General features: G+C 45.4%; 12 protein-coding genes and 3 non-coding genes across 20 annotated transcripts; 11 read left to right on the top strand and 4 right to left on the bottom strand.

The window, feature by feature from the left end:
• Window positions 1-7,511: 7,511 nt before the first annotated feature.
• On the top strand, window positions 7,512-18,611 carry LOC101066670 (G-protein coupled receptor 22-like). Its single transcript, XM_029827224.1, has 2 exons — window positions 7,512-7,846; window positions 15,068-18,611. Exon 2 carries the CDS (start codon window positions 15,178-15,180, stop codon window positions 16,858-16,860), a length of 1,683 nt encoding a protein of 560 aa, XP_029683084.1. The 5' UTR covers window positions 7,512-7,846; window positions 15,068-15,177; the 3' UTR covers window positions 16,861-18,611.
• Window positions 18,612-21,207: 2,596 nt separating this feature from the next.
• Window positions 21,208-21,280, top strand: trnaf-gaa (transfer RNA phenylalanine (anticodon GAA)). The gene has a single exon. It is a non-coding gene; the product is annotated as a tRNA-Phe (tRNA).
• A 2,564-nt stretch (window positions 21,281-23,844) lies between these two features.
• Window positions 23,845-26,558, bottom strand: LOC115246989 (uncharacterized). Its single transcript, XM_029827226.1, has 2 exons — window positions 26,509-26,558; window positions 23,845-24,788 (listed from the first exon to the last, which is right to left on the bottom strand). The coding sequence occupies exons 1-2, from the start codon at window positions 26,527-26,529 to the stop codon at window positions 24,066-24,068; spliced, it is 744 nt and encodes a 247-aa protein (XP_029683086.1). The 5' UTR covers window positions 26,530-26,558; the 3' UTR covers window positions 23,845-24,065.
• trnaf-gaa (transfer RNA phenylalanine (anticodon GAA)) lies at window positions 26,092-26,164 on the bottom strand. Its single transcript has one exon. It is a non-coding gene; the product is annotated as a tRNA-Phe (tRNA).
• Window positions 26,559-27,140: 582 nt separating the features above from the next.
• On the top strand, window positions 27,141-27,213 carry trnaf-gaa (transfer RNA phenylalanine (anticodon GAA)). Its single transcript has one exon. It is a non-coding gene; the product is annotated as a tRNA-Phe (tRNA).
• Window positions 27,214-42,522: 15,309 nt separating this feature from the next.
• LOC101080152 (inositol hexakisphosphate kinase 2) lies at window positions 42,523-46,843 on the top strand. The gene is made up of 5 exons (XM_003973168.3): window positions 42,523-43,153; window positions 44,303-44,531; window positions 44,623-44,780; window positions 44,886-45,061; window positions 45,146-46,843. The coding sequence occupies exons 1-5, from the start codon at window positions 42,940-42,942 to the stop codon at window positions 45,746-45,748; spliced, it is 1,380 nt and encodes a 459-aa protein (XP_003973217.1). The 5' UTR covers window positions 42,523-42,939; the 3' UTR covers window positions 45,749-46,843.
• Window positions 46,844-52,597: 5,754 nt separating this feature from the next.
• sec61a1a (SEC61 translocon subunit alpha 1a) lies at window positions 52,598-56,867 on the top strand. Its single transcript, XM_003973169.3, has 12 exons — window positions 52,598-52,784; window positions 53,429-53,496; window positions 53,597-53,662; window positions 54,181-54,259; window positions 54,333-54,464; window positions 54,538-54,647; window positions 54,726-54,879; window positions 54,965-55,125; window positions 55,206-55,403; window positions 55,512-55,703; window positions 55,791-55,867; window positions 55,952-56,867. The coding sequence occupies exons 1-12, from the start codon at window positions 52,778-52,780 to the stop codon at window positions 56,136-56,138; spliced, it is 1,431 nt and encodes a 476-aa protein (XP_003973218.1). The 5' UTR covers window positions 52,598-52,777; the 3' UTR covers window positions 56,139-56,867.
• Window positions 56,868-57,213: 346 nt separating this feature from the next.
• chchd4b (coiled-coil-helix-coiled-coil-helix domain containing 4b) lies at window positions 57,214-59,020 on the top strand. Its single transcript, XM_003973194.3, has 3 exons — window positions 57,214-57,431; window positions 57,837-57,935; window positions 58,014-59,020. Exons 1-3 carry the CDS (start codon window positions 57,410-57,412, stop codon window positions 58,310-58,312), a joined length of 420 nt encoding a protein of 139 aa, XP_003973243.1. The 5' UTR covers window positions 57,214-57,409; the 3' UTR covers window positions 58,313-59,020.
• Window positions 59,021-59,286: 266 nt separating this feature from the next.
• uroc1 (urocanate hydratase 1) lies at window positions 59,287-63,809 on the top strand. The gene is made up of 19 exons (XM_003973170.3): window positions 59,287-59,555; window positions 59,968-60,098; window positions 60,217-60,310; window positions 60,384-60,443; window positions 60,522-60,650; window positions 60,724-60,785; window positions 60,857-60,923; window positions 61,233-61,376; window positions 61,475-61,563; window positions 61,674-61,736; window positions 61,965-62,144; window positions 62,221-62,318; window positions 62,398-62,470; window positions 62,573-62,762; window positions 62,882-62,980; window positions 63,051-63,150; window positions 63,233-63,314; window positions 63,395-63,494; window positions 63,569-63,809. The coding sequence occupies exons 1-19, from the start codon at window positions 59,430-59,432 to the stop codon at window positions 63,707-63,709; spliced, it is 2,028 nt and encodes a 675-aa protein (XP_003973219.2). The 5' UTR covers window positions 59,287-59,429; the 3' UTR covers window positions 63,710-63,809.
• Window positions 63,810-63,964: 155 nt separating this feature from the next.
• On the top strand, window positions 63,965-67,767 carry LOC101067125 (MAP kinase-activated protein kinase 2-like). The gene is made up of 10 exons (XM_003973195.3): window positions 63,965-64,867; window positions 65,241-65,380; window positions 65,875-65,939; window positions 66,027-66,106; window positions 66,204-66,330; window positions 66,510-66,585; window positions 66,677-66,801; window positions 67,063-67,148; window positions 67,232-67,312; window positions 67,411-67,767. Exons 1-10 carry the CDS (start codon window positions 64,643-64,645, stop codon window positions 67,618-67,620), a joined length of 1,215 nt encoding a protein of 404 aa, XP_003973244.1. The 5' UTR covers window positions 63,965-64,642; the 3' UTR covers window positions 67,621-67,767.
• A 1,870-nt stretch (window positions 67,768-69,637) lies between these two features.
• Window positions 69,638-78,782, top strand: pfkfb4b (6-phosphofructo-2-kinase/fructose-2,6-biphosphatase 4b). Of its 4 annotated transcripts, XM_003973171.3 has the most exons (14): window positions 73,384-73,602; window positions 74,386-74,502; window positions 74,586-74,682; window positions 74,817-74,883; window positions 74,958-75,032; window positions 75,105-75,161; window positions 75,316-75,437; window positions 75,517-75,724; window positions 75,802-75,948; window positions 76,036-76,140; window positions 76,700-76,829; window positions 76,912-76,974; window positions 77,052-77,116; window positions 77,923-78,782. In XM_003973171.3, the coding sequence occupies exons 1-14, from the start codon at window positions 73,404-73,406 to the stop codon at window positions 77,980-77,982; spliced, it is 1,512 nt and encodes a 503-aa protein (XP_003973220.2). In that variant the 5' UTR covers window positions 73,384-73,403; the 3' UTR covers window positions 77,983-78,782. The 4 variants fall into 4 exon arrangements, with proteins under 4 accessions (XP_029681984.1, XP_029681985.1, XP_029681983.1 ...); XM_029826124.1 differs by lacking the exons at window positions 73,384-73,602; window positions 77,923-78,782 and adding an exon at window positions 69,638-69,779 and having other exon boundaries at window positions 77,052-77,773; XM_029826125.1 differs by lacking the exons at window positions 73,384-73,602; window positions 77,923-78,782 and adding an exon at window positions 69,722-69,758 and having other exon boundaries at window positions 77,052-77,773.
• Window positions 78,783-78,846: 64 nt separating this feature from the next.
• On the bottom strand, window positions 78,847-80,940 carry arpc4 (actin related protein 2/3 complex, subunit 4). Its single transcript, XM_011613772.2, has 6 exons — window positions 80,806-80,940; window positions 80,111-80,229; window positions 79,909-80,020; window positions 79,735-79,830; window positions 79,428-79,598; window positions 78,847-79,350 (listed from the first exon to the last, which is right to left on the bottom strand). The coding sequence occupies exons 1-6, from the start codon at window positions 80,806-80,808 to the stop codon at window positions 79,345-79,347; spliced, it is 507 nt and encodes a 168-aa protein (XP_011612074.1). The 5' UTR covers window positions 80,809-80,940; the 3' UTR covers window positions 78,847-79,344.
• A 357-nt stretch (window positions 80,941-81,297) lies between these two features.
• Window positions 81,298-86,925, bottom strand: LOC101061812 (ras-related protein rab7). 2 transcript variants are annotated; one of them, XM_011613773.2, is made up of 6 exons: window positions 86,769-86,925; window positions 83,973-84,036; window positions 83,239-83,365; window positions 82,901-83,119; window positions 82,694-82,822; window positions 81,298-82,580 (listed from the first exon to the last, which is right to left on the bottom strand). In XM_011613773.2, exons 2-6 carry the CDS (start codon window positions 84,023-84,025, stop codon window positions 82,485-82,487), a joined length of 624 nt encoding a protein of 207 aa, XP_011612075.1. In that variant the 5' UTR covers window positions 84,026-84,036; window positions 86,769-86,925; the 3' UTR covers window positions 81,298-82,484. The 2 variants fall into 2 exon arrangements, with proteins under 2 accessions (XP_011612075.1, XP_003973221.1); XM_003973172.3 differs by having other exon boundaries at window positions 86,569-86,918.
• A 1,801-nt stretch (window positions 86,926-88,726) lies between these two features.
• LOC101067576 (fibroleukin) lies at window positions 88,727-91,513 on the top strand. The gene is made up of 6 exons (XM_011613799.2): window positions 88,727-89,245; window positions 89,754-89,949; window positions 90,257-90,334; window positions 90,410-90,522; window positions 90,645-90,907; window positions 91,003-91,513. The coding sequence occupies exons 1-6, from the start codon at window positions 88,967-88,969 to the stop codon at window positions 91,343-91,345; spliced, it is 1,272 nt and encodes a 423-aa protein (XP_011612101.2). The 5' UTR covers window positions 88,727-88,966; the 3' UTR covers window positions 91,346-91,513.
• Window positions 91,514-100,905: 9,392 nt separating this feature from the next.
• Window positions 100,906-106,871, top strand: gata2b (GATA binding protein 2b). 2 transcript variants are annotated; one of them, XM_011613774.2, is made up of 7 exons: window positions 100,906-101,321; window positions 101,498-101,865; window positions 102,225-102,812; window positions 102,899-102,946; window positions 104,007-104,152; window positions 105,685-105,810; window positions 105,925-106,871. In XM_011613774.2, exons 2-7 carry the CDS (start codon window positions 101,640-101,642, stop codon window positions 106,207-106,209), a joined length of 1,419 nt encoding a protein of 472 aa, XP_011612076.1. In that variant the 5' UTR covers window positions 100,906-101,321; window positions 101,498-101,639; the 3' UTR covers window positions 106,210-106,871. The 2 variants fall into 2 exon arrangements, with proteins under 2 accessions (XP_011612076.1, XP_003973222.1); XM_003973173.3 differs by lacking the exon at window positions 102,899-102,946 and having other exon boundaries at window positions 100,910-101,321.
• The last annotated feature ends 1,055 nt before the right edge of the window (window positions 106,872-107,926 follow it).

The raw sequence follows: 107,926 nt of genomic DNA, 5'->3' as shown, positions 1-107,926 counted from the left end.
GTCACAACTTTCTGGCTGATCCTGAACTTATTATCCTTTTATACAGCTTTTCAAAGTTACAGAACTTTGGAACTATGTTCTATCTGTTCTCTCCTCTACCTGTCCTCCCCCCTCTCCCCTCTCCTCTCCTCTCCCTGCCTCTCCTCCCCCCTCTCCCCTCTCCTCTCCTCTCCCTGTCTCTCCTCTCCTCTCCTCTCCTCTCCTCTCCTCTCCTCTCCTCTCCTCTCCTCTCCTCTCCTCTCCTCTCCTACCTATTCTATCCTCTACCTGTCCTCCTTCTCCTCTCCTCTCTCTCTACCCAGCCGGCCATTAGCAGGAGGGTCCCCCTACATGAGCCTGGTCCTGCTCAAGGTTTCTTCCTGTTCAAGGGGAGTTTTTCCTTGCCACTGTTGCTTGTTTGGGGTCAGGCCCTGGGATTCTGGAAAGCACCTAGAAAAAATTCTGATTGTAACAGACGCTATATAAAGATTGATTGATTGATTGATTGATTGATTGATTGATTGATTGATTGATTGATTGATTGATTGATTGATTGATTGATTGACGGGCGTCAAGTGGACGTGTCATGTCTGAATGAGTTTGGACCCACAGCCTCCGCACCTGTACAGTACAGCCAAACCGGGTTCAGATATCAAAGCCCAAAAGGGCAACACCAACACGGATCCTCAACAGCTTTTAGAACACTGCAGCTTCTTCCTGTGCATGCTTACATCATAGCGGGGCAGACAATGCATTTTACCTGCAATGTGAGGACATTTTGAGTGGGCCTCATGAAAATTAAGTTTTATGATTTGGGTCAGGGAATACATCGTGTCTTCAGAAAGATAGAATTACAGGCATCTCTGTGTGTGTATGTGTGTGTGAGAGAGAGAGAGACGAGCAGGGGGAGCACTGCATCCTCAGCTAAACTGGCGTCTGTGGGATTTAAGGTTGCTAAGGTTGTCACCATACCAGCCTCCTTAAGCCTGGCTACGGAGTGGAATTCCATCGACTTGACACGCTGCTGAATTTGAACTCAAGCATGTCCTGGTCTCCCTGTGTCTGATCTTATTAATGTGAGAGAAACAGCAGCTATTTGTGTTTCAGTTTTGTTACAAAACTGAGCCACTTAAATTAAGCACAGAGAGGATTAAATAGGCTCTCTTCTTATTTTTTCCTTTTTTTAGCTGTGACCCTTCAAGGGTATTTGACAGCCGCACGATTCTTCCGCTGCTGGTACTGTGGTAGCTCCCTCTATCTGCGTGAGCCGGAACTGCTCCACTCTGTCACTTGCTTTTGCACTCACACACTCAGGAGTTGTTCACTTTCACTCCTCCATGACCTTGAAGTGCTGAAGCCTCGGGGTCTTACGTCGGCAGCGAGCGTGACTGCTCGAGCTGTGCCAAGCGAGAGGAGCTGGCCAAAGTCTGTTTTCCCCCCCATCTCTCCTCGCACTCTTGCTCTTTTCCATCTTTTTTCTCTTTTTTTTTTACCACCACCCACTTCCATCCACGAGCACAAAGGCTGTTGCTATAGCAATGAAACATGCAAGAAATGTGCTTGATCTCGCTTTTACCCTCTCAGTCATATTAACACATGATCTGCATCATTTCCATCTTTTTTATACTACTCGCGCACAGATCATCAGTGATGAAACACACAGGAACCATCTGTGTGTGTGTGTGTGTGAGAGAGAGAGAGAGAGAGAGAGAGAAAGAGGGGGAGAGAGAGAGGGAGAGAGAGAGAATGAGGGGAGAAAATGTTGCACTGTAGGATTACTGAAAAGCTCGAGAGTGCTGCTCGCTGCAGAACTGGCAGATCATTTTGACCCCATGTTTCCTCTGTTAGCTCCTGTGGTTGCTAGGTGAGGAGCAGGGGGGAGACCTGCCCTCAGAAGTTCCTCCCGAATTGCCCGTTTTCCCCCTCCGTGCTTACAGATGTGCGGGTTCAAATGTTAATTCACTCATATTGATTGATCCAGGCATTTGGGCTGACCTCTCTGGGGTCCCGGCTGCGCACAGATTGACTAAAAAAGACTTCATTTTGCACGAAATGACTCACCGCTCGTCCTTCTTCTGCTCCTGCCGATGACTTGGTTTAATTTTTCCTCCAGCAAACCAGTGGCTCATTAGCATTTTCTCTTCATTATGGCGGTGATGAGTGCGGGACACCTGAGTGTCACAATGCCTCAGCATTATTAAAAAGGCCTCGCGGGATATCCAGAGTGCACAGGCCCGAATTAGCATATGTCATTTCTCATCTCTGCCTGCTGTCATTCAGCACCACATACTCTCATCCAATTTATCTTTCAACTACTGAAGGATTGAGGAGTTCTTTCTTTTTTTTAGTTAGTTTCTCGGTGTTTGTGTCAGCGTCTCTGCAAAACCTGCTCCTCCCTCCTGGGACTGTAGAAACATGCGTGATCTATAATTTTGCATCTGAGCAGCAGTGAGGAGCAGAAAGTGGCAGAGCGGACAGACAGACAGACAGAAACACAATCTCTCCATATTTCTCTCCAACACACACGATCGTCCCTAATCACACAAATCAGCCCACAAACCTTCAATAACTGCATCTGGGATTTTTTTCCCCCCTTTGTTTGTTTTTTTAAAAAGCATCTCACTGGGTGCTGATTCCTAATTCTTTGTTTACGTGTTCAGTTTTGTGGATGATGGGCCTCCTGCTATTCCCTGAAGTGCGCTTCTGTGAGCCTCCTGGGCTTTTCCACAGCGTTGTCACTCTGCTGGGAATCATCTCGAAGAGTTAGAATTGTGAGATGGATGCAGCTAATTAACAGAAAGTAATCCCGTGATTTAATCTGCTGCCAGGCTTCCCTGCCAGAGCTCCATACAGCTGATTATTTATCATTTACACATTCGGGCTACCGCTAAAGCTAAGACTTAAAGAAAGGGGGCCCAATGGGATATTCATGTCATCCTAAACAGCGGCGCCCTCTCAGGCAGGGGTCACTGCACAGTCTATCGACCTCTGACCCCACCAAACCTCTGCCACAATTCCATGACGTTCTCCTCAGACCTAACCTCTGGAGTCGAGTTCCTCCTAGTGTTGCTGTCCGTCCAATAAAATATAGAACCTTCTTTTATTTGGCAATTGAATGTCCCGTCGGAATGAAACGGAGCAGTTCGGAATGCCGCTGCTGCCTGTCTGGAATCAGCTCCAACCGCACAACTGCTGATGAAAAGTCTTCATTAGCCATGGAGGAATTTAAGGTTAAAGTCAGGAGCCAACCACAGGAAGCAGAGACTTCAGAGGAGTCAGGGAGGTCTTTCTGTTTAGATAAAGCAGCTCGTAATAATCATATCGGTTTGATTAAACTCAAATCGGTAGATAGGGTGGCAGTGACAGTAATCTGTAAGGATAACTACTGTATGTTTAATCACATGTAGTTCACTGCTGCCCCACTCATAAACTGTGAATGTCTGTAGGCTGAAGCTAATGTTCATCAGATTTGCAGTTTACTCTAACAGTAATGTAGTTCGGTCACACAACTCTGGATTTAACCTTCACTCCCTGATAATGGGGATAACAGGGAATGAATAGCTGCCCCCCCCCCCCCCCCCCCATGGGTATAGAGAAACACAGGAAGATGCTGGGGAGGTGGTTGCATCCGGCTCCCAATGACAGCACAGAGCAGCCAAAGGCAGAGCAGTTTACATCAAGCTCAGACCCAACATGAAGCAGGATATATATTTGTACTACCCCCCCCCCCCCCCCTTCCCGGTCGAGAGCCAGTTCAGAAAGGTGGACTCTCGTTATCGTCCAGATTCCTTTAATCATTGCAGTGATTCTGGTGCTTCCACTCTTTGCTCCCTAACTGACCTCTTTTAACCGCGGCCTTCCTCAAGTAACTGCCTATCGACTCATTCAATTAGTTTCAAGTATGGCTGCCTTTGATTAAATATTGCCCAGAACAGCTGAGAATGAGAGGAGGCAACTCATGCGAGGAAATTGGAAGTATTGATAGACGGAGACTCTTGAGGGCCCGTCTGTATGGATGACTGGATCCCGTCTGTACAGATGGATCAGCAGGGGTTATTGGGTCCTGGCTCCGTCTTTTCTGATCAGCCTATTTTCTCTGCTGGGCTTCGCTCGGAGGCAAACGGGTCTGCAGGAAGCTGCTGTCGGAAAAAAAGAAAAGAGGAGCGGTTTGTTGGGGGTTAATGCCCTGGTGGGTTATTTATGTCCACAGACCACCACATCTGTCCAGGGAGGATGGACAGGAAGGGGACCGAGGTGACAGACTGCCCATGCGGACGGGGGAACAGGTGGGGCCAAGTCGGCTGCTGCCCAGCGAGAGCTGACCGAGCAGGCAGCGGCTCGGGGAAGGGAGTGGGAACGCGGGAGGTTAAAGTGACGAGTCAGTGAACGTCTCATCTTCCATCCATCACACAGTCCCTCTGTGGCCGAATCAAAGCAGGGCTGCGTTAAGTGAATCTGACTGTGCAGGTGAAGCCATGCACACGCTCGCGCTCACCCGTGCGTGGAAGATTAAAACATCCTCTCCTAGAAGGAAACGCCGCTGTTGATTATAAAAATCCACGTGTGCCACTCAATTGCACATTTTGGCATTTGTATGAAAATAGATTTGCCTTTATTGGCCTCACTGTTAGAGAGCCAAAGCATTTTCTAAACCCAGTCGGGACCAGCTGGACCACAATGCTTTTGTAGCAGTGCTGCTGTAGCTCCGATAAAACTCATTTCACAGCCCATTAAACTTATCTGAATCGCAGCAGCCTGTAGACTCACAGTGGGACAACAACAACAGAACGGTAGTTCCTACAAAACAGATGAGAATAAGGGTGGAGGTCAGACAGGAGGGGTGAGTGTGTGGGGTGGGGGGATGCATCACCTGCTGAGCTGGTACGGGGCTCCTTCCTGTCGCTTCATCTAATTGTTGTTCACCTGGGCAGGAGGAGCATCCCTGTCGGGTGATGAAACCACCAGCCCGATGGTTTTATGTGCGTCCTTTGATTGGACAGCTGTGCTGACCGCGTCCCCGTCTGATGGTACAAGCACATTTTTTTGCTGATGCATTTAGGGACAAGAAAAGAGAGTGGCGCGTCAGCAGGGTGCAATGATGTTCTCAGTCACGCTAGAAGGTTCCCGTCCTGTCCATATTGATGCAGGCGTTACAATGTTTTCCACCCTGTTTCCAGGTAACTGTGGATTTTGAAATACACCTGGCGATATACGTTTAGCTGTTGTTTGTACCTTTGTGCCTCACTGTTAACCATGGCAACAAGAATGTGTGTCCCAACCCACCATAAAAATGTCTAAAAAAGGTCAGAAACAACCAGTAATTGAAGGAGTTGGTTCCAAATCCTAAAGTCTGCCCCCACAGAGGTACCATGGAGGCCTGGAGCGCCACGTGAGCCATTTGGCGCTGCGTTCCTTCACTTTGTGTGTTTTCTGGGTCAACTGATTCAGATTCAGGGTTTCTGGCGTCAGCTGATTGATGCCAAAGCTCCAGACAGATCTAGACAGAAAATCCAATCTGACTATGAAATTATGATGTCAGTATCAAATTCCTTCTTTAAATAAATGTGCGCTGCAGCTGACTGCAGATTAACAGCGCTGGGGGTGCTGGGACCAGCAGATAATGGGAGTGTGCCATTGATGGATTTGGTGAACCGTTGGTGGGTGTGGGAGCCTTGACCTTGACATGTGTTGGGGGGTTATTGATGTTCCGGCGGTGGTCGGATGAGACTCCTCACCGCCGCCACTCTTGTCGGACAGGAAGGAGGCGTGGCCTCCTGCTTTTGTATCTCTCCTTACTTCTGAGGCATCAAAAAAAAGAAAACTGTCTTTATGCGGAGCTGAAGAGCATCCTGGGACATATAAAAAATCAGTTAAATAGATGAGAGCATGCGGATGTGCACGTGTGGGAGAAAGGCTGCTCCACTGATGAAAATTGGGGTTTTTTTTAGGATGAATTATAGTTCCGTGTATGGATCCTTCTGATGGTGTGCGTAGGCCGCCGTGTGAACGTGTTCTCTATGTTCTGTTAGTGCATCTTCCTGAGCTTCTCTGCAGCAACATGCATGTTCTGGAGGCGTTTTTTTGCATCTCTTTTCCTTGGCAGAGTGACATGAGCATATGGCACGAGGGTGTACGGCAGATGCTCCGAATCACTGGCGAGCTCTGCGCTGGTGTGTGACTGTTTTTCGGACGGGTAGCGAGGGCACGCTGTTTGGTGTCTGTGAAAATGAAGGCGCGGTTGTGAGCTCACGAGGGCGGGGATGCTGCGCAAGACAACATCGTGGTTTTACCTCAGAGCGAAATGAGAAGATGAACACCATGGTTACCTGCCTGATCTTGGCTTCACATAAATCCAATAGTTAGTTGTTGTATTTAGAGGCTAATTTGTTTTTCTTAGCACATATAATGATGCTGACATTAGAGCATCTCAACAGTGAGGTCAACGCCCCGTGAGTGCTCCCTCTAGTGGCCGGCTTCTGCAAGAGAATAAGGCCACAACTCCACAACTCATCGTTTTAGACACGCTTAAGGAGAGAAACAAAAGTTTTTTGTACGTGCATTTATATATTTACCTTTTTCAAATGAATGACCATTTTATTAATGAAAACAAGTGGCAACCTGCTGTCATTTTCTTTTTTGTCAACAATTTTAACCTAATTTCTGGTGATTTCTACATACGCAAAACCATTCATTAGCTTTTTTCAGAATGGTCATTTGGGGCTAATTGGCCCCATTTCTCACCGAGGAATTATTACTGTTCGGTTTCACCTCTAATCTCACCCGATAACGTGTCGCCATGGTTCAAGTGTGTGACCAGAACCTTACAGCAGTATATTCTTATATGTTACCAGGCAGCCATGGTCACAATCTCAATCATCTGTGACCTTCATCCCTGTGAAGACAGCACATCCAGCATTTATGTTAAAGATGCAGTAAAACTGCAATGGTGGAGATTATCCCATGGAAAATGATGGCTTGATGCCTCGGGAATCCTCTGTTGGCTGCCTGCTGGGGCAGAGAGCCGGAGCCCAGGTCTGCTCTTGCTGTGTAACCTCCACAGCTCAGCAAACTATAAAGGCCTCTAAATGACTGCTCCAGCACACAGGAGGATGATAGGGCTGTTATCAAGGGGAGCACGAATCCAGTCATTTTCCTTTGAGGGGGATCAAGTTAGGGTATGTAACCTGTTTTGAGTGCAGAAGAGGTGGGGTAGAGCAAAGTAATTGGGAAATCTCGTTGAATTAAGCCCTCTACAGAGAAGCATTCACCCTTGAGGAATCTCAGGTCGTCCTTGTGCAGCTACTCATCATACGCGCGCGCGTGCACACACACACACACGCGCCGCTCCACCTCCCGGATCCCCGTCTCCTCCCCTTTCCAACTGAAAAAGCATCTCCATCTTCCCTCCCTTCCCTCTCAAACCACCGTATTGGTCGCTGGGATGGAGCGTCTGCGTGATTGGCGCAGAGTCGCGCGTTTGGCCGGTCCGTGTGTGGGATGCTGCACAAGTCCGCTGGGTAATAGTGGACAGGTGTAGGCGCGCCGTGTTCGTCGGAGTCCAACAAAGAACTGCAAAGAAAAAAAACAAACAAGCACAAAAAACCCCGCTAAAACAGTGTGAGAAAGCTGACCGGTCACCAACGCGCTCCGCAGCCACAGCCGGGAAAGAGTTCCCCACCTCATCAACCCCCCCACCCCCCGCCTCAATATTTATGACAAAAACGGAGTAAATTATTCCGGTCACGTTTGGAGCTGACAGGCGGCTGTCCTGGAGCGCGCTGGAGTGGATCGGGTGTCCAGCGGCGGCGACAGCGCAGCGCACCGACACCCGCAGTGGCTCGGATGGGGAATTCCCACACTGGAACTGGTAAGTTCTGCCGCACTTCTTCATTCCTTCACCTCGTGCTATTATTTTCCGTTTGCGCGCGTGTATGCGAGTCGGATTTGTAATTGTCTTCTGCGAAATGGAACACGGTGGGCTTTAGTGGTGGTGGTGGGGCGATCCGGACCTGTTTGGATGCTTGAGGCGACGGGAACGCACCATCACGCCTGAGGGACCTCGGACGAGCCGATGGAGTTTTTTTCCCCTCTCTTATATTCTGAAATATCTTGTTTTCGCACAAAGAGAAACAGTGAGACAGAAAAAACTCCCTCTTTAGCATTTCCCCCATTGTCTTTGAACGAGATGAGAAATGATGTCCTAAACGGGGCTGTTTGGTTCAGATGCTCTCTGTGTGGATCCATCCTGCAGGTTTCAGCATCTGTCACACTTGGTTGTGGCACGCTTGACATAAGGTTGGTTATTTTTATAAAGCTGGGCTCAAACTGCTGACTTCACAGCCCAACCAGGGAAAATCACTTTCACACCTACTATAACATGGTGGAGCCACGTTTACATTTAGAGGTTAAGAGATCTGAAGAGCTGGAATCAGCTTTCTCGACTTGAAGTGATGTTTGTTGAGGCTAGATGTTGAGAAATTTTCTTCCATCCTTATGTGTAAATTTGAAACAACAAAGTTATCAGAAAGCCACTTCTTGTGCTCTCCACAGCTGTTTGCTTCAGGAAAATCCAGATTATACACCTTTAGTTACAAGTGCGTTGGTGTTTTTGATGGTGGGTGGAACACATGTTGGGTTCACTCTACAAATCTGATAATGAATTTGACGATGTGAAGCTCAACAACAAATGTGGAGGTCAACGAGAAGCTAAAACCATGGGTGATGTTTGTGATATCACACGCCGCTACAGTGTTTGTAATATAAAGATAAGAGAAGCATTTGAAGAGGGAGCCAAAGCCCATGTTGTCTGGAATCAGTGCACACGTGCACCACATTTGCTCCCATGTGCATCTGAATCTGTGCCGTCAATCCCAGTTGTGTCCTCCACTGTCAGTCAATCCTTTGGCAACTGTCTGCATTTGCAAACAGGTTTGCTGTGTTTAGAGGGACGCTGTGACGCTGATGCTGGTGCTGATCTATCCCACCATGCGCGTCACTCTCCTGCTCCGTGCCGCAGTGTAGCTAATGGAAGCTCCAGCCGCCAGCGGCTTTGGGGCTTATGGGGCGAGATGATTGAGACGCGGTGTTTACCTCTCCGCGTAGTCTCCCCCAAACACATTAGATGAGAGCGGCGTAGGAGAAGCACTCAAGATTTACGTAAGAGCCGCTGTGCTATAAAAAGTTCACGCAGGGCTTCGTGCGGGGAATCTGTTTTCCAAATAAGCGGCAAGACCTTGAAAGCACCAAGGTGGTGGGGAAGGAGCTGGTGGCAAAGTGACTGATGGAGGTTGCTGGAACGCTGGTATGTTCGTTCATGGACAGACTGGATCCAGATGATTGAGGGGCTTAATAGGAATGATAGGAGGAAGAGGAGGAGGAGGTGAAGGGGGTTATCATCACAGTGAGGGAGCGGGACATAAAAAGAACACACACCAGTCAGCGTAGACTTTAAGGAATCTGTAGATTCGAAAAAGGAGATTCTGCTGGTCATTGTTTGAAAGTGTTCCTGAGGCGTCTGAAGTGTAAATAATGTTCAGGTTGAGTCTGTCATTATGGCGGGATAATAGGGATGCCTGCGGTGATGCTCTCGCCCCCCAGCCACCGGCACCCCTGTCTTCAGGAGAAGAATGGCATTAATTGTGCTCTAATTGTCTTCTGGAGGGAAGGAGCTCCATCATTGCAATCTGCTGCAGATACTTTGCCGTATTGCGCCGGCGCTCCAATCACTTGCACTTTCCTCCTCGCTCCCCCCACCCCCCACCCGCCGCCTTCGACCCTTTTTTCCACTTTGCTGACCTCTACATGAGCTCTACATCCCTGCAATCCTCCACGGATGCTGCTTCTATTTTACGTAGCCGGGGAATCTGAAACTACTTCATCTGTTGCTGAACACGTTTAGATTATCGGATATCTATTTGTTCCAAAGCTCCTGGAACAGAATGAGGACTCATGAGCATCCATTTTGACCATTTTAATCAGGGGAGGATGATCTGACTTGGAGTTGCTAACGACAGGAAAATGATAATGATTCTTTGTCACACGGCACAAAGGCCAGCCTGAAGGTTCCGTAGTCCTGTGTATCACCTTATGTAACTCATAGACAGACTTTTCTTATTATTATTCTTGATCTATTTGCTTTCTTATAGCAAGAGAAATCTACTGAAAAAGATGCTATTGTGCATTTATTTCTGAAGTCAGCAATTCTTAAAGTGACTCTCAGTTTCTTCAGCCGTATTTCTGGAACATTTCCCTGGAATTTTTTAAAAGGTGCTGAGCTGCCCCTCAAAATCTCCATATTGTGCACGAGGACTGCATGAATCATTCATATGCAGGAGCATCACACTCACTCACACCTACAGGCAATTATGAGCCTCCAGTCAAGGGAAGCTGAATTCCTCTGACCTCCGGGGGAATATTGTTGGAGAAAAATGACATGGACACAAATGAATGACATGAAAACTCTCCACCTAAAGTCCACATTTGGGATTAAAGCCTATAATGTTCCTGCATCAAACGCTCAACTAACATGGTGGCCTCAATCTAGTTTTCATCAGATTTTTAGGCAGCAGATGAACCAAATGCAAATGTAGGTTTTAATGCTCAAAGTATATTCATAGCGGCTGCTTAGCATAGCTTCCTGACCATGATTCCTCTGAAAATCTGCGTCAACATTGTAGCCGATCTTTCTTTCAGGCCTCGTCTTTACCTGCTGATGATTCATTAGTCACCTCATGCGCTGGATCAGCCTGATAATATGCGTATAATGATCATCTATGAATGTAGATTGCAGTGCGATTTGTTCTTTGATTACATCCAATCACAATCATTTAAAAAGGAACCCCTGGTTTGGTGGCGCTCCCGCACGTGCGCTGTCACTGCTGCTGTACAGCGAGGCGGGAAAATGTAGCATTCGTCATTAAAATCATCGATTACCCTGCTGACAAATAAAGCAACAAATGTCCTCGGCGAAGGTAATAAGGGGAGCGGACAAGCTGTGGTTCAGACACTTCATCCTCCCCACAGAGACAATACTAATCACAATCACATTAGGTCGACAGACTAATTGATGACAGAGAACTATGAACGCTGCTCTACATCTTTGCCTCCTTATCTTGTCATAATTATTGCTTATCACTGCTCTTCTGTTTGATGAACCACTGAAGCCTCCTCCAAAGCAGCCTCTGGCACCAATGAGCTCCCCTCCATCTGACAGATTTGCTTCACTTAATTTCACCATCTTTCACTCCTGATTTTGATTTGTTTTTGTTCTAAGGAACTGTGATTGCGTGGCTTGATTAGTGCTTATTGATGTGCTGCTCCTGCAACGGTGAAATTACTGGCTAAGGACGTGGAAGCTGGATATAGGGTCCTAAATTGCGGTGGAGCCAAATGAAATCCATCGAACGCAGTGTCAGGTGTTAATGGCGCTTCATGCATGGTGGATGGGAGCCGTTCGGAGGCTGAGATCCGCTCTGGGCGCAGAGCTGCCGATAAGAGGCTGCCGCAACTTACAATGAGCCTTCGATGGCGTTTTTATTGATGATCTAGCGCCGGCCAATCACAGTCCAGTCAGACAAATGGGCCAAAAATATGAGGTTTTACTCCATGCGCGCACGTCTGGTCTCTTTGTCAAAGCGTGCCTGCGCTTTGCTGATGGGGTGTGTGGGTGCAGATGCCACATGTTGCGGAACAGAAAGCGTGTGGTGGCTGTAAGATGGATGATGAAGGCGATGGAGGGAGGGGGGGGGCAGGCAGCACTGCTGGGACTGGTCTAAACAGAGATAGATAGAGCCAAGCAAAGAAACAAATGTCACCCCTCCAGCTAGCGCAAGACTCCGCTTCCATCTGCACCCCCACCCCCCACCCCCGTCACTCCCACCCCCGTCACTCCCTCACAGCATCTACCTCCTGTTACCCACAATCCCTTTGCCTGCAATTTGTCTCAGGCAGAGAGGGGATTCAGCAGTTTTTCGAGCACTCAAGATGTCTTTCACCTCAGTTGGCAGCGTCTCCTGTTGTATCTGCAGAGAGCGGACAGGCATGGGGGGGGGGGCGCATGGGCCGGTGGTGGGCGGCTGAGTGGGAGGAGAGCAGCATGTGATACGTTGCGGTCGACTGCTACTGTTCCTCAGCGAGCCTGGTAGGCTTCACATTAACCCATTTTTGGATGTTGCATCTTTCCTGGCTCATGAGCCGGGATCCAACGCTTCCAGAATTCTGATCCCACCTGTAAGCAGATGATATTGCGTAATCTTCTCTGCCGATCGTCACACATGACAGGATGTTGTCACGGGTTGTACTGCTGCCCAGCTTTCTGTTGGCGCTCCAGAATGAACCGAGCGGGCAAAGTAAGCCTCTGACCGACCGACCGACCGACTGACTGACTGCGCAAGGCTGCGGTTTGTGATCTGTTCTCGTCAATTAAAAACTCTCGATAAAGTCTTAAAAAACCAAAAAACTAAAACTCTGTAAGGCCCAGCCTCACCCTTGTCCTCATCCTCGTCCTCCTGTAAATGTCAGATTTGGCCCTTCAGAATCAAAGATCAAAGTATTTCTTTGTGCTTTCATGATTCTGCAGTGGCATTTTCAGGTACATCGAGGCGGATCGAGCAGATTATTGGATTTTTCATGTCACACACCAATTTTGTCCGTTTTTGTCATTAAGACTGACCTGAGCTGATCCAGGGAACCGGCTCATCCCCTGACACCTTCCACTGTCTGTTCTTTAATCTTATTATGTGTTAAAAACATAATCCTCATCACGAGTGATGCGATTTTTCTGCAAAGCCAAAGAAATGGGTGACCCTTCAATTTCATGTTGGACCAACAGGCTGCATCATTCTGTTTTTGATGCATGTCCAAGTCTGACTGTCTTTTGGCCATTTCCAGCCATGACGCTTGTCTTTCCCTTCTCTACTCTCTCAGGACTAGTTTTCAGATATTTCAGTCTCACACACACACACACACGCACGCACGCACGCACGCACGCATACACACACACACACACAAAACACTTGCTAAGTATGTCAGAATAGCAAAACATTAAGCTGCAGCTGCTGATTATTTTCTCTAAAATTAGCATATTGGCTGACAAGCTGCACAAAATAAGGCTTTTAAGTCTTTTTAACATTACAGCTCGTGTTAAAGAAACATTAAAGCCCCATATTTAAGGAAGTTTATCATTCATTTTTTCATCGCCCGTATGACATGTACAAATCATCTTTAAAAGCAAATGCACGTTTATCTAATCTTTCATCTCATATCTGTTCGCCAGTAAATATCCCAGCACTTATCAGGGTCGCTGCAGCACTTTGTAGTTTCTATCTTAGAACAGAGAAACTTCACATGTGATGGCTCCATCAGTGCACATCCATCAATACTGCTGCTGTTATTGATCACCTGTTCAGGAAAATAGTGCAAATAGTATCCTGAGGTTCAATTAACTGATCAAACGTGCAGAAAATCACAACTCTTTTGTGCATTAGTTTCTGTATAATTTCCTGGGTTTAACCGTGACATTAGATTAAAGATGCTGTTTGGTTAATGCAGTGTTGCAGCACATCGGCCCAATCTGTGATTGGATGGGCTAAAAGGGTTGTTCCTCTGTTAAATCTGACCAGTGCATCTATAGTCTCTCTTTTCTCTCTCTATTCTCTTTTTAATGAACATCAGACAAAATTTAAATTCCAGTAAATAGCCTAATAGTCCAAACTAAACTGTATGCTCCCACAAAAGAGGGTGAGTTTCGAAAGTGTGTTTCTGTGTTTCCTTCCCTCAGGCTTGATAAATTGGCAGATCGATGATGCTTTAAATCAGTGTTCCAGCAAGGCTACATACCCCATGGAACCCATTAGTGGATTAAGATAGACCGCTGTTCCAGGCTCAGACCTGTTCTGCCTGCAGGTCTTTTCCACATGAGGAATAGGAAGAAAATCTGTGAAATGAAACAAAGTGAAAAGGGCACACAGGAGGGTGAGAACAAACACGGATCGGCTGACAGCAAAGACTGAGGTTAACGGCGTCTTCGGGGACACAGCTGTGGCTCCTCATCCAGATGCTGCATCCCAGCCAGGGTTCGTATATTAACCCACACATTAAATATTCCAGGAGGACTTCCAGCCAGCCGGGGATAACTCGGTTAACATGCAAAGAGCTCTGCCTAATCCGGTGTACAGAAAAGGGAACACGTGTGCGCGATGTGTAGGGAACAGACGAGTGGTGGGGGGCTGCAGGGATGCGGGCGCAGCTCGTCTCTCCGTGACAGCATTGCCTTCCACTGTCTGCGGATCGCTGATCCATTCGTCTTCATTACGTCTCCCTGTGAGAACTATTAAGTGCCGCCGCTGTCAGTCGGGGATCCCCGCCACGTTGACATTCACCTCACAGCTCTTCCACCATCTCACTGATGTTCCTCTCAGAGGCAGAGGCCAACAGGTTTATCATGCCTTGTGGAGGAAAAGGACAGGGATTCAGGACGGGAGTTGTTTAAACTGGCAAGTGCTGGATTTGTTCCGGGACATAATGTGGCTGTCAGTCACGGGGGCGGGCAGGCATGATGTCAGGTTTTCTACATGTTTCCTCCCTGCAACATGATGATGCTGTGTAACTGCAAAAGCAACATCCACCCATGCATGAGTGGAGCATGCGTGCACGGTGTCAGCACAGCCAGAGAGACGTGTCTTTTGTGAAGGTGTGTGAATTACTTTACCTCCACCCCCCCCCCCCGACTCAAACAGACCTGCATAAACTGTCCACGTGTGGCCTGTTGTTGTCTAGCCGACCCACTGAGCTCAGTGACTCCGTGAACTATCAGCAGCTTTAACTGAAACCCACAATTCCAGTTGCCAAAGACACTCGACTGTGTCGACTAAACCTTCAGCTGTCACTTGTGAATTCTGACAGGACTGACTTGTACTTGTTATACAGCCTCATTTTGGGCTAAAACTTGATGTCTGTGTCCTTTCTCTGCCCGTCTTCTCCTCTGTGCTTGATTTAACTTGGTGCTGCAGTGTTTTCATCGCATAAGGCTGTTTCGAGCCAGTCGCAACACTTCTTTTCAGTTGTTTTGTACTTTTTTCTTTCATCGCAGATACAACCGGTATTCTGACCTTCGTTCACATCACTGAGGGGAAGGAAAGAAAGAGCATGATCCGGTGCGTCAGCCGGCGTTGCTATGTGTGAAGGAGTGCCGCGGCGTCAATGGAGACCAAAGCCTATCGTGACCTCCTGGAGACTAGTGACGGTGCAGGCCTGCTGGATGGGAGGGGTGAGGTCGGGGTGGAGGAGGGCTGGAGCTCTCCCTACCCGCTCGGCTTCCAGGTGTCTCTGACCACTGTGCTGATACTGGAGCTGGTGCTGGGCTTCAGCAGCAACCTGACTGTGCTCGTGCTGTACTGTGCCCAGTCCAACCTGGTGGATTCAGTCAGCAACTTGGTCACCGTCAACCTGCACGTGCTCGACATCCTGGTCTGCGTGCTCTGCCTGCCGCTGACTGTGGCCGTCATCTTGTTGCCGGCTAACGGGAGCGAAGTCAGCAGCCTGGCCACACTGTGCTGCTTTCACGAGGCCTGCGTCACCTTCACCAGCGTGGCCACAGCTGTCAATGTGCTGGTGATCAGCCTGGATCGATACGACATCTCGGTGCGTCCGGCCAGTCGCCTGCTCACCCCCAGGCGGGCGGCGTTGCTTCTGGCAGCGGTCTGGGCCGTGTCTTTGGCGGTCTTTTTCCTTCCCTTCCTTGAGGGTGATTTTTTCTCTTCAAGGGATGAGGACAGTGACAATGAGCTGCTGGAGGCCCAGAATAAAAACTTTGAGCTCACAACTCAATCAAACCCCATTTTTTCATCCTATACCCCGTCCTCTCCACCCACAGCCAGTCCTTCCAGCCCTTCGCACCACCTGACCCCTGTGTGGCAGAACAGGACACTGCTCTGCGTTGGAGGACAGGGGTATTACACAGGCCTGGCTATTTATTATCACCTGTTACTCCAAGTGCCCTGCTTCTTCATCGCCGTGGCGGTCATGTTGTTCACCTACTCTAGAATTCTGCAGGCCCTCAACATCCGTATCGGCTCTCACATGATGAGAAATACGCGCTCAAAGGACTCCACCTGCAGGATACGCTGCCGGAGGCAGAAGAAGAAGGATCTGAGCTTGCCCACAGAGATAGTGTCCTTCAACCAGAATAAGAACCTCAACCACCCTCCTCTCATTCCCTCCCCCACCCCTACTCCCACATCGCCTCCACCTCTCTCCTCCATGCCCCAGGCGATGTCCGACAGCGGAGCAACCGTTACCACCGTCAGCACCGCGGCCACCACGCCCATAGCCACCACACCAGCCACCCCAGCTTCTCCGACCCGGGCGTCCACTTCAGCCCCGACCCCCGCCATCTCCACGCTGCCCGCCTCCTCCATGGGCGTCCAGGCATCGGTGTCCGCCATCATCGCTCTGAGGCGGGCGGTACGCAGGCACAGGGATCGCCGGGAACGTCAGCGCCGTGTCCTGAAAATGTCACTGATCATTGTTTCTACGTTCCTGGGCTGCTGGGCCCCTCTGTCTGCCGTCAATGTTCTGATCCTGTGTCTGGGTCCCAGCGACGGCCTGGTGCGACTCCGCCTCTGCTTCTTGGTGATGGCTTATGGAACGACTATTTTCCACCCCCTGCTCTACGCTTTCACCAGGCAAAAGCTGCGGCGTGCCCTGAAGACACGTGTCAAAAAAAGGGTAGTGTCCCTTCTACAAGTGGACCCAGCTCCCAGCGGGGGGACGGTCATTCATAACTCCTGGGTGGAGGGCGGAGCCCAGAGGAAGACGCGCAAGCCACGGGTGGAGGCGAGTGATGGCACTGATCGATGCCTCACAGAAGTGGTGAGGGAATGAGGTGGACTTTTCCAAGTGTAATTGGATGTGTCTGAACATGGCTTTAATGAATCGCGCTAATTGGCCTGAGATGGGCGGAGCATGGCTGTGAGAGAGATGAAAACCAGTCCATTTACATGGGTCACAATAAATCACATGACCTCTGGTTCCACACAGGCGTGAGGACACGTGAGTCTTGAGCTCTAAATAAAGTCACATTCTCCGACACGACCTCATTAAGCCCAACTCCTGGTTGACAGGGTGAACTCTGCGTTTCCATGGTAACGTCGGCAAAGCATTATGAAAACACTATAGCCATAGATGCTAAAAATACTCCCATCCCATGTGTGAGGCAAAAATAAGGTTACAGTAAACATACACTGTATCATTACTCCTACAAGGACACATGCACAGATAACACACGCACACTCGCACTCATCAACAGACATACTCAATGCACAGTGATCTAAAGGTTTATACTTATCTGTGAAAGCACACCAATATCTACCTGCACAGATCTTCTCTGTGAGAAAAAATATTACTGGACGTTTGTATTTGGTTTAGTCCCTTTTTTCATGCCTTAAATGATTTTTATAATGTAATTGCACGGTGCTGTCCCGGTGTTTGTTTACAATACATCAGAATAACAGCACTGATACTAAGGGAAGCGCTACAGCAGGTGAAGTATTCAAATTCAAAGTTTACAGGTTCATGACCAGGAAACTGCAGCAATAATATTAACAGTAATGATGATGACAGTAATAATAGTAATGATACTAACATGGCATGAGGCATGAGGTTTTCTTTGTTTTGTTATTTTATTAAGAATGTGTGTGTGTATGTGTGTGTGTGTGTGTGTGTGTAAATTAATACAGGACACATTCATTATTTTGTGCAATAATTTACGTGCAAAGCAATGACCCCCCCCCCAATGGAGAAAGAGAGAAGCTAAAGGGGAATTAATATTCTCATTTAGAGCATTAAGTCACTGAATATAGTATACGAGTCAATAACTTTCAGAACCGTTAGGACGGGTTCAGGTTGGAGGTGGTATTTAAAAGGCTTCATGCTGTGAAAACAATTTGTTGGCACTGTAGATAAAATAGAATATTGAACCTTAGGAATCCCCAGTTCCAAATTTGGGCAATCGTTTGTGTTGGAATTGTGTCGCTGCTCCTGGACTGCACTTTGAATGGCCGAGGAAGCTGATGTACCTCTGTCCTGTCCCGTTACAGTATACCTGTCTCTCTCTCCTCAGGGCTTCATGACTCATTTCCAAATGTGCTGGACGTTAAACAAAAACAAAACAAAAAAATGTGAGTAAATGTGATATGGTGTCACCATAGCTACAGATTTACATCACCTTAGATAAATTACTCTTTATATTTTGTATGTTCGACTTTCGGAAAGCATCTTGGGCTTTCTCCACCATCTTTACAGCTTTTACACAATTTGTGAGCCAGACAGAAAACAACAATCCTTGTGTATTTGTGTACATTTTTCAGGGAAGTAACTCCTGTTTTTCTGTTTTGGGGGTTAAGTACATTAAAGGTTTTGTTTCTTTTTGTTTAAATCATCTGCCGGACAGAAAATCAGTCACTATGACTGATTTGAGAAGTTGTTGTAAAGAGAAGTAAGTGTATTTGTGTTAATACTTTATGTGTGTAAATTGTACTGTACATTTATGATCATGTGTATAGAGATATATAAGTATTGTATACAATTTATATGTGTTATTATATAGAACAGAAGAAATCTGTATTAAAAGGTGATAGAATCATTGGTCTATCTGACTGTCTGTACAGAAATGTTGCTTTTTGGACAGATTTCTGCACATTTGTCTTTTCAGGGCCTCTGTTGTGTAAATCTAAGCGTTGCTGTTGTTCCCCACCATTTTGATTAACAGCTGGCATCGCCTGTAATCAATAATTCAGCCGTTTCTACACTTTTACCCAGCGCCTTTGGATTGATCCTGTTGGAAGTGCAGCTTAAGAAATCCTTCCTCCCCTGGACCCGACTCTATAAATCTGTCTGTTTCCAGCCTTTTCGTCCAATTCCACATCTTTTTGCACTCCCAGTTTCTCTGATCCCTAAATTTAGAAACCTCGTCCCAGATTCTTGCAGAATTTGTGCTGACTGTAGTGAACGCTCACTGATTCTCACTTTGATGTGACAACTGTGTTAATCACCAGTTCTGTTTGAAGAGGCACTGTGGTCGTGCAAACAGCTCCGTCTCCTGATGTCCTCGCATCTGTTTTTGGACGGCGCGCGGGTGTGAGTGTTGGCATCCTCGCTGGGAACGGCATCCATCCCTGCTTCCCGCTCGATAGGCTCATCAGTCTCCTCCCATTTTCACAGCATCACTTCCTCCCTCGCCTCTGCTCTTGATTCTGTCAATCTGGCCCGCTCTCATCTCTTATCCGCACTGAGGCCCGCAAGAACAAAGCAGAGAAAAGCTGCAGTGGCTGTGAAGGATGGAAAGTCACCTTGGGGATGACAGGGGAACAAAAACGTGAGAGAGTGATGGGAGGAAAGACATGAGAGGTGAGGCAATGAGAAGTTTGGCAGGCAAAGCCAGATGGGACAGAGGATGGCAACGGGTCATCTTATGCTTAACAATGGGACAGCACTGTCTCTCTAAGCAACAGAAACACTGCAGTAAAGGTCACAATAGTTTTACTGTGGAGTTTGCCATGAGAAAAACCATTTAGTGGTTCAAAGCATCCAGTAACTTCTGATATGGGATTAATACTGTAACAGAGATGGCTTCTACTTATAGAAATGAAAATACGTAAGTAACTGTTGCTTGATATTCCACTGAAAATGACACACTTACAGAGCTTTAATTTAGTTTTGCTTTAATCTCATTCTAGTTGGGAAAAGACATTTGGTTTCAGCATTGTTCCGTATCAGGCATGTTAAAGGAGATAAACAACCTAAGATTTTGGGAATGCACCGTTGGGAAAAAAACTGTAGGTAAATGTAGCATAATTGTTTCTCAAGTGGGTGAAATGGCATAAATCAGTTGCAACAACAAAATGGCTAATTAGGACTAAATGGGGGGGAATAGTACCATTCGTGTGTATCACCGTCGAAGGCACCATTTTGCTTATAATGTCGCCATCTGGTGTTCAGGTATTAACTTAACAACTACTTTCCATTATACAAAAAAACGGGTGTTTGTTGTTGTTGTTGTTTTGCTTTTCTATTATCATTTATCATACTTCCACAGCTGTCTACTGTTTTCATTCTTATTATAGACCTGGTAAACTGAGCATGCACCGAAAAGGGCGCTACCTGGCGACCGCAACCCAGCCAGTCGCGTCGCCGATCCAGAAATTCGAAAGTCAATCATGTGCGCGATTCCATCTTTTAGCAGCGAATCGGAGATCTTTCAAAAAACCAATTAAACAGCGAAGTCAATCTTTCGACAGCAAAACAAACTGCGGCCTCATTCATTGCAATTCAGAACTAAGACAGAATAAATCAGCATTTTCAAATATTTATTATTTGAATAAGAGTAGTATATTATTAGGAAACATTGACTTCGCTGTTTAATTGGTTTTCGAAAGATCTCCGATTCGCTGCTAAAAGATGGAATCGCGCACATGATTGACTTTCGAATTTCTGAATCGGCGACGCGACTAGCGGGCTTATATGGATTTGCAGTAACCAAGTTCCGTAAATGCAATATATCCAAGTCATGTCAGGCATTTGTAACGCTAATGTAACTTGAACATCGGGAGTTTTGCAATCAGGTTTGTGCAGTTGCAGCCGTAGCTTTAGCTGGTTGTATTTTTTTCTGCCGATGAAATTGCTTGTTTTCTTTGGCAGTTGTACGCTGGAGTGCGTCGTTTCTGATTAGGGTATTAGGGTATTGGTGGTATTCTGATGACCACCTTAAGCAGTGCCTCCTCCACCTCCAGCCGTGCCTCCACCACCTCCAGCAGTGCCTCCTCTTCAGTCATCTACAGTTTTGCTTCAGCCCCAGCTTCCTTCTTCCATGTCCTCTTCACAACAGGATGTGAGTGATAAAAGAATAAATTCTCAGTCGATCTATAGATCACCTTCCACCTTCCCCAACTATTCTATCCTGCAAATCCATATAAGCCCGCCAGTCGCGTCGCCGATCCAGAAATTCGAAAGTCAATCATGTGCGCGATTCCATCTTTTAGCAGCGAATCGGAGATCTTTCGAAAAACCAATTAAACAGCGAAGTCAATCTTTCGACAGCTAAACAAACTGCGGTCTCATTCGTTGCAATTCAGAACTAAGACAGAATAAATCAGCATTTTCAAATATTTATTATTTGAATAAGAGTAGTATATTATTAGGAAACATCTACTACGTCTATTACGTAGTACGGTAGCCGAAATAGCTCAGTTGGGAGAGCGTTAGACTGAAGATCTAAAGGTCCCTGGTTCGATCCCGGGTTTCGGCATTTTGCCGAAAAAAAAAAAAGAATCATAGTCCGTCGTGCATTATTTTTATACTCCACTTTATTAGGTCTACCTGTTCAATTGTTAACACAAATCAGCCTAACTTTAAATAGAAGTTAAAAGCGAGCATCAGAAAGGGAAGAGAGGGCATTTAAGCGACTTGGAACGTGGTGGAGTATTTCAGAAACTCCTCATCTACTAGGACTTTCATATCACGCACATCTCCCGGGAATTCGTACGGTAGCCGAAAGGGCGGTGCTTGGCGACCGCAAATCCATATAAACCCGCCTGTCGCGTCGCCGATTCAGAAATTCGAAAGCCAATCATGTGCGCGATTCCATCTTTCAGCAGCGAATCGTCTGCGTGATTCAATCTTTCAACAGCCAATCGTCTGCGTGATTCAATCTTTCGACAGTGTTTCCCGGTTTAAATTAAACTGCGGTCTCAATCTTTGGAAAAGCCAATCGATCCGAGAGTTTATTTAGAATTTAAAAATCTGCCCGCTGTTTATTACGGACATCTCCGTGGATTTTGACAAGGTACGTGCGCAAATTGAGGTCTGTTATTCGTTACGGTTTTTTTTTTCATTTCACATAAAATATCACCGTAAATGCTCAATGCAATATGTCCAAGTCATGTCAGGCATTTGTAACGCTAATGTAACTTGATCATCGGGAGTTTTGCAATAAAGTTTGTGCAGTTGCTGCCGGAGCTTTAGCTGGTTGTATTTTTTTCTGCCGATGAAATTGCTTGTTTTCTTTGGCAGTTGTACGCTGGAGTGCGTCGTTTCTGATTACTTGTTATGTTATGGTCTCCACTACCTCCAGCAGTGCCTCCTCCACCTCCAGCCGTGCCTCCTCCACCTCCAGCCGTGCCTACTCTTCAGTCATCTACAGTTTTGCTTCAGCCCCAGCTTCCTTCTTCCATGTCCTCTTCACAACAGGATGTAAGTGATAAATAAATAAATTCTCAGTCGATCTATAGATCACCTTCCACCTTCCCCAACTATTCTATCCTGCCGGCTCCCCAGTGAATCCTGTCTGCTGTCTATTCCTGATAATAAAGCTGTGTTCCGTCGAACTCCGGTGTCGCATTTGGGTTCTCGTCGGGTCCCTGAAGTCTGTCTGTCTGTCTGCAAGAATTTAAGTAGTGACAAGGAAATTGTGATGCCAGAGAACCTAAATATCAGTTTTTATTTTCCAGGCTGTAGACAACCGCAACATTCCTGGAACGGACCGTGTAGATGAACTGGCTGAATACTTGGTGGAGCTACGAGAACAGACAGGATTGACCCTGAACAATCAACAAGTTAGCACCATTCTGGGTTTGCGGCAGAGTCTTGACAAATTTGACAAAGACAGGATTGTGTATGCTGCAAGACATCAGGACCGGTTGCTAACTGGGCACTTCAGGTCTCCTAAAAAGAAGGCTGTGTTCACTCCTGGGGTGGAAAGCACAAAACGGTGTGTTCTTGGCTCAAGTGGTTCACCAGCTCAGTGGCCAAACTGCTGTCGCCTGATAGAGACCATCTTCGCGAGGCTGTGCAACATTCATACGAGCCCCAAAAAAGAGGACAACACAGCGTATCTCGATGGTCTCTAATTTTACAGGATTACAAAAAGATCCGGAAGCTGGTTCTGTGCAATGGGACACTAATGCAGCAGACAACCCTTCAACGTGTTGTAGTGAACCAGACCACCCTCATGCAGTGGAATAACCAACGGCTGAAGGGTCAGGAGGCGTCTGTTCTTTTGCAAGGTGTGCAACGGCCAGTGGCAGCTGACCCACTGCCCTTTGCAAAAACAAAACCCATCTCTCTGCCACAGTACCAACAACAGCCCCCAGTTACCAGCTGCACACATACCATATGCCAGCAAATACAGCTGGACAGGCAAAACCTAGGTTACGGCAAATTGATCCTGCAGTTGCCTCCAGTGGACCATCAGCCACCCTCTTCAGTACAAAGGAAAAATATACTGTCCAAACACTGAGGCTCTCACCAAAGAACAGTGGCTGAAGCAGATGAGACAGTAATGCAGTATTGTTACTTTTAATATGCTTATCCCTGTGGCCTGTTCTGCCCTTTGAGTTCCACTGCAAGTTTTACATCTTATTTCATAGTTGTATCAAGGTTTCATTGGGGTTTGATTTGTTTCTTTGACAATTTCAGCTTTATAAATGCTTAAATGTGAATGTCATTTTGTTCACAATTGTACATACATATTGTCTTTGTTATAAATTAAAAGTTTTACAAACCATTGGGAGAGCGTTAGACTGAAGATCTAAAGGTCCCTGGTTCGATCCCGGGTTTCGGCATTTTCCTGCCGAAACTTTTTAAGTGATTGTAGAGGCATATCAAATAAATTATTACATTATTCGGTTTTAGAAGATTCTAATCAGAAATAGCTGAAGAGGGCTGTAGGGGAGCCTCACTAAAACGGCTGGAGTTGTGTCAGGCTCTCATTTTACAGATGATGCAATTCTTGAATTCAGCAAAAACAAAATACAAAAGGACTTGTACATCTCCCAGTTTAGTTGTAAATGCAAAAAAAAAAAAAGAATCATAGTCCGTCGTGCATTATTTTTTATTATAATACTCATTTCAAAGCAGTAGCATTGCAGCTGTAAAGCAAAATGTCAAAAGAAAAACTCCACTTTATTAGGTCTACCTGTTCAATTGTTAACACAAATCAGCCTAACTTTAAATAGAAGTTCAAAGCGAGCATCAGAAAGGGAAGAGAGGGCATTTAAGCGACTTTGAACGTGGTGGAGTATTTCAGAAGCTCCTCATCTACTGGGACTTTCACGCACATCTCCAACTGAAAGGATGGCTGATGGTCCACCGTATTCACCGTAACCTAGGTTTTGCCTGTCCAGCTGTATTTGCTGGCATATGGTAGGTGTGAAGCTGGGGGCTGGCGTTGGTACTGTGGCAGAGAGATGGGTTTTGTTTTTGCAAAAGGGCAGTGGGTCAGCTGGCCGTTGCACACCTTGCAAAAGAACAGACGCCTCCTGACCCTTCAACCGTTGGTTATACCACTGCATGAGGGTGGTCTGGTTCACTACAACACGTTGAAGGGTTGTCTGCTGCATTAGTGTCCCATTGCACAGAACCAGCTGCCGAGATACGCTGTGTTGTCCTCTTTCTTTGGGGCTCGTGTGAATGTTGCACAGCCTCACGAAGATGGTCTCAATCAGGCGACAGCAGTTTGGCCACTGAGCTGGTGAACCACTTGAGCCAAGAACACACCGTTTTGTACTTTCCACCCCAGGAGTGAACACAGCCTTCTTTTTAGGAGACCTGAAGTGCCCAGTTAGCCACCGGTCCTGATGTCTTGCAGCATACACAATCCTGTCTTTGTCAAATTTGTCAAGACTCTGCCGCAAACCCAGAATGGTGCTAACTTGTGGATTGTTCAGGGTCAATCCCGTCTGCTCTCGTAGCTCCACCAAGTATTCAGCCAGTTCATCTACACGGTCCGTTCCAGGAATGTTGCGGTTGTCTACAGCCTGGAAAATAAAAACTGATATTTAGGTTCTCTGGCATCACAATTTCCTTGTCACTACTTAAATTCTTGCAGACAGACAGACAGACTTCAGGGACCCGACGAGAACCCAAATGCGACACCGGAGTTCGACGGAACACAGCTTTATTATCAGGAATAGACAGCAGACAGGATTCACTGGGGAGCCGGCAGGATAGAATAGTTGGGGAAGGTGGAAGGTGATCTATAGATCGACTGAGAATTTATTTATTTATCACTTACATCCTGTTGTGAAGAGGACATGGAAGAAGGAAGCTGGGGCTGAAGCAAAACTGTAGATGACTGAAGAGGAGGCCCAGCTGGAGGTGGAGGAGGCACGGCTGGAGGTAGTGGAGACCATAACATAACAAGTAATCAGAAACGACGCACTCCAGCGTACAACTGCCAAAGAAAACAAGCAATTTCATCGGCAGAATAAAATACAACCAGCTAAAGCTACGGCAGCAACTGCACAAACTTTATTGCAAAACTCCCGATGTTCAAGTTACATTAGCGTTACAAATGCCTGACATGACTTGGACATATTGCATTAAGCATTTACGGTGATATTTTATGTGAAATGAAAAAAAAAAACCGTAACGAATTACAGACCTCAATTTGCGCACGTACCTTGTCAAAATCCACGGAGATGTTCGGAATAAACAGCGGGCAGATTTTTAAATTCTAAATAAACTCTCGGATCGATTGGCTTTTCCAAAGATTGAGACCGCAGTTTAATTTAAACCAAGAAACACTGTCGAAAGATTGAATCACGCAGACGATTGGCTGTTGAAAGATTGAATCACGCAGACGATTGGCTGTTGAAAGATTGAATCACGCAGACGATTGGCTGTTGAAAGATTGAATCACGCAGACGATTCGCTGCTGAAAGATGGAATCGCGCACATGATTGGCTTTCGAATTTCTGAATCGGCGACGCGACAGGCGGGTTTATATGGATTTGCGGTCGCCAAGCACCGCCCTTTCGGCTACCGTACGAATTCCCGGGAGATGTGCGTGATATGAAAGTCCTAGTAGATGAGGAGTTTCTGAAATACTCCACCACGTTCCAAGTCGCTTAAATGCCCTCTCTTCCCTTTCTGATGCTCGCTTTTAACTTCTATTTAAAGTTAGGCTGATTTGTGTTAACAATTGAACAGGTAGACCTAATAAAGTGGAGTTTTTCTTTTGACATTTTGCTTTACAGCTGCAATGCTACTGCTTTGAAATGAGTATTATAATAAAAAATAATGCACGACGGACTATGATTCTTTTTTTTTCCGGCAAAATGCCGAAACCCGGGATCGAACCAGGGACCTTTAGATCTTCAGTCTAACGCTCTCCCAACTGAGCTATTTCGGCTACCGTACTACGTAATAGACGTAGTAGATGTTTCCTAATAATATACTACTCTTATTCAATTAATAAATATTTGAAAATGCTGATGTATTCTGTCTTAGTTCTGAATTGCAACGAATGAGACCGCAGTTTGTTTAGCTGTCGAAAGATTGACTTCGCTGTTTAATTGGTTTTTCGAAAGATCTCCGATTCGCTGCTAAAAGATGGAATCGCGCACATGATTGACTTTCGAATTTCTGGATCGGCGACGCGACTGGCGGGCTTATATGGATTTGCAGGATAGAATAGTTGGGGAAGGTGGAAGGTGATCTATAGATCGACTGAGAATTTATTCTTTTATCACTCACATCCTGTTGTGAAGAGGACATGGAAGAAGGAAGCTGGGGCTGAAGCAAAACTGTAGATGACTGAAGAGGAGGCACTGCTGGAGGTGGTGGAGGCACGGCTGGAGGTGGAGGAGGCACTGCTTAAGGTGGTCATCAGAATACCACCAATACCCTAATACCCTAATCAGAAACGACGCACTCCAGCGTACAACTCCCAAAGAAAACAAGCAATTTCATCGGCAGAAAAAAATACAACCAGCTAAAGCTACGGCTGCAACTGCACAAACTTGATTGCAAAACTCCCGATGTTCAAGTTACATTAGCGTTACAAATGCCTGACATGACTTGGATATATTGCATTTACGGAACTTGGTTACCGCAAATCCATATAAGCCCGCTAGTCGCGTCGCCGATTCAGAAATTCGAAAGTCAATCATGTGCGCGATTCCATCTTTTAGCAGCGAATCGGAGATCTTTCGAAAACCAATTAACGAATCAACGAAAACCAATTAAACAGCGAAGTCAATCTTTGGACAGCAAAACAAATTGCGGTCTCATTCGTTGCAATTCAGAACTAAGACAAAATAAACCGGCATTTTCAAATATTTATTTGACTAATAGTAGTATATTATTAGAAATACCGTTCTACGGTAGCCGAAATAGCTCAGTTGGGAGAGCGTTAGACTGAAGATCTAAAGGTCCCTGGTTCGATCCCGGGTTTCGGCATTTTGCCAAAAAAAAAAGAATCATAGTCCGTCGTGCATTATTTTTATACTCAACTTTATTAGGTCTACCTGTTCAATTGTTAACACAAATCAGCCTAACTTTAAATAGAAGTTCAAAGTGAGCATCAGAAAGGGATGAGGGGGCATTTAAGCGACTTTGAACGTGGTGGAGTATTTCCTCCTCATCTACTGGGACTTTCACGCACAGCCATCTCTAGGGTTTACAGAGAACAATAAGAGGTAAAAGAGGAGTTTAGCACCTCATAAGGTGCAATAAACATGCCCAGTCAACGGTAAAGTTGTCTGGCATTGAACCATCAGGGGGCAGTATTGGCCAACAAATACTAGAAGCTGACAGAACGTAGCATAACAGTAAATAAGACTAACAGATAATGTAATGTAAATAAGATAATGTAAATAAGACTAATGTTCTTTTTAATGTTTACAACGAGTAGAACACACACACACACACGGCTCAAGGTTTCAATAACGTGACTGAGTAGGAAAGTGTCTTTACGTGTACGGATCATGAGATGTGGAAAAACCATGGAATAACATTCCAAGTTACTGAGAAGCATTCGGGATCTACATCATCTGCAAAATAAAACCAAATGGAACGACCAGTTAGTAGAAGTGGCCATCAAAGAAAAGGCCCTTTTGCCTGTCTTTATTGCTGCCCTCAGCCTATTATTGTTGTGCCTATGTGCTTTCAAACAAGACGCCACTCCTTAGTTTATTTATTCACACCTTTCCAAGGGAAAAATGAACTTGATGCACTCTGAAAGTGATGCATGGTTACCCAGCCTCTCAGTGAGTGTTTGAAGGAAGAGTGTGTATATTTGTATGTTGATTACATATATCTATATACCTCCCATAATGATTATCCATCACAAGCTTTGTAGAATGCAGTAAAACCAAAGATGCAAGCTAAGCCTGTTCAGGTTGAGACTACAGCAGATACCACAACCAACTGCACCTGCAGTTATGTCATTTGTTGGTGGCTGCTGTACATCAACCAGTAAGTAGTGGTTTGTTGATGTCAAAATTGATAATACTGAGAAGTTTATCTAAGATATAAGATCATTTACTACAACACTTAAGCGTGTTTATTATCAAAGTCGGATGGAATATGATATTGATGCTTCTGCTCTGTCAAATTCCATCAGTCAAACTGTACCATTAAACAAGAACCAGCCTTCAATCATAGGATTCCAGAACTGGGATGCCTTGAACAAATGTGGGCTTGACATTATTAAAGAGAACCGGATGCGCTTGATTATATAAATAAATATCAAGCCCACTCCTCAGCCCATTTCCTCCTTCTAGATCCTGTCCTTTTAGATGCTCTGAAGTGTTCCTCTCTAAAAGTCAGCTTCAAATCAGCAGCAAACCAACCTTCTGTTGCACCCCATAACAAATGGAAGTCAGAGAAATTGAGCAGCATAGCACAAAATGCACCATATGGAGGCTTTTAAATAAGCTTTCGTGTAAACTGCTGACTGCCTGACACATGCAGACAGGAGGCTTTCCTCATCAGGATGGCGTTGGGCCTCTCGGCTGGGTCAGGTGATCTTGCAGCCATTCAAAATCACCCTCATTAGCGAACGAAACCAGGGTATTACTGAACGGACCTCCTCCTCCTCCTCCTCCTCCTGCTGTAGGCAATAATGTGCAGCAAACTACCGTATGCACTTTATAAACCGGCACCTGTCATGTTGTAAAAGCCTCGGGGAGGACAAGAAATGTAGCTCATAAATACCATTAAACTACAGCTTGAAATGCAGTCAAGAACAATTGTTTGGAATTCTCAATGTGCTTAACCAACACGAGTGTCTGCATCTCTTGAAGACATTAGCCGCAGAAGCTCATACCCCACTGACAAATTAAAGCTTCTGTCTTAGTCTCCGAGGACGCAGGACTATAAAGCACAAACTGTACCCTTCCTAAGCTATAGAGGTAAAACGAGCATCCTCTAGAATGACGCATAGATGCCGCTTTGTTGCATACATTCTTGCGTATGTTAGTAACCAGTGTTGCATTTGGCAGCGCGGCAGCACAGAGGGAACCTTTGGAAGAATACTTCCATCAGGACGTGTCGGCTCATCTCTCTTTTTCTAGGTATTAATGGTCAGTAGGGAAACACGATCCGATGAGAGACATACCGCAGCGGTGCGGACGCTATACTGACAACCTACTGTAATAAGATAAGTGTTCCCATTGACCAGTGCCCTAGAGAGCCTTTATTTATAGCCACAGCTTAGGACGGAACCTTAAAAGTGTGTTAGACAGAGGATCTTATGTAATGGGGGTTACATGACTTGGGCCATTGGATCGATATGTACTCTGACAGATATATAGATGCTAAAAACAAAACAAGTTGGGAAAACATTTGAGAGGACATGCGTGGATATAACGCTTGATGATTCCTCTGATGAAAAATTAGCTACTCGGATCAAATCCTGGGTTTACGGTGACTCTTGGGGCGAAGACGCCGCTAAGCGTTGCCGACCAGGAGGTTTTTGCAAACACCCGGCTAGATGACCACATTTTCCAACCCCACCAAATTATTCTGGATCTGCAGGGTGTTTTTGTTGACCCGCGGGATCCGCCCTGCATGATCCACTGAGCAGGCTTTTTTGTTTTTTTGTCGGCGACGATTCAGTCTTCACCCACCTCGCCTGAAACCACTATCAGCGACCACAGCTACAGTTACTAATTAACTGCTCTAATTATCTTGGTAATTGTCCTCCCTTAAGGTTCATAGTCTGTTGCACATGTTGGAACATAGCAGAGGGCGATGACATCACGGCAGGTTCTTCTTTCTGTTTAGGGAACACGGTCTGGATGACAACTCATCTGCGTTTGTTAGGTCCACAAATAATTACTTAGAAAGAACATTAAGGACCCTCTTAGGTCAACTTTGTTGCAGCCAATAATCACTGATTTTCTTTTAAAAGTGACTGTTCCCTTCAGTCTGTGTGCAGATGTTTGGCTTCTCCATCATGCAGGCGGGTCATTTTCTCTGGACCTGATGTAAGCAGGGAGTCTCTGTGCCACGCGTGTCAACAGGATCACTCACCCCTGCTAATGTGCACATCAGCCCGTCACCGCGATGCCTGCAGAGGCTCGGGAGAGGCGCTCCTCAGCCCCGGGTCACCACAGGAGAAAAATGGCAACAGCAGCATTGCTGCTTCTGTACATTCTATTTGAATGTTGAGACTTGCGGGTGGGGGGGGGGGCTTTTGCGTATGGATGCTGTTGGAGCTGACGTAGAGTGATGACAGGATACAGTCGGTGACCTCTCAATTTTCACTGAGGGTACATATTATGTAAGGGAGACCTGAGGGAATTCCACGCTGGCCTCTTTGGGTTGCAGCCTGACGACAGACGGGGGGACGGTCTCTGGCTTCAGGGTGGACCGTATTAGAGGCCGCACAAATGAGCCAGTCCCTGTCAGACAGCATCCATAGACCCTCAGGCCCACATGGTCCCTAGTGCTGCACTTGCGAAAGATGCGTCTCTTTGAATGGATCGCTTTCAACCCCTGGCATGAAAAGCAACATGTGACTCAGTGACTAACGTGACTATGGAGGAGTTCTGTCTCCCGTCTGGCTATATTTAAGCTGCTCTCATTAGGTGCAAACTTGTCCTCCTCTCCTCTGGCACAGGCAGTAATTTGTGTCTCTCCTTACTAACCTTTTTTTAGCCTCATCTTTGAAGGTTACTTCCACGACAGGTCCTTCCACATTGGACGATGTAACAAGATATGTGGGCTGGCATCGTATTTTTTCCTATCTGATTTCCACAGATACCACGTGCGGAGGGAATTGCCCTAGTTCCCAGCACTTTTTTGAGCAAGCTGACTTTTTTTTTATAGCCCTAGTGTAACAAAGCCAAGTGGAATTTTAGAGAGAACATCTCTTTCCTTTTAATCTGCTTCGTTTCATATCTTATAATTGTTTCTGGCAATTTTCTTCCCCTCTGAGCCCAGCACCCTGTTCTTTTGTTAAAAGTTAGTGTCAAAACTGGGTTAGAAAGCATAATCCAGTATCTTTCGCAGCACTGCCTTGTGTCCGCTGTCACGGTGCGCTGAGCCAGTCTGTGTTCTCAGAGGAAAGACCCAACTGCCCTTTGCCGCCTGCCAGTCACACGGCTTTGCATCCAGCGCTCCCTCTCGTTCATCCCGTCGTTTCATTGTTCTTTCTGTCCTCCTTTTGTTCGGTCCCTTTCTTGATCTCTGGGATTCTGGGAGTTGTGACGGAGGGGCTTTGGGGGTCAGCCGTTATGCAACCTGGGGATTATTCCATGGGATGAATTTAGTCAGACAGGCTGAAACGTCTGGTGGCTCAAGATACAGAACATTCCAATAGGGACGGTTACAGAAGAGGACACGTTTATGGATAGTCAAAGGTCATGGGTCAATCTGAAGGCGAATGCAGACAACCTAAAGAAATAAGATGATGCCAAAGAGATATTAGAACATAAATGCATCAAAGAAAACACAAATTTAAGCCCTGATTTTGACACAGTTTCTCCCGGATTGGCTCTGCCCACCCCAACACTTCGGTTTGTTAGGTCTGATTTTAATTAACGAAGCCCCACAGACTGCAAATAAGGCACTTAGCTCTGATTCAAGGGGCTGGTGATTGTTACCGGGAAGCATCTCCCTCATGATTGTGAAACATTCTGGCTTTTTTGTGGATGCTGCACGGGATCTTTCACATATGGGTCCAAGTCGCTGCAGTAGGAAAAAAGGTGTCACCTTTTACAGATGGTTGTCGATGCGAGGGCGGTGATCTGTGCCTAGCGATGCGCGGAAGCATCTTAAATGCCTCGTCACCAATGTCACACCGTCCCAGCGCGCTGCAGCAAATACCCCCGGCCTGGCGCTTACCCACCAAATGACCTCACCCCATTATCGCCACGGGGCCGGGCCGCTGTGCGACCACAGTAGTCGCAGAGTGTTCTTCACATCTTTCACGTCACCTCCTCCGCTTTCACAGAAAAAGAAAGCAGCGGCGTGAGAGCGAGCGCAGGGGAGCATTCAGCACACGCGGGCGAGGATTAACACCGATCCACCATTTTTGAACGATTTTAATCATTTCCCCTCGTATTCCACCTCAAAATCAACCACGATATTGGTGCTGAGGGTCTCTGTCTACCTTCCTGCATTCAGGGCTGTCTAGTATTTTTCCACTTGATTATTATTTTTTTTTTTGGGTGGCAGGTCCCTCATCCAAGGAGCTCAGAATTTTCTGGTCTGCATCAGAAGGCATTAACCCTTCCTCTCCTCTCTTCTCCTTTCTTTGCATCCTCCGCTTCGCCATCCCTCCGAGCACTGCAGCACCGACCAGGCTTGGAAAATTCCACACTGCAGCAGCGAGAGAGGGGGAGAGGGAGAGAGGGAGAGAGGGAGAGGTGCAGGTGGGATGGAAGAGAGAAAGGATGAGAATGTTGAGAAAGTCATCAATGATTGTACTGAGGTCATCTGGCAGGAGGGAGTGGGAGGATTTGGTGTTTACATGCAAATGAAACACAATTTCCTCACTATAAAATCACGGGACTAAATTATAGCCCAGAAGACATATGTGTGCGATGAGAGGAAGCCGTATTTATCTGCCAGAGAGAGAAAGAGGAATGATAGTGTTTAGAATTTCCCCTCCGCAGAAACGTGCATCCATCATCACGTGTGAGGAGAAAAACGCACCGTAGTGCTCTAATCTGACCAGCAACTGGAGCTTCTATTCACGCCAGCATGCTCAGGTTTTTACAGACTGGGACACAAAACAGTGAGGAGAGGTTTTGGCCCAATTTTCTGCCTAAATTTTAATGTTCTTGAAGAAAAAAACCAAACATTTATTCTATAAAGCCCGTACACACCGACCAGGTGTGAATTGTGGTGATCTGTTTGTGAAGGTGAAACAGCAACGGGCTTTTTTTATAGCTGTGAATTGGGCCTGAATTAAGCAATCACATTCAGAATTCGAATTGTGATAATTAGCATCTGTTGAAGTAGATAATTAACCCACATATGACAAACTCTGTCTGACAATCAGGCATCATTCACACTCAGCTTGTAAAGCTGCTCCGTGGTGTCACTTTGATAATATGGAGCAGCACCAGAGGATGGTTGTGTTCCATTCTGGCTCGCTGGATGATTAAAGGCAGCAGCATTCTGGACTTTAGCCATTAAAACTGTGCCAGGGTACAGTGAATACTGTTGCCATGGAAAACTGTGAAAGCTGTCACTCAAGGCTGCAAAATTTTATCCTGCATTGTGGATGTTACATAAAATACTGGACGTCCAGAAAACGTTAACAGATTAAAGTCAGGGACTTGCGATTGTCCCCGTGTGGCCCGGGTCTTTGTATCAACCCTCAGCCCAGACGTTCAGATGCTAATTTCAACTGTCACCATGAAACAGAGTCGAGGACAAAACAGACGTCACTGTCGTTGCTAATCAATTTGCCCCAGTGTGGAATCTCTTCCATTTAAACCACTGGTTAGTCTGCTGCTGCATCGATCAGCAGCCCAGTTGGCACGCCGACCAGCGGGTAGACGGCGACACGTGATCAGGCCGGGAGGGTGAAGCCTGCCTCCATGCTGGCAGACAGACGAGCCCGAAGAGCTCATCAGTGCCAGCCTGAGCTACTCCCACAACACTGGAAACTTTCTTTTACTTCAGACGCTGCGGAGGCTGAGCAAACATGAACTCTGAGGAGATAACAGCAAGCAGATTTAGTTCACTTTTCCCACTTTTGTAAACATTCACTGTTGACACAGAAGGAATTTTTCGTACCCAGATCCTTCCAGTGTCAGCTTGGTGTTCAGATTGTTATTGTCAGGAATCACAGACATGATCTAAAGCTACTCTATGACTCCGATTTTGGCTCCTCCCTGATACATCCTGTGTAATTTTCGATTTCATGGCATTCATTATGTTGATCAACTGACTTGCTCAGGAGTTTGTTCACAACAGTAGATGAACTATATTTAAGACGCTGTACTCTGATACATGTTTGTGTTAATCGTCTCTTTAAGAGGGAACCGATGATTTACTGTACGTACACGTGCACACTTTAGTCTTCAGGTTTCATACTTGCTGCTATAATCAGCTTAAAACATCCAGCAAAATAGCCTGCAGTGCAGATTCATGTGGACACACCCTGTTTACATCTGCTCGGGTTTTTCAGGAATACGTAGACGATGTGAATCCAGCGAAGTCTGCAGCGCTGGGATCACCGCTGCCAAAACGTGAGCGGTTCTCGGTAAATGTTTTCCAGGAATTCTGACCTTTTTATTCCTGTGAAATGATTGATGGTTCCTTAAAGGCCTCTGAAGGGTTTCTGCTGTTTTCAGCATTCCAGGGAAGACTTGAGGCCAAAGCCCGCCTCTTCAAATATACATAGTAGCAACGTGCAACTTTATATCAGCGAGTTCATTTACGTCAGAGAGACGGAGCTTTCAGGGGTGGCAGGAATATGGCCCCGGTCTGTGACCGGTCACCCAGGAAATGAACACCCATGTTTGCGTAACGACATGTTCCAAACTGTTTGTTGTGACTCCACCATTTGTACATACATAAAAGAAAACACAGAAAAAGAACACGAGGTTCCTGTGTAACACTTTCACGATGACGAGCGGCTTGAGGGGCAACGAGGTTTCCTCGCCTATTTTTATACTGGCATTGACTTGACGGCAGCGATGTGTTTGATGTGTTTGATTGTTCCTGCATGTTTACGTGGAAAACCTTCAGTTAGTCAGTATGTAAATGTCTCCATTTAGAATCACAAGCATCTAGAAGAGTTCCTGAAGACGCATTCAGAAATAGGCTAATCCTGTGACCCCCTTCTTGCACAAACTGCAGTGGCTTTCATGTTTCCCTTCTTCCAGTTCCAAGAAAAACAAGATTATCACACCCTGCCTGTCAAGCTAGGTCACATCACCTGCGCCAAATCTTTCGGCATGTGTCTGAGCAGGCTCTGAGACAGGCACCTACATAGAGGTACCGTCCTGAAGCTGAAGGTGTGTAAATTAAAACATTAAAACATTAATAAACCCAACCTGGCTTCCCTCTCTCCGAGTCTCAGCCCTGCACACGAGCATAATGCATAATACAGGCTCAGGCCTCAAACTGAAATCTAGATATGAAATCCGTCGCTTCAGCTTTTAAATTCTTTTATCATCTCATTTCTTTTCCCCTCTAACCACTGTTTTTTGAAAGTCAATAAATATTTTTTAAAAAGAATAAAATCACAGTAGCTGCAGTTGTCGAGGGTCTGAAGTGCGAGAGACCTGCTGGTGGGTTTCCTTAGTGACGGGCCTTATGGGTGGTGCTAATGTGCTGCGGTCAGTCTGGTCTTAACTGACAATACTGGCAACTGGGAGATCCCCGAACACTCATCTTTCAAGTCAAGTCTGCTGAATTAGCACCACAGTCCGAATCAAGAAGCAAACACGATGTTCTCCGTCTGCGACAGACGTCCTGCAGTTGGTTAAATGCGTTAACTCGTCAGTGCATCATCATCCTGATTGTGCCCCGTTATTCCAATCATCTCATTAACAGCAGACATGCCGAGAGACCGTCGCCACCGGCCTCTAGGCTACAGTGACAGCGTTTGTGGGTAGCCGTGACCGTTGAGACCTCACAGTCGAGTGCAGCACGGCAACATCTGCATGCAGGAGGATGATGTTCCACTTGATATCTTTTGGACTTGTTTCCCACCTGGTAAATCTGTCTGGCTTTACACACACATGAACCAATTGTGGTGGCTGCACAGCTACAGCCAGGGCGCCTGTTCCTGAACACTCGGTCCTCTCTGTCAAGTCATAAGTCTTAAATACCGTAGCAACTGATTTACTGGGCTGTTGCATAACGCAGTTAGCGTCTGATATTCGCTCTGTCCTCTCTATAGAATGTGCACATCTGCACAAACACAGGCACGCACACATGCCTGCAATGTGCTGCAGGGCAACTCCCCAAAGCCAAGACTGCAAAGGAAAACATATTCTTGCTGTACAGCCAAGCTGGGAGGAGTCTGGATCCTGACTTTTAACAGATGTTTATCCTGCTTTTCCTGGAAATCGTCTGCGCTTTATAGGGGAAGCACTGGGGAGCTATAAGGACCTTCTACAGGGAACAACAACGACTCCAATCCTCTGTCAGTGTGCAGACACATGTTTGCCTGCTTCCATCGTCTCAGTTTTCCATGTTAACTCTCCATTAAAGGCTAATGTGGAGGACTGCTACTTTTTAACAGCTCGGTTATGAACTCTGTCAATTTTTGCTTTATTTGAATTGCACGTGTTTGTTTTGGGTGTCTATGTGCGTGTGTGTGTCTCTGTGTGCGTGTCTGTGTGTGTGAGAGTGTGTGTGTGTGTGTGTGTGTGTGCAAGAGGCAGAAGGAGAGGGTAAGCGAATGTAAAGAAAAATCAAAATATTATGGTTCTCAGTAACATGTGATGTCTTGCACAAGGGGGAGGTTCTGTTTACAGAAAGCTGACCCTTTTTTGCCCTCCCAGTGTTTGGGCCATATGGAACCTGTTAATGTACAGTGCGCTACAAACACGACGGTGGTGTTTCATTCTCTCCACAATAAATCTGACGGGGGATTTGATTCAGGATCGACAGCGGTTGATATTTACGATGCCGTAAACGGAGCGCCGTTTTTTAAAAAAGATAACAGAGATAAGCTACACATGTTCGACCCTGTTTGACTCGAGGCAGCGAGGTTACTCGGTTTGTTTTCTTTCCCAGAACAGACTCCGCCCAGAGCGGTTTTAGGGAATGAAATAAATTTTATTGCTCAACAATAAGCATGAGCTCATGACAACGCTTTAATTTAGAAACAGGCTGAATGAATAGACTTATTTTAGCCGAGAGGATGTTGTTTTGTGTTTGTTCGGAAGTTTGGAAGTAAAGTGGATTCTGTTCCTTAACCTCACGATAACGGCGCTTAGGCTAAACGCTGCAATATCACAAAAAAATGTAGCTGTGCCAAGTCTTCCTCACTCGACATATATCAAATTAATACAAAAGATTATTGTGTCAAAGGGAAACTCGAACTATAGAAGAATCCATCTGCATCGCATGATCTTGCAATAAAACAGCCATTTTATGAATGTTATTTTCAACTGACTGAATAAAAACCTTCAGTGGGGGTGAATTATTTATCTGCTTTCTGAGTAAAATCCCTGAAAGTGTGTGCAAAACAAAGGATATGGGCCTATCTGTCCTGGACAGGTGAATGGGACATGGGCCAAACACATGCAGCAGACATGAGGTGCCAGCTTCGAGAGAACCTAAAGGTTAACTAGAGGTCGAGATAAATGTTGGGAACCATATTTTCAACTCTAACCTAGAGTTCATTGAGGCAAAGCTAAAATAGCTGCAGGTTGTATAACCAGAGGTGGATGGGAGTCTTTGCATGTGTTTACTTAAAATGTTAGATAAGAACAAAATGCAGTCCAAATGGTTTTTGCCTTAATGCTTTTCAGGTGAATTTCATTGGAGAAACATGAGCCTTTTCTTCCTAACTATCCAAAGAATCCTCTGTCTCTTCCCAAGCTGCTCACACATGAACACAGCATGCTTCCGAACCCATTCCCATGGTGACGGGCCAGGGCTAAATCTGCATTGATCCATGGGGAGCAGAAACTGGGCCGTGCCACTGAATGAAACCATATAATTATTCCCTGCTGATGAAGATGAGCACAGCAGCACCAGAGATGAAGGTCGTGGCCTCCCTCAAAACCTGTCAGTCATGCTGAAACCGTGGTGCGGTTCCGGCGTGAGAGGCCTTTTTACATCAGTTATCACGTGAGGTCGCCACCTCCAACAAATTCCTGCCCCCTCCTGCCGACCTCAGAGGAGCGGTCAGCTGCCTCCTTTAAAGTGGGTCGGGTACTTGCACCCCCACAGGCGTGCCGGGATCAGATGTCAACACTTGCATTTTCCGCTGCAGGTCCCTGCAGCAGGTCTCCAATTCAAGGCTGTCCTTGAACAGGTCAGATTCAAGCCCCCCCCCCCAGCATGGCGGTCCCTCCTCTCCTGCGCCACCGTGCACCACTCCAGCAGCACGGTGACACGTTTTGGTTTATGGAGGAATGTGAAGAATGCGGGGGTTAAAACCGTACTTCAAGGTGCAGCAAATCAGTAGAAAAGGTAGTTGTGTGATCCATCAAACACTGCGTGCCTGCACACTCCAGGATTATCGTCCTGCACCCGTTGTGTGATAAACCCCTCCCTGTGTAAACAACAGGAGGTTTCTGCTGTCTGACAAGGTCTGGTGATACGTACGCCTGTAGGCGGGCACCATTCATCCAGGAAGCTAGCGGATTGTTTACTTCCTCGTGCAGCTCACGTTTTACAGTCACATTTATTGTTTGAGCAGACTTATCTATTCACTGACTCACCATTGTTCGAACCCTTGTTTTAGTTCTGCTGGGGGAGGGTCCGAGTCTCACACACATTAATACCTGCATGTTGCTAATGTGCCAGAAGGCATTCAGTGATGTGTTTTATCACGGCAGCAGGTGACACCCCCACCACCATCGTCAGCATTCTTTGATCATGCGACGGGCCTGCATTTCTTTCCGTTACGAGCAAAGGGGAATTCTGGAGGAACGTGAATATCCTTGGGGAATGCCAATGTAAACAAGGCTGCCCTTGAGTCGGCATTGGGTCCGCCTGCAACAACGCTGATCACTATCAACACGCTTTACTGCATAAAGAGGGCTCTTAAAACTTGTGGCCCGTCCCCTTGCTCTCTCTGGCAGCAGCATCCCCCCCCCCCCCCACTCACGTGTCTGGGAATGAGTGGGAGGAGTAAGAAACAGAGAAACGAGATTTCAAGTTCGTGTTTTGATTTCCCCAATGTATCACAAGGATTTCCAGGCACTCTTTGGGCCTGAGATTTGCCCCTGGAAGCGTTTCTGGTGGAAGAAAGCGTAAACCTCATCTTCTATGAGGGATCAGTTGTCTTTTTTCAATTTTTTTTTTTTTTACCAATTTTGGGGAAATTAGCTCCCTGAGTTTTCTGTTTTCGCTTCCTGGGAGTCAGTGCACAGCCACAGTTAAGATTCACTTTTAAACGAGGTTCAGTGCAGTTCAGGGAAGTAACAGATGAAAAACTAATTTAAGGCAAGCTTAATTTAGATGTGATTGAACTGAGCATATGTTAAGCTATATGTATGGCAAACATTGTGTCCTAGTCTGTTCTAATAAGGTTCTAATAAGGTTTGTGTGCATTACTTTTAAATAAAGAATACCAACATTGGAGGACCCAAGTTGTATAGAATCCTTTGAAAATTGTATCATTTGTATGCGTCAGTGTATAACTCCTTCCTCTGGGATTCTGGCTGCCATTAAAGATCCAATATTCTCTGACTGTTTCTTGTTTCCTGAGCAGTGACTCCGCTCAAAACTCCACCGGCATATTTTGGTGAATTCCACCTATTCAGCCACTGCATAGCTCTCATGCTATCAGGTGATGGTCTCATCTTATCTTTCCGAGTCCCTCTAGAGCGCCACATTGAGCGCCTGACATCACAGGTACATGAAACATTTGCCTTTGCAAAACAGGTGAACTTGACACTTAACAGGAACAAAATAGTTCCTTCTTTGGAAACAAAATATCTCCATTTGTCAGTTTAGGAACATGGGCATTAACTGAGAATTACCTTGACGTATGACATACAGTAGTTACATTAGCAGCGGTTCCATCACACATATTTATATTTTGTCTGTACAGACTTTTCACATGAACTAACTGATTGACTGACAAAGAACAGGCTGAACCACTGAGAGGAGCAGAGCCAAATTATGGCTATCAGCATGCTAACACGTTCTCTGGACCAGTGTAGCAGCGCCGCGTCACACCGTGCCCAATTCACACTTATCTAAGGGTGCTGGATTTTGAATTTATCAGTGTGGTAGGACCCAGATTACCATTCTGAGTCGAGTGATAAACAAAACCGAAACTAAACAAGGTCTTACTGTTGAGACGGGACACACATGGCTGGAACTCAGACTTTCAAACCAGCCAAACGACTGAGCCAACTCCTTCCAGTCAGATATAATTATGAATTCATCAAAGAGATTCGGTTCAGAGGAAAAGTTTCAATTAGTTTCATCTAGCCTGAAAAATATTTTGCTGTATCAGACATTCCACCAGAGCAACATATAGACAGATTTGTTAGCAGATTGTACCTTCATGTATAACATACGGAAATCACAATTTTTCTATCATTTGTCATTTTAAATGTAAATACTTTTGCATCTGAGCAGACTGACTTTTGAGGGAGTGGGGGGGGGGGGGATTCCAGATGCCCCCATTGCTGGTGTACAGAGGAGGGAGTTGGACATTACATCACCTCATAGTTGCTTTGAGGGCCTGTTGGTGCAGCCTGAATCTATTGTCCTGGAGCATGGACCCATGACAGGACAGGGGATGCCCATCAGAGCTGACATAACATTGATGCACCAGCAAGGCTGGGGTGACCAAGCAAGAAAAGATATTGAGTCTTCCAAAAAAAAAAAAGTAGTTCATAAAATTGATTTTCATACACCTTTGTATAAATAAGCAATGAAAAAGACAAACACACAAATGCCTGTGAGTTCATTCAAATTAATCACTGTATTTGTTCTGTTTGGCCCCACGATTCCCACCAGTCCATGATGAAGTATCGACAGCGGTGGACCAGAGGAAACGTTGTATCTTCAAGCACCGATACCGGGATCCGATCCTCCGGTTTGTAATCCCAGCACTGAACTGGAACATCAGAGATTAGCGTCTGATTATGGTGTGCAGTGACCTGAACAGGAGCCTGCGGACGTCAGCATCCTGACACACCAGTTACCATCATTAGACAGACTGCGGCTCACACTCCAGTTTAACAACTGTGTTTTTAAGAGATAATTAATGGACTCAAAGATGACCAAAACTGATTCCCTCTGTCATGTAAACGATGCTCTGACGTGGTTTCACCAGGGTTCGTTCTTGTGTTAAAGGGACCTGGTTCCTCAAGATAATCCTAACAAATCCTCGAACACACACCACCACTCACGTCACTTGTTCCACAGACCTTGTGAGCTGCTCTCTGTGGGAACTTCTTTCACTGTGTGAGCCTGCAGTGTATTAGTCTAAACATTCAAGGTTGCACTCTGCAGCTGACCTCCAGTATGAAAAGATTTTTTCCCTCACTCAAATTCCACCAGGCTATGAGCTTATGCTGCTTTATAATCAACGTCTTGTAAAATTTGCTGATGGAAAGTTTCATTTTGCTGGTAAACAGCAATCTCCCATCACCTACACCGTGAATTATTCTGAATTACCCACGCTGCCAGACAGGACAAACTGTAGTTATAGTGGTCCAACTCGAGTCACTGCCCCAGTAACAGGTCCTGAGTCATTATATACAAATCACGTTATTTGTCGTCAGAAAGAAAATGTGCAGTTACGTCATTTCCAAAGCTTCAGTTGGGTTCTCATAATTGTGTTCGTACTGGTAAACACATTGTCTGATGATGATATGCAGATCGGCTTTTTTACTGCAGTATTTAATAGAATTGGCTTGATGTGGGATCAAACTTTGAATTATTAAAAAGAAATAACACAACAACGATAGAGGAAGCACACGATTGAGACATCTGGAGCCAGAATCTGCACATCTGGAGCCTGAATCTGCACAGCAACCTCCAAGAGGCTGCAGCAGATGGCATTCAACATTTACATTTAAACTAATGACAAAAACAATTGCTATTTATGAAACATCAGTATTTTGAGCGATGCCTTTATGCTTTGCTAAGCCCTTCGGCGCCCGTCTACTGTACATGCAGTTTGCAGCCTGATCAGTGAGCAAATTTAGAGTCAGTTAATAAGAGGCTTTTAGCCTGTTCTTGTTTGTGTCATGGAAAATCATTTCTCTCCGATTCTAAATTGAACATTGGGCATGTGAGCAACAGACACATTAAAGGAACTGCAAGGAGGTGCTGTTTGCTACGTGCTATTTCCATGCCCACTAATTTTAAATCGCCACAGCTGCAGCATTAAAGGTTGCATACGACGAATTAAAATTTGAGCGACTGTCACGAGCACCACAACAACTAAACTTTAGATACATTTTCTCCCCTCGGTGTTGTGTTTATGTCGTCCTCCCCTCCCCCCCTCTTTTCTCTCCTTCCTCTTTTGTTTGCAGGATGTTCTTGTTGGTAACTGGTCTCCACCCAGGCACAGATACAGCCTTCTGATTGGCTGCTGCTCGGGGGAGGCGGGGTTTATCGGCTCCGGTGCCGTGTTTTTAGCAGGAAGCTCAGCCCCGACGTCAGTTTCGCCAAGAGCTAGTGGAGGTGCGGGTCTCTTCGTACGGCGCTTGTCAAACGTTTAAAATTTCTTTAAAGCTGTACATATCGCCATTTGTGACCCATGAAAACACGAATAGCGTCTAGCGTAAAAGGAGTATTATAGAGCCTGTCCTACAAAGAAGAGAAGGGGAAATAAGGGATTTTGTCGCTGCCGCTGTCCTTCCGTCAGGCCTTTGTTCACCTTCGAGCAGCTCTGCAGTAGCGCCCCCGTGTGGACCGACAGCGAAGAGCCTGAGGATAGGGAGCCAAACCAGCGGCCGAGCCTCTTGCCTCCCGACCGAAGGGAGCGAAACCAGCGGCCGAGCCTCTTGCCTCCCGACCGAAGTGGGTCCCCACAGGTCATTTATCCAATGCGGAGTGAGGATGAGTCCCGCTCTGGAAGCCCTCATGCAGGCGGATGGGACTCCGTATCCCGGAAAAGGGGTGATGCTTGAACCCTTCGTGCACCAGGTAGGAGGCCACTCCTGCGTGCTACGATTCGGCGAGCAAACAATCTGCAAGCCTCTCATCCCCCGGGAGCACCAGTTCTACAAAAGCCTTCCTACAGAGATGAGGAAGTTCACTCCCCAGTATAAAGGTAAGAGCCCTGTTCTAAAGTAAAGCCTAGCTGTTTGTTGTTTCGCTTTAATCCTCGGATTTGTGCTGAAAGCGTCAAATATCTTCGGATATGTGAGCGCGCGCTGTGTTTCTAAGCATCATCTTTTCGTGATCGGATTATTTGGATGAGGTCTGTGTAAAGCTAAAATAGAAAGCAGAACATTTCGTATTATTTCTTCCGCTATGAATTGTATGAGCATCCGAACGGGCCGTGTCCTCAAATGCGTCATCTGGGGTTTAAGGGCAGATCGGGTTTAGGATGAGATCTAGTTTCCCATGGATTTAAAATAAATGCAATAGACCTCAGATGGAGCTAATTACAAGTCATCTGAGGAGCTTTACATTAGGGAGAATTCCATGCCAATTTTAATTTGCGCCATAGAAAGATGTGAACGGGTCCACATTTCTGATATATGCAAACATACAAAACATACATTCTTGCATATAAGAAGGATTGACTCATCCAGCACATTTGACCCTAAAAGTTCCCTTTAATCAGGAACCAGTGTAGATAGTTTTGTCTCAACATGTTGTAAATCTGGAGTGACTCATGAGTTCCCACACTCACGGAGGTGGCCTGATGGCACCGCAGACGTGAGAGGTCGGGCCTTCCAGGATGGTGATGTCAGCGCGCGTGACATCAGACCTGCTGCGGAAGGAGGCAGGACACGAGAGCCTCCCGGCTGCCGTCCGACCTTCTCTGATGCCTCTTATAATGTCCACCTGTCTCAAATCTACAGGTCGACACCCGCGATTTGAGCTGCTGGGCGTTGCACGCTCACGTCTCTGCAGCGTTTCGCGGCCATCGGCTTTGATCCCTTTGACGTTAGCATCGTTGCGACACCCACCCCCACCCCCACTGTAGAACTGGGAGAGCCACAGGGGGCCATGTAGGGGCTTACGATGGTGTATATTGGGGTCTGCTAATAATAATATATAATTTTTGTTTCATGTCTGTTTAATGAACTATATCTAAGTGGGCTGCTTAACTTTAAGGAACATTTTTTTACAGCTAGATTTAAAAAATAACAAAATGGCAAAAGGTTCCTGGCTAGAATGTAGGTGTTTGTGCATGTGGCTGTAATTGTTTGACCGGTTTAAACTGAGTTAATGTTTGGCCTTCTCTCAGGCGTCGTATCCGTCAGTTTTGAAGAGGATGAGGAGGGGAACCTGTGCCTCATCGCCTATCCACTTCGCAGCGAGTCAGGCGACCTGGAGAACAAGGACCCCTCTACAGACTGCGAGCCCAAGAGCAAGATACTGAAATGGAGCAATAAGAAGCACTCTCCTTTGCACTTGGATGACATCTACAGCAAGGAGAGGGCGCGACACTGCCGCAAAGACGACAAGATTATGAGGTGAGTGCGCCTCTCCGGTCGCTATTTTCAGAATCTACGAGGCGCTTTATCGACGAGCTCGGTGACGGTTTCCCCCGTGTTGCCTTTGCAGTTATAACCGCGATGAGATGCAACAGCCGGAGGTTCTCTACTTCAGCCTGGAGAAGGGAAACATGGTGCCACAGATCAAACACAACCCCTGGAGTCTCAAATGTCATCAGCAGCACTTGCAGAGGATGAAGGAGAACGCGAAGCACCGTAACCAATACAGTATCCTTCCACTCCCGTGCAGAGGAGAGAACTAGGGCCATTCAGTTCAAATCAGCATGTGTATTCTAAGCTCTTTTGTTGACGACCCTTGACCCGATTTTATAGAATTTATCCTTTTGGAGAATCTGACATGGAGCTACAAGGTTCCGTGTGTCTTAGACTTGAAAATGGGAACTCGCCAACATGGGGACGATGCATCGGAGGAGAAGAAAGCCAATCAGATTCGCAAGTGTCAGCAGAGCACCTCGGCGTCTATTGGAGTGCGTCTCTGTGGCATGCAGGTACAGCGAGGAGGCGCGCACCAACGTGCACTGTTAATGTTTCTATGTGAACACGTATTCATGGTTCTTCTGCGTGACCTGCAGGTGTACCAGTCGGACGTGGGCCAGCTGATGTTCATGAATAAGTACCACGGTCGTAAGCTGACCCTCGCCGGCTTCAAAGAAGCCCTCTACCAGTTTTTTCACGATGGTTGTCGCCTGCGCCGCGAGCTGTTGTCTCCGGTGCTGCGACGCCTCCGGGAGATGCAAGCTGCCCTGGAGGCGTGCGAGTCCTACCGCTTCTACTCCAGCTCCCTGCTCATCATCTACGATGGAGATCCCCCCAGAACTCCCAGTAGACCCAGGCACAGAGGCGGGGAAGATGGGGATGAGGATGAGCCGTCTGATGAAGAAGAGGACGAGGAAGAGGAGGAAGAAGAGGGGGCTTTTGGGTTCCCTCGTTCCTCCTCGGCGGGCGGCAACACCGGAGGAAGCAGCAATGGCGGCGGCGGCGGTCGCTCCTCCCACAGCCCAGGAGAGAGCAGCAGCCCAGCGGTGGACGTGCGCATGATCGACTTTGCTCACACCACCTGTCGGCACTACGGAGAAGACAGCGTGGTGCACGAAGGTCAGGACAGTGGTTTCATCTTCGGCCTCCAGAACCTGGTCACCATCATCTCCCAGCTGGAGGATCACAGTACTGAATGATCCCGCGCTCGGATCACTGTGGTTTGAATTAGAAGCGCGGCAGAAGCCGGGTTAGCAGAGCGCTAGCTGCATTTCTCTGAGGTGCATTGCCCTTATGTCCCCGCAGGGGGAGGTTTGACCCTCCCTCACACGGAGGGAGCACCAGTATCTGCATCTGGCGAGAGCCCGTGGGGTCGTTCTTGTGCTCTCCCTCACCTGCTGGAGGACCGGGCTACCTGAGCCCTCAGATGCACTTTTCTCTTTCAGAGACTGCCCCTTTTTCTTTGTTTTAAGTGGCGGGAGAGAGTCCTGCGGGGGGCGGTGTTCCATCGGCAGGACCTCCCGTTAGCGTCTCCAGACCCTCCTACTCTTAAACTCCTCTGGTACAGCAAGTTTCTTTATTGTTAAATTCTCTCTGAGAGAGAAGGAGCGAGGCAGAGATAAATGTAACGGGCTCGTGTGTAAAAGGAGCCCTATGTGGTGCTTTACCTGTGGTCTGACCGTTTCTCGTTTTCTGGTTGAGGTGGGATCTGGGCTGCCTTTCCCCTATAGCACATTAGTACAGTGACTGTACAAGCTAATCTTGGTTGCTAGCTTAGCAGCCTTGTAGCAGTTAACAACAGCCAGAGAAGGACTTTTTTTTATATATTGGTATCTCTTGTAACAGACACTGATTGCAAGTCCACCCAGCACTTGTATTTTACACTTTATGGTGGAGAAACAAGGATATTTGCATCTAAAAAGGGATCTGCCTTTTGTCAATGGTTTTCCCATGTACCTTTTTGCCTATAATCACTTTTTTGTGATGAGGGGATGAAAAACATGTTTTATTACAGTCTTTGTTGTTGTTGTTTTCTTTCTTCTTCATTCCTGAACCTCAGAGTGAATATATGAATTATAGACATTAGGCTACAAAGACTATTTATTTGAAAGATTTGTTTAAATAAAATTAAAAAAAAACAAAAAAACATGGAGATGGCTACATTCCATTTTACCACTTCAAATGTTCTGTTCTGTTATACATTTGTTATTTTATATTGCAGGGATCGCTCCCTCTTGTATACCTGTGTGTTATCACTGTCTTGAAAAATAAAGGCATTCTTTTGTGTTAAAAGCTCCAGTCGCACTTCTTATATGTTCTTTGCCTCGCCTGCGTCATCGTCTCTACAAAGGTCGTCATTAAGTGGTTTATCGTAGGCCTTTGGCTACGGTTTCCGATCGGTCGCGATATCGGGGACTGATCTGCACCGGGTCTGGGATTAGGCACTTCAAACAAGAGGAGAAAACTTCATGTTCAAGCGGTAAGAAGGAAGGATTACAAAGCATTAGCAGCAGCTACTTGCACAAACAACTCCCAATGAAGGAAAAAAAAACAAAACTCGGGTGACCTCTAAAACCCTGAACTCCACAGCAAGGAGGGTTGTTGTCAAGAGCCAGATCAGCTTCTTCGTAGTAGTTCCTAATAAGATTACCGGTGTTGGTAAATGCGCTGAGCCAGGCAGTTAAGATGTTTTCAAGGACTCTACAGTAGAAAACATGGGAAGCACGAGGGGGCGAATTCATGTTGGTATCACGCATCAGATCACTGGTTAATGGCTGAGAAATGTTTAAAAGATTGTGTAAAAGACAGAGCAAATTGGCTACCGCATCCACATTTATGTTCAATTTTCTCATGCAATGTGGCGAATACATCCCAGCGAAACGCTCCCAAAGGCCCCAGCGGACCTCCGGACTAACAGGATTTCCTGAAAACAGTGTTTTTGTCGCCAGCTGTTTTACTGCAGCTCAGCGAGAAAAGAGACAAGTGAAAGCAAGAGACAGGAAGTGTGTGGGTTGGATCAGAGCCCAAAAATATCTGCAGACCTACAGCTCACACACTTTCACTGAAGACCCCTGATTGTACCGTGTGTTTAGTCCCTATTGTCTGGGCCTTAGTCGGATCCCTCTGTAAAAACACACTTGTAGCATCTCCGTTTACCCTGCATCTGTAAAGTGAAGATATTATCCGCTTATCTGGTTGAAAAACAGGTTGTGTTATGACGCAGGTCAGCTGTGTGGTTCTGTGCAGTACTGCAGTAAACACTGATAGTCCCCAGTAAAGCGAGCCGTGATGTAAGAGCTGCTGTGATAAGTCTCACACAGGCGATAGTGCTCTGGTGCACACTTTGTGTTTGTCACCAGGAGGTCTGGTGGCACCGCGCGAAGGTTGCAAACATACCTGTCTGATGTAATGCGGCGCCACTGTTTCCGGGGACCCGACCAGTCCAACAGAACGGGGGAGGTCGGTGTTCTCTCCTTTTCTCCCTGCCTTTGTTCTCCTCTTGTTCTTCCACTCCTCTCTCCTTGTCTGTCTCCTTCACGCATTTCTAAAAGAGTTTTGTTCCATTCTGCGTTTGCTTGGGGACGTCCCCTCCTCCCTGCTCCATCTATCTCGTGGCGTCCCCCAAGGATCCATCTCAGGTCCCTTATGATTGCCGTTGGGCTGTATTTTAAGAACCATAACTTTTCTTTTCATTGTTCTGCAGACAATGTACAGTGTTGCACGCCAGCAGATGCAGACTGTAAAGAGTCCCTGGAAACTTTGTCGCATTGTTTGTATGATATCAAGGCACGATTGGGGTCTAATTATCTCTGTCTTTGTGGAAACAGGACTGGTTGTCATGTTTGGTAGACCTGAACTTTTTAATGAGTGTCTTGTTTCTCTGTGGCCCCCCGGGGTCCTCAACCGGACCATACATCCAGACACACATTAACAGCACCTTCGGGTTTGACAGATTAAGTCAGGGGTCAAAGTTGCCTCTGAGGCTGTCGGCCAAGGTGAAGGACTCTGAGTGTCAGATTTAGGTCGGACAAACACTGTCTCAAGCTGGACCAGTCATCGGTTGGTCCAAAATGCAGCCGCTGGATGTTCCAAGATCCTCCAAGAACATCTCAGACTACCCAGATAGTTTCTCAGCTCCCTGTTGCTAATTTCCAGCCCATATCACCCTCCCCGATCTACCATGCGCACACACGGCCTGGTACAACGCCCAAAGAAACGGCGACATCCGACCACCCAGCGGCCATGTCAACGGCTCCACGGTGACGCGAGGGCCAACCATAATAACTGGGTCTTTTCTTGGAAGGTGAGTGTGCGCCTGTAGGGGAAATCACAGGCTGCAGACGTCAAAAAACAACCCGCCTGAGCCACCAAACTACCGCGAGACCGAGGACCACACACCGCATGTGGCAGGTTCTGAGGCCGCCGCCGTCTGTTACGCAACTCTCCTTGAACCCTGATCAGAAAGACCGTTCACGTAATCTCAGCGCGCGGCCGACGTCCAGGATTGCAGAATTTATGACACGTACAAGTAAACGCGTTGTTCTTTTTTGGCTTTTTGGCTTTGGTCCCAGTGATGTTGTGTTTTTTTTCCCTCTTGACTACAGAACAGTCTCAGAGGTGATAAGGACTCGTGCAAGGTCATCAGCACGTTTACCCCATAACACCGAATCTGCTGATACCTGCAGTACAGCGTCAAGCTTGTTGGGAGCTGCAAGGCTTGTTTTAGGATTTATTTAACATTTGGATCCTGAATAACCTGTCTGATGTGAGCAAAGAGAAGTCGTAACCATGGTAACATGGTTCTAATAAAACTGCGACACCAGGAAAGGACAAATAATAGGCAGTCGACTGTGTTTTCGAGCTCATTCAGTGATTCAGCAGCCTGTGTTGCTTCAGAAAAGAGGCCAAGTCGTTAAAAGCATTTGGATCCACGTAATTGCACATGCGCATTCGCCGGAGTCTGCGCCTAAAATAACCCAGACGAGACGCGCCGGGCAGCCGTGAGTATGCATTTCACCGTCTGGACGAGACTGGATCGGGCCTGGTGACCGCGGTCCAGCCGAGGGTGGTAAGCTCCTGCTGGGAGTTTCCTGTCACTGGGATTGTCCAGTTCTCGACCACGTCTGGCTCCTGGTTTGTCCATACATGGATCAGAACCTCTATATGAAGGAGATGTGACTCATGGCAGAGGCTCTGAGCGGACCCATGTGTGTGTCACGCAGTTATCCGACAAGATTATTTTCTAATTAAGAGGTTGTAGCAGGTTTCTCCACCACACATCTCATTGTGTCATGTGACCTTTTAATAATAGCAGATAAAAAACACCTTAAGCAGTTTTCAGGTGCACTTTTATAGTGGCTTATTTCACCAGAGATTATTTCCAGAGATCTTATGTGCTGTTGTTCTAAACTTCACACGTTCAGGCTTCTCCTCCTAGGTCACCAAATGTTGAATTGCGTCAAGCACATTGTTGTTGTTGTTGTTTAAACAACAGCCAGAGTGAAAGGAGGAGAATATCTCACAGAGACAACGTGCGCATGTTAGCTGGCTGATTAGCATTTAGCTCAGAGCGCAGCTGCACATACGTCACCCTGTGGTATCTCGCGGAGCAGCTGTGCATTCAGGGCTTTGGCTCTCTTGTCCACTAACCTGTAAACAACAAGTGGGTCGAGACTGTTTTGATTTGCTCTCCTCCATATTTCCATTAGAGGATCAGGCGTGTCTTGTTTATTTAAAGCTGCTCCTCATTAACCCTCTGCAGCTCTGTGAGAAGATGTCTTTAATCTGTGGACATTTATGGCGCAGCAGGTCGGGAACTCGCTGTTCTTCTGTCCGCTCTATCCCAACGGAGGATTACAGAACCCATTAAATCCACCAGTTGCCTGCAGGGAGATTTACAGAAGGTCTGAAGTCAAACAACAGCTTCTCTTTATAGCTTTTGTCTTTATTAAAACGGAGCAATGAAGTTTTGAATCAGACATCAAAGCCGAGTGGATGCCAGTAAACCACCAGTTACAGATGTATTGTTTTGAGTGGCAGAGGACAGAAACCAGGAGGGTAAAGCTAAACCCTCAACGTCCCCATACTCAGCTGCCTCGTGGTGATCTTGTGACTCTTCACTCCTGCCCATTGGCTCGAGGCGATCCGCCCCCCCCCCGCCACTCCCACGGAACCTTGACGACAAGACAGCATCGTGGCGTGATAAGACAACAGATTGTGGTCTACCCAGAGCACCCGAACTCTGCTTTACCCTCCCAGTTCAAGGATTCGCAGTTAAGCAGTTATTCTGGATTCATGGCCCCAGCAGATTAAAGACGCGGCGTAGGTTATTTTTAACCGTTAAACATTACAGGGAGGGGCTTTAATTGGCAGAAGACAGAAGGGCGGCGATTAAACAGAGAATTAAACGAGTCTAGATGATTTGGTTGGAAAAACAAGTTTTACTGTTCAATTGGAAGGATTTCAGTGTTCAATAATTATGTTATATCAGCCGTCAGCAACAGTCCTTTGAGTCGGGGGGTGGGGGGGGGAGGTTATATACATGTTCTTGAAGCAACAAGAGACAGGCGGACGGCCCGACAGACAGACAGACAGACAGACAGACAGACAGACAGACAGATGACTTTATTAATCCCACAGGAAAATAAGTACATGCTCAAACACTATAAACAGTGTGATTGTGAAGTGGTTCTTTAAAGAGATGCAGCAAAGGTAGATGTACAAAGGTGAACATTTTGTGCAACCACTGAGCACCATGGAACTGTAGTGCGATAATGTGAATGCTCTGCAGGAATTTCTGCATAAATGAGCAGCTCAGTTTAGTGCCGATAGTGTTGTGGAGGCACTGAAAAGTCTGAGGAGCCACCTCCCGTAACACCACTTGGATCAGTGGTAACGCTGCTCCGCCGCTTGTCCCCAGTCTTGGGCTGGGATGCGTTGTCCAGGACGGTCTGCACTATGGTCAACGTCCTCCGCTCCACCACCTCCTCGAGGGAGACCTCACAGATTTTGGTGTGTTTTCAAGCTACAAGTCGAAACTTTGAGATGTTAAAAGAAGAGAGTTGAGATCCTCACTACCTTAAGAAAGAGCATCAACCCCACGCCCGACACGGCCAGGTCTTACACAGCAGGCTGCTGTTGTCAAAAAAAAAAATTTAGAGCCTTTTTCTGTGAAAGGAAAAGCCAGCCTAAGGTCTAACTATTGGTTGTCTGTTTGACCTCTGACATTGTGATTTTGCTGTTGTCAGTGTGCTCTGAGAGCTGATTAAAAAAAATGCATCATTTTTTCTGACATTTGCTACTGGCAAAAATGACAATTAGATTTCCTGATCAGAGATATGCTGACTATTCTCTCAAATATTGTACAGTAATTTAAAACACGCTTTCAGAGAGGAGATAAAATCAAGATGTTTTTAATCTGTCTTGCTGTTTAATATATATTTTTGTGTAGTGTTTTCCTCTCTTTTAAGGCACGACATACCTCTTACACAGACAGCACATTATTTTATTCTTAGTGGGGAGGCTGTTGAGTGTTTTGGGGGAATCTGAGGTAGAATGTTTCAGTGAGACGGGACATTTCCGTGTCACTGCTGCCCTCTAGTGGAATTACGGCGGAATGACCGACATATTTTAGTAGGGGGCAAAAGGTCATCACATAAAAGCGGTTTCCAGCAAGTAACATAAAGTTAGTTACTAAATGGTTGAAGGATTATCATACATTTCAGCCGTGCAAACTTTATTTTGAAAAACCACAGGTTGGAAGTTTCAGTATTGATTTTGTTAGTGCAGCATTTTTGCCTTATTGACAGTGACATTAAAGCAAAGCTTCCATCTATGGAGGAACACGTATATAACCCAGTATCTGCATATATCAGCTTCCTCGTGTTTGCATGCCCGAACATCCCCTCCATGTCTGCCACACCGATTGATCCATTTGTGTGATAAAACACGGTTTCCATTTATGATCCGCATCATGCTAACCCGCCGTAGGGGTGGGTGGGGCACCAAAAGCAACAAAAACCACTACCCTAAGGTTAGCCTTGCTAACTCGGTTGCTGCATCTTTAAGCCGCCGCTCTCGGCCTCCGGAGTGGTGACGTGTCTCTAAAGTTTCCCCTCCTCCTCCTCCTCCTCTTCCTCCTCCACTCGCCGGTCGTGGCTCTCTGGTGGGACCGAGACAAGTCCGATTTGATGCTAAACAGTGAAGACGCGCTGGACAGTTAGCACACCATGGGCAGTGAGTACAATCCCGGCACGACTGTTAAAAGATTTGTTGCGTAGGCCACGTTTAAGGAGACCAAAAGTCGCTGTTTCCACTGCGTTTGACAACTTAATTAGCTCCCAGCGTTAGCATTGGCATTGACCACCGGCTAGCTCGTGTAGCTAGCTAGCGGTCGAGCAGTTGGTTTAACGCCGTCTGGAAAAAAATCTGGCGGCGATTAATTGCACAGTGGAGGAGGCAGGTCGTCGTGCAGCGTTTTGTTAACGTGTGTTTCTTTCTTGAGGTTGCGTGTTTGAGGCGCAGCGGCTGATCTTTGGCTGGAAACACCTTCCATGCTAACTTGTTAGCCACTCATTCAAAGACACTGTCAGTGTAGTGATGACGACGCTTAACAGTCGGCGTCGTCTTCAGCCTTTTTCTCCACCTTTCACTCGCTTAAAACCAGCACCTTGGTAGTGGTAGAGTCGGAATATAGCCAGCAAACTCAGAATTCCCGATGCTTCTTTTAAAAATGAAAATTAGAAATGAATCATAACTCTTCTTATTGTAGACTGATGCGTCTTGAGTCCGCCCAAATCCATTGCCACGTCCTCCCCTGACCGGCTACTATTATTCCGATTTTACTCACCAAAACTACCACAAAATCTGCTTGTTTTCAGTCAAATTCCTGGAGGTCATAAAGCCGTTCTGTGCTGTACTACCAGAGATCCAAAAGCCGGAAAGAAAGGTGAGTCGGCTCCTATTAATGCATTTGGAGGTGACGCTAAAAAAGAATCGCTATCATTGTGAAGCTTTTCCATTAAAATCTTTACGTTATTATCCAACAGATTCAGTTCAGGGAAAAGGTATTATGGACAGCCATCACCCTTTTTATCTTTCTGGTCTGTTGTCAGGTAAGTGTCCAGATTTATTCATTAATGTGTTGTAATGGGATTAAAACTGTGCTGGTAGTACAGCTGTATTCCTTCCTGCTGTAGATTTCAGGCATAAATAACGAACATTGTTTAGATTTCTACTGTAAAGTAGTTATGGACAGCTTTTTTCGAGGAGGGACCTTATTGGAATACTGTCGTCCAAGTTGAACACACTAGTTTAGGAGGAGACGGATGACAGGAACCAACACGTCCTGCCTCTAAGGCCACAATAAAAGCCTGTTTTTTAAGTCAGTCAAAGTAAATTAGAGCATTATTTTTGCACATGTTCCTAAATCCTGTTATGTGGTTTTTTTATGGCATAACTGACCACAAGCCCATTCAAAAACAAATTAAATAAAGAACAAGGTAAAGTTTATGAAATTCAGAGGTGAATATCTGAAGTATGACATCAAAATGGGGTAAAATGCACGTTGAAATGCATAAAATGACCTGAGATGCGTGTTTACCTGGCGCTGTGCTGACTGTTTGTCGTCCAGATCCCTCTCTTTGGCATCATGTCCTCGGACTCGGCAGATCCTTTCTACTGGATGAGGGTCATTCTGGCTTCCAACAGAGGTTGGTTCTGAACCAAAGGTGGAGCCCCTGTCTTCTGTCCCGCTGCTGTCCTCACCGAACCGTCTCCCTCCAGGTACCCTGATGGAACTGGGCATCTCCCCTATCGTCACCTCAGGCCTGATCATGCAGCTGCTCGCCGGAGCCAAGATCATTGAGGTCGGGGACACGCCGAAGGACAGAGCGCTCTTCAACGGAGCCCAGAAATGTAAGCAGGCGCCCGTCGGTTTAAAAAAAGGCATCGGCCACAGATCGGCTCAACGCCTGTCGATGTCTTTCAGTGTTTGGGATGATCATCACCATCGGCCAGGCCATCGTGTACGTGATGACCGGCATGTACGGGGACCCGTCTGAGATGGGGGCAGGGATCTGTCTGCTCATCATCATCCAGGTGAGCCGTTCCTCCAGAGCAGGCTGTCTGTGAAGAGGAGCTGCCTCCGAGGAAGCTGACGCTGTTCTTCTTCCGCAGCTGTTTGTTGCCGGCATGATCGTCCTGCTGCTGGACGAGCTGCTCCAGAAAGGTTACGGCCTCGGCTCGGGGATCTCTCTGTTCATTGCCACCAACATCTGCGAGACCATCGTGTGGAAGGCCTTCAGCCCCACCACCGTCAACACCGGAAGAGGTAACGGGCCGTCGTCGTCGCGGGAAATGACCTCACGGCGGTTGTCGGGGGTGTGGCTAATTCCTCCCGTGTTTTACGCTCCCAGGCACAGAATTTGAGGGAGCCATCATCGCTCTCTTCCATCTTCTGGCCACTCGGTCGGACAAAGTGCGAGCTCTGAGGGAAGCCTTCTACAGGCAGAACCTGCCCAACCTCATGAACCTGATCGCCACGGTGTTCGTCTTTGCCGTCGTCATATACTTTCAGGTGAGGGGTTGGACTTTCCTAGAGCGCAGCGGGTCGTTCATGGAGTCCAGGTCTGATGAACACACGTGTCTGAATCGCAGGGCTTCAGGGTGGATCTGCCCATCAAGTCTGCTCGTTACCGCGGGCAGCAGAACACCTACCCCATCAAGCTGTTCTACACCTCCAACATCCCCATCATCCTGCAGTCCGCTTTGGTCTCCAACCTGTACGTCATCTCCCAGATGCTCTCCACCAGGTTCAGCGGCAATTTCTTGGTTAATCTGCTCGGCACCTGGTCTGTAAGTACCTTCACTGGCTTTTCTCATGAAGGGATGGAAAGCCCCAGTTGAGTTCTTTGATCAGCCTCAAGTTCTGATGTCTGAAACCGTCCACTCTTTTTAACAAAGGACACGTCATCAGGCGGTCCAGCCCGCGCCTACCCTGTAGGTGGACTCTGCTACTATCTCTCTCCGCCTGAGTCGTTTGGCTCTGTCCTGGACGATCCGGTCCATGCCTTCATTTACATCATCTTCATGCTGGGATCGTGTGCCTTCTTCTCCAAAACCTGGATCGAGGTGTCCGGCTCCTCCGCCAAGGACGTGAGTTTCAGCCTCTTCGTAGAAGGCGGCGGCCGAAGCTAATTTAAGAGCGCTGGTCTCAGACCCTTGTGGCTCCCCGTATTTCAGGTGGCGAAACAGCTGAAGGAGCAGCAGATGGTGATGAGGGGACACAGAGAGACCTCCATGGTCCACGAGTTAAACAGGTACATTTAGTCTTTCTTTATATCCCCGGCTGTTGTGGCGCTTTCTTTGGACGCTAATTCCAATCTGCCTGTTCCGGGTTTCAGGTATATCCCCACCGCCGCTGCCTTCGGCGGCCTGTGCATCGGAGGGTTGTCGGTAATGGCCGACTTCCTCGGCGCCATCGGCTCCGGCACCGGAATCCTGCTGGCCGTCACTATCATCTACCAGTATTTTGAAATCTTTGTGAAAGAACAAAGCGAAGTGGGCAGCATGGGCGCCCTGCTCTTCTAGGTCGGCCGACATCCTCCCACCTGCAGTCTGCTTTTATTAAGACGCCAACTTCATTTTATATCTGGGCGAGGCGCCTGCGTCATCGCCTCTCTGCTGTCAGAGCGTTGGAGAGGTCTTCAGGAATCATCTGAAATGGGCCTATCACAGCTTCTAACCCCCCCCCCACAGATCTCCCAGAGTGACACAGAGTTTGGTCCTTTTTTTTTCAGACTGACAGCACTTCGGCATGCAGGCGAACGCCTCACCGAGAGCTCTGCTGCCCGCCTTGTGCAGATTTGAAACACCACCTGCCTGGCGGCGTCTTACCTTTCTTGTTCTTGTTTTTTGGCTTTTTTTTCTGTCAATCTCAACCGTCAGAGTTAAGTACTGTGGTGTATTTTCCTTCGGACCCAGGAAGGCATGGAGCTCGTATTGGGTACACCTGTTCAATCAGATCCATCCTATTTTTCCCGAACAGGCTGTGGATGAATATAGTTGCGAGGGTCCTTGCTGTTTCACTTGGCACTCCCAGGAAACGGCAGTATTAACTCACATCACACTATTTTGTTTTTTTTTGTCAACTTTAAGTAAAAACATGTTTTTTTTTCCTTCCATGAATGATGAATTCTGTATATAGGCCATTCATTGATTAAAGTGTAAGATATGTCTTTTGAATATGTAAAAAATAAATGTATTTCAGAACAAACTTATACAAAAAACATTCTCAATAAAACCTTTTTTTCTGGTAAAGGGCTGAATGTGAACTTTAATATTTAGACTCTTCAGGATCACTCGCGGGTCAAACGAAATTTTATATTTCAAACAAATGCTTAAATTTTTACAATGTAGTTATATGTAACAATTTACTCTGGAGCATTGGCCTTTTATAGCAGGTCATCTGGTATTTGGTGTCACTGTTGCTGTGAATTTTTAACAATTTTAGAAGTACCGGTAACCAGAAATATCAATTATAAACCAAAAGGTTAAATTATCACAATACAGTTTAACACCTTTGTTCTTTGGAAATCCTTTTCGTAAAGGCAAGTAGCTCTTTAATATTTCCTGACTGTAGGGGGCAGCACCGCGTCAGTGAACGTGGTTCATACGGAATATTAAAGCGTAGAAGAAGAACGCTAGTTGTGAAACATGCTAATCATTGATTTAGATATAGAGCTGATGGCTGATGCTACTGGACACAAACCTTCCGAATTTTTGTGATTCTTGTGCCAGAAAGAGTTGTTTGTTTTTCCTTACTGGTGCAGAGGGAGGATTTAATCTTCTGGCGTGCAGAAATGAGTTCTGTCAGACAAGAAGGTAACAGTGCTACCTCATCTGGAATGCTGATTAAATGTTGATAGTAGTTGATTCATGTCCGAACAACTTAACATTAATCGAGAGTCTTTGTGACAAAATTGTTGTTGCCCCTTAATGCCCGTTAGAATGTGTTAGGGGTCAGAGAATAGCCGTGTGTTGACTACAACATTACTATTCAATGACACAACTGTTTTACAAAATACTGTAAGCCAAAGTCACCTTGACTCTTCATCGGCCTCTTTGCCTCTTTTTAGCACTGAAGAAATAAGAGGTGGTGACAAGTGAAACAGAGATAAAGAGGAGTCTGTAGAAAAGAGATGAATGCACAAAATCCTGTTTTGGTTCGAGTTAAATTCCACTGTGTCACTGTTGGCTTAAGTGGTTCCGGCATATTTTACACATCAGGTAAAGACCAGATTATCTTTGTGACCAAAGAAGATCATGAGACGCCCAGCAGTGCTGAGCTCATGGAGGAAGATCTGGACGACCCGTACGAGGAGCGAGGTGTGGAACACTGACTTCTCACTACACTTGAAAGAATTTTTTTGCTTCTGAAACTTTAACTAGTCCTCCTGTTTATAGGATTGATTCTTCCCAATGGGGAGATCAACTGGAATTGCCCGTGTCTGGGTGGGATGGCCAGCGGTCCCTGTGGGACTGAATTTAAAGAAGCCTTCTCTTGTTTTCACTACAGTAAAGAGGAGGTAAAGGGCTCTGATTGTATGGAACAGTTCATGGCCATGCAGGAGTGTATGCAACTTTACCCTGAGCTTTATCCTCAAGACGAGGCGGCGACACAAGTACAATCATCGGAAGCGGAGCAGAATTCACCAGACTCTAACGCAACACATGCCATTTCCAATGAGGAGTCGCAGGAATAGGCCCACCTGTACCAGCCACAACACCGTTTCAGTGTAACAGTGCTGTTTGGTAATTAGGAAAATGTCTTGTCCTGCTTCTTTTTACCCTCTGGTACCCAAAGATCAGCGCATTCAGTCCAGACTGTTTATTGACTCTTCATTTGGTTTGGTCTATGGTTTGGCTGGTATGTTTTCTCACCATTTCACTGTGGTATTTTTATTTATTTGATTCCTCGCTATCATAATTGATCACATAAACTAAATTAATGAAAGTCAGGTTTATTCCTGAATTCACCTTGTTTATATTTATCGAACACTAATTGTTTACATGTCTATTTTTCAGATTCTCAACTGTTTTATAATGTAAAATTTTGAAATTATTGCTCCCGATTAATCTGAAAAAACTTTTTAAGAAGACTAGTGCAGATTTAGGCTGATTTTCTTCGTGAATCCACTTTGTTGAGGTCAAAGGTTGACTTTTTGTCTTCTGCTAGTGTCCTCAGATATATTTAATACTCCTGTGATAGTTTCTATTGTTAATGGTGTGAAGACTCTGGGGAGCTTCTTTCACCTGAAGCTAAAACACTTTCTCACAGGTTTTTCTGGTCATTTAACAGGTCTGAAACTTTTAACTGAGATGTATTTTCTGTTCCTCCAAGTGCCTTTTGTGATTATCAATGAACAATTACTTTTGCCTGTCTTCTGGCAAAAGTTCTGTGGGTTACACAACTGCGAGCCTTTCCTAACCTTCTTGTGTTTTTTACTTTTTCAAATGTCAAGTAGGGGGCAGTAAAAAAAGTAAAAAAATCTTTTCAGGGGTTTTAGATTTCCCCACTTACTGTTAAACTAAACAAATTCTGACTCTTGGGGGAAAATGGCATCAATTATGAAGACTGATCGATTTTGTTGTTACGTCGTTGAATACTGTCAACTTGCCTGGGGTCGCTGATCTGTGGCAATGTTTGTCCTCTGCTGCATGCGCCTCTTCAAACACTCAGGAAATCAATAAATACCAAGCACATCATCCATCTGCGCTTCACCATTGGTGGGTTTTAAAGGCGGGGTGACTTGACCTGACGCGGTGGATCAGCTACCCTCTGACTCCAGCGAAGGCCAAAGACCCAAGAGTGCAATCAGAATGTCTTCTCTGAAGGACGTATGCAGCGGTTTACTGCTGGACCCTTTACCACCGAATCGGGGAAGAGATCCAAGTGTCCCGCACGCACCCGTGCGATCCCCCAACCTGACACCAGAGGAAGAGCGGGTAAGTGAAAATTCATATAGGTTAAGTTACAAAGCACATTTTTGAGATGTGGCTTCCTGAAAGTGGTCATATGATTTGATGATATATGATTTGGTCATATAAAGACTGAACACTGTAAAACGTGCATTGTAGGAAGTGATAAGAGCACAGTTTGGTTTTATTTTAACTTAGCGGTAGAACAAATATTAAGCCAGGCTACCAGTTATTGCATCACCACAGTATTCCAACAGAAAAAAGTGCTCATTGCCTAAAGGTCTTTTACTGATTAGCAAACTCGGAGCAAAGGCTCGCTGCAGCAGTCGGTACCAAACGTGTCACCAGAACTGTTGCTGGCACCTACACTGGTCAAAAATGTTTTCTATAAATGATATGGGTGGTTGTTTTCCCCGACTCGTGTCTTTTTCCACTATAGTTGGCTTTGAGAAATGCGTTGCGCTATTTCTCCCCTTCCCATCATGCAACACTTGCGCCTGAGTTTGCTCAAGAGCTGCGGCAGTACGGGCACATCTACATGTACCGCTTCTGCCCCACTCTACCCATGAGGTGAGGCAAACCGTGTCAAACATGTCGCTGCGGTGGCAAAAATTCGGACCACACTGAGCAATTAAATTCCTTGTTGCCAGCGAGGTGAGACACTAACCAGCCCCCTGCCCCCCACCAGGGCTTACCCCATCGATCAATATCCATGCCGTACGCGTCAGGCTGCCTCCATCATGTTGATGATCATGAACAACTTGGACCCAGCAGTCGCTCAGGTGAGCCTCGAGCCAGTTTTAGCGCCCCGAGAGGGTGTTTCTGTGCAACATCTGACGCGTGTTTTCCCTCCAGTTCCCCCAGGAGCTGGTCACCTACGGAGGCAACGGCCAGGTGTTCAGTAACTGGGCGCAGGTATTCTCTCGCGTTCACCAACGGCGTCTGCGCAGACGTGTCTAAATTCAGAATAAATGAGTGAGTGTGTCGGTGCAGTTCCGGCTGGTGATGCACTACCTGAGCGAGATGAGCGAAGAACAGACGCTGGTCATGTACAGTGGCCATCCCATGGGCCTGTTCCCCAGTCTGCCGTCCTCACCTCGCGCCATCATCACCAATGGCATGGTAACAGACGGCGTGCTTCGTCCACCTGCGTCCCCGTAGCCCATGAAACACCTTTCCCCTCTGCTTCCCTCAGGTCATCCCTAATTACTCCTCCAGAACTCAGTATGAGAAGATGTTTGCCCTCGGAGTCTCCATGTGAGTGAAAGTGCTACAGAACCACACGCAGACAGAGATGCTTTGATAATCTGCGCTGCTTTTTCTGTCAGGTACGGTCAAATGACAGCGGGCAGCTATTGCTACATTGGACCTCAGGGGATCGTTCATGGCACGATGGTACGGAAATACTTTCAAGAAAAGAAAAGAAGCAGATGTTGGTGTTTTAAACAGTCTTCCTGTGCTCCATCAGACAGGAATCTGAGTGTTATTAAACACCATTAAATCATTTTAGGTTGGATATAAAACATCTGGAACTTGGAGTTGTTCCCTGCCTTGTTATGTTGTTTTGTAATGTTTAGATGCCGTTTGATTAAGAACAGTTGCCTGGATGGAAAAATCAACTATTTATATGTTCAACAATTGTAAAACTCAGCTGAAAGAGGAAGGTTGTTCAACACACTGTCATAAAATCCCGGTTCTGTGTAGCTGACAGTGCTAAACGCTGGACGGAGGTACCTGGGCTCTGGGGACTTGGCCGGCCGCGTCTTTGTGACCTCTGGCCTGGGTGGAATGAGCGGGGCTCAAGCTAAAGCTGCCGTCATCGCTGGCTGTATTGGCGTAATTGCAGAGGTCGGTCGACTACCAGTCACTGTCTGCTAGCGCTCACTGCTGAGTAAGCAGGAATGGAGGAACTTCCGCAGCGTTTGAATGTGCGAGTTTCTCCGCAGGTTGACGAGGGTCCTCTCAGAAAGAGACACGAGCAGGGCTGGGTGATGGAGGTCACCAGCAACATAGAGCACTGCATCGCACGCATCAGGTAGCATCACTGCTAATACACACTTACCATTACCCCTGCATTAGCCTCTCTATAGCACACTCTTTTTTTAAAAAAAAGGAAACCGATATTGATCTTTTTGGGTCTTTCAGAGAAGCCAAGAGCTCCAAGACCCCCCTCAGCCTGGGTTATCATGGCAATATCGTCGACTTGTGGTGAGTGAGGTCTGAAACCTCTCTGTTTCTGTAATGTCCCACACAGGCAGGGCTGGAGACCATCCTAGCAGACAACAAAGAGGGAGGCTTTCTCCCGCAGGACACACACACACACACACACCCACACACCCAGGGGCTATTAAGAGTCTTCAGTCAACCTCACAGGCAACCTGCAACTATTGTTTTGTACTCTGTTAAACTGTCCTTCTCCTGGAACTGTGTGAACAGGGAGAGGCTGCTGCTGGAGTATGAGAGGACAGGGGAGCTGCTGGTGGATTTAGGCTCAGACCAGACCTCCCTACACAACCCATTTAACGGAGGTTATTACCCGGTTCAACTCAGCTTCCGTCAGGCAAACCAGGTCATGGCGACCGATCCTCACCATTTCAAATCTGTGGTGCAAGAGAGGTGACTCTTTCAGCATATTCTCTGTAATAACATGGCTCTGTTAATCAGATTTAACACAATTCACCTTCTGTTGCAGCCTGAAAAGACATGTCAGGGCCATTAATAAGCTCTCTGATGCTGGTATGTTCTTCTGGGACTATGGCAACGCCTTTCTGCTGGAGGCCCAGAGAGCTGGTCAGTAGGTGAAGACTCAACAATCTTTCACGTAGAGTCCATGTCAAACCTTTAAAGTGGCCTATTACTGTTTTAATAGGAGCAGAGGTGGAAAAGGTTGGAGGAGGAGCTACGGAATTCCGCTACCCTTCATACGTTCAGCACATTATGGGGTGAACACTGTTCCTAATTATTTATGAGCCAGTGCTGTTTCTTTATTATACTTGTGGAAAACATCTTGGAAAAAAGACCTTTTACACCTGCTTTCTCCGCAGCGACATTTTCTCCATGGGCTTTGGCCCTTTCCGCTGGGTGTGCACATCCAGCGACCCCAAAGATCTGGCTGAAACGGACAACATCGCCACCAGCGTCCTCCAGGAAATCAGCGCCCACGTGACTGATCACATCAGACAGCAGTACGATGACAACATCCGCTGGATCAGGGAGGCCGGAAAACACAAGATGGTTTGTTTTTAACACAGGGGCAAATGTAATCGCAACAGTCACACGTCTCAACATTCATCAGAAGCCTGACAAAGGAGCACAGCTGGAAGAGGCTGAACGGCTTCATCTTCCTCATTTAGGTTGTCGGATCACAAGCCAGGATCCTCTATTCCGACCAGAAAGGAAGAGTCTCCATCGCTTTGGCTATCAACCGAGCTGTTGCGAATGGAAGAGTTTCGGTAAGAGAAACGCTAACTCCTGTACGGAATGGGCGTTCCTGCAGCGTGTCATGCTCCCTCTGTTGCCTAGGCTCCTGTGGTTATTAGCAGAGACCACCATGATGTCAGCGGCACTGACAGTCCCTTCAGAGAAACCTCTAATGTGTATGATGGATCCGCCTTCTGTGCAGGTGTGTTAGCAACTCTGAGGTTGAAATTTGAGCTTCAGGATGTTTGTTTCCAAGTGTCCCTTTCTCTGTCGCCTTCCCGCAGACATGGCAGTCCATAATTTTGTCGGTGATGCCTTCAGGGGCGCCACATGGGTTGCCCTGCACAACGGTGGCGGTGTTGGCTGGTGAGCTCCATCAGTCCTGCAAGAACTCGTGTTCATTTGTCAGTCTTTGCTGCCTCTTTACTCCTGGTTTCCCCCTGCAGGGGTGAGGTAATCAATGGAGGGTTTGGTTTGCTGTTGGACGGTTCCGATGAAGCAGCACAACGTGCCAGTCTGATGCTAAAGTGGGACGTCTCCAACGGGGTAAGAGTGCGAACAGGGAATGAACCCGTGACCTTGAATATCAGAGTTGTGTGACGTGATTCTGGCTATTGCAGGTGGCTCGTCGCTGCTGGTCCGGAAACTCCAACGCTTATGAGACCATCCAGCGCACCATGGAGGAGAACAGGCAGCTGCGCGTCACCATGCCCTTTCCTGTCCAGGATGAGCGCGTGCTGGACCGTGCCCTGCAAGGCTAACAAAACCAGGGAGCTAATCTGACCTCCAGCAATAGAATTTTATAGGTACCAAGCAGCAGTTGTTTAAAGTTTGAAATAAATCATTTGATTTGCAAAACTATCAAGACTGGAACTGAATTGACAGAAGAATGTTTGCGCCCAATCTTGTGAAATTATCAGTTAAATACCGCAAATCGGGTCCAAAATAAGTGTAAACGGTTAGCATGAAAGTTCAATTCAAAAGTTAGAAATGTGTTTTTTTTTCGTAAGCAGATGTCAACAGTATGTGTATTCATAATTGTGAAGTAATGCTGAATATATATCTTATATTGTGGACACAAATTATAATTACTAATATAAATATTATAAACATCCGATTAAGGGATGCCGCTGTCACATAACAGGTCGTTTTTGATCCCATATAGTGGCTGTATTGTTTGTGTGCCAGTTTTAGGATCATCTATTCTGTCGAATCACCTATTCATTTGTTTCTGTCTGTGTCTTGTTGCTGTTTCATGTGTGTCTCGTTCCTTTCCGGCCGTGCGTCTTTACGCGGGGTGGTTCCTTTAAGAACCCGAATTTGAGCCGCTTCACGCTGACGTAAGGGAATTGGAGAGGTCTGCGCAGCCCGTAGGAAGCGGCAGAAGACCGCGGTGAGGACCGGAGAGGGGCGCCGGGTCTTCTACTCAACATTTTCTCTTCTTTGTGTCATTTGTCCTCTTCCATCGTCCCTGTGAATCCATATACAGTCCGCCTGGACTCTCTTGGGAGATTTAGCTTGTCCATATTAACCTATAACGGGTTTCCTTTGACCGCCGCCCTATTTGGTTGTATTCCCGTCGAGATGTTCTGCTGGGTATTACGGAATTCATGTGAAACGGCCAACTAGGATAGCGCCGCTTCCGGAACACACCGATTTTCTCTGAGCCATAGTAGGAATTTGCGAAAATCGAAATGCACCAGAACCAGGAGGAGCAGCCCGCGAATCCAGCCGGTGCGCACCAGAGTTTGTGCAGCGGCCTCGCTGACCTCCTCACACCTGCCTGCTGTCAGCTGGAGTTCAGGAGAAACGCGGTGACGGACGACTACAAGATCACGTCGCAGGTTCTCGGCCTGGGGATCACCGGGAAGGTGCTCGAGTGTTACCGCAAAGAGACGGGACAGAAATGCGCCCTTAAGGTGCGTGACAGCGGCGTGCATCTGTATGTTTCTGTCTGCAGCCTAATGTCTGCCGACTGGGGGCGTCTATCAATTATTCAAGTCTCGTCTGGATCAGACATCACTCCAGTTGTGATTTTCCCCCCCTCCTCCTTGGAAGACTTTGATGCATTAAAAATAACATACAAATAACAATAGCAGTTGGTGTACGTTCAGATGAAACGTCAGTGATGTTTGATGTGATCTGCTGTGAAACTGTCGTCACGTGATTTGCCTAACTTGTAGCGGTAAATAAAGCTGACGTCACTTCTGCAGCGTGCATGCATAGAGGTGATGCATTTGCTGTCAACAGAGAGACACTGAGGCTTTTCCCTGGTGTGTTCTGTTGGAGCAGATCCTCTACGACACTCCCAAAGCCAGACGGGAGGTTGAGCTGCACTGGCGAGTCTCTGGAGGTCCACACATCGTCCAGATACTCAGCCTGTACGAGAACATGCACCAGGGGAAAAAGTGTCTACTCATCATAATGGAGTGGTGAGTTAGTCTTTGCTAAAGCATACAGGTTTGATTTTCTACAAACACCTTTTGGATCGCAGCTTGGTGGCTACTTTTAAAAAAATCTTCCTGTTTTTAAGACAATTTTAATATTACATGTTTTTATCTCATAAAATGTCTTTCTGCAGATGTTTCCTGAGTCAATTTCCTGAGGTACAAATGTGCTGTTTATTTTTTCTGTGAAACTGAAAAATTCCAATCTGACTTAAATCTCATGGGAATAGAGGGTGACTGGTGTCATTTTTCTTCTGGTTGAACTGCTCATTTATCTATATAAGGCAGTCACAAATGCGTCAGCTGTGTTCCTTTACTGGATTCTTATGAAGTAACTCATCCCAGCCCTCCGTAATTCACAAGACTGCCCAGGAACAGTGAATTAGGGGGCACAATGACGGCATTGTCAGACTGATCGCAGTGGAAAATGGAGGCTCATTTGCCACTGTCCCACTTTTGATCTCTGTGTTCATCTTCAGCATGGAGGGTGGGGAGCTCTTCACCCGCATTCAGGCCAGGGGCGACCAGGCCTTCACAGAAAGAGGTGCCTTCTCCTCAAACCAACCCATTTCATCGTGCTTGTGTATCTTACCTCCTGTGTGTTTCACCTGTGTCTCGGTCGTCTGTTCAGAAGCGTCAGAGATAATGCACGACATCGGTACGGCGATAGAATACCTCCACCGCATGGACATCGCTCACAGGGATGTCAAGGTACCGCTGCACCAGTCTGTCAGAGAAGTTCCATCTGAGTTGTTTTGTCTGTGTGTTTATTTGTTTGTAAAATGTGTCGTCACATTGGCCTTGGCAGCCTGAAAACCTGCTGTACACCACCAAGGAGAGCAATGCCACGCTGAAGCTGACCGACTTCGGCTTCGCTAAGGAGACAACGCTGCTCAACTCCCTCCAAACACCCTGTTACACTCCGTATTACGTCGGTGAGCTCGCCACACTGATGCTACAGCAAAAACTGTGTATTTGAGCCCGTGCTGGAAAATGTCCCGCTACAGTTTGCCGGCGTCCTATCCACCCTCGCCGTCTCTGTCAGCATCTCGTCCTGTTTTTACTCAGGCGTGTGTCTCATTCTCCATTCTTCTGTATCGCCTTGTTCATTCAGCCCCAGAGGTTCTTGGGCCAGAGAAGTATGATAAGTCATGTGACATGTGGTCTCTGGGTGTAATCATGTATATTCTGTGAGTATCGCATCCATCTGTATGTGAATTATCCTTAACGGTACGTTACGGTTACCATCTATGTTGACGATCCTTTCTCTTCTCTTCGCAGCTTGTGCGGGTTTCCGCCGTTCTACTCAAACACGGGTCAGGCCATCTCCCCAGGCATGAAGCAGAGGATCCGGATGGGCCAGTATGAGTTCCCCAATCCTGAGTGGGCTGATGTTTCTCAAGAAGGTGAGATTCTGAAATATGCCGCAGAGCCAATTCACCGAATGTTGCATGGCGGAAACAAAAGATGGAGCATTTAGGCCTCTTTCTGGCAAGGTTTTACACATAGACAAACCTTAATAATTATTAGGGGTGACTGTCTTGGTTTTGATCTGCATCCGTTTATGGTTTCTTTGTCTTTGTTCTTGCTACCATCTTTTGTTGCTGCACAAATTGCAGTGATAACTGATAGTTTTGTTGTTGTTTTTTTTAATAAATATCTTGTAGCCAAGCAGCTCATTGTGCAGTTACTGAAAACAGACCCCAGTGAGAGGATGACCATAGCCCAGTTTATGAACCATCCCTGGATCAGTGTAAGTTCGCTTGGCGTCAACCTCCTTTCATTCTTCATGTCATGGTCCACACCGCTGATGGTTCTGAGTCTTCTACACTGCAGCAGTACATGGTGGTCCCTCCCACACCCCTCCACACCTCTCGTGTCTTGACAGAGGACAAGGAGCTGTGGGACGACGTGAAGGTGGGTCGGTGTTCAGCCCATTTTATGTTCCGAAAGTGGCCACAAGGTGTCAGTAAAGCGGCAGATTTACGACCTTAACAATCCCCCTGTCTTCCTAGGAGGAGATGACCAGTGCTCTGGCCACCATGCGTGTGGACTATGACCAGGTGAAGATCAAGGACCTGGACATGTCCAATAACCCTCTGCTCAACAAGAGACGGCAGAGACCCGGAGCGGGAGGAGCGGACTCAGGAGGTGATGGAGCAGAGGAAGAAGTGAAGCACAGGGAAGTGACGTTTGCTGCAGAGCAAGAGAAGATGTTCGTCTGACACTGAACCAGTCAAAGCCAGCCAGTAGTATTTGTTACTTCTGATCCTACTCACTTTTTTAACCATCTTTGTATTGCAAGCAAGAAAAGTTTGTATTTTTTATTGTTAGGTCTCTAACATGAAATAAAAAAACGTTTTTTTCTTATCAGCTCGGTCAGTATTTTACATTCATAAAACACTTTAGTACACCATAAAATTTAAACAATAAACTTAAAACAGGGTAATGGTAGAATAATAATTACAATAACGTGCGTCTGACTATGCCTTTTAAGTGGTGTTTTAGCTGCTGTCATTCTTAAGCTCTTTAAAATCATGAATACTGATTATAATTACAGTGCATCATCAACACATTATTTAGTAAGACAAATTTTAATCCCATGACTCCACATGACATCACTGGTTTTACTATAAACCTGAAGATGCAATGATACTGTGAAAGTCACAGTCCATATGCGACGTGTAGTGATTGTTTTTGTCTGTCAGACCGTAAAAGATTAAACTCAACTGAAGAATAGTTAGTCTCACAGCGCAGCGACCATTTGTGCCTTTAAAAAAGCTCTATTATCTAATGTCTTATGATCAGAATATTCTAAAAAAAAAAATAATGTATTGGGTGAATATTTGTTAGTGCTGAGTGTTTAATTTGTGTAATTTTCAGCTGATGGTCACTGCAGATCACCAGAGAGTGCAGTTGACTGTGTTCTCATTAGGATGAAAGTGAGTGTTTCTAGTTCCCATGTCTGAGCCACAGAACTGATTATACAGTAGATGCCCACATTGTTCTTGTGTGACCTGATCTTTTAGCTTGCTAAAGAACACAGAACAGTGTGCAGCATTTCCTCTCTTTGGCTAGTTCCTTTCATACCAATAATGTGACTAATCTTGATGGATTTAACTTTTCTTTACTCCCTGCATTTCCCAGAATAAATTAACACAGTTGTAAAGTGAAAGTAAAAGGCCTCTAGCTTCCAAGGATGTTTCCAAGGATGTTTAGCAACAGGTGGTGGTGTTTTGGGTTTTTTTCTCTCTACATGAAAGGAACTTTTACTTTGCAGGATTTCTTTTTAAAGGAAAATAAAACCAACAACCAAACCACTTCAACCCATTTGGCAACTCATCAGCACTTTAATCATGTGAATTAGAATCAAATGTAATGATTACATGCAGATATAAACAAAGAACCAGTCAGTTTATTTTGAGACAAGGTAAAAAAAAATCAGGATATTTGAATGGTGTTGTATTGCCAATATTATTGCCTGTTTGCTCCATTACTGATAGCAGCACCACTACCCAACATGAGTGTACAATAGTTGTAGTTGATGGCCAGTGATCAACAGTAAATACTACTGTGATCTGTGACCAATGGCTACCACACGATTTCCAGTGTTTACTGACAACACACTGAGCTGCTGGTGTTGTTGAGTGTACATTGTTTTCAGAACCATGAAGCCTGGAGAGAAACCAAACAAATATACTTGAGCACATTTGTATAGTTTTTCATCATATTTATTTATTTTTTTTAAAATCTTTTGGCCTTCACCGTTCAGGGTGAGTTAGTAACTTCAGACCATCGTATAAATGCACTGCAAGCCCAAAACGAAGCTGCGCTCGGCTTTCCAGACATCTTTCCTCTGCTAAATCTACTGTAAATGTCTCTGCCTATTGATATAAATGAACTTATGATTAAAGGAAGGGCTGATGAAGCTGTTGGTGGGCAGAGATCCCACAGGCTGAGGCGTTCAGGTTCCTGTCAACCACTCAAGGTAGAACATGGATATAAATACATTACAATACACAAACACTATCACTCTTAGTTTCAGAGAAGACTTGAAACACGCGTTACTTCATGACAGTAATCCTCTAAACTAAAGCATATTGTGTTGCCAACATTTGTCCTATCCCTTAAATGCCTGTCCTCTTTATGTTATGCTATCAGAGGCAACACGGTGTGACTGCTTCGATGATGGTTTCCATGTCAACAATAATAAGCGGATGTGCGTGTGCGCGCGCTGTCCGTCCTGAGCACGCGGAGGCTCTCCCCTCCATTCATTGCTGCCTGAGCCGCAGGAGACGCTCAACACTCCGCGCTGGGAAGAAAAGGCTCCCAACCGCCACCATGAGGGGCTCCTACCGCCCGGGTAACACGCCGAACACAGCGGGTGAGACGCAGCACTGTCGCTTTCTGTCCTTTCCTGATTCAGCCCGTCTTCGTCCGTAAACATTGTGCGCAGTGAGCGCTGTAGCGCAGCTGTGCTAGCAGGCGGACCAAGTAAACAAGTCCGTGTCACGTAGGCATGTTCGGATCTGACAGGTCTTTTTACCGCGAGAAGGGGGGACACGATTGGGGGTGTACAGTGGTTCAAAAGGCATGGGGTCCATGCAGTTAGCCCTCCGTTTATGGGCGAATAACTTTGACAGTTTGTGAAAAATATGATTGACTCGGTTGGTCGTGTCCTCCAGCCTGAAAGCTCCATCAGTTAGCTAGCAGTCAGCTCGCTGTCGTGCACGGTGACATCCAGAAGTGACTGTTTACATGGATTTGCAAACCAGACGCGTATTATAACGTGTATTAAGTTCACTGCTAGCATGAAACGAAAACACAGTAGCAGCGTAGATGACATCTTGGGATGTCGTCTGCTTTCAAATGGCTTTCAACTGAGATTCATCACATGTGCTTTTTACTCTGATCTTTGTTTCCAAAGTGAGGGATAACTGCGGACACAGATGGAGGGGACAGATTGAGAAGAGTCTGGACAATTAATTCAAATCCAAAATCCAGCTCTGACAGGTGCTGCTCGGTATAAAGTGCACGTGAATGCTGTTTCAATTTCAGTTTATAAGTTTTCTTTGCCCTTCGTCAGCACTGACTCGCTATTTGTAAGCAGGTTATTACATAACTATTCCATGGTTGCAGCTTGGTCTGATACTTCGTAGTTGCACTGAAAGATACATGCATGGAGTTGATACTCTACAAGCTGCCCCAGGGAGCATTGTCTTCATCCTCTCTCATGGTGTACAAATATGGTGATTTAAATGCCTGCAGTCAGAGCTGAAGTGGCAGATCTATGAGGGATGAACACAGATTGTGTCAGTGAGGGAGACTCTGCAAAGAGGTGGGGCAAAGCAGAAAAACTGGAATATCGTCATACAAAGGCTAGAGCTTCAGCCTTAAAGGGTCAATATTAGGATCATGTAGAAACTGACATGCAACGGTAGAGGCTGTTAGCTGCTTCTGCTGCGGTAAAATGCTGCCTGTCCGCGAAAAACCAAAAGGATTTAAGGTCACATGCTTAAAATCACAAGAGCTGTGTGCACACAAGAGTTTATTGCCCTCTGCTTCTCCCATTATATTGTGTTTTTTTACAATCCTACGTAATAGCAATGTTGCCATGTTTCCTCCTCCTCCTCCTCGCCTGCAGCTCTCCTCCCTCCCTCCGTCTGCTCTCTATCTAGGGGAAAGTTCACCCGCTCGCTCAGAATCTCATTATAGCTTACAGCTGCAGCCTACATGTGTGCTGTGCAGCATGGAGGCTGCAGCGGCTGCTCAGTGGAAGGGGCTGACAGCACCGTGTCTTCATTTTTGAATTCAGGATTTGATTTGTTTTGCAGCACGTCAATGATGTTTATGCAATGCCAAAACAAAAGCGTGTCTGTCTGTTTTGGGGGGATTTATTATTTTTTTTGCTGTTTTTGTTCCTGACGGCTGGGTTGCATTGAGTCAAATACCGGTAATAGTTTTGCAGTAAAATACTGGAAGAAATGAGTAAAGGCCCTCCTGAGGCTAGCATTGAGCAATCGGTGGATAATTTGCTGCAGCGACGGAGACAAGTCAGGCACGCCAGCATGTTCCCACAAATACAATGTTTATTTGTTGTGGGTTTAAATGACATCAATTGAAAGAGGTCAATGCATCGTCACCTTCACAGGAAAGTCTAATACGGACGGAGTGTCTGAAATCCTCTCTTACTTTACATGGTTTTATTATTATTATTGTTATTCTTAAGCCAGGATTTATTGTTGTATTTTCTTGATGGCGACGGTGACGTGAATGTGAGCCGCAGCAGTCATAATGTTGACATCTCCACAGGAAAAACAACCGCAGCACAGTCATCAGAAGCACTGTATAAACTGGCCTAGTTGTCATGTAGATAATTGCCTTCAGTATTCCCGGACTGTAAACAAGCAAGCTGGAAAATTTGGAAATTTTGTAAATGCTAGTTGAATAGCGGATTTATAAGGCAGCTTTTACATTATCTCATGTCAGATTACATTCCGTTTTACACACCATTAATTTACAGCAATATCTGTTTTTGGTTTCTTTAATGTTTAATATTAAGAGTTTTAACTGTGAAATTTATTGCCAGTCACCACCTGGCACTGAACTCCTTCCTTCCTACTCTACTCATGTATTTGTTTTGGCTGGAAACAAGTGTGTTCATGGGATTAGAGCGTATTGCTGATGGGATTAGTCCTGCTAACCTGCTGACTGTCACTACCAGAAATGACCTCTGACCGCTGAAGTGCACACAGTTAATTAGAAGACCAGGTTTAATTGTAGCAACACTCGGGCTCTGAACAGTTTCTATTCCAATAGTTGCCACAGTGCCACCTAGTGGTATAGCACCAACACTACAACATAAAGTATGGACTACATCACATCAGGATTTACGAGCCAGTATAAAGTTGATTAATTAGTATCAAGTAATAATGTGTTTCGTGACTTTTTTGGATCAGCAGAATTTTGATTTATTCTCTACCCATTAAATTTATATCCAGTTGTTGCCATTTCAAGCTTTTTTGTTTATCATGGGGCTTTTTTAAAAATTTGTTATCATATCGTAGTTTGAATTCTCTGTTGATCATCCTCGTGTTTCTTTGTTGTCGTTTGTTATAAATATACATTAGCCAACAACGAGGCTAAGTGTATTTTATTTTCGTTCTCTTTTACCTCCTAAACATTTTTTCTCCTGCGGTCACGTGCGTTGTTGTTAACGCAAAGGTTCATACTAAGCATATCCTGTTCTGACTGGCCTCGAGCTGACTCGTGACTCGTTTAAATTTTGTTACTTTTTCCCCTTTTCCCCCCCTCTACAATCTGCGAATTCACTTCCCCACACGCGCTCCTAACTCCGAGCCCGGGTCTCTGATTGGTGGATGGATTTGTGTCTCCTTCTCTGATTGGTGGACAGCTCAGACGCACACTCTGCCCATGAGGGCTTCATGCGAACGTCCTAGCGCTTGTTTTTCTGCCTCCTTTTCTGCTCATTTTCAGCGTCATTACGGTGTCATTTTCTTGTTATGATCCTTTGTTTTCAATATAAATTGTTTAAATGGACTTTGATCCGGCGAAAACTGCTGGTAAAATGTCTTAAAGAACACGATTTCGCGTTTATAACTATTAATACAGATTTATTGGTTTTTATCTCTATATCATTGACAAAGGAAAGTCTTTACATAGTTTTTATATATCACGTTTGTGCTCATTAATTCAACTGCTTTCATTCACTTCAAGCCTTTAATATTTAATAAAGTTACGAAACCACGAAGTTTGGGTTATTATTATTAGTCTAATAATTAGTCTATTAATCATTTGAATCTCGAGGGAAAACTCGGGCTGCCCACAGGTAAATAAATTAAGAAACTAAAGTCAGAAAAATGTACGTATTTGGGAACACGTAAACATATTAAATGAACGTTGTATACTCATCTTGTTTAGACGCTCGGTGTTGCGCTCCTGCTGTAGCCATTACGGTAGCCCCGCACCGCTGTTTCTCTGCAGATAAATGACCCCCTCCTCCTCTGCAGACTGTAGAAACAGGCTGTCAGGAGCGGACAACAGTGTCCCAAACTCTGAATTTAACACGTCCATCATGTTAGACAACGATGAGTTCATTCTGGATCCTTACCCGCGGGAGCTCACTCAAAACCCCCTCAAGAAGATTTGGATGCCGTTTAAAAACGGCCACATCTCCCAGAGACGCGGTAAGATGCCGCCGGCCGGCAAACAGCGGGGCGGAGAGGCGATGTCTGTTATTGATCCGGTGTCTCAATCAAAGCTGTCAATCCTGAGCCCGATCTGCTTTTGAAGATTTAGATGTTAAATTTTATTTTAGATTTTATGCATTGAGCACGATAAAAAAAAAAAAACAGGCAACATTAAATGTAACATTAACCTGGAGGAGTAATCGAAGCATCTGTCGTGGTTTTCGAGTGTAGTTGTTTGTTATCTGCAGTTCTGCGTGGTTTTGCTGAGTCAAGTTCTGCTGCAGCTTTAGTATAATCTGCATCTCCATCTGTCTCCACAACACTACAAATAAAATCCAAATCTCACAGTAAGAACATAACCTTCACAATATACAACCAAACAACAACAATAATATTATATAATAGTATATAATAATAACTATATATATATATATACTATACTGGAAATAATTTAAAAAACATATTGAATTATGCAGAGAAAGTTTTTTAAAAAAAAGTGTGGTAAAGGCTGGAATGTGAAATAAATGTCAAAGCAGTGTAGCTTTAACAAAGTTAGTTGCGTGCATAGAAAAGGAATTAGTTACCCACATCTGTCCAGAGTGAGGACTATTTCACTATTAGCATTTTGCCTATCGTCCCAGCCACCCTTTGCTGCCGCTGCTGCCGATGGTTTGGTCATGTTTGTAACACGCTGCCTCAGCGCTGTTCAGATGTTTTGTGAAAAAGTCTCATGTGAGACTAATAATCGTCTCTCCCTCTCTCCCTCTCTCCCTCTCTCAGTCTGCATGACAAACTGTCCGACTCTGATTGTGACAGTCGGACTTCCAGCCCGAGGGAAGACATACATTTCAAAGAAGCTCACTCGTTACCTAAACTGGATAGGTGTGCCAACAAAAGGTACTGGCTGCAGCCTGAAAGTAAACATATTTGTGTATTTAAAAACAGATTTACATAGATGGATATAAAAACCTCTCTCACAGAGTTCAATGTTGGCGAGTATCGGAGGGAATGTCTGAAGATCTACAAGTCATTTGAGTTTTTCCGTCCTGATAATGAAGAAGGGCTAAAAATCAGACGGTGAGTAAACAAAAGATCAATGGCAGGTTGGCCTCTGCAGGCGTTTCCAATAAACAGCCAATAAGTTGATTACTGCAGATCAGAATTTACTCACAAGACTGATGAATGCCGATGTGCTGATTTTGTTTCTGCAGTCAGTGCGCCATGGCAGCGCTGAACGACGTCCGCCAGTACCTCAGTGTGGAAGGAGGTCAGGTGGCGGTGAGTCCTTGGCAGCTCAGCACAGCAGCCATAACTGTGGGGCTGATAAAGAGCTGGTTTTCCTGCTGTTTCAGGTCTTTGACGCCACAAACACAACCAGAGAAAGAAGGGGGACCATTGTCAAGTTTGCGGAACAGAATGGCTTCAAGGTGCTGATTGCTGAGCAGGACAGGATTCTGCCGGTCAGCCTCCAACCTGACTCTGCTGTTGTGTCTTTGCAGGTGTTTTTTGTGGAGTCTGTGTGTGAGGATCCAGATGTTGTGGCGCAAAATATACTTGTAAGTCTGGTGCTCCTATTTCCAGAATTAATAGAGGAACACGTGAACCACATATGCTAATTATGTGGTAAAATGCAAACAGTTAATGTCTTGAAAGTTTTCGAGACAAGACATTTTAAAGTGTAAATAGAAATGTGTCTTTTCCTCCATACAGCAAGTGAAGCTGGGGAACCCAGACTACATCCACTGTAACTCAGAGGAGGCCATCGAGGACTTCATGAAGAGGATCAAGTGTTACGAGTCTTCCTACCAGCCTCTGGATGAGGTTCTGGACAGGTGAGGAGACAACAAGACTTCCATCAAAACCAACAAACATCTGCCGGGAATTCCTTGTCTTGTTTCCTGTTGTTTCCAGGGATCTGTCCTACATAAAGATCATGGACGTGGGCCGTCGCTACCTGGTCAACCGCGTCCTCGATCACATCCAGAGCCGAATCGTCTACTACCTGATGAACATCCACATCACGCCGCGTTCCATCTACCTGTGTCGCCATGGTGAGAGCGACCTCAACATCAAGGGGCGGATCGGAGGAGATTCAGGCTTGTCTTCCAGAGGAAAAGAGGTGTTCGTTTGACCGTTCGAGTCGTGCGGAGATTCAAACGATTCCGTTCTCATTGTTTTCTCTCTCCCTCTTTCCAGTTTGCCAAAAGTCTGAGGAAATTCATCCAGGAGCAGAACATCAGAGATTTGAAAGTGTGGACAAGCCAGATGAAGAGAACCATCCAGACGGCGGAGTGCCTGGGGGTGCGGTACGAGCAGTGGAAATCTCTCAATGAAATAGATGCTGTAGGTGGATCCCTGCCTCCATCTCTGAATGAAACCTATTTAGAATTTGTGCTCAGGCTGAATTCTTCTCCTCACATCTGCATAAAGGGCGTCTGCGAGGAAATGATGTACGAAGAGATCCAGGAGCATTTCCCGCTGGAGTTTGCGCTAAGAGACCAGGACAAGTACCGTTACCGCTACCCGAAAGGGGAGGTGAGATTTATTCACAAGAACAGGGAGTGGGGATGGGTCCAGCCCAGTGTTTGACTGTAATCTGATAAACAGAGCTCACCCTGATAAGACAGCAGATGCGTTGCATTGCAGAACAGTTTTGCTGCATGCCTGCGCCACCCTCCAGCAAAATACACCGTCAGTGCGCAGCAGGGTGCGGCTCTGACAGGCAGCAAAACAATTGCTCAATTTAGACTACTTCCCATCCAGAGGAGGAGCGTACACCTCTATGTTCTTTCACTGAAATACGGAATCGCTTGATTATTTATTGTGTTTGTAGTTTTTTGTGGAGGTTTCCTTTTCTCGTTGCACCCGACTGTCTCTCCTGCACCCTGCTAAAGCGCTGCGTTGCTCTAAAAATAGAAGTGTTGTGTACTTTTTCAAAGGGCTCGTTTGTGGTGGAGTCGGACCACAGCTTCAGCCGGCGTGCACAAACACAATGATTTAAATGGAAATCGTCTCCACGGTTATCTCTTGAGTGCAAGCGCTGCCCAAATGTGTCTGGTGTGCTATCAGGGTAAGCATGTGTTTCTCCGTCCAGTCCTACGAAGACCTGGTGCAGCGACTGGAGCCCGTGCTGATGGAGCTGGAGCGGCAGGAGAACGTTCTGGTCATCTGTCACCAGGCCGTCATGCGCTGTTTTCTGGCCTACTTCCTGGACAAGACAGCAGGTATTAAGAACTACAGGAGTGTGACGGTTTCAGACAGGACAAACAAAGCCTGGGATTAATGTTCTGTCTCTGCTCTCCACAGAAGAATTGCCTTACATTAAGTGTCCTTTACATACTGTGCTGAAGTTGACCCCCGTGGCTTACGGTGAGTGTTTCAGGCCTGCTTGGCAGGTTCGCCCTTTGAAGTTTACTCTCTTTTAACCGTTTGTGTTTTTGTCCCAGGTTGTAAAGTGGAGTCCGTCTATTTAGGCGTGGACTCAGTCAACACACAGAGAGACAGACCAGAGGTAGGTATGACAGCTGGCCTCAGAAACGCCAACCGAACAGACACTTGCAGCGTGTATCAGCAGACGCTGTAGTCTTCCTCGCTGTTCCGCTCCTCTACCTCCATATCTGGACTGAAACGTTTTAACCTGTCTAATTTGGCCTTCAGGCTTCCCTTACATCCTCCTGTTATTTAAAAAAAAAATTAATTTCAGTATTCTGAGTGTTACAGTCCAATTTCTGAATTACTTAATAGTTGTGTGATTTTTACTTTGCATCCCTTTTGCACACGTGTGAAATAATTATGACTGATGAAAAAACTATAGATATTGTCATTGTTTTACAATAACATTCATATATTTTTTGAGGCTTATTTGTTAGGTGATTTGTTAAAAATACTCCTTGTTTTTTATACTTTCAAAAGACAAATGAGATGCTATCTTTAAACAGTGCTAAATGATTCATTCAGGATTTTCTTTTTAAATATAATGTGTTTGGTTGATCTGCTTCAGCCAGTAATAAAACCCTGCCAAATCACGGTGCAGCAGGTCACAAAATGTCACTATAAAAGTTCAAATTGGAAACAATTGATGCTTTTCTTTCACAATTGCTGCTAAATCACTCATTTGTCCCGTTTCGTGGTGTTTGAATAAACAGCTTTTATACAAATCATCACAATATTTTAAGACTTTTATTTTAAAAGCATCCTTTCGAATCCTGAGCTCATGAATTGTTCCTCACTTCAAATGAGAGGTTCAAACTGAAATCTTGTGACTCTGATTGCTGAGTCATGGATTGATAACTCGGCCTCTTCCTGTCACCGTTTCAGAACGTCGATGTGGAACGCAGCACGGAAGCCGCCCTGAAGACCGTCCCGGCTCACTTTTAAAACCTCACTTCCTGTTTCATAAGGCCCCATCAACCTTCCTGTCTGGACTCCCTCCTCTGCCATGACAGTTGCCTCCCTGATGTGGTTGATGTCTCGGACTGTAAAGCACTTTTGCTGACTATAACACTCTTTTTTTTACCAGTGTTCTATGAACTTTACTGCTGCTGTACCTCAGCAGATCTAAAGGAAAAGGAAAGAACGTGTAAATGTGTCTGTCGCAGTAATCTCCTAATCAGCATTTTTGCCCCTCTACATTTATCTACTGTATATTACAGTGTTTCCTGTGAATACTGCCATTTGCTTTGGTTTATCAGAAAATGGTGCTATTGTATGAAACTCAAGTGAGGAGGGTTTTTTAAAATAAACCCTCAACGTCTGACTGTGAAAGGTTCGCTTAGTTGTAAAAATGATGTTTCTCTTGAGTAAATATCCCCTGAACATTCCAGGCTATCTTTGTAAAGTTTTTTTCTTTTGTTTTTTTTAAAAAGGGTTTGTGTGTGAAAGATGCACTTTATAATTTGTGGCACTTATCCTGTGCTTATGACATTAAAGGGATCTGGCCCATGTCGCGGTCCTTCGGTTGCCATGACAATCTTTAGTTGTGATCATCTACTTTGAGAAGAATGACATCACACGAATGTCTGTGTGTGCATAAAGGTACCATGTGTGTTGTGGAGAGTGTCTTGTCTTGTGAGCTTGTCTCTATATCAATATGACTTCAATAATCACTGTCAATAACTAATTTGACATCTCAGTGGGTCGTTTGTCACCGTCATTCTGAATAAACTGTTAATATCTGGGCTTAAGACAGAGCTGCTGTTTGTGTCTCATCGTTCCAGAACAATCCAAACTCAAAACACTTCACTGTCGGTATGTTTATTTGAATCATTTCTTTTTTTTTTTTTTTACAACAGGGCCGATTCTGCATTTGTGACAAGAGATGTGCACCAATTTATGGCCCTCGTGGTTTAAAGTCTTAAGACAATACAGAAAAATTAAATCCATGTGCATATAATATATATTAAAAAACATTTTATTATTCAAACAAAAATCTATTTTCCCATGTGCTCATTAATCTTGATCACATGACTAGAAGGACCTGCCTTTAATGTCTGCTGATGTTCAAAAGGCAGAAGACAACACCTGGTGTGGTTACAATGATGTACAAACATTGATATTTTTAAGCAGGGGCCTGTTTTAAGGTTAAAAAACAAAACTGTTTGACCCAGTACATCTTTGATGTACAGCCTCCGTGTCTCAGCTTCTCTCGTCTGGTCATATTTGTCTCCTTTCTGCCCTGCAATGTGACGCTTCGCACTTTGGGACGCGATGGAAACAGGAAAGAAGGTGGTTTTCAGTCTCTCAGAACTGCAAGACAAAAAGTATCAACAAAGATCAACATAAATTCAGATGATAGAAACAAAACTCAGAGACAAACAACTTACGTTTTTGAGGAACTCCTCGGCGACGATGCGAGCCCTGGCATTGACCGACAGCTTCATTTCACTGATCTCCTTGTCGATTTCTTCCATAAAGTGAATGACAAAGTCCACCAATTTGTGTTTGTACATCTGCTCCGTGTGGAAGTTGGTGATCAAAAAACTGATGTCAAAGCCCTGAAAAAGGAGAGTTTGGAAGTCAAAGTGTGGATCTGTGACAGACAGATGACAGAGAACATCTGCATTTAGGCAAGATCCACTAGCACGAGGCCAGTGAGACACCTATGAATGACTCAACGGCCACTGCTCTTACCTCTACTGGTTTCCTTCTCAAGATGAAGAAATTCTCAGCCCTCATCATCATGAAGCGCATGAATTTATGACACAGAATCTTTTCAATCTCATCTGCCTGTAAAAGCAAAAGTCAGCATTACAGCCACTGTAAGTGCACTCGGCGCTCAGAGGTTAGACTGAACGATGCACTGACCTGCTTCACAGCAATGCTGACTCGGACAGAGTTGATGGAGCCCTCGATCAGAACTTTCTCTTTGTCGTTACGGCTGATAATCACAGGTTGGAGGAGAAGCTCTTTACTACTCCTAAAAATAAAAGAAATAACCCACAACCTTTAATCCATCTATAACTTCATGCACTGCTGAGGTTAAACTCTCATTGCTCCAGTGCCTCACCTTACTTCCACCTCTGGCTTGTTGTGTCTCTCCACAACTTGGGAGGAGAAGTTCTCCAGGCAGAGGGCGGCCTGCAGGGTCGCACGCACCGCATTGAGATATGGGCGTAAGGTGGCTGTCTGAGGGGGGTCACGGAAGAAGATATAACAACAGCATATCAGAATGTGCAAGTGATTGGTAACATTTTCAGTTTCAAACAACACCTGGTCGCTTGGTAATGTGATGAGTCGTTGATTATGATATAGCTACAAAAATAAGTCGTTGTGGTCTATAGCAACTTTATTAAAATCTCTAATATGACTCGGGGTGATAACATCATGTCGACGACAACAATATATGCCTCACTAATAGGTAGATCAGTAGGTCAACCAGATGTGTCATCTACTCTATAATATTGCAAGTCTCCGTCTAAATTAGTTTAGTTAATCTACATTCAACTCACCCCATCCACTAAAAACACTATGACCAGTGTCATTCTATTTTGCAGGATTTTTTTTTTTTTTTACTAAAGCGAGCAGCTAAAATTAGCCTCTGAGCTAATACTCAGCTAGCTAGCATATTTTAAAACGTGAAAAACGCCTCCTTAGCCATCGATATTCGTCACAACAGGTTAAGACGCAATACTGACTAAGCACAATAATTGTGACCGCAACATTTGCACCTTTTAATCAACATATATGGATGATTTCTCTTACCATTTTCTGTATGATGGGAGGCAGGTATAGGCGGAAGTAACCTCTTCTCCTTCGTTGGTATTTTAGGGTAGCTGTTCTCCGTCGCGTTGCTCTGCCGCCCCCTTCCGTTTGTAAAGGGGTTCAACTCCAATCCAGTGGGAATTTATGCTATTTAGTTTAAAAAAATTTAATATTGGTAAATTTTACTGCTGTTTGTATTATTTTAAAATATACATACAAATCCTTCAATTTGTAATTCCTGTTTTTTCTTTATCTCACTTTTAAAAGAAAAAACATTTTTTGAAAACATAGTCCATAAGCCCCATATATTTTTAAAATTACTTAAATAAAAATTAGATCAACTTTTACACTATTATACATGTTAAATTGAGAGAATCGACAATAGATATATGCAACACTTAAAGTGTTTATCTTTTACATATTTGAGCTCACACGGACTAAAACATGAGTAAAAATGACAAATAATTAATTTTAAAAAAGGGTTCAACTATCTGTATATTCAAGAGTTTTTATTATCCGACATCTCGATTTTTTTTTGACAGCATCATTGGCATCGCATTGATTTTTCTTATTTTTTTCTTTTTTTACAGGGAGAAAGAGTAATATCAGGGAATAAATTTGAACTTTTTCTTTAAATGGAAAGAGAAACCATTCATTTCAGTTTGATCCATCAGTCATTTACCATTTATACACTGTAGTACACAATCTGTTAAAAATATTAAGTACTTAGCCGACCTGAGCTACAAGCAGATAGAGAGAACAGCGATAACAAAGACATGACAGAAAGATGCGTATGCTGTTGGTGAGGCGCTGAAGACTAAAGCATGGAAAGATGTATGACTGATGCAACATATACAGCAATAACATTAGCAGTACAAGAAATGTTAAATAAAAGACAAATATTAATATATCAATCAATGTGTGATTTACACTCCGACTGCGTTATTAGCTTTTTCTTAATTGCTAGATGAGAAAGTTTCAGCTGCAATGCCAATTTCCCCACTAAAGAAGGCAGTACAATCAGTAAATGGTTCACCGGATTCTTAGGGCATATTCAACAGGGGGAGAAAAACACTATATGTTGCCCAAAATCAGACATTGCTCTCTGATATTTAAAGGCAAAAACAATTTAAAAAAGTGCAAAAACAACTATGTGTTTCAGATTGGCATTACAAACACCATCAACCAAACAACACCTGTGTACTCGTGGAGTTTAACTCGGTTGTTTCTTGACAGAGAAGCACAAAAAAGGCAAAAAAAAATAAATCAGAAGATTAAGATGGATGCTGGCGATAGCCGACACGACCTCACATGGCAGAGAAGCAGCCGGTCCGACCCTGTGAGGAGAAGCCACATGTGGGGGGGGGGGGGAGAGAACGACGACTAGTAGGGGGGAGATCATTTATCGACAAGTGAGAAGGGTGCAAGGTCATTCGTGATCCTCGAGCACTGGATTTGTTAGCGTATTTTATGGTGGTACGCTAGCGTGTGGTGTGTATTAATTAGGGGGGGCTCATCCGAGTGTGGCGCACGCAGTGATGGGGTGGTGTGAATGGAGGAAAGAGTGAAAAGAAGGAAGACCAGTAGGCAGAGTCCATTTCCTGGGAGCGCCGTGCAGGTGATGTAACCAGTGACAGGGTGTCTCAGAAAGCCAAGGGGGGGGGGGGGCAGGTTGTCCCTCAGCAGCTGCAGCTTTCTGCTGAAGCCTTAGCTCTATCGTTCCGATCCAGTTTTATGGGCTCTGGGAATTCATTGTACAGCTCCACCTCCGTCTCCTGGAAGTCACAAAAAGAGTGACAACAATGACAAACAGGAAGTGAAGAACCCTCGTTTTTATAGTGTTTAGCCGTCGCTCCTCGCAAAGAAGAACATTGCGAGCATTGCTCACTTGTTTTAGGGCGTTGCGTGCAATCGTCTGGAATGCCTGTTCTACGTTGATGGCTTCTTTGGCACTGGTCTCAAAGTATGGGATGTTGTTCTTACTCTGACACCAAGCCTGAGCCCTTTTGGTGGTTACCTGTGAGGAAGAGGAGCAAATCATTCACCTGAGCCGTTGCGCTGTAGTTAAAGACCTCATCACCTGACCGATGCTGACCTGTCTGTTCTCCAAGTCAATCTTGTTGCCTAGCACCACGAAGGGGAAGTTCTCAGGATCTCGAGGGCTGGCCTGGATCAGAAACTCATCCCTCCAGCTGTCAAGCGTCTTGAAAGTGTTGGGCGCGGTCACGTCAAACACCAGGACGCAGCAGTCGGCTCCACGGTAGAACGCCACGCCCAGAGACTGGAACCTCTCCTGGCCGGCCGTGTCCCAGATCTACAAGCAGCAGAGAACGTTACAGGACATCGAAGAGCGCGCCTGGAACTACCTGGAGCATTTGTTTCCCAGCCGAGAAGCCCAAAGATGTAACCGCTCTGGTTTTAGGAGCTTCTTACCTGCATTGTAACGAGACGGTCGTCCACCATGACCTCCTTTGTGAGGAAATCAGCTCCTATTGTTGCTTTGTACTGGTTGCTAAACTTCTTGTTCACATACTGGTTCATGAGGGAGGTCTTCCCAACACTGACACGAGAAACGACCAAGAAGAAACAGGAATAAATCTGGATCTCTGAACACATTTAAGGTTATGCATCCAGGAGATCATTTCAACCACCTCAGCATCTGAACACAGCATTTATTTGCCGATGCAAACCGACAACGCAGTGCCGACTTGGCTCAGGGCCTCCAGGACCAGAAGAGAGGCCGGTCAGCATTAGGAACCTCCTCACCTCCGGCCCAACAGGGCAACTCTTTCACTACCAAACGGATCCATGTGTATACATTCCACAAACCCCGGACAAACTCTGAAACAATAGCTCCCCTTTTAGTCACGTGTGTGATTACTGCTGAAGCAATGGCAGCTGAAGAGACGCTAAAAAGCTGCCGATGCTAACATATAATGATGCGCGCAGGGGAAAAAAACACTAAACACAAAGCAACGTTGTCCTGAATGAATCATCTCATAAGCAAAAACCTTTTACAAACACTCCTTTTCGTGCTGCTAATCATGTTGGACGTTGTGTGACTGTCATAAATTAAATCCTGACATGTGACCTCACTGGGCCAACTTTCTTTCTTGCTATACTGGTTTGGGGCACTGGAGGGGAAAACGATCAGTGACTTGACTCACCCGGAATCTCCCAAGATGATGACTTTCAAGAGCACTTTCTTCCTGGAAGTCATCTTACTGCAGGCTGGAGGAAGACAAGGGACAGATGTTCAGACAGGGATGCATCTCTAACAGACACTGTGTCATTAAAATACATAAACCGTTCCACCAAACTTTACTGCACGTCTGCGCAGGGAACTGGACCAATCAGCTCCCAGGGCCACACACGCGTCATGTGATTTCTAAGCTGTTGACCGAATCACGAGGAACACATCATTCTTTCTTTTGTGCTCAGACACCACAGGAAGTCACGTCCTGAAGGACTCGCGCCTTTAAGAACCACGCAGTCTATTTTTGACAGTGTTGCCGAGCACCTCGAGAGCAGAAATCAGTGCACGTGAACACGGCCAGAGCTTACAACTGCACCAGAAATATAAGTTTAAAGGGAATGTTTTTTTATATATAGGTTTACTGGAGTCACCTGGATAACAAAGACCAGATCTAAGATCATTCTGGGGGAGAAAACGCTTCCGTGTCTCTTTCAAACCGACGTGATTTAGAAATCTTCAACTGCAACAGGGCTTCCTCAAGCACATCAACCAAGCTGAGGAAGCCGAAGGTTGAACTGCACAGGATGTGACAGGGTGCAACACACTTAAAGCCCGATGCTGACACACACGGCTTCATATCACATGGATTTAATGCTGCCATTTTGCCCACGCTTTACAGGAACACTTGGGAAACTTAATCCTCCGACTTTTTCTTAATGATGGCAAACACTTGCCGAGGTGCAACGGTGGTTCCTGCAGGACAATGAGGAGCCGCCTCATAGACGAACCATGTTGGAGGTCAAATATTAGCCCATAATGTGCAACATCAGCACCAGGAGTCACGTAGGAAACTCTGAGAGCTGAAAGTCCAACACAATGACGCCATTTTTTAATACTCTTACTGGACTCAATTAATTTATTATGGACTTCATCCTGATGTATTTGTATTATAAAATGACACAGAACAGTATAATCTCCTATACCAGCCTAACCCCAGGAGTTATCTGTGCACCACACACACACACACACACACACACGGGCAGAAAAGACTAACTCTGAACAACTCTTTATTCAAAAGAGGCTCCGCTATCTTCTCCTCACACAAAAGCTTCTCCTACTTTGCAAAGTTTCTGTGCTGAGTAAATAACCGTGCACAATGTGGCTGAAAGCGTGCGGTCGGACTTTTACTGTTCCGTAACAAAAAGACCTAATCCTCAGATCACGTATATGAAATTCTTAACCACCAGACTGTCAGATGTTTGTAAATGATGAAGATTCTAAGACACGGAACTGTATTATTCACAGAAGTGAAAGTGTAACATGTGAATACTGATCTTCGGACAGTGACATCAGATCGTTTAGACTTCAAAAGGATCAGTACAGGCGCTTCCATTCATATAGCTTGGAAACGCGGCCACGGTGCAGATTAGTATCGATGACAGCATGAAGCATAAGCGTGTCCCAGAGGTCCTCTCAGTCCCATGAGCACAGGACCAAGCTCAGCTTCATGACCTTTGACATCGCCACCTCAGTCACAAATCACATGAATACATCTGACAGAAGCCACTAATGTTTCCTCTCAAGACTGATCGGGAATAACTCGATTAGCAGGATGGTGACACGATCTGTAGGATCATCTCACCACGATTATGCCCGCACAAACGGAACTAAATGACCCAAGTACAGCTGTGAAAGACTTAATAAGAGTCCATATTTTCATGTTTTCTGGAAAACTGTCATGCAGCCAGGAGCGATCCAGCTCATAATCCCTTCATAAAGCAAGTTAAGCTGTCGTAAAAAAGGAGTTACATAACCTGACTTCCAATGAGCACTTCTTGATCTCTGTCTTTGTGTTTGAGAAGAAAACCATGACTATTCCGAACAACTTTGAGTCCAAACACCGCCAACACGATGTATAGAATTTGAGTTATTCCAAATAACTGGAAACGAAGCAACCCCATAATATCACAAACCACTCGTCATAATCTGAACGCCACAAATTAAATTGGGCATTTTTAAAACCGGATTACCAGCGCAACAACTGAAAGAGTTCTTTGTTTTAACAAGTTTTGGGGGCAGATTTAATGAAACCTGTGAGATGCCTGGTGTTCTGAAAGGGTGAACAACAGCCAACAACAGAAAGAGAAAGCAAAGACAAACAATGCGACGCTGCCTGGCAACGCAGAGGTGTTGTTTCTGAACACACCATCAGAAGAACCAAAATCCCGATCCTTTCCCACATCAAAAACCGACCAGCACGTTGGCTTCATCGTCATCAATCCGCATTGATATCCAGGCTGAAGGCGCCGATCTACATAATAGTAAGCAATCGCAAAGGCCGAATAGCATCGAATATGTTCTTAAAGCCAACAACGGCGGTGTCCAGGTGCTCCATCCATCCTAACGCCGGGGACAACAGGCCGGCCTGCTCCTGTCAAGCAGCCCCCTCGGAAAACATCTGCACCACCATGAGACGCCCCAGCGCTGGCGTTGGTAGGACACCGTGAGATTTGCCAAGAAGCAAATGGATCACATTCAACGGGACCGTTGTCGGTTCATTAACTTACTTTGAAGAGGAAAGTAGTGGAGCTGCGACCCCTTGACTGCGCCCTAAATAGCTGTTTTTGTTCAGGACAGTTAGCGCGAGAAGCTAACGAGGCGTAGCTTTACGATGACTAGCTGTTGGCAATAAACTCGCTAGCTTGCGCTGATTTGGCAACCGTTTCAAAAGCCTTAAACAACAGTGGCCCTTTGTGTTGAGACTTACACGAGCCGAAGCGAAGGAAGGCGATTCAACTGACCAACAAGCAGTGTGCAAATTTGGCACTTTACTACAACGCGTCCCTGAAAGCGAGCTAACTATCCGCTCCTCCAGCCTCTGTTCCTCTTTCACTTCCTCCTCATGACGTCACCTGCGTCCTACGTCAGACGCCAATAACCCAACCCGCTCGCGACGTGTTCCCCGCTGAGAAGTTTAAATGTCATTTCACTTGTTACATCACGGGTGGAATTCACTTTTCTTAAATGTGATCGCTTTTTTTAACGAGCATCATTTCCTCACGCGAAATACAAGAGGAAATATCTGTTTAGTAATAAGCGTTATATCATAGCATCAGAGAGCTAAGAGAAAATCTCTCGTCTTTTTAACTATCTCTTAACAATCTCAAGTTATCATTGACGACTAGAGAATTTTTACTCAGTAACGAGTTGCCCAACCCATTTTTTTTAAGTTGTTATGTCTTCTTCTATCAAGTCACAATTTCTTCCTAAATATGTATCTTTGTGTTTGGAATATCAAACAAAATCAAAGAAGTGTGTGTTTTTCCTTTGTTTTTAGGTGTCTTATTTAACAGGTGTTTTGTTTGAATCGTGAGATGTACAAAACTACTCTCATCCATGTCAAAACCTAAAACTGTACTCTGAATTCACCATTTGCAATGTGTACCTGCCATGTGTGTTTGTTGCCTCTGCCAAGGACGTTGTGTGATAGCCAGCGTTTGTTTGTGTGTTAGCAAATTGATTTGAAAAGTAATGAACAGATTTTCATGAAATTTTCCGGAAGAGTTTATAACATGATTGAACAGATGATTAAATTTCGCCGATGTTCTGGATTCCAGAGGAATTTTGACCTTTGATCGACCAAGTTATACAACGCAGCTCTCTCTCTCTCTCTCTCTCTGTATGTGTCTGCAGGTTTTACTTGAAACATGAGCAATAAAGCTTAATCATTTTTAAAATGTATTTGGATACGGTTTTCTGTACACAGCGCGGTAGTTTTAGGAAATTGTTTGTGCATGATATGCAGTTGAGTGTGCGATCCACCACTAGAGGGCGGTATTAAATAATCTGAGTGACATAAACCAACTAATGTCAGATTTATGTTAAAAAGGTGAGAATGGAGTGATCTGCAGTCTATGCATATCAGTTATGTCAACAGTTTTTCTTTACTCGTGTCTTTTTAAGACAATGATAACATGAGTTCACCCTAACCCTACTCATTTATAATTAAAACTAACCAAAAGTTATCTTCCCGACCTTTGAAATTAGGTTTTGATTTTAAAAGATAACAACGCCACTTAAAAGGCTGCAGATTTTCACTGTAACCATCAAATTCTGCCAGAGAAGTTAATCAGTTATGTGACACCATGTGTGTTTGGTCTCTGTATTAGAGAAAGTGTGGCTCTATAGAATCTGGCTGTTTGTACAGGAATTCCTTGCTCCTATTGAATGTAAGGTCTTTACAGCCTCCTTGGAACTCCGATTGTAAACACAAACACTGCCGCACAAAAGGTCTTGAGTTACAAAATGGCGCGCAGGTGGAAACAACTGCATGCTTGGAGCATCTGTTGCGTTTTCAGCTTCACAAACATGTTGATGGTAAGAGGCCGGAGATTGTTTGAATTGTGCTGGGAACCGACGTGGCTCTATCCTGAAGACACAACGGTCAAAAACGCAGGAAGGTGTAGAGATAATCCACAACTGTTCGTTTCCGACGCGCCAGTTTCTAGGTGCCTAAAGTGGTGTGAGTGTACCTGAGCGTGTAAACTCTGTGTGTGGCTGTGTGGGAGTCTGAGAGCATGAGAGGTAGGACATCTGTGCGTGCGTGTGTGTGTGTGTGTGTGTGTGTGTGTGTGTGTGTGTGTGTGTGTGGGTGTCAGGGGGTGGGTGCATTAGTCCGTGACAGACAGCAAAGAGTGCCTCAGTTATCTCAGAATCAGAGCCAAAGCGACCTCACTAACTGAGAGTGGAGCCACAGCGGGAGCAGAAAGAAGAGGATAAAAGAAGGACAACAATAATTTAACAAAAGAAGACAGAAACGGCCAAAAGTTCAAATATCTGTACAAGCTGATGAGTTGTCAAACACGTTTGACCTGAGAGGAAAGAGGCTTCATCCTGGACAAAAAGTGTGGACTGCAAAGAGTTTAAAACAAAGGTCAGGACAAGACTGCTCTTCTGCATTTTCCCATGATTCCGCTTCATTTCCGGGGAGTTCTCCCTCTCCTGTCTCTGCATGTGGGAGCCTTGCTGTCCACAGGTGCATCCCTGGCCTGTCCACACCCTCCCTGCAGGGAGAGTCTGGTGGCTGCACCCATCCAGGCTGGCAGCAGCGTGGGAATGGGCACCAGGGCCTGCGAGGGTCAAACTGGCACAACCTCCTGCAGGATGGGGGTTGCGCTTTTAGCCATCTCAGATGTTCCCCGTAGGGTGGAGCACAGGCTCAATCCCCCCCAGGTCCAGCCAAAGGTAAGCAAGACTGCAGCTTCCAGCTCTGTCCTGGACTTTTCTGTAAATCTGAAGGATGATTGTATTCAAACAGACATTTATAAATCATTGGCCGGGTTATCAATCAAAGCTCTCCACACTACTTACCTTTCAATCATCACCAGAGCCAGCCTTGCCACATGTAATCTGATCTTTCTCAGCCTTGAGTCAGAAATACTGAAACAGAGGGCAGCCACATGAGTCCTGCGTGCTGTCGCTGGCCGGGAGGTTCTGTCCTCTCCTGAGTCCTGTCCTCTCTTGTCATCACTCTAAACATGGCACCGCCTAATAGCCGTGAAGCAATGACAACAATCAAAGAAGGGATAAAATTAGGTCCGCTTTAAACATGTCCTCATCATATGGCTGTGAGATAATGGAGCAGCAGGTGCGTAAGGGGCGGGAGATAATGATTGATGTGAGGGCATGGCAGCAAATGCGTCTGGTTCTGTCCGTCTGCTTCCTGAACCACCTGTGGACACTGTCGTTGCAGACCGGGAGCATTAAAGAGCGCCTTGTTCAACTGCAACGCTGCATGCACGCCCTCCAGGACCCAGGGGCCCCGCGGAGCCCCGCTGGCCAGGAGAGCAGCTCTCTAGGAGCCATCCTGGCATTAATGGCAGCTGTACTTACCGAGTGTGACCTCCACTGCCACAGCCAGGCCCTGGGGGTGATGGCCAAAAGACTGGGTGAGTTGTACTTGTTTATTTTCACCCCTCTAACACACACACACACACACACACACACACACACACACATAGAAAAAGTGTGTGCAGTCACTCCCCCACATATAGTAAACAGAACCTCAATGGGCTCTGCTACATGTTGGTCATAGATGAGCGCATTGGAATTCACCTACACTGACAACCATGAGAACCACACACACACACACATCACCCCCACCCCCCCATCTATACGTGCTCATCAATGGGCCGTGGGTCTCTTGATAAAGAGTCATTAAACTCACTGACAAACCTGATCTTCCTGAGATGGCAGAGAGTGCAGCTGTAGGGCGAGAAGGGGAGAAGGACCTGCTGCTCCTGCTCAAGAGCATCACGCAGCATCCGCCCACAGGTAAGGCCTCCATCAGTGGTCCCGCTTGTCGGCGGACTTATTAATATGTGTAAAAATGGACTCTGTGGTTCTCAGTCGCTCCTTTGGAGAGGTCACATCCTCAAGACTGTGCAGAGATTTACAAGCTGGGGATCAAAGAGAATGGAATCTACACCATCCAGCCTGACCTCCGCAGGCCGGCAATGGAGGTGAATGTGATTAACCACACAGAACACAAACCGGCCGGACCACCACCGTGAAACCGTTCCGTCCTTGCTGTCTGTAGCTCATTAACAGTCTATTCTTTGGATTATTGTTGCGTTTGGCCCAGGCTAAGTGTGACATGGAGACAGCTGGTGGTGGGTGGACGGTGATCCAGACTCGGCAGGACGGTCTGCTGGATTTCAACAGGACCTGGCAGGAATACAGAGAGGGATTCGGGAGTCCAAAGGGAGAGCACTGGCTGGGGAACGCGGCGCTCCATGCCCTCACCTCCACTGGCCCACACCAGCTCCGCATCGAGCTGGAGGACTGGTACCAGCAGAAGCGCCACGCTACGTACAGCAACTTCAAAGTGGCCTCTGAGGCCCAGAGGTGAAACACCACAGGGATACAGGCGCTGCTTACTGCACACACTTGTACCGTCAGATCTAGTCCAACATGTCCTCAAAGTGTGCCGTTTCTTTCAGGTATCGGCTGACAGCGCGGGAATACTCCGGCGACGCAGGCAACGCACTGAGTTACAGCAAGCGTTACAATCACGACGGGAGATCCTTCAGCACCCCGGACAGAGACAACGACCGTTACGCCACGGGGAACTGCGCTCAGTACTACGGCGCAGGCTGGTGGTTTGATGCCTGCTTGGCGGCTAACCCAAACGGACGTTATTACCGTGGGCGCTACAGCGGGGTGACTAATGGCATCTACTGGGGGACCTGGTATATCCTGACAGATGGGCGAACTGGAGAACGCTATTCCTTCAAGAGGGTGGAGATGAAGACAAGACCCAGGAACTTTGTAGGAAACTCTTGAAGATGAATATAATTAGCAACAGGCCTGCCTCAACTTTATCTGGACCATGTTATTTAAACTGCAAAGCAACTATATCTTTGACATTAATAAATGTTGGGGGGGAAGTACAAGAAATATTTAATTGACTTTAAATGTTATTTGTTTCATTAGCATTAAAACATTAAAATTGTCTGGGGTGATTACTTCCATTCACAGGCTCTCTACATGTGGGCACTAGTTCCCAGCTTATATTTTGGTAATGTCAGAAAACGAAGCTAAACCATGAAGGGAACTGTGAAGAAAGCGTCCTCCTTCATTTATTTTCATGCCAAAAGGCAGCAGGTCAGTGGAAGGCAGGAAGTGACATTCCAATCTTTCACACCGTGGTGTGCCACATATCGGACGAAGGTGCAAATATCCTTTATTGTTTGATCTGAAATGCCAAAACACACGTCTGGCTGTGCTTTAGTTCCAGAACTTTATCAGTACCGAGTACAACAAACCTCAGCTTTACACAAAAGGAAAAACAGTGGGGAATAAATCAGACAGCGTTCCCTCAAAGATAATTCCCTGATTGCTAAACCTGAACACACAACTGACCTCAAACATGCCCAGCTGCTCATTATACATTTTTAGACATTGTTTTAAAGGTCTTTCCTCAAAGACTTGTGTAAATTAAGATGCCAGATTAGACATGAATGCAGTTAGCTTGTTTTCTATGCTCCAGATGTGTTTTATTTAGTTAAAGCTCACAGCAGAATTGAAAGAAGTTGGTGGATTGAAAAGGTAATCCTAGCTAAAACACGGGTTCATTATAATCGTATTTTCCTACAAACACGTGCAAGTTGAGGGTTAAAGCTCCAAGTTTGTACTTTACAACAGCAAGAACAACCCTAATTAAATAGGTCGGAGCGATCAAACTCAAAGAAGGTCTTTCATTTATGTGGACGTAGCAACAGAGAGACCATAGTCTGATCTCTCAGCAAATGACGGAGGTACTTTTGATATCCTCCACCCTGTTATTAAGCTGGCCCATAAATGCACCTTCACCATCACAAGGCATCAGGTTACATTCCAGGAATGCAGAGGTTTCCTTTAAAATGTAACCATATTAATGTAATCAGGTGTGTATATCTTTCTGTAACCAGAAGGATCAAGATGTTGCCACATTTAAATAGATTTTCTGATGTTGCTAAAACTCACACACCCCACAATGATCAATGCATCTTTTTTATATCTATTTCCACAGTGAACTCCAATATGTAGTTTAAAACTTGAGAATTTTAATAGATTTTTTTCAACTTTGCAGAATCACTTTTTCCAATGCCGCATATTTCCTCTGTGTGTGTATGTGTGTGTTTATATGTGTCTGTCCAATTCTTTTTTAGCAGTGTTGGAAATAAGCCGAGAAAAAGCATCTAATATTAACCAATGATGTAAAGCACTAACAAATGCGCCCGCTTGCTTGTTCTTCTGTCATTGTGAGACCTCTCTGACAAAATGGCTTCCTCGGCCCTTTAAGCAAACCTTAATCTGACAGTTCTAACTTAAAACCAAGACCTCAAACAGACCTTCTGTGGTCTGCAGACAAGATGACCTCACTTCCTTCAAATTGTCCTCACTAGTGTCCCTGTTAGTATTTGTGTGTGTGTGTAGTTGTGCGTGCACATGCACACACACACACACAGGTCGTGGGTAGAGTCTAGACTCTAGACAACCACAGTCTTTCACATGCACCACTTATAAAACAGTGGGGCATGTCGGGCTATATCTTTCTTTTACCCTTTGTCTGTCTGTCTGTCTGTCTGTCTGTCTGTCTGTCTGTCTGTCTGTCTGTCTGTCTGTCTGTCTAACCCACACACACAAATTATAATTCTATCTTTGTAAGGACTTCACCCAGCCCCCACCTCCAATGCCCAACCCCCTCCCTGACCTCAACCTGAACTAATGCTATCTTCAACCTTACAACTAAATCTGAATCTTCAAACAGACCCTTGAAGTCGTGTGAACCAGGCAAAAACGTCCTCATGTTGCAGATGAAATGTGTATTGTGGCCTTCAGTATGTGATATGTACGAGAGCCTGCGTGGTCTTGAAATGACATGCATGATGGCATTTTGATTAAATGCAAACCATTCAAAAGTCACCCGGTTCTGTTAATGTTTACTTATTTCTAATTAGGGTGGCAGGGGTTACTGGATTCTATCCCAGCAGTGACTGTTTGAGAGGCAGGAATACACTCTGGACACTCATGACAGGACACACACATCATTAGCTCACCTATTTGGGTCTGTAGGTGGAAACAGGAGTTACTGGAATCTCCTCAGACACTATTAAAGTCAGATGTTGACCGTGCTAATTTTCAGGGCTGAAAAACTGGGGTTGTAGCGTGAAATGTCCGTATTTTGCCCTCTAGTGGATGCTATTATATTGGTCCATGTTGAAAGTATGAAAGTAAAATCGCCAGCTTTTTTCTTTATTTATTTTTTAAAAATCCTATTAATGTAATCAAAAAGACATTTGTGATGCTCTAAAAACAAGTCTAGCCAACATGTGTGTGTTTGTGTGTGTGTGTGTGTGTGTGTGTGTGTGTGTGACCATTGTTAAACCATTGTTGACCAATGATAAACTGCAGCTCCCTACTTCTAAAGACAATTCATTCAAATAGTTGGAATTAATCAAAATCTTTAAAATTATTTGATCATATCTTCAGTTTTATGTACACACATCCCACTCCAACTCTTAAGCAAAACACAGCAACAGCGAAACATCAGACAAAAATATGACGGCATATCTTGTTTGCAGCATTTATTTTAAATGTCAGCGTCTCTTCTGTCTTCTGTCATTTGTTTTCGCTTCTTTATATCCATCAGTCTTGTTGACAAGGGAGGAACAGAGGCCCAGGGTTGTGTCACCACAGTATCCTGGCATGGTGTCTGGAGTTGGGTGATAGTGGCAGGGTTGCGGAGTGTGAGGGGTATCGGCAGCCTCTGCTACCCCAGGGCCGGAAACCAAGCCTGGGCAGCGGTTAGCCAGCACATCCCTCTGAGAAGCCCTGTGCTCTTCTGAGGGAAGTTCCCCTGTGACCTGTGTCATTCATTAGTGTGTAGAGAGAAAAAAAAATCGCACTAATACAGAAGTCTAGCACATCCTCAGTTTATTGACCCCTGGCTGAGAACAAAAATGCTTCCCAATAGAAACAAATGTGAGATTTTATACTTTACGCAGTCTCCAAATATCCATCTGAGTGTAGCTGTGACCGTAAAAGACAAAGATCAGTAAACTGATTGAAACTGAGTTCAGAGCAAGAAATCAGGCGCTTTTCTAGGTGCAACTTTTAAAGCCTGTCATCTGTCAGTTGGCCTCCCTTCTTGATGGAACCTCTGAAATGAGCCAGTTTGTCTGTCGAACACCAGGTGGCGATGTTGGTTAGTTAAAATTAAAACTTTGGAATGACTTTTCCAGCTGTGTCCAGTTGTTTCTCACGAGAAAGGGCAGCTCCGCCACAGGCACCGAGAGGCATTGGGAGCAAAGAAACAACAGAACAATGCAGATTGTGAACCAGATGAAAATAAAGAATCCAAAACAATATCAGGGTCAGGAAAGTGTCTACATCATGTTCTGGCTAAAACAATGTTATAACAACATGTAAATGTTTTAAACCTGGCAGTAACAGAGAGTCTCTTACATTTGCAACAGATGAGTTTGGACTCAGAACTGCTGAAATCTGACTTTAAAACTAGAGGTTTTATTTTAGATTTAACATAAATGAACTCATATTTGCCAACACTGGGGTCAAAGGTCATGAAGAGGTTTAGCAGGCCTGAAAATCTGGATTCTTCAAACAGGATTGACATCTGCAGGAGTCAGCAACCGATTCACGCATGTTGAGGTGCACAAGGTGAGAATGGCGGCAAATGCTTGTGGCCTACAGTCAAAACTGGCGTTTTTGACTGGAAAACCCCGTTTGAAAAATCCATTTAATGTCGTGATGATGCTCACATGGTTGAATGCAGCCTGTTAAGGCTGAGGGAGGTTCAGGAGGAGGAAGCAGGAACGCGTGACTTTGCAAAGGTGTGCGGGTCTAACGGGCCGTTAGAGGCTCCCCCTCCCTGACCACAGGGACAGCGAGAGACAGCATGTGCCTGCTTTTAATACTGGTCCTGCAGAAAACCAAAGCAAGGCAGCGTTCCGTTTGAAACCGGAATTCACCAGAACAAGTGTATCCTGATGTGGTAAGGAGAGGAGGGGAGGGGAGGACACAGAGGGCGCCATGTGGCAGGCCGCGCTCCATCTCTTGTCACATCTACATGAGCACGAGAGGGTGAGGTGAAAAAAAGCTTTTTTTTAAAATCAGAGATGAATAGAGGCTGGAAGCTGCAGTAGGTGTTAAGGGTTGAGATATTTACAAAGTTACAGAATTTTGAGAGGAATTAACATATTTATGTCATTAACTGTCAGGATGGGCAGTGTCTGCAGTGTCATGTGACGGCCTGGCAACACGCAGTTTATAGGAAGAATATTCAAAAGAATAAGAATCACAAATAAAATAGTTTTATTTTGTAAGAATTAAACTACAATACATCTAAAGTATTTTAAGACCTCGTTACTGACTGTTGCTAATGACAAAGTGGTGAATATTGGTCTTCTGCCTCAGCTGCATTGCACCTAAGGACCAATTTCACATGTTTTCTTATTAAATATGATATTCCTACATTAAAAGTGGGTGCTCTACATATAAAAATGCTGTAGGAATTATGTGTTGAGACTGCCTCAGCGTTTTCCATCTCCCCTATCAGAGGTTTATTATTTCATCATGATCCATGAAGATGTAGGGAAAATCTCCAGTGAATGGAAAGGTGAGGAGATTGAGAATGCTGATCAGGCAGACTCTATTTCAGATACCAAAGAAATAAAGCCATCTAATCTGATAATGCCAGGTGACACAAGCACAACGGAGGCCAGGAGGAAGTCAGAGGTGGCTCATCGTAATCCACACAAAGGCCCTGAAAATGTCTGACATTTAATAACCAAACACACAGGGAAAATTAGAAAATGTTGATGTGTGTGTGTGTGTGTCTGTGTGTGTGTGTGTGTAGGCTTTTGCATCTGTCTGCAGAAGAAGTGAAGTACAATATAAAGGATGTGGTGAAGGAGGAGTAATGGTCAGATGTTTCTCGCCTCTCTGTTGCTTTTTCTCTCACACCTGCAGAGTTACTGAGCATGCACACACACACACACACACACACACACACACACACACACACACACACACACACACACACACACACACACACACGCAGAAGCTGCCATCACATAACTTCAGTATCCTGTCTTTGTGTTTGTGTGTAAGAAGCAGGACAGGATTGTTCGTTAGCTTACATGAAGCAGCCAGATGTTTCTTCACTGCAGGTTCAGGTACAGGAATTAACTTAACATTTAACAATATTAAACAATGCAGGCCGGTGTGTCTGTTCCAGGCAGTGCGCTACCAATAATCCCAACCCCCAGAGTGAAACTGGCCACTTAAAAAGATCAGAATGTTGTTCCTAATATGACAAGAAGTGGGGCAGCAACAGTTACCTCTTATCTAGCAAGAATTTCTTGGGAGCTTTTGGCAGTGCTGACATCAGTCAGAGGAGACAGGTCTGATACACTGTTAGGTTCAACCTGTTCATATAACAATGCTGGAACTACTTATTATCACTCCTGACCAGAACCCTGACCTACTTTAGCTGATGTTCTATCACCTCGAGATAGCAGGGGACAACCTGTCCATCCTGTGACCATCCATCCCCCATTTTCTTATATGTTCCTTTTGTATATATCATGCTTGTTTTATCATGTGACGCTTATGCTTTATCATATGACGCTTACACTTATGCTTATTGTAATCTTACATGTTCATGTGCTAGTATAAGAATAAACCTCACCAGGGCCCACACTTGTAGCCCACACTGCAGACGCGTGGTCGCCCTTGCAGCAAGTAAACTGAAGCTTCCGTCTCATTCCTCTGATGGCAACAGCATGGGGAGAAAACTGATCACTTTCTCCCCAACATACGCTAGAAACCAAGACGTTCACATCTCCACGTGCTGTGACTTACACCCATATAGGCAGGAGTAATACAAGGTTACATAACATAGCAGAGCACTTTAGAATCAAATCCCCTTGGCTTTGATCTTGAGAAGCTCAAAGTTCTGGAATCTGCAACGTCACCAGAATTTAAGCAGCTCTTACTTATGCACGTTTCCTGAAAGTTTCATTAAAATCCCCTCATTAGACAGATGGACGGGCAGGCAGACAGACACACAGACAGACAGAATTTTCCAAGCAGCCTTTGAGTGATCGCGAAGCTATTTAGTTTGGATGTTCGTGGTCCCCAGTGAATGAATTCCTCTTCAGTGAGGCACGGCTGTTGTGTCTAAGATCCGACTGGGGTAAGCCCCATTCAAGATTTTAAAGTCCAAACGTGTGCAGGGCAGCTCATTCAGCTGTTAATTTTTAGGAGGCCATCTCACTTATTAAGCTCACCATAATGAGTAGAAACAGAATTTTCTAGTTCCATCTTGACTTCCTGTCTCCTGAGCACTGGATCATGGGAGAGTCGGATTAATATCGAGACAAAATAAAGGCGGAATGTGTGATGTTCACTCTGGTTTGAGAAAAGAAAAGCCTGTTTTGGATTCTTTAATTCCCAGGATAACTAAATTCTGACAGAGTCTGACTGACAAGTTTTAATTGACATGCTGATGTAAACGTTCACTTCCTGGTGCTCTGTGGACAGGAAATGAAGTGGTGAACCCCTGACTTTATGAAGTACTGAAGATAATTCTCAAGATTTCATAGATCAACAGCCCTAAAATGAAAAAAATGTATATAATCATTTCGCACTCAGAATGAATGAATGAAGTCCTTTTTATAAATGATTGCTTGAGATTATCGATGGTCACTAATGACCGCTAGGTGTCACTGTCTGACTAATGATTTCCCTGCAGCCTCCCAGATGATGCTGAAATTCTCTTAAACGTCACTTCAGGCTCAAAATAAAAAGTTTCCAATAAACATAAAGGAAGACTTTCAGTTTTAAGTGTTTCTGAAATAACTTACCACTCAAATTTAAAATGAAAACGTAAAGGTTATGACGTTAAAATGATTACAGTATTCGAAACATAGGAATTAATTTCTCTAAATTAATTACATTTGAAAGATTTCCCGCTGCTTTCATATATGATGGTTTACAAATACGTTGTTGTTGGACAAAACCTGCAGCAGAACACTTTAAATAAACAAGACGGTAACCAAATAAAACAACTTAAAATCGGGTGTTTGTGTTGAAGGTGTCCCACAGCTCAGCAAAAATTACCATATTAAAAAAAAAAAAAAAATAAAGATCACAAATGCTCTGTCAAAATAGGGAAGAAGAGAAGGAGGGGGTGGCGGCCTGCTTGGCTTGACTTTATGTTTGACCTTTTGGGGAAGGAGAACTAATCCTTGAATATAATAGACTGTAAGATATGGAAAATGACTGCGCTGTTATCTCTGTTACCCTGGAGACCATCAGCAGCACCCTGGGCTGCAGCTGCCAAGTTATTAAGCATCCAGTTTGTGTATAATGGAAAAATACCTTTTTCTGACATAACTGGTCGCTCGCCCATCGCACACACAAACACACGCGCACTTTACACAACACACCCCAAAACAAAAATCTTATTAAACAGACTGTGTAAAATAAAACTCTTTACAAATGTAAAAAGAAAAAAAGAAATAATAGTCTTTCTGAATTAGTGTTTTTTTCTGATTATGTTTTGCACTTCAACTTTTAACTGATTAAATTTAATCCGATTAATTACAAGGAAGAAAACTAAAGCTTGTAAGTGATGTGATAAATAAAAACACTGCTCAATCTGTTAAACAACTTCAGGCCTCGGACTGATGGTTTTAAAAGGACTATCACGGTAAATCAAATATTTTCTTCATATTCTTATCTTAACTAGGCTCGTTCTCATTTGCGTATTTGCAAATTATCACTAGGATGGTGAAAACAATGAATCCTTCTGGAGCTTTAACTTAAGTCCAACACAAAAACACGCCACAAAGACCCGGAATTCTCCGATGACTCTTAAAAATCGGGAAAGCTCTATTTATATCTTCTAAAAAAGACTTTAGACGTGCATCCGCGGCGCGTGCACTCCCCTCTCTATCTGTCCATCATTTACACAGATCTGCTCCGGTAAATGATGCATTGCCTGGATTGGATGTATTTGTTGTGCGGGAGTTTGAAAAGGCGGCGATAATCTGGGAGGGAGAGATAAGAAATGCCATTTATTCTGCGGCACTTTCCCGGCCCGATCAGCCCCATTCTCTCCGACACCTCCAGCGGCTCGCTGATAACGATTAGGCCATTTATTATCTTCACAAAGAACAAAGATTAGCCGGCACCGATGAAAAATTACCCAGGGATGCGTTAAATCAGTGGGAGGCTCAGGCGAGGATTCTTAACCGGCTCTGGATTTCTCTCCCCTTAAATCTACACACAGACGCACTTGTGTCTGACAAAATTTGCACACAATTTTAGCTTTTAGTAAATAACAACAACAACAACAATAATAATAATAATAATAATAATAAGAAGAATAATAAGAATAAGAATAAGAATAAGAATAAAAAACGAACGCAGGGATAGTTTATTTTTATTTAGGCCTATCTTTACGATAAAGTAAACCCCTCTCCCCTCGGTGGTAGTCCCATAATGAGATTCTCAGAGCTGAATCGGGCCGCGACCCCATTCTCCTGGGCCCGTAAGAGAAAAAGTGCAGTGAAAAAAAGGGCGGATTGAATTAATGTCAAATCCTAAAATGGAAGTGGATGTTCGCCGCCGATAAGGTTTTATCGCCACGCCAGATCAAAAGGGCTCACACTCCGAGCATGTGTATTTCCACATTATCATGCTGATGAGCTCTAATACTGCCACCCTCGTCCCTGCACTCCTCCTTCAATCTGCGCGCACGGTTTCCTCTTAATGCTCCTTTTATAAAAGAGTCGTGGTGCTTATAAATAATCTTATTCTGATTTTCGTCCCGATCTTTATTTAGAACAAATCATTTCTCATGGTGGGTTTAAAATAATACGATAAAAACGGCGATAGATAGATAGATAGATAGATAGATAGATAGATAGATAGATAGATAGATAGATAGATAGATAGATAGATAGATAGATCTAATCTAATCTAATCTAATCTAAAAGATTTTATCCACCTATTGTTTTGCCTGTACTGGTGTGTTCTTCGAAGTCCCAGTCATGTCAGGGACACCGGACTGGTTTCATTATCGATATTGTCACACTGTAAATATCGGATTGCATGGTCCTTCATTGAGTTAATCTGCCGGGATCAACCCCGCAGTACTCGACCCCCCCTCCTCCAGCCCTCCACACAAAGTTCATCTCCTGAATCTGTTTTTGTCCGTCTTTTTCGACGCAGTGACGTCAGGAAGCGGCGTCAGGCAGGCGGCTGCTCGGCCCCGGTCGCCTGGTGCGTTGAGCCGACTGCAAGTGCGTGAAAGTGAGGCGACTGTTGATGACTGTCTTTATGGAGACGAGTCGCCCATCGTGCCACAACGCACAAACCATGAAGCCTTTGACGGGGCTCGTCTCGGCTTTGGTGCCGTGATGATTCCAACTCGATGGTTGAAACGATGGCCTCAACCTTCACACGCGGCGCAACAGAATTTCATAACGCGTTCGACTATTAGAGGAACCTCCTCTGTTCGTGGTCATTCCTGCGCCATTGGCTGAGTGGGAGCATTAAAGGAGACTCCGCCTCTGACTTTGACAGGGCTGGTCCTGCTGTCAGCCGCAGTTCGACGTGTTGCTCCAAGTCCCCGCGGAAGGAGTTCGCGGACGGATGACAAACCAGCAGGAAACTGGACAAGAGCCGAGACGGACCTAAACCACTTTACCCGCGATGATCATGTGGATAAAATACTGATAAATAGGTACGGCATCTTTATGAAATTGTTGTTAAATGTAAAATATTTAGGTGCACATCTACAGTCTGCATGAGAGCGTGGCAGTGAAGGGGATGATGGAGTGAATATTTGATGTTTGCGCATCAGTCAAAAAACGTTTGACGTTATTTAAACTTCCAATGTCTGTCTCTTGTCCCTTACAGAACGAAATACCTGATCCTAAGAAGAGGGGAGTAGGACAGATAAAGTAGTACTCTGTAGGCAGTGCCGCAATCGGCACCGAAGCGGAGAAGTATTTTAGACCACCACACTCTTTGGATCCTGTTCAAGGGCCGAACCATAGCGATGGATGTGGCGGCGGAGCAGCCTCGCTGGATGCACCATCACGCCATGCTGAACGGTCAGCACCCGGACTCTCATCATCCCGGCCTGGGGCACAACTACATGGAGCCCACGGCGCAGCTCCTGCCCCCAGACGAAGTGGATGTTTTCTTTAATCACCTGGATTCGCAGGGAAACCCGTACTACCATAACTCCGCCCGGGCCAGAGTGTCCTACAGCCCAGCGCACGGTGAGATGGAGCGGCCTTTACGCACAACCTCACACAGCAGCCTTCAAAATCCGGGCAATTTGATTTCTTTAAAAACTAACTCACTGACCCATAAATTACTAGTGTTTAGCTGCAGAAACATTTCCGGCAGATGAGAGCGTTAGTGTTTTCCCCCAATGATTGTTTTTCATGAACACGAGCGAGAATTTAAAATGATTGTAACAAAATCGAAGTGAATGAAGAAGCAAAGGCTTCGTTTTTCCTAGGTCTCAGAATCAGACCACACCTCCAGAAAATCAACAAGTCTATGTCACAATTTCTCATTCAGAGCTCGCAGGTCGGGATGGATAACATTAAACCTACTTTTCTGTCATGTCCAGCTCGCCTGACATCGACTCAGGTCTGTCGGCCTCACCTCCTCCACAGTCCGGGGCTCTCGTGGTTGGACGGGGGGAAAGCGGCTCTCTCGGCTCACCACCACAACGCCTGGGCCGTCAGTCCTTTCAGCAAGCCGAGCCTGCACCCACACGGCTCCGCGTCCCCCGGCGGACTCTCCGCCGTCTACCCGTGCAGCAGCAGCTCCAACACGGTCTCCGCGTCTTCGTTGTCCCCGCCGTCCCACTCCAGTCCCCATCTGTACGCTTTCCCACCGACGCCTCCTAAGGACGTATCACCGGACCCGGGAGCCGCGTCTCCCCCGGCCACCAGAATGGACGAGAAGGAGTCTATGAAATACCAAGTGTCTCTAACGGAGGGGATGAAGATGGAGTGTTCCAGTCCGCTCCGCACCAACCTGGCCTCCATGGGTGCTCAGACCCCCTCCACCCACCATCCCATACCGACATATCCCGCCTACACTCTTCCAGCGGCGCACGAGTACGGCGGCAGCCTGTTTCACCCCGGGAGTCTGCTGGGGTCATCACACGGTTTCCCCCACAAAAACAAAGGGAAGACACGCTCCTGCACCGGTGAGTGCGCTGAAGTGCAACGCAGCACATTCAGAATGTATCAAGGAAAATATGCGCAAAATTCATAGAGCTTCTCCTCAAATTAGATTTTGAGATTCAAGGACCTTCGAGGCCTGATCCTTATCTACAGTCAGGTTAGAACGAAACAAATGTGTCTCGGGGGAGGGGGGGAGGGGATAAAAATCATCAAATGGCAAAACAGCCAATTTCTTAAATGTTGCTGATTTTAAGCGCTTATTTTATTCTTACAATTGCTACAAAATTATTACATATAATACAATTATTTCACACTAAAAACGTTAAGAGAAAATAAGAAATTTCCTTCAAATAAAAAAAGTACACACACGCCTATTTTGTGTTTATCTAAGTGCAGCATTTTGTGTTTGTCCTCACGATTTTCCGAAACTCGGCCTGGAATTTAATTGTTGTCTTTTACAATATGAGCCATAAAATATTCCTTTACCTTGATACTTCAATTAATTGTGCTGTAATGTTAATTTCTTGTAAATGCTGTCGGTTGACAGTCCTTTGCTGCGATCACCCCCCCCCCCCCCCCCCCCCCCCCTTTGTTAACCATGATTCTGTAATTACGCCCAATCTGGCTGCACAAACAAACCGAGTTGGAGCTCTCCCAAGAGGTGAGACAACGAGATCTGCAGGTGCACGGAGCCAAAATCTGAGTGTTTGGACTGACGAACACTTGTTCTCTGTTACACCAGACATCTCTTGACTATTTCTCTCTCACTTATATCCCTGTCATTTAGTTGAAATATTGCGTGCATGAAATCAAATTTCAAAATTCCCATTTTACGTTTCTAACCATTTTCCATTTGATTATCTCAAAAGGCTTAAGCGCACTTTAAATATATGCGAAAAAATGTAGAAAATATGTAAATAATGCAAATAACAGAGAATATCTATTGGTGCTCGAAAGATTTCACCAGGTTCTGAAACATGTGGGGGTGTTAAAATACATTCAACCTCATACTTTTATGATTGGGTTGTTGTTTTTACTGGCTGATAAATGCATTTCACTGTTTTTACCGATCTTTTATAGGAAACGTGGCCAAAATTCTGTATGAAATGTGTTCATTGTAAATTAAAAGAGTTTGCAACTGCACAAAAAGCAGCGTTTCGAAGACATAAAGGGAGAACGTCGTTTTCTAAACGTCCCTGCGTTGTGTTCCTCATCAGAGGGTCGCGAGTGCGTTAACTGCGGGGCCACGTCCACGCCGCTGTGGAGGCGTGACAGCACCGGGCACTACCTGTGCAACGCCTGCGGGCTCTACCACAAGATGAACGGACAGAACAGACCGCTGATCAAACCGAAACGCAGGCTGGTGAGTGGGTGTGAGTGTGTGTCTCAGTACATTTAAAAAAAAGAATGAAAGAGTCTCGGAGCCGGGGAAGGGGGAGGCGGGTTACAATTCCAGGAAAGTTATATGTTCTCAATCAGTTTCCAGGCATTGTGCGTGGGGCGCACCTTTGGCTCCTCCTGAGCGCATCTGCCTTGTTTCCGGTATCATCTGCTGCCATAGACGCGGCCTCATCAGTCACAAAGCTCCCACCACCGCTGGCGCTTTACGTTTGAATTCAGATTTGACCTTTTCCACCACCAAGTTTTTTTTTGTAAACCCACATCTGTATTGATTGGAAAATGTCAAAAGCACGTGGTGAGCTGATATTTGGCGGGGCCACGAGTTTCAGTGAAAAAGGAACAAAGCAGCATTTCCCATCATGACTTGCGTCAAAGATTAATGTTGCTATGAATTAATCACACAAACCTGACTTCATTTATTTTCACTCCGTAAAGAAGCCTCAGATTATTTTAGAATTGGAACTCCTCGATCTGCTCACACGTTTGAATCGAACGATAAAATTACCGCGCGTTTTAATTTGTCGGCGCTTAATTGTTTGTCTGTTAAAATGACTTTTCTGTTGTCGGATGCGTATTTAATGAATGAAATATTAATATAAAAAGATGGAAAAAGACGAGATTTTAACCCGCACTCATTCGTATTTGAACGCATCCCCCCTCGCTGCTGCAAACGAGAGTACCTGCCCTTCAGGTGCAACAGCAACGGTCACGCACAATTGAGTTCTTTATTTTTATCTGCGCGTCTGAGTTAGACACAGTGAACAGCAGATCAGACCTGGTTTCCGTGAGGCTCTCTCGGAGCCCGCAGCGCTCCTGCAGCGTCTGGTGCTCAGCAGCCTTCCAGTTGTTTCCTATCCGGATGTCTGACCGGTCCAGATAAAGCAGCGGGGCCAGCGCCTGTTTCCTCCCGAGGCCTCATAACTACAACCAGGTTTTTATAGTGGTCAAGATCTCCGGACATGTCGGAGAAAGTAAAGTGATTATTAAACGCACCGAGGGGGGCTTCTGAAGCTGTGCGTGACCTCGCAGCCGACGCCTTTAAATCAACTAACATTATTTGGATATTATTGGATAGATTAGAAGACTTTGACTGACGGTGGAGTAACAAATTTCCTGTAGGGAATTAGTCAGGTCACTAGTCAAGAAGTGACATTCAGAAGGCAGGGGGGTCTTCTCACTCCTTAAATTAATCAAGTGGCTCAGTTTGGGCTATAGTTAATGGGGCAACAAAAGTGCAGCTTCATGTTAAATAATCCTCATCTGACATTTCATTCATGCTGCTGTCATGAAGGAAAACTTGGGAGAAACACATCCCAGCCCAAGGCTGTGTGGATTGATCAACAGTAAATACAAATAGGCTTGTTTCAGCCCAACTTAGACTCATGAAGACATTTGAATCATCCTCAAAGCAGGAATTTAAACACATCTCAAACAGTGGATGTGTTACATGTGTTATGTGTTTTCTGATTTAATGACCTCTTGCGTCTTCCACAGTCGGCCGCCAGGAGAGCGGGCACTTGCTGTGCCAACTGTCAGACAACCACCACTACGCTCTGGCGGCGTAATGCTAACGGGGACCCTGTGTGCAACGCCTGCGGCCTCTACTACAAACTGCACAATGTAAGTCCCAGTCTCGGTCACCAGTTTGAGCCCATGAGGGCGGCCAAAGAGTAGAACTAGCATTGGAATGTCATGCGTGTGCAGAAATATTGATCCCCGCTGTTCGTCGCACAGGTGAACCGGCCGCTGACTATGAAGAAGGAGGGAATACAGACACGGAACCGCAAAATGTCTAACAAATCCAAAAAGAATAAGCGGTGCAGCGACGTCTATGAGGACTTCCCCAAAAGCTTACACGATAAGAGCTCCCCCTTCAGCACTGCCTCTCTGGCCGGACACATGTCCATGGGCCACCTGCCACCTTTCAGCCATGCCGGACACATGCTCCCCACCCCAACCCCCATACACCCTTCCTTTGGGCACCCTCACCACTCGAACATGGTGACAGCCATGGGCTGAGAGAGGAAGGGGGGGGGGGGGGGGGGCTCAGCTGGAATGGACCCAAGATGGCTGCTTGATTAAGGAAGAGACGGTGCGTACAATTGTAAGAGACACAGTATTGGGTGTCTTCAGCTTTGATTATTGCATGATTGGTGGAGCTGACGGCGTTTGTGTTGTGGGAGGAAAGGACCTTTTTGTTTACCTCCTCATGTACAGGTACCGATGGTGGAAGATATTTTGCTTTCTGTCAGCCAGGCACGCATATTTAATCACAGAAATGTCCCTGCACCTCGTCGTGTCCTCCCTCTGACGGTCTTTCTGATGGCAGTTGGTTCTGAACAGTAACTGTGAATATTGTAGATGAGAGCAAATGAAGAGGCGGTCGCAGACAGAACCATCCTCTTTAACCACATAACACCAAAAATGCTGGATTTCAAAGGAATTTTTCATAAAATAAACAAACCTAAAAGGTTAAAGAACTCCAATTTGACACTGATTTTTTTTATTATTGTTTTAATAATAATACTTATTATTGTTATTCTGATAATTTATTTCCGCTGTCTCGTCATCTTGTACTCAAAATATGGATATCCCAGTTATGACTATATTTTTAACTGAAACGCATTCTCTGAGTTGGTCACCATTTATACTCATAAGAAATAAAGAAATCATGAGAATTATCTAATCTGATTTTCTTTTCCACATACACTAATCACTAAAAACTAGCATCATGAATGTTTGCAAATCCTTTCTTCCCTGCTCTATAAAGTTAAAAATAAAGTGGCTGGTTCTGGTGATGATGACAACAGCCATCAATCATCTAGTAGAATATCTAACAGTTTTCTCTCAAAACTAGAATTTTATTACACTTAACCAATGCTAAAATGAGCTATTATAGGCTACTTCACTGTGTTGCAAATTATTGTTGTTGAGTCTGGCTGCACCTGTGTGTGTTAAGTGTTTTTCCCAATTATTTAATCAGTCGCATCTGTTCATGCTCTTCCAGGCATTAATGCTAATGAAATTGACCTCATTCGATATTACATCAGGTTATCGTTACATAACAATCTTATTTTCGCTAATTAATCCCTTTACTACAAATTGGTTCTATCACCTGTAACTGAATTCCATGTGTTGTAGATCAAAATGACCTTAAAATCATTGTAATTTAGAAAACTAACACAAAAATAGGTTCGTCATGGTGAATGTTACTGCCGATAAGACGACTAAAAGACAACAAATTACAGATTCTTTGCACGGCGTTATTGAAGCCAGTGAATAAACTGGTCAAAATCAGCACCTTAAAACCTGTGACCCGTGTCAAGCAATTTCCATAAAAACCACAAAAGGTTCTAAACTCACAATCTGTTTCTGACTTAAGCTCCATGTAAGGTAACATCCTGCCACTACAGGGGCAAAGGTCAACGCAAGAGTGGTGTGGAGCTTCCTCCCCAAAACTTCCCTGACCTTTCACCCTGGAAGAGTGGCACCCTCATGGTGCACTCAGACTCATGTGACTCCTTATATGAGGGGATATACTGAGAGTAATGACCGCGCGCTACTTTAAAAAAAAAAATTAAAATATCGATTTAAATGTGTTGAGAGGAAGTGTGGTTAATTCAATAGCTAAAATCCATGGCGATTACACGGTACAAAAGCTCTCTCTTAAACCGCACTCAGAGGGTGAGGGAGGCTGTGAAATGTGTCAAATCTCTGAACCCGAAACACAGAAGTG

Source organism: Takifugu rubripes, chromosome 19 (genome assembly GCF_901000725.2).
Source record: "Takifugu rubripes chromosome 19, fTakRub1.2, whole genome shotgun sequence".
NCBI classification, from domain to species: Eukaryota; Metazoa; Chordata; class Actinopteri; order Tetraodontiformes; family Tetraodontidae; genus Takifugu; species Takifugu rubripes.
This window is presented reverse-complemented; position numbering and strand designations above follow the sequence as displayed.

Bases quoted from the DNA above. Each gene is read 5' to 3' on its own strand.
- LOC101066670 (XM_029827224.1), top strand. From the start codon at position 15,178: ATGGAGACCAAAGCCTATCGTGACCTCCTGGAGACTAGTGACGGTGCA.
- LOC101080152 (XM_003973168.3), top strand. From the start codon at position 42,940: ATGAGTCCCGCTCTGGAAGCCCTCATGCAGGCGGATGGGACTCCGTAT. The intron at 43,154-44,302 runs GTAAGAGCCCTG...GCCTTCTCTCAG, and splicing joins GTTCACTCCCCAGTATAAAG to GCGTCGTATCCGTCAGTTTT. The intron at 44,781-44,885 runs GTATCCTTCCAC...CCGATTTTATAG, and splicing joins GAAGCACCGTAACCAATACA to AATTTATCCTTTTGGAGAAT.
- pfkfb4b (XM_029826123.1), top strand. From the start codon at position 73,404: ATGACCCCCTCCTCCTCTGCAGACTGTAGAAACAGGCTGTCAGGAGCG. The intron at 74,503-74,585 runs GTACTGGCTGCA...CCTCTCTCACAG, and splicing joins GATAGGTGTGCCAACAAAAG to AGTTCAATGTTGGCGAGTAT. The intron at 76,975-77,051 runs GTGAGTGTTTCA...TTTTTGTCCCAG, and splicing joins GTTGACCCCCGTGGCTTACG to GTTGTAAAGTGGAGTCCGTC.
- sec61a1a (XM_003973169.3), top strand. The intron at 54,465-54,537 runs GTAAGCAGGCGC...GATGTCTTTCAG, and splicing joins CTTCAACGGAGCCCAGAAAT to TGTTTGGGATGATCATCACC. The intron at 54,880-54,964 runs GTAACGGGCCGT...TTACGCTCCCAG, and splicing joins CACCGTCAACACCGGAAGAG to GCACAGAATTTGAGGGAGCC.
- LOC115246989 (XM_029827226.1), bottom strand. From the start codon at position 26,529: ATGTCCTCTTCACAACAGGAT. The intron at 24,789-26,508 runs GTGAGTGATAAA...TTTATTTTCCAG, and splicing joins TGTCCTCTTCACAACAGGAT to GCTGTAGACAACCGCAACAT.
- LOC101067576 (XM_011613799.2), top strand. From the start codon at position 88,967: ATGATTCCGCTTCATTTCCGGGGAGTTCTCCCTCTCCTGTCTCTGCAT. The intron at 90,523-90,644 runs GTGAATGTGATT...CGTTTGGCCCAG, and splicing joins TCCGCAGGCCGGCAATGGAG to GCTAAGTGTGACATGGAGAC. The intron at 90,908-91,002 runs GTGAAACACCAC...CGTTTCTTTCAG, and splicing joins GTGGCCTCTGAGGCCCAGAG to GTATCGGCTGACAGCGCGGG.
- chchd4b (XM_003973194.3), top strand. From the start codon at position 57,410: ATGAGTTCTGTCAGACAAGAAG. The intron at 57,432-57,836 runs GTAACAGTGCTA...TTTACACATCAG, and splicing joins GAGTTCTGTCAGACAAGAAG to GTAAAGACCAGATTATCTTT. The intron at 57,936-58,013 runs GTGTGGAACACT...TCCTGTTTATAG, and splicing joins CGACCCGTACGAGGAGCGAG to GATTGATTCTTCCCAATGGG.
- LOC101067125 (XM_003973195.3), top strand. From the start codon at position 64,643: ATGCACCAGAACCAGGAGGAGCAGCCCGCGAATCCAGCCGGTGCGCAC. The intron at 66,331-66,509 runs GTGAGCTCGCCA...TTGTTCATTCAG, and splicing joins TTACACTCCGTATTACGTCG to CCCCAGAGGTTCTTGGGCCA. The intron at 66,586-66,676 runs GTGAGTATCGCA...TTCTCTTCGCAG, and splicing joins GGTGTAATCATGTATATTCT to CTTGTGCGGGTTTCCGCCGT.
- uroc1 (XM_003973170.3), top strand. From the start codon at position 59,430: ATGTCTTCTCTGAAGGACGTATGCAGCGGTTTACTGCTGGACCCTTTA. The intron at 60,311-60,383 runs GTGAGCCTCGAG...TTTTCCCTCCAG, and splicing joins TGGACCCAGCAGTCGCTCAG to TTCCCCCAGGAGCTGGTCAC. The intron at 60,786-60,856 runs GTGAGTGAAAGT...TTTTTCTGTCAG, and splicing joins TTTGCCCTCGGAGTCTCCAT to GTACGGTCAAATGACAGCGG.
- gata2b (XM_011613774.2), top strand. From the start codon at position 101,640: ATGGATGTGGCGGCGGAGCAGCCTCGCTGGATGCACCATCACGCCATG. The intron at 101,866-102,224 runs GTGAGATGGAGC...TGTCATGTCCAG, and splicing joins GTCCTACAGCCCAGCGCACG to CTCGCCTGACATCGACTCAG. The intron at 102,813-102,898 runs GTGAGTGCGCTG...TCCTCAAATTAG, and splicing joins GAAGACACGCTCCTGCACCG to ATTTTGAGATTCAAGGACCT.
- arpc4 (XM_011613772.2), bottom strand. The intron at 80,021-80,110 runs GTGAGGCACTGG...TTTTATTTTTAG, and splicing joins AAGCCAGAGGTGGAAGTAAG to GAGTAGTAAAGAGCTTCTCC. The intron at 79,831-79,908 runs GTCAGTGCATCG...TTGCTTTTACAG, and splicing joins TCAGCATTGCTGTGAAGCAG to GCAGATGAGATTGAAAAGAT.
- LOC101061812 (XM_011613773.2), bottom strand. From the start codon at position 84,025: ATGACTTCCAGGAAGAAAGTGCTCTTGAAAGTCATCATCTTGGGAGAT. The intron at 83,120-83,238 runs GTAAGAAGCTCC...TGCTGCTTGTAG, and splicing joins ACCGTCTCGTTACAATGCAG to ATCTGGGACACGGCCGGCCA. The intron at 82,581-82,693 runs GTGAGCAATGCT...TGTGACTTCCAG, and splicing joins CACGCAACGCCCTAAAACAA to GAGACGGAGGTGGAGCTGTA.